Below are 126,317 nucleotides of genomic sequence, written 5' to 3'. Positions count from 1 at the left end.
TCTCCCTCCCTCCCTCTATTCCTTCCCTCCTCTATTCCCTCCCTTCCTTTTCTTTCTTTCTTTCTTTCTTTCTTTCTTTCTTTCTCTCTCTCTTTCTCTTTCTTTCTTTCTTTCTTTCTTTCTTTCTTTCTTTCTTTCTCCTTCCTTCCTTCCTTCCTTCCTTCCTTCCTTCCTTCCTTCCTTCTTTCACAATAGTGATTAGTCACACAAGTCTATGTACCTATGTGTCCCTGTAAAAAAGTAAAAACATTATAAATAAAGCTGCAATCCTATCCTTGCTCAGTCCCCACTGTCTCACTCTGCTCTCAAATGTCTCACCTCTATCATTTTCGTGTGTACCTCTCACTGTGCATTTCGCAGTAGGTTTTTTTTTCCCCTGAGGGTTTTTTTTTCCCCCTCTTGCCTCTGCTGTTTTCTTCCTGCTGCACGTCTTTACTCCTTGGACCCTTCAGGTCTGTGACATTTTGCTCCTGGGCAGGTGGAACCATGAAGGGCAGCCCCGTCTCCCTGGGGGGAGTAGCAGGAGATTCAAGGCCTGTGTTGGGGGGAGCAGCTGGGTGAGGCACAGCAGGAAGATGGAGGGCCATTTAGGCCCCATCTCTGTCCCTTCCTGTCCTCGTTGTTTGCCAGAGGGAAATTCAATCCTGGGATGGTAAGGCTAATTTAATCTGAACTCCTCATTCTATAGATTGGAAACTTGAGACTCAGGGGGAGGAAGTGATTTGTCTTGGAGCTGACGTCTGAGCGGGGGACGTGTTCCAGGCCTCACTGTATGTCCAGTGTCCTGTTAACCAGAGTACTCTGTGCACATCCCCACCCGAGCCCTGGAGCTAACTGCTGCTTGGGGGAGGGGGCCTTGGAGAAGGCTGATGTGGTGGGGAAGTTTCGGTCTTGGCTTCCGTGCTTGGAGTGGGGCAGTGTGGTGGGGTTCCACTTGGAGCTGTTTTCCAGCAGAGGCTCATCTTTGCTTTGATGGAAGTATTACCTCATGCCTGTGATATGTGTTTCATTCAGCTTCTTATTTTATTGGGTCTAAATGGCAGGTGGATATCACAGGATTACCTCATCCTGGCCATGAAGGCATCCGTGGTCTGTCCCTGCTGCCTCCCTAATCTCACCCCTTCTACCTTCCCACTCCAGCTACACGGGGACCCCTTGTGGTTCAGCCGTTCCCTGTCCCCGGGGCCTTTGAATTGCTTCTCTCTGCCTGGTATACCCTTGTTTTTTGTTGTTGTTGTTGTTGTTTTTAAGTTTATTTATTTTTGAGAGAGACAGAGTGAATGGGGGAGGGGCAGAAAGAGAGGGAGAGAGAGAATCTCAAGCAGGCTCCACACTGTCAGCACGGAGCCCGATGTGGGGCTGGAACTCACCAACCATGAGATCATGACCTGAACGGAAACCAAGAGTCAGACACGTAACTGACTGAGCCACCCAGGCACCCCGCCCTTGTTTTTTGTTGTGTGTTGTTTTTGTTTTTTTTAACATTTCATTACTAAAAATTCCAAACACACACCAAAGTGGAGAAAATAGTATAATGCTTTAATATCACTAGTACCTAGTCCAAGTTAATCTTCCCCCATTTGTCTCAAACGTGTCTTTTTACAATTATTTGGAAAGAGATATAAACAAGTTTCTAGATCTTGAGCACAGGAACGGTGAGGTCTGATGCATACCAGCATCCTTTGGGCCGCTCTGTTGCAAGTGAAGTGAGCAGCCGTGGAGATGGGGACTCCAGTGGCGACGCCATTGTAATAATTCAGCTACATGGTGATGGCCTGGAATCAGGCTATGGAGAGGAGACAGAGAGATCTGAGATGTATTTTGGGGGCTGGTTGGAGAATGTATTTATACACAAACCTGCCCCTGTGCTTCTGGTTGTCTGCATGCAGTACACATGTCAGCCAGCAGGTGGCACCATTGACTGCTTGCTGGTCTTGAGTTCCAGGCGAGGACCTCTTGGGGCGTGGCCTCCGCAGGTGGGGTCTGGCGCTGTCACCCCAAACTCTGCCTCTAAGTCAATAGTACCCAAAGCAATATACACATTCAATGCAATCCCAATCAAAATTGCACCAGCTTTCTTCTTGAAGCTAGAACAAGCAATCCTAAAATTTGTATGGAACCACAAAAGACCCCAAATAGCCAAAGTAATATTGAAGAAGACCAAAGCGGGAGGATCACGATCCCAGACTTTAGCTTCTACTACAAATCTGTAATCATCAAGACAGCATGGTACTGGCACAAAAACAGACACACAGACCAATGGAATAGAATAGAGACTCCAGAATTGGACCCACAAACATATGACCAACTAATCTTTGACAAAGCAGGAAAGAATGTCCAATGGAAAAAAAAACCAGTCTCTTTAACAAATGGTGCTGGGAGAACTGGACAGCAACATGCAGAAGAATGAAACTAGACCACTTTCTTATACCATTCACAAAAATAAACTCAAAATGGATAAAGGACCTGAATGTGAGACAGGAAACCATCAAAACCCTAGAGGAGAAAGCAGGAAAAAAATCTCTCTGACCTCAGCTGCAGCAATTTCTTACTTGACGCATCCCCAAAGGCAAGGAAATTAAAAGCAAAAATGAACTATTGGGACCTCATGGAGATAAAAAGCTTCTGCACTGCAAAGGAAACAATCAACAAAACTAAAAGGCAACCGATGGACTGGGAAAAGATATTTGCAAATGACATATCAGACAAAGGGCTAGTATCTAAAATCTATAAAGAAGTCACCAAACTCCACACCCAAAAAACAAATAATCCGGTGAAGAAATGGGCAGAAGACATGAATAGATACTTCTCTAAAGAAGACATCCAGATGGCCAACAGGCACATGAAAAGATGCTCAACGTCGCTCCTCATCAGGGAAATACAAATCAAAACCACACTCAGATATCACCTCACACCAGTCAGAGTGGCCAAAATGAACAAATCAGGAGACTATAGATGCTGGAGAGGATGTGGAGAAACGGGAACCCTCTTGCACTGTTGGTGAGAATGCAAACTGGTGCAGCCGCTCTGGAAAACAGTGTGGAGGTTCCTCAAAAAATTAAAAATAGACCTACCCTATGACCCAGCAATAGCACTGCTGGGAATTTACCCAAGGGATACAGGAGTACTGATGCATAGGGGCACTTGTACCTCAATGTTTATAGCAGCACTCTCCACAATAGCCAAATTATGGAAAGAGCCTAAATGCCCATCAACCGATGAATGGATAAAGAAATTGTGGTTTATATACACAATGGAGTACTACGTGGCAATGAGAGAGAATGAAATATGGCCTTTTGTAGCAACGTGGATGGAACTGGAGAGGGTTATGCTAAGTGAAATAAGTCACACAGAGAAAGACAGGTACCATATGTGTTCACTCTCATGTGGATCCTGAGAAACTTAACAGAAGGCCATGGGGGAGGGGAAGAAAAAAAAAGAGAGGGAGGGAGGCAAACCATAAGAGACTGTTAAAAACTGAGAATAAACTGAGGGTTGATAGGGGGGTGGGAGGGAGGGGAGGGTGGGGGGTGGGCATTGAGGAGGGCACCTGTTGGGATGAGCACTGGGTGTTGTATGGAAACCAATTTGACAGTAAATTTCATATTAAAAAAAATTAACTGTTTTCTAATTCCCTGAAAAAAAACGAAAAAGCCTCAGCTTCCGAGGCAATGTGGGCCTGAGATGTTGGCTCCCTGGCAGCCAGCCTGAGCTGAGTTCTTGAGGTGCTTGCAGCCAGCAGTGAATCTGAGTGGAGGAGCCCTGGTGGAGCCCGAGGGAGCGTGTAGCCGAGCGTGTGGACCGGCCCACAGCATCTCCCCTGCTTCCCCTCCTTCTTCTCTCACTTCTGCACCGCCACCTAATTGAAGCCACCTGAGCTGCTTGCCATGGCCTTCTTTCCTGCATCCCCTCCGAGCTTCCAGTCCCTTCTCTGCCCAGTAGCTATCTGCAGACTGGTCTCCTTCGGCTCACCTATCAAAGCCACCTGTTTATTTCCCTGCAGGACTTACCATGATTTGTGAATGTCCATCTCCCTGTCTCCGTTCATTTATTTGCTCCTGCTGTTTCTCTCTGGAAGGAAAGCTCCACGAAGGCAGGGGCATCACATCTATTTCCCCGGTAATCCTGGAAGGGCACAGGAGGGAGCTAGCAAATCTTTGTTGCACCAGTGAGTGAGTCAGCCTGAAATAATTTCTAGTGGCCGTTCTTCCAGAAGGTTTCTCTGTGTGTATATGCACACAGGGAGATGTATCTGGTTTGACAACAAATGAAATATGTTTATTTGTTATGTTCCTCTTGAAGTTTCAATTTTTCGAGGAATCCTTCTGGCAGTAGAAAGGAGAGCAGGTTTGGAGGGGGAGCAGGACTAGAGGTCAAGAGACGCGCTGGGAGGCTGCACAGAAATGGAGAGGCCTGAACTAAGCAAAGGCCGGGGCGATGGTGGGTTGTGGGCCATGAGGGTTTAGGGCCCAGCTGGATGATGGGAATGCTGGAGAGGGAGCCTGCAGGATGACCCCCAGGCAACCGGGTTAGAGCCCTGGGGAGTGTCAAAGGAACCAGTTGAAGGGCAGGTTCAAGGAGGGCGTGCTGTGTTACGGGGCTGGTGTACCGTTCGATGGGGGCCTCTGAGTTGAGTTCATTAGAAGGGAGAGTTTGAGTAGAAGGAGCTGGCAGAGTGGGATGGATGGGTAGGAGGGAATAGCAGATGCAAAGTACTTTGGGGCCTGGTCTTCCTGAAACTCTTGCCTGCCTCACCCTGGCCCTCCTGAGCCCCATCCAGCCCTGCTGCCCTCTTCCTTTCCTGCCACACTCACCCTGGGTCTGAATCCTGATGCCCCCACCTTGCCAGCCTTGTGGCCTTAGGCAGACTCCTTACTTTCTGCTTTCTGTGTCCTCATGACACGGTACAGGGCTGACGACACTTTCTAGGATTATGTGAGGGGTGCGGGTGATACACGAAACAGGAACCAGCACAGAGCAGGTAGGGGCACAGCTCTCAGTAGCTTTCTTCCCTTCCCTCGGCCCTTGGAATATCCTCCTCCTCCTCCTCCTCCTTCTTTTCTTTTCTTTTCTTATTTATTTATTTATTTATTTATTTATTTATTTTTAGTGTTTATTTATTTTAGAGAGAGAGAGAGAGAGAGAGAGAGAGAGAGACAGACAGACAGACAGACTATGGGTGGGTGAGGGGCAGAGAGAGAATGAGACACAGAATCCGAAGCAGGCTCCAGGCTCCACACTGTCAGCACAGAGCCCGACGCGGGGCTCGAACTCGTGAACCGTGAGATCATGACCTGAGCCGAAATCAAGAGTCGGATGCTTAACCAACTGAGCCCTCCCCAGGTGCCCCATGGAGTCCCCTTCTTTTTAAAAATTTTTATCATGGGTTGGGGGAACACCCGTCTCAGTATGGTTGGAGCGAGGATCACGTTAGGTTTGCCCTTGGAACGAGGCAGATGTGTCCCAGCACTGAGTTGTTGCTCGTGCCCTGGGGTTGCTTCCCCTACAGGTGAGGGGTGGGCGCCTCCTCCATGAGACCCGCGGCAGCCGCTCTGGCTACAGTGCTCAGCCCCGACTTGGCTGCAGGGTGAGCCCTGGACAGGGTCTCTGAGGCTGCTCCTCCCCTTCGTGGGAGAGGTGATGACTCTCCCTGGCCTCCCTGCGGCCCTGCCTCCAGCTCCCCTCCACCCCAGCCTCAGAGACTCCCCGGGGCCCTGGCTCCCAGCCTGCAGCCTTCCCCCTTTCCTGTTGTAGGTTTTCAGTGCTGAACTTAAGAAAAGGGATTCTTTGCTTTGATTATTGCCCAGACAAGAACTTGGTGGGTAAGTAATCTTCACGGCACACGAAGCTGCTGGCCTGGTGGAACTGGAGTGAGGCTGCTGGGGGCGTGGGGACTATCAGAGCTGAGGAGGAGGGCTTGCAGGGCCCGGGTTCCTCTCCTGCTGCTCTGGTCCCCACCTGTGGGCACCTGGGGTGGGGTGGTGACTCAGTCTCTGCTTGGCATGATGGGGCAGCAGGGGGGCGGACTGTCACGACCACCCCCTCCCCCCCCATCTGCTGCACCTGCCTGGGGTCCAAGGCATGGTCCCAGGAGAAGTTCTCAGCGTAGGACCCCAGTGGTTAACACCCATTTCTTGACCCCAGTGACTGGCGGCTATGACCCCCTCATCCGCCTGTGGAACCCCTTCTTCTCAAAAAGGCCCATGTGGCTGATGAAGGGGCATCAGACCTCCGTGACGCACATCCTCATGAACAGCAAGAACAGCAGCATCCTCTTCAGCATCTCCAAGGACAAGGTGCTGTCCTCGTGGAGCATGGCTCTTACACCCGCTGGTCCCTGTTCCCCGGCAAGGACGCTGGCCCAGGGATGCTGATCTAGCTCGGTCAGCTGGGGCCCAGGGGAGTGGTGTGACCTCCCTGCCTGTGGCTGCACACCTAGGCTAGGGCGGAGAGGGAGAGGCCCCAGGTGGAATCACCAAGAAGGGGCCATGGGTCTCTGAGAGCCCCCGCCAGAGGCCTGCGCCCGCTCTGAGCGGTCCACCAGAGCTGGGTTCCCGTGTGGCCCAGCCTGGCTTCTTACTCTGTGGTCCTGGGCCAGGCCCTTCCCTTTCCTGAGCCTCCGTCCCCTCATCCACAGGATGGGTTGTTGGGAGTTAGAGGAGAAGAGCTGGTGGTAAAGCCGCGGTGTCATGTCTGGCGCGTAGTAGGTGTGTGATACGTGGGAGCCATTCCCTCGCCCTCCCTCTGCCCCTGGACCCAGGCTCACACCTCAGCTCTCCTAGTGACCCCTTCTCGGCTGCCCTGGCTCTCAGGGCCTGACTGGAACTTCTCCAGTGCCTGGGGCTCCCTCGCTCAGGGCCTGTCCCTTTGCTGCCCCACATCGATTGGTTCAGAGTACCCCCCATCTGCTGGGCTGCCGGGTGTTCTGGTCAGTGTGGGGATGAAGGCCAACGGCTCCAAGTGCCCTCCATCCGGGCACAAGTTTGTGTCTTCTGGGACTCAGGAGACTGAGAATTGGCGGGACCCTTGGGTCAGCCAGGCCACCCTCCCTAACACGGCCCACACTGGCTGTTGTCTGGCATCTTCCCGGCAGCCCCCAGAACCGGGCGTCATGGCCTATCTGAGGCTGGAGGGGCAGGCGGCAGGGGCAGGCGGGCCCCAGTCCTCACAGTAGTGATGGGCAGAGCCAGGATATGGACTGGAATCCGGTCGGTCCCAGTCCCTGCCCTTCCCTACTTACTGCTGGTGTCTCCAAGCAACGTGTGTCCCGGAGGGACTTCGTGGGGCCTCTCTAGGGATGGCTCCTCCACTTGCGATGAACTCGACGGGCTGACCTGGAGACAGGTGGGCTTTTTCGGCAACTACGTTGGTAGCCACTGTGTGTCCTGCCTGGCGTTAGCCGAGGTCGGCTGGAGTGGAGCCTGTGAGGGTCTGCAGGGGCGTGTGCCGTCTTGCTTGGTCTTCATCCTCAGCCTTTGAGGGGAGGCCATGGGGGGAAGAGGCCTCGGGGCGGGGGGCGGTTGCCCCAACTTTCTCATCTGAGCGTAAGAATGGCAACTCTGTTACGCGGTCGGGATCCGTGCAGCGGGCGCGTATGGGAAGTGCTTACACTGCGCGTGGCTGGCCCTGCTCACATCCCAGGCCTCAGGGGCCGGCCGTGTCCCCCAGGGCCCACTCTCGGCCTCTGCCTGCTTCCCACCCCCCAGAATATCCGCGTGTGGGACATGCAAGACTACATATGCCTTCAGTCCTTTTGTGGGAAGCTCTTTGCCCTGGGCAACTGCCCCATCACCAGCGCCTACTTCCACGAGAACGAAGACAGCCTCGTCTGCACCACCTACTCAGTGAGTGCTGCGTGGGGAGGGAGGCCAGGAGCAGAGACTACGTTAATCAGACCCCGCCCATCCCTCAAGGAACCTATGATGTAGAAGAGCAGAGAATGTCCGCAGAAAATGCTCCGCGTGGTGATGGAGATTTATGCCTGGTGCTTCTTGGAGCATAGAGAAAGGGTCCTTAGCCTAGCCTGAGGCAGGACATAGTCAGGGAAGGCTCCCCGGAGGAGGAGACACCAGATTGATGCTTTTTGCTTCCTAGAAGTTATGAGGGACGTTGGGACTCCCACAGAGTAGGGGTGAGAGGTATCGGCAGGCATGCTGAGGAATCAGGAGGCCTTGCTGGGCTCAGGCCTGTGCACAGTTAGGATGTCTTAATGTTGCAATTAATTGGAAGTGTTCCCCTGGGGCCAGTCACTGAGGGCAGAACCCAGTGCCCAGTTGCCTGCCCCTCTCCTCACCTGCAGATTGGGATCCTAAAAGGGTACTTGGAGACCAAGGGGCCTGGGAAAGCAGGGCAGAAGACCTCGACTTACAGCACACCCCTGTGTGCCATCCTCTACAGTAAGATTTTTAAGCAGGTGAGCGGGCTGGGGCCGGCCGTCTCTCGGGCTGGCAGGAGTGCCGGGTGACGCAGGGCAGGACCCAGACCTCCTGCCGTGCCCGGAGAGCAGTCAGCACAGCGGTGGGGTGGGGTGGAATTCATAGCATGGATGGTGGTGTGGGACAGCTGCTTGGGTGTGAGAAGCAACCCCGAAGAGGGGTCGGCGGCCTGAGGGGGGCAGGGGCTCTACCACTTGGTCAGTGGATCACCTCATTCCCCCCAGCCTGCAAGCCCCTGGCCACTGCCGCAGGTCAGCTCTGGACGTGCCGCCTCTGTACGCGGAATATGAGGTGGAACACTAGGTGTGGGCCGCTCTGCGAGGTTCCCCAGGGGGGTGCTGTTCCTGGGTGTCATTATCCAAGAAAGCCAGTCCAGGGAAGGGAAGTCCAGGGAAGTCTAGCACCCTCATCCCGAGTAGAGATCTCTGGGTGGAGCAGAGCAACTGGGCATATGGTTTTTGAGGGGTGGGGACAGAAAGGGCTCCCAGGCCCTCTTCCCACTTCCACTGGGACCCCTTTTCTGGCCTGGGCTCTGAGCAGGACAGGCTGTATCTGCTGTAGAGATAGCCTTTGGCTGCACGAGGCCATCGTTCACCTCTCTGCACTTCTCTCTCAGGCTGGTTCCCGGCACCACCATCCCGCACACCTTAGGGCCCTTTGATGCCTTCCAACAGTTAAAATAAAAAATCCCCAGTTTTTCTAGATTGTTCTCAGCAGGAGGGTTGGTCTGAAACAGGCTCACCTGCTACTGTTGCATTGAAGTGGAGTGACTATCCTTTGTTCTCAGTATTTCCTTTCTTAGGGAGCAGTTAGTGTGTTTCCTGTTGTTTTCTCCCCCCACCATTAATGATGCTTCAGTAAACATCTTTTCTGACTTAGAGGTTATTTTCTCTGGATAGATTCTGAGTTAAAGGGGATTTCACCAATGTGGTTCCTTCTAAAAGAGTTGTGCCAGTTTGCACTGGCCTGTGTTCCAGAGCAGAGGAAGGCCTGTTTTCAAGAGGGGCTTATCCAGCAGCAGGAACGCCTTGAATGCCTGTCTTCTCAGTGCATAGCGGGGAAGTGGGGGGCTGGGCTGGCCCCAGCCATGACAGGGGGAGGCCACCCTTGAGAGTGGGGACACTCTGTTCTCCAGGAGCCCCAGCCGTGTGCTCCCCCACAGGTGGTGAGCGGCTGCCTGAGCAGCTTGGTGACAGTGTGGGAGATCACGATGGGCAGGAGGATGATGGAGTTCTGTGTGACTGGGGACCAGCACGTGGAGCTGACCACCATGTGCCTGGATGAATCAGAGCGGCGCCTGCTTACGGGTTTGTGCGACGGCACCATAAAGATGTGGAACTATGCCGTTGGCGAATGCCTGATGACCTTCCCCAACCCGGACCAGCTGGAGGTCGGTGTGGTGTGTCAGCGGTGCCCGGGGGGGTGCCTTGTGAGAAGCAAAGCACACCTCTCATGACCCTGGGGGCGCACTATCTTTTTATGCCTCTTTTTAAGGCTGTGCATATAGACTGCCTGGCTTCTTGCCTCCCTGAGCCTTTGTGTTCTTGCCTGTAAGGTGAAGGTAGGGAACAGTGCCTGTCCTTAATAAGGATTCTACGAGGGCTGGCTACCCTTGTTCTTTTAATTTGTTGGCACTCCTCACCCCAGGTATGAGAGCTTTGGATGGCATTTCCAACAGTGGGGCCCGGTGAGCCCCATGCTCACTCCTGTCTGGGAAACGCCGGGTCAAAGGGACAGGGTTATAAAGGCAGTCTGTGGGTGTGGCATGGAGCAAAGCCAGCAGTCTCACTTTGGGACTTGAGCCCACTACTAACTCTTACGAAAGTCCTTGAACCAACTCAGAAGGAGCATTTGGCCAAGTAGCCAGGGATCTGAGTACTGGTGCGGATCCTATCAGTTATTTGACCTTCCCAGTTATCCCCCTGTTGAATGGCCATGGATCCCTACCCTGTCTATCTCCTCCGAGTCTATCAAGTGAAATCATGTGATGTGAGAGCGCTCTGAAAAACATACGGTGGTATCACTAGAGAACTCTTATCATCGTGGAGAGGGTTGACTTCTTGCTCGGTATGATTAAGAAGACATTTGGGGCCCAGGGCCATTTTCTCTGAGGCACCTTAGGGCTCTGTTTTCTTTTATCGTCAACAGGTTAGCGGGATTGTCCACATGAACAAGGTGTTCTACGTGACAGGATGGAGTAAGAGAATCACTTGTTTCACGTGAGTGGCAAGGGTGTGTGTGGGGAGCTAAGGGCGGCTGACGGTTCTCTCTCCTTTGGGTGGGTTCCCCTATTCCTAGCTTCACTCGCTTTGGAAGTCAAGCAAGAAATTCATGGTGGGTAATGTCCCTTGCTTCATTTGCTCATCCATCCGTTTGTCCACCGTTCCTTGAGTATAACATGTCCTAGGCTTTGTGCTACATGCTGGGGGTGGGTATAAGCAAGAATGTGTCTCTATCTTCCTAGAGGGAGGCAGATGCTAACCAAATAACTTCATTTATAATGGTAAAGTCTGTTGAGTGCTGTGGGCAGGAAGAAGTACTGGTTTGGTTTTTTTTAATATTTATTTTTGAGAGAGAGAAAGGCAGAGTGAGTAGGGGAGGGGCAGAGAGAGGGGAACAGAGGTTCTGAAGCGGGCTCCTTGCTGACAGCACAGAGCCTGATGTGGGGCTTGAACTCACAAACCGCGAGATCGTGAGCTGAGCTGAAGTCGGACGCTTAACCAACTGAGCCACCCAGGCACCCCAAAAGTATAGGTTTCTATGGGAAGGGAAGGGAAATCGGATTTAGTCTCAGGGGCAGTCAAGAAACGCTCATCTGAAGCTGTTGTGGGTGGAGTGGGATCTTCTCAATGAAGCAGCAAGGGACTTGGGGTGGGAGGAACATTCCAGGCAGAGGGAACAGAATGTGCAAGTCCTCTTCTTCTTCAGAGGGCCTTTCCAGGGCCATGGCTTCCCTGCTTTAATCCTTATTCAGCTGTCTGAATGGGGCGAATCTGTAAGATTAGTTGATGTCAAGCCCCTAGGACAGGGCCTTTGTAGTAGATACATGGTGGGTGCTTAGTGAATGAGGTCAACGGGGCAGAGCTTCCACCTGAGTGTCCTCTTCTGAGTCGCCTCCCAGAATCTAAAGGCCTCGGTGATCCCCCGACCCGGGGCGGCACTAAGGCTGAGCGCTCTGCCCTCCCGCCTCTGGCCCTGTGTGCAGGCTCCACGAGACCAAGCCGATGCTTCGGTGCCACCACTGGCAGAACTTCCACAAGGAAGATGTCCTGAGCATGGCCAAGTACCAGAACCAGTTCCTCGGGACCTCCTCCTACAACGGGGACGTCCTCCTCTGGAACGCCAACCTGTTCAAGCCCATCCTCAATTTCAATGCCTCTAAGAGCCCCTTGCCTTTGCTGCCCAAGAAGGTATGGTCAACAGGGGGCACCCCCCACTCTCTCTCAGCGGTGGGCCAGAGTCAGCTGTAGGGCCCGGGGGGTAGGAAGGACCCCCAGGAAGGAGAAGGGATGGGATGACTTCTTTTGCAGGAGGTTGGGAGCTGGGTAAGTGGGTGCTAGTTTCTATAATTATCCTCATTTGACAGACAAGGAAAGTGAGGCACAGAGAGGTTAAGCATCTTGCCTGAGGTTGCGCAGCCAAGAAGGGATAGGTCTGGACCCAGGTAGTCTGACTGCAGAGCCTGTGGACTGCTGGTCCTGTTCTGTCTAGTAGATGACTCTCTTCTTGAAGGCGGCTCACATCTTACCCATCACTATTACGCATTACCACTCTGGGCTCACCAGGCTCATGGTAGGGACTTAGGAAACCCACACCATCTCAGAATTACCCTATCTTTGTAGATCAAAGCTACAAGGGGACTTTGGGGTCACCTCATCCAAGAATTTTCCAAACATGCCATGGAGAAATTCTCTGAGGCTACTGCAGTGGCTCCTAAAGCAGTTCAACTTTTTATCTATTTTACACTTCGGAGCTTCCCTTAAGATTAAAAAAACCCTCCAAAATGTTTGGAATCCACTGTCCATTTTACAGATGGGGAGACTGAGTCCCTCACGGGAGCAGTCTCCTGCCTGTGGGTACTCGGCGTTCGCGGTTGGACCAGGGACAGGGTTATAAGCTCTGGTTTGATGCCCCTAAGGGTACTCGGTTTCTAGGGAGCAAGCCCTGGGGTGCCTGGAGGGCCCTGCAGTGTTAGCATTAGGCCCAGGAAGCCCTGCATTTCCCTCTGGGACACTGCAGTGCCCTGAGGGCAGTTATCTCCCTGGCACAGATCCAAGAAGTGGACAACTCCCCGGCAGAGGGTTTCAGGTCCAGCAGGACCTATGCGGAGCCCAAGAAGTGGGCACACAAAGCCCCCACACAGCCCCCGGACCCCAGGGCCAAGACTGCGGCCAAAGCTCACCTACAGCGGAACGTGATGTCAGCTCCCCCAGTGATGAAACGCCCCAGAGACAGGGAGCCAGAGAGGCCCGTGCCCCTGCAGGTAGGAGCGGGAGCCGAACCAGGTGGCTTCGCTGTGTGTGTGTTTTCTTATACGGAGGCACTTTTTCCAGAGCCCCTTTAGGTCCCTCGGCTCCTTCTGAGCGCTGCAGCCAGGCGGGCCACCTCCCTGGTTAGGTTCACTTCATCCATCGCCCTCTGCTGCCTCCAGCCTGGGCACGGTCCCTTCCCAGAGCATGACCAATACCGGATCCCAGCATCTACAAGCTTGGGGGCAGGACCTGGAGGGAAGACAATCCAGGGAACCTAGAGTCACAGGCTCGGTCCTGGGCTACTTTCTCAGTCCTCCAGCATGTGTGTCCTGCAGAGATGAGCCACTGGGGCCCGCCAGCCTCCCTGCCCAAGCCTCATCTCCCTGGAGACCAAGCTCCAGAGGCCTGAGGCCTCAGCAGAGGCAGACTACTTCTCTTCTCTGAGCCCTCCTCTCTGCTCCAGGAGAGAGCAGAGCTTCACCCTCCCAGGCTTGACCGATGCTCTCATTTTGGGGGAGTAAGGAGATAGAGCAGGGTGGTTTGGCCTCTGACTCTCAGCAGTGGATACGGTATCTCTCGTGTGGGTCTGGGGTCAGAATACTTCAGCGATTGAAGTCCGATTCCTGTTCCTGGGAACTGAGGCTTGAGAGAGAAGCTCCACCTTCGAGACAGGCTCCACGCGATGCCTGTCCGGCGTAAGCAGTGCAGACCTAGATCCCACGTGGCCCGCTCTGCCGTAAGATGCACGCACTGTGCGTTCTACAGGGACGCTCGGACCACCTCTGGAGTGTCAGGGTTGCGCCACCGCACGCACACTTTCCAGAACCATGAGTATGCGCTCCCCAGTCCTCCCCTTTGGCCAGGGTATCTCTTCCAGGACAAGGAGAGGGTTTCCCCAAAGGCAGACTGAAGTCTCTGCCCCGACAGAGGAAGCTCCTGGTTACTCAAAATGGAGACTCCCCAGCATGGGCGTGTCTTTATTGCAGGATCCATTAGACACCTGGCTGTCCCTTTCACAGGTCGGTGTGTTTACTGACGGGGGGCTGGGGTGCTCGTCCTTTCAGCATCTGCCTCTGGTCTCCCCCCGCCGCCCCCGCCGCCCGCATGATGACTTGGGAGGCCCATTTTGCTTTCCAGAAACCTCTCAGTGCTGAAAGCCCTAAGCTGTTTAGAATACCCTATGGCAGACAGTCAGTTCTCAGAGATGCTCAAAGGAGAGGAGGGGAGTTCCAGAAGAAGGTTCTGCTGCAATCCAATGCATCGGTGGAGAAGGTGGGCCACGCTCAGGCAGGGTCTGGGGTATGAGCTGGGGTTGGGGGTGGGTGGGTCTGGGATCAATCAGGATGGGCTGGAAGGGGAGGGCCTATGAGCCTAAGGGGCCAACCTGGTTCTCCCCGGGACCTGGAGAGGCATGGTGGAGGTGAAGGTACCACTCAGGACTCCGGCTTCAGGGCCACTGTGTCTGGGGGAAGCTCCTTGAGTGTATGCATGGAGGAGGGTGCAGGGTCCCCCCCCCCCCCCCAGTTGGTGGGCTGCCCTGGGATGTAGGAGAAGCAGCATTGTCAGAAGCCACTGTTAAAATGTCCTCCTGTGCTCTGGGAGGTTGTTTCGTACAATATGTGAGTAGGGTTTGGGTCATCTTTGTTCTTCTCCCTTCCTCCTGCACCTTTCCCCCTTCTGACCCTGGACGCCCCTCACTGTGCCGTCACCACTAGATGAAGTGACCACTCAGGCCCCTTCTAGCTTTGATGTGCAAACATAAGGTAATTTGGAGGCTCTCCGGGTTTCCTAAGACCCTACCAGGGGCCCAGTGAAAACCCAAATCATAGTTGTGTTAAGGTGTGGCAGCACCGTCCCCTTCCCCAGCTCCAGGGCGCCAGGGACTTGGGAATAGGGGGGCAGTGCCGGCAGGGCTGGGTCCTGCGGTGGCGGAGTGGAGAGCTGCGAGCAGCTGGACAGTCTCTCCTCCAGGTTGCAAATGTGCTTTCCCCCTCTTTTAAAAAAGTGCCTTAGGGGCACCTGGCTGGCTTAGAGCATGTGACTCGTGATCTTGGGGTTGTGAGTTCGAGCCCCACGTTGGGTGTAGAGATTACTTTTCAAAAACCTTTTTTTAAAAAACCTTTTAAAAGTAGCAATCCTAGCTGGTTAAAAAAAAAAAAAAAAAAGAGGCAGCAGCCACACATTACCCAATAGTAGCAGCCCTAGTCAATTGGTAGATTGGTTTAGCCTTCCTCTTTTTTTTTTTTTTCGTCTTCAGTGTTAAATTTGTCTATATGCTCACATCCTTTTTATTTTTAGACCAGTGATGTAAAATTATAGCTATGTCCTGCCATTTGCTTTTTAAAAATTTAACTACATGGCATGGATATGTTTCTGTATCAGTAATTTAGATCCAGCTTATTCTTTTGTTAACTTATCTTTTTTTTTTTTTTTTTTTTTTTTGGTAACAGTTGCATAGTGCCCCATAATTTGCATGTATCACAGACTCTTAAGCCAGCCTTCTCTTGATAGACATGTAGGTTGGTTCCAGTTTTTAACTTTGAGCAGCTCTGCACGGAAAATCCTTGTGCAGATGCCCCTATGCGCTTGTGCGAGTGCATTCAAAGGGTGAATTCCTGGAACCAGGGTTGCTCAAAAGATCCCATCCCTTTCAGCCTCTGAGTCTGACTGAAGTAGATGACTCAAAGCCCAACCTTTGACTGTGACCTGGTCCCATCAGGGTCCAGACGGTTATTCATTGAGTGTTTTCCATGTGCCAGGCCCTGGGCAGGCAGCAGTGAATAACAACAGAAACGAAAACCTGTACCCTCATGGAACTGACATTGTAGTGGGGTGAGACAGACGATTAACTAGCTAGCAAAATAAATGGTAGGTCACAGGGTGAGCAAGTGCAGCAGAGAACCCAGAAAACCAAGGCGACGGTAGGGGGTGGCGTGGGAGGTAGAGAGGGCATAGCTATTTACATAGGGGGATCAGGGAAGGCTTCACAGAGGAGGGGACATTTTCACAGAGCTTGAAGCCTGCTGTCATTTGCAAGGCTGGTGACCCTGGCAGAGGGAGCAGCAGGCACAAAGGCCCTCACAGAAGAGCTTATTTGGAATGTTCAAGAAAGAGCAGCACTTCTCTCTCTCTAATTAGGAAGTGGTACATGTCCTTCACTTAAAATGAAAAATTCAAGCCTTATAGGGGTGTCTAAAGTAAAACAATGACTTACCTTCTTCCCCCGTCTCCAGGGGTAACTAGTGTTAAGGTGTGTTGTAGCCTTGTAGACATTTTTCTGTGCATACGCAAGTATATACATGTACGAATGTGTATATGTACCTCTAAATATTTTTTCACCAAATAGCATCAGATTATACGTACACTACTCTGCCATTTGCTCTTTTTCACCCAACACCTCATGGCATCTCTCCCTGCCAGTGGTTGGGAGGCCACGGCCCCTCTCTTAGCAGCCGCGTGGTATTTTGGTGTATGTGGTACCTATCCAGCTGGCCTGCTCTCGCTGGTAGAAGGTTAGATTGCTAGGTTTTGCCTTTATAGCTCACATTGCCATGGACATCTTTGTACACGAATTTGTTAGCTCTCTTGTCTATTTCCCAGGATTAGAAATGCACTCTTAGGAAGCTTTTGATACGTTGTGTTATATTCCAGCCTGTTAATAATATCAGAGTAGTTAATACTTACTGAGCTCTTAGTATCTGCTAGATGTGAGCCTCAACATTTACATGAATTATTTTTCTCTCTCTCAAACAGCCCGGGTGGGTATGTACTATTATTATTTCCATTTTGTGGATAAAGAGACTGGGGCTCAATGAGGTGAAGTGACCTGCCCAAGATTCTCACTGTCAGAAAACAGCTGAGCCAAGGCCTGATTCCAGATCTCTTTGTTTGCAAAGTCTGCATCCTTGACTATTTGTGCTGTTACTGTTGGCAATTCCTTGGCTTTTTGTAATCTGGCCTGGTGATCTGAGTGTAATAGGATTTGTATCATGAATCTTGACAGGATCTTTGGAGATTATATGCAAAGGACTGAATGTCTATTGGTGAAATTCCAGGTACTATGGCTGGTGTGTGGGGGGGGGGGGGGGGGGGGCTGGCAGTCATGTCTAAGGCTGGCCTGCTTCTTCTTTTTTTTAATATAATTTATTGTAAAATTGGCTAATGTACAGAGTGTAAAGTGTGCTTTTGGTTTTTGGGGTAGATTCCCATGGTTTATCACTTACATACAACACCCAGTACTCATCCAACAAGTGCCCTTCTCCTCAATACCCATTGCCCATTTTCTCCTCTCCCCTAACCCCCTTCAACCCTCAGTTTGTTCTCTGTATTTAAGAGGCTCTTATGGTTTGCCTCCCTCCCTCTCTGTTTGTAACTATTTTTTCCCCTTCCCTTCCCCCATGGTCTTCTGTTAAGTTTCTCAAGATCCACATATGAGTGAAAACACATGATATTTGTCTTTCTCTGGCTGACTTACTTCACTTAGCATAATACCTTCCAGTTGCATCCATGTTGCTGCAAATGGCATGATTTCATTCTTTCTCATTGTCAAGTAGTGTTCCATTGTACGTATAAACCACATCTTCTTTATCCATTCGTCAGTTGATGGACATTTAGGCTCTTTCCATAATTTGGCTATGGTTGAAAGTACTGCTATATAAACATTGGGGTACAAGTGTCCTTATGCATCAGCACTCCTGTATCCCTTGGGTAAATTCCTAGTAGTGCTATTCCTGGGTCGTAGGGTAGTTCTATTTTTAAGTTTTTGAGGAATCTCCACACTGTTTTCCAGAGCGGCTGCACCAGTTTGCATTCTCACCAACAGTGCAAGAGGCTTCCCATTTCTCCATGTCCTCTCCAGCATCTATTGTTTCCTGATGCTGACTCTCCTTCCTGGCTTCCAAATACTCTGTCTTCCACCCCCATTGTTTCCTAAGCAGCAAAGTCCTTTCCCTCTGGGTTACTGGGTGGTAGACCGTGGAACTTCTCAGGATGCTGTCCTGGAGAGGGTCCAGAGCTCCTAGGTCACCCTCAGTCCCAGCCTTTCCTCATCCTCTTTCCTTAGGATGAGAGAAAGGGTGGACTGGGGCAAGGACTCCTGGGGGAGTCTTACCTGTCAGGTCTCCTTTGCCACTGTTACTGTCTGGCCATGTCCGAAGACTGTGGGGTATGGCAGATAAGGGCACGTGGAAGGAGACAGGAAATAGATCCAGGCACAGCCGTGTCTCTTACCATCTGTGGATGAACCCCAGTCCTTGGCCCTTTCCTTAGTGGTAAAGGACCAGATAGGTGGGGAGTGGCAAATCCCTCTGAAAGACATGGGTAGCTTCAGCTTCTTCTGAAGGGGTCTCCAGGCAGACCTTTAGTCCCCCTGCACTTGAGAACTGTCTGAGACCACTGGGTGGAGTGAGACTGGAATGTCCAACCTCAGTCCAGAAGCTCTTTCCAAAGTGGGCAGGATACTATCTTTGAGGCTTCAGGGGCCAGGTGCAGAGTGCAAAAGGCATAGTGTTGGTTACCTGCCTTCCGACCACACGGATCCCGCTCCATCCTGTCCAGGGTGGGGTATCCTACTGTGCCCCTCTTCACTGTGCCCACTCCTGATCACTGGCCGCACAGCCCCGACTGTGTGCTCTCGCAGGCCCACGGCCCTCTCTGAGCCTGCAAAGGTCCCTCCCCATCATGCACCTTCAGCCTGCCCATTCAAGCTGTCCCAGGGCTGGTGCAGAAAGGATTGGGAAGGAAGCTTCAGTTTTCCCCAGTTCAGAAATGGGGGATCTTTGTGGCACATCATTTTGGTGAATCCTGTGTAGCTATGAGGAGTCATATTTTAAGAGAATACTTGATCTAGAGTATGACAAAATTTACTTTAACAGTGATAATGACAATGATAAAAAAATTAAGTGTGCATCTTTGAGATTTTTAAAAAATGTTTGTTTATTTATTTATTGTATTTATTTATTTAGAGAGAGTGTGCACAAGCAGGGAAGGGGCAGAGAGAGAGGGAAACACAGAATCTGAAATAGGCCCCAGGCTCTGAGCTGTCAGAAGCTGTCAGCAGAGAGCCTGACACAGAGCTCAAACAAACTGTGAGGTTGTGACCTGAGCCGAAGTCGGACACTTAACTGAGCCACCCAAGCACTCCAAGATTTATTTTTATATGCCTGTATCTCGATCTATTGATAGATCTATCCTGCTATAGATACACACACACACACACACACACACACACACACACACACACACACAGAGGTATGGTGCAAGCGGAGGATGGGCAGAGAAAGAGGGAGACATAATCCCAAGCAGACTCCACATTGTCAGCGTAGAGCCGGATCTGGGGCTCGAACACACAAACCGCGAGATCATGACCTGAGCTGAAATCAAGAGTTGAACGCTTAACCGACTGAGCCAAACAGCGCCCCCTGGTTTTGTTTTTCTTAAACAAGACTGGGAGCATTTGAGACTGTAGTTCAGCTGTTGGATTTTTTTTTTTTTTAATCTAACAATGTAGAGCGGACAACCTTTGCTGTCAATACATATAAATCCATCTACTTCATTCTTGTTAATGGCTTCATAGAGAAGGCCAATCTATGCTTTTTTGAGCCTAAAACTTACACAATTTGGTTGGCACATTTGTGGAAAATAACACAAAATTATGAATAAAAAATGAGATACAAAAGTGAAAATTTACTTAAAATGAGAAAAGAAATGACAAATTTCTTTTTCTTTTTTTCTTTTTTTGAGAGGCTGCACTTTGAATACTTTTTATTTCCTTCTTCACCCTATGTCCTCCCTCCTCCAGTCTGGAAATACAGCAGCAGGGAGCTGTGATAAGATTTTTAAAATTTACTCTCAAGTTCATGAAACTCCAAAATATTTACATCATTTAGTCATTTATAGATTTGTGTATGTAAAGTCTTTCAGAGGAGATACTTTTTAAAAAATTATTCCTAGAACTATTGTTATTATTATTATTATTATTTCTTGATATAGAGATCAATGTGGTTACATTTTATTTAGAAATTTTTCTTTCTTTCTTTCTTTGAATCTAAGTTAGTTAAGATATATTATAATAATGATTTCAAGAATAGAATTTAGCAATTCATGGGGCACCTGGGTTGCTCAGTTGATTAAGAGTCCAACTTCGGCTCAGGTCATGATCTCACGGCTTGTGAGTTCGAGCCGCACATGGGGCTCTGTGCTGACAGCTCAGAGCCTGGAGCCTGCTTCGGATTTTGTGTCTCCCTCTGTTTCTGCCCCTCCCCCACTCGTGCTCTGTTTCTCTCTCTCTCAAAAATAAACATTAACAAAAAAACAAATACCTTAAAAAAATTTAGTGATTCGTCAACATCTGTTGTTGCCCGAGTTGTTACTGTTAGCCATTCTGACAGGTGTGAGGTGGTATCTCACTGGTTTTGATTTGTATTTCCCTGATGATGAGTGATGTGGAACATTTTTTTCATGTGTCTGTTAGCCATCTGGATGAGAAAGGACAATAAATTTTAAAACTTACAGCTGACAATTATAAGTCTCCACAAGTTGCTAATTCTTCCCAGGACCTTGGAAGGGCCTTGAACTTGACCTTGAACTTTGCCTTAAGCTTTATGAACTTCACTGGTAAATCTGCCCCTGGCTGTGGTATATTTCTTTGGATTCACTATAATTTATTTAATGAATGCCCAGTTGATTAGACATTTAAGTTGTTCCTAGTTTTTTGCTATTATAAACAAAGGTGTGATTGAAATCCTTATAGATTTATCTGTGCAGTTATGCTAGATTTTCCATAAGTATGGTTGATGGCTCATCGAGTGAGCACAGTTTACATTTCAATGGACGAAGCCATTTTGCTCTCTAAGAAGACTTCCCTCCAACAGTGTGTGAGTCTGCCTTTGTTCTTACACTAAGCCAGGAATGGATATTAGCCTTTTCTTAATTCCTGCCAGTCTGGCGGGTGGAAATTAAAAAAGTTCTTTTGATTATTCGTAATATTGAGCTTTCTATATGTTCGTTAGACATTTGTATTTCTTCCATGAATTAAACATCCATTTATATCCCTTGTCTATTCTTTTTTGCATTAATTTATTAGAGCTCCTTAGATGTGCTTTGGAAAGTGAATCCTTTGCTGTTGTGTATTGCAGATATTTTCACCTCATCTGTCTTTGTGATGTCACACTGAAGCTTTAGTCTTTATCTAGCCATCTTTGTTATTTTCCTTTGTGACAAGAGAGAAAGGCATTGTTTATCCCAAGATCACAGAAACATTTGTTATATTTTCTTCTAGACATTTATAATTATATATTTATTTAGTCATCTTCTTGTCCCATCTAAGTAGTTTTGTGTATGCTGTGATATATGAATCTAAAACTGTTTTTCTAAATTGATAGCCAGTTGTTCAAATGCCATTTATTGTATAGTTTATCTTTTCTCCACTGGCTTGAAATTCTATCATTCTTATATAATATTAGAGTCTTCTATAATCTATTTCTGGGATCTCTCTAATTCCATTGGTATTTTCGTCTATTCTTGCATGTATGTTTAATAATTAAAAAATATAATGAAAGTCTTTACAGACGGTGCATTAGGGGCGCCTGGGTGGCTCAGTCAGTGAAGTGTCCAACTTAGGCTCAGGTCATGATCGCACCGTCCGTGAGTTCAAGCCCCACGTCGGGCTCTGTGCTGACAGCTCAGAGGCTGGAGCCTGCTTCGGATTCTGTGTTTCCCTCTCTCTGCCTCTTCCCCACTCATGCTCTCTCTCTCTCTCTCTCTCAAAAAAATAAAATAAAAACATTAAAAAAAGAGACATTGCATTAAAATCTTCATGGTGATTATTTCTAGATATTGGCATTTTGTGGGTGATTTAAGTTTCTTCTCGTTTGTGCTGTCCACGTTTTGTACTGCGTGCAAGTACACTTGCATAAAATGGGGGAAATGCTTGTCCTTTGTCTTTGGTTTAGGGACTCCTGGTTCTGTGACCCTGGCATTTGGGCCAACAGGAAGTAGGTTAAGCATTTTGTTTTGGACATTGTTTTGGACATTGTTTTGTGACAATCAGGATATTTCAGAATTTTTGCTGTCGGTGACATGTTTTGGGGACACATAAGCCACCACACTGTAATTTCTGATATAGCAGGAATGGATATTCCTGATATAGCAGGAATTCTGATATAGCCTCCAATTTCCCCCGTCTGGTCTGATTCACTCTACTGCCTGTGCTCTCTGCCTCACGTAGGATGGGGGCCAGGAGAGCAGCTCTCTTCTCATGCCAGCCATGCATGATAGCTGTCCGTCCCCATCACCCCTGCCTGGGCCACAGAGTGACATGTAAGGTGAAAGTGAGCAGAGGGGGGAATTAACAAAAGGCATGATCACAACAAGACTTGAGTGAGAATTTGGTTAAGATGCTTTCTTGGCAGTTGGCTGGAAAATATGGCATCTTACCATAGACGTATATGAAGGAGAACGACTGTGTTCTTCAAATCGCTTTGAGTGGAGTTACAGGTCTTAGAAACTCTTCTTTGAGTCTTGGGGTGCATCAGATTTGTATGTCTTTATTCAACAAATCTTCATTGATCATGTAGCATGTGTCAGACACGACTGTAGTTGCTAAAGATAAAAAAGTGAACAAAAAAGACACGAATTCCTCCCCTCAAGGAGCTCACAGTGCAGCCAATATTCGTTACCAGCTACGTAGGAAGAGTGGAGGATCATCACCATCCTCACTGGGCATCTAGGAAATTGGGGGAGCAGGGGCGGGGTGACTTGCCTGAGCCCCTCAGCACCGTGTAGCAGTGGCCAGGGTGAGTCCCGGCTCACAGCACTGCTGAGCTGGCCCGCCTCTCTCGCACAGATCATCTTCCTGCAGACCAGGCCTCGCCTGCCACACACAGCCACCCTGCTGAGCAGCTGCGTGGATGGCCACATCTATGCCTGGTCCATCCATGGAGGCGGAGGTCTGCTCGGGAAGTTCCCTGTGGACTTCGAAGACAAGGGGGATGTGGTTGTGGGAGCCATGGCCACTGATGAAAAAGACTTGATCCTCGTCACAGGGGATTGTAAAGGATACATCAAGGTGAGGAGGAACTGGCTTGAGATTGAGGGGGCGGCGTCAGCCAAGCTCCGGCCACCTCTTCACTAAATGTGGCGCTAGCCTAGTCTCTGCTCCCTCTGGGTACTGGTTTCATTTGTGAAACAGTGGGCAGTAAAAGTCCTCTTCTGCTCTGGTGTGCCCAGGAAATGAGTGAGGATGTGGTTCCAAAAGGGCCTCCAAGAAGCCTCTCCCGGTGGGTCCCCTATTCCATCGTTCTCTTCCTACAACTCCCTCACCCCCCAGCTGTGCATCTCTCTATGAACAGGGGTCTCAGCAGCCAACTTCGTAATTTATGGTGAGCCATGGGGCAAGAATGTCTTGTCCTTGGGCCAGTCACACCCTCTCTGCCTGCTGGCTAATAGGTCTGGCCTACAAGTTCCCTTGGACCCCTTCTGACCTGAGTGTCTGGGTATCTCAGAGGTGTAAGTGAGAACTGCCCCACTCACACCTCAGAGTGAAGACAAGTAGTTTGGGAGGGGCCCACAGCATGAGTTGGTGTTGGTGTCAAGGGATGCTGGGCCACTAACCCACATTTTGTGCCTAGATCTGGGACATCAAAGATTATTGCACATTCAGTGACAAGTGTCCACTTCAACCCAATGGAACAAGCAAGTTCCAGTTCTTAATTCCTGAACGGGTCCAGATCAACCTTCCACACTACATCCCCTTGAAGGAGAAGGAGGTAGGAAGACTCTGGGGGACTCTGAACCCCACTAATGATCTGGGGCCATGGCTCTCTTCCTGAGATTCTGAGTCTTTCGTGTTTCTTGTTCAATGTTGTCTGGTTGATGTGGAAACATTTTTGTTAGCCAGAAGTCACCAAGAACCAGTCAAACACAAGTATACACACCTGCATACACATGCATACACACACACACACACACACACACACACACCACTTCTATGGGCTTTAATCTTTGTGATGAAGGCCCTGGACTCATGAATTCGTTTTAAGATAATGAAAATGTTTATGTATTTTCTTGAGTAGGTAATATATTTACATAGTCAAAAATCACTTGATATTTCCCTAATGAATAATGAAGCTGAGAACCTTTTCCTTAGTTATCAAGAAAATGCAAATTAAAACCACAATGTGATACCACGATATACCTACCAGGATGACTAAAACTAAAAAGACAGGCAATACCAAATGTTGGCAAGGATGTAGATCAACTGGAATTTCCATTGCTGGCAGGAATGTAGATTGGTGTAATCACTTTGGGGAACTGTTTGGTAGTTCCCACTAGAACTGAATATGTGTCTACACTATGATCCAGCAATTCCACTGCTAGGTTTATATCCAAGAGAAGCCTGTGCTCTAAAAGATAATGAATAAGAACATTGATATAATTACCATTTGCAGTAACTCTGCATTTGAAACAACCCAAATGCCCATCAGTGTAGAGTGAAATATAAATTGTGCTATACACACCATATAGAATAATACCCAGCATTAGAAATGAATGGTTTGTAACTATTGATTACAAAATGGGTAATTATTTGAACAAAGTAGGTTAAAGAAGTCAGACATGAAAGAGTATATATTGTAAGTTTTATAGTTCGATCTATATAAAGTACGAAAACAGACAAAACAAACACACCCTATTAGAAGTGATTATCTTTGTGTGGGCATGGATTGGTCGGAAGGAGCCATGAGGGAGACTTCTGGTGGATGGACAATGTTCTGTTTCATAATCTGGGTCTGGTCATACAGCTGTGTTCAGTTTGTGAAAGTTTATTCGTTACATTTATGATATGTACACTTTTCTATATGTATGTTATACACTAGTGAAGATTTTAAAAACTCAGGGTGGCAAAAGGCCTGTAGTAAGGACTCTTAGTCCTACACCTATTCCCTGCTGCCCAAAACCAAGAAAAACTTCTTGTTCCACTTCTGCTGATTTTTGGTTATTCTTCCAGTGTTTATTTATGCAAACAGAAATGTGTAAAGTTCTCTCCTTGTTTTTACATGAAGGTAGCGTGTCATTTACACTGGTGCTCACCTTGTTTTTCTTATTCCATAATATATCTTGGAGATCTTTGCATATGAGTACATTATTCTTTATAGCTGTGTAGTAAACCATAGGACATGTTATTGATATAATTTCCTTTGAAGGGAAATTGAGGTTGTTTTCAATCTTTTGTTCTTAACAAAGGTGAAGAGTGAATGTTGTTTCATATGTGTGAAAAATATGCCTGAAGGATAAATTCCTGGAAGTGGGATTTCTAGATTAAAGGGTTGTATGCATTTGCAGTTCTGATAGCCATCTTGCAGTCTTAGGTGCTTTTTGAATCTCTGCACAAAGATATTATGTCTAGTCTGGTTTTAGTAAGAATAAAATGTCACTGCATTCAAATCTGTTGGGAGTAAGTCACCCATGGGTTCACTGTATGAGGAATCTGTAATGTTAATATAATCGTTATATTAACAACAATGCGTGTCATTTATTTACTGCTTAATGTGTTTCAAGAATTGTGATAAGTGCTTTTATGTGTTCTCTCACTGATTCTCCATAATTGCTCTGGGAGAGAGATGCTACTTTTCAGATGAGGAAGATAAAACTGAAGAGCTGGAGGGACCTAAGTTCACACAACTGCCAGTGTTGGACCTGGGCATAAACTCAAGTCTGACTCCAGAATCTGTGCTCCCGACCATCTGCACTTAGTGTTATAATGATATATTTTAAACAAATTGGGATTATACTGTATGTAACTAGAATTTTCTATATTATCAAACATTCTTGAAAATCAGACTTTCTAATGATGAAGTAATATTTCACTGTATAGAGGTACAATCATTTATTTAACTTATTGTCAGACATTAGAACAGTTTTTAATTTTTCATTATCAAAAAAAATGATAGAAAATGGATAAATTCTTAGATATGAACTACCAGAATGGGCTCAAAATGAAATAGAAAATTTAAAGAAATAGAAAACTTGAATATCACAAGAGATCGAACTAGTAATAAAGCTTTCCACAAAGAAAAGCCCAGGTACAGATGACTTTACTGGTGAACTCTACCAAATAATTAAAGAAGAATTAATGTCAATTCTTCAAGAATTCTTGCCAAAGAGTTTTCTATGAGGCCATGTTACCTTGATAACCTAACCAGACAAGGACATCACAAGAAAATAAAACTATAGGCCAATATCTCTTATGAATACAGATGCAAATGCCATCAATAAAACACTAGCAAATTGAATCCAGCAACATATGAAAAGGATTACACATCATGACCAAGTGAGGCTTATCCCAGGAATGCAAGGTTGGTTTAATATCCAAAATCAATTAATGTAATACACCATATTAAGTGAATAAAGAACAAAAGACACATAATCATCTCAATAAATACAGAAACAGCATTTGACAACATGCAACACCCTTTCCTGATAAAAGCGCTCAATTAACAAGGAGTAGAAGGGAACTTCCTCAACTACTAATGTTTTACTGGAAGGGCAAGTAGGCAAGAAAATGAAATAAAAGGCATCCAGCTTATAATAGCATCAAAAAGAATAAAATATTTAGGAATGAATTTACAAAAGTAGTACAAAACTTGTGCTATTAAAACTACAAAACACTGTTGAAAGAAATCGAAGACAACCTAAATAAATGGAAAGATATCCCATGTTCATGGATTGGAAGATTTAATCTTGTTAATATAACAATATTTTCCAAATTAATTCAGTGTAATCTATCAATCCCCACTCCTTATTTTGCAGAAATTGACAAGCTGATCCTAAAATTCATATGGAAATGCAAATGTCCTAGAACAGTCCAAAAATCTTGAAAAAAGACAGAGTTGGAAAACTCACATTTCCCAATTTCAAAACTTACTGCAAAGCTACAGTGAAAATAGTGTGGTGCTAGCATTAGCATAGACATATAGGTCAATAAAATAGAATTAAGAGTGGAAAAATAAACTGTCAAATTTCTGATCAATTTATTTTTGACAGAGGTACCAAAACAATCAAATGGAGGAAAGAATAATTGTTTAAATGTTTTTAAATCTATTTTTGAGAGAGAGAGAGAGAGAGAGAGAGAGAGAGAGAGAGAGAGAGAGAACGCAAGTAGGGGAGGAGCAAAGAGAGAGGGAGACAGGAGACAAAATCGCAGACAGGCTCCATGCTGTCAGTGCAGGGCCTGATGTGGGGCTCAAATTCACGAACAGTGAGATCATGACCTGAGCTACAATCAAGAGTTGGATGCTTAACCGACTGAGCCACCCAGGGGCCCCAGAAAGAATAATCTTTTTAAACAAATGGTGCTGGGAAAACCGGATATCCACAGCAAAGAATGAACACACAACATAAAGGAAAACATACTTTACTTCATAAATTAACTTTCAGTGGTCATGGACCTAAATGGAAGAGTTAAAATTATAAGACTCTTAGAAGAAAGCATAGGGAGATATCTGCATGACTTTGGGTTAGGCAATATATTTTTTAATTTTTTTAATGTTTATTTGAGAGAGAGAGGGAGAGAGAGCAGAGGAGGGGCAGAGAGAGAGGGAGACACAGAATTCGAAGTGGGCTGCAGCTTCTGAGCTGTCAGCACAGAGCCCAATGTGGGGCTGGAAGAGCCATGAGATCATGACCTGAGGCTAAGTCAGAGGCTTAACTGACTGAGCCACCCAGGCGCAAGGGTTAGGCAATATTTCTTTTTTTTAAATTTTTTTTTAACTTTTATTTTATTTTTGAGACAGAGAGAGACAGCATGAACGGGGAGGGCCAGAGAGAGAGGGAGACACAGAATCTGAAATAGGCTCCAGGCTCTGAGCTGTCAGCACAGAGTCCGACGTGGGGCTCGAACTCATGGACCGCGAGATCATGACCTGAGCCGAAGTTGGACGCTTAACTGGCTGAGCCACCCAGGCGCCCCAATATTTCTTAAATATGACATCAAAAACACAAACAACAAAACAAACAAATAAATTGAATTTTGTCAAATTTAAAAACTTTTGGCCTACAAAAGACACCATATAAGAAAGTGAAAAGATGACATATAGAATGGGAGAAAATATTTGCAAATAATGTACATGATAAGAAACTAGTATCCAGAATATTCAAAGAAATCTTACTCATCAACAATAAAAAGACAAATTACCCAGTTAAAAATGGGCAAAGAATCTAAATAGACATTTCTTCAAGAAGATACACAAATCAGCAATAAGTATATGAAAAGATGCCAAACATCATTAGCCATTAGGGGAATGTATATCAAAACCATAATGAGATCCCCGTTCACACTCATTAGGATAGCTGTAGATAATAAATGTTGGCTAAGTTGTGGGCAAATTGAAACTCTCATACATTGCTGGTAAGAACGTAAGGTGGTACAGCCACTTTGGAAAACGATTTAAGTTTCTCAGAAAGTTCAACATAGGGTTACCATATGACCCAAGAATTCCATCTCTAAATATACACCCAAGGGAAATGAAGAGGTGTCCACACAGAACCCTATATACGAGTGTTTATAGCAACATTATTTACAATAGCCTAGAAGTGAAAACAACCCAAATGTCCACAACTGTTGAACAGATACATAAAGGAATGATGTGCTGATCCACGCTATAACATGATGTATCTTGAAAACATTATGCTAAGTGAAAGAAGCCAGTCATAAAAGACCACATATTGCATGATTCCATTTATACCAACTGTGGAGTGATGGAATGGTCTAAAATTGAACGTGATGGTGGTTGCAAACTCTGTGAACATACTAAAAATGACTGAAGCGAGCACTTCAAATGGGTGAATTGTGAATTATATCTCAATAAAACTGTGTTTAAAAGGTAGAAAAATGGTAGAACAATTTTTCCTTTTCACAAATCTTTTTTTATTTGTAGTTGTTCATGCATCTGGTAATTTATCTCATGGAAATAATATGGGGAGAAAGCATAAATCTTTCCAAGGCTTTTAATGTGTACCGCCAAACTACACTCCAGAAAGTTTATAGAGTTTTGCACATTATTAGCCTATTCTGCTTTATCCTTGCCAACATAAAGTATTTATTATTAGCGGTATTCATCCGAGTGAGCGTTCCCTGGGTCTATCAGAGTGCCTCGCTTAGAGAAGGCATTCAATAAATAAATGTTCGAAGTGAAACAAACCTTTAGCTGATTTTTAGATACAAATGGTTTCCTTTGATTTTAATGAAGCTATTTTTGCTTATTAGTGATGTTGACATCTTTCCTTATTTTATTGGCCATGTATAGTTTTGGGAATTGTCTGTTCACATCCTTTGTCCGTTTTTCTTGTCCTAGCCTCACCACTATGTGGCTCTGGGCTCAGTTCTCTCCTCTACGAAATGGTGAGACTCATACACATCCTGTAAGGTTGTTATGACATTCAAATGGAATAATCTGTATAGACACATCTGGTAAACAATATAGCAATATGCGAATGCTTTTTTATGATTTTACCAAAGGGACCAGTGAGGGCCAGAGAAGTACCAGGATTTACCTGAAGTCACCAGAAAGCTAATGTGGGAACATGTCTAGAACTAGGACCCTGGGACGTGGGCCAAGGGACTGTGTCCCAGGATCCTTCCAGAGGGCTCTGCTGCCTCCAGTGTCATGTGCCCTCTGGTGAACCTGTGTCTTGGGATAAGTAGTTCTCCTGTGTTGTCCCCTGTAGGTTGTGGCTGGCCAGACCATTTCCTTGGTTCCTCCCAAGCTTCTGAATACCTGGAAGGACCATTTGGACAGTGTGGCAGACATCCTGTATGTAGATGCCTTCCAGCTGGTTATCAGTGCTGGCCAGGACTGTAATGTCAAGGCTCGGAAACTCTCCGGTGACACCGTTGGTATGGGTCCTACTGAAGCTCAGCCGTGCCACATGGCCCATTGTGGTCCTGTCCCTGTTAGAGCATAAACTGGCATAAACCTTATATCCTATGGGGTGGAGTTTCAAGCCATAGCAGCTGCCTTTGCTCAAATAGTATCACAGGATATGTGCCTTTCCAATTGTCCATTCAGCAGTGTGTCCATTCATCCATCAGCTGTCCATCTAACCCCCCACCCATCCACCCAACATTATTTGCCTGTGTATATTTTTGCAAATCACGTATCTGAGAAGGCACATTCCTTTCTCTTTTTAAAAATAAACTTGGGGTGCCTGGGTGGCTCAGTTGGTTAAGTGTCTGGCTCTTAATTTTGGCTCAGGTCCTGATCTCACACTTTGTGAGTTCGAGCCCATGTCGGGCTCTGTGCTGACAGCAGAGTCTGCTTGAGATTCTCTCTCTCTACCTCTCCTGCACACTCATGTGCACTCTCTCCCTCTCTCTCAAATAATAAAAAAATAAACTTAATTGTTGAGTTATAACCTATATAAGGTAAAGCACACAAACCAAAAGGGTTCAGCTTGATGAATTTTCAGAAAGTATACATATATCCTTATAGCCATCACAGAAAAAGCACCGTATGCTTTCTTACACTTGATACTTGCATGGTCTATGTCTCAGCTCTTCTGCCCTGCCCCCAGCCTTCACTGGACTGCCACTATATACCCTGTGAAGGCCTGAGGGAAAGAGTTGGTGGGTAGCTACAGACTTGCCCTGTGGCTTGAACATCCTGGATTATAGTATGTCATGCCATGTGAGGCTGTTCAAAGTTCACTAAGCACTTATCTGGGCTTATCCTCCTCTCATTACTCTGTCAGGGCTGAAAGCAGCCTTGGTCTCTTGTCTCTTATCAAAGATTTATTCCTTTCCTCACATTTTCAGCTCTTATATGGGTAAAAACTCTTTGATTATTTTTATTTTATTCCTGTCCTTGGATGGAATTCCTCATTTTATAGTTTATATCCTTGAACATATTGCCAATGCTATTTTAAAGTCTTTGATAACTCTAATATCTGGTTCACTTCTGGGTCTGTTTCTATTGCCTATCATTTCTGTTGGTTCCAGACATGATAGACTAACAAGGACTGGATTTACATTCTCGCTTTAAACAACTAAAAACATGAACAAAGTATATGTGACAGTTTCCAGACATTAGACAGCAGGCAGCAAAGAATAGTAATCCCTGAGGTATTATAATTTATACATAATATACTAGTATGTATTGTATATATTTGTAATATTATAAATTACATCTGTATTATATGAAATATAGATATAATATTATAATATATAATATAAGTAAATCTATAATATTATGAATATACTTCATGTGTTACAAAAGGTAGAAGAAAACATCAAAATGTTGAGAGAACTCGAATATATATATATATATATATGTGTGTATATATATATATATATATATATATATACATAAATATATATAAAGACCCAAATTGAAATTAGAAATTAAAAATAACAGTGTCTGAGATAACAATACACTGGATGGGATTAATAGCAAATTAGACACTACAGAAGAAGGGATTAGTGACTATGAAGACATAGTAATAGAAATATAGAAAAAAAAGACTGAGTAAGCTGGTGTTTTATGTGTATAACATGATGATTTGGTATATGCATACACTGTGAAATGATCACCACAATCAGGATAATTAATACATCTATCACCTCACATAGTATTTGTGCAAGGTAAGAGTTCTTAATATCTACTCTCTTAGCAAATTTAAAGTATACAATATAGTATTGTTAACTATAGTTGCCATGTTATACATTAGATCCCCAGAATTTATTCATCTGACCACTGGAAGTTCATTACATTTGCCAACATGACTTTTCAACCTATCTCTGTCCTTATATTTATATGTGCCTCTTTTAAACAGCATTGTATTTAGTTTTATTTTTTTCATCCTGACAATATTTGCCTTCTAATTGTATATTTAGTCCGTTCAAATATTAATGGAATTATTTATATGGTTTCAGTCTATCATCTTGATACTGTTTTTCTATTCTTTGTTCCTTTAGTCTTCCTTTTCTTTCTTCTTTTGCATTAATCAAGTATTTAAAAACAATTATCGGGGCACCTGGGTGGCTCAGTCAGTTGAGCATCTGACTTCAGCTCAGGTCATGATCTCGTGGGTCATGAGTTTGAGCCCTGTGTTGGGCTCTGTGCTGACAGCTCAGAGCCTGGAGCCTGCTTGGGATTCCATGTGTATCTCTCTCTTTCCCTCCCCTGCTTGTGCTTTCCTCTCTCAAAGATAAATAAATAAACTTAAAAAATCAATTATCTTGTTTTATTCCTTTATTAACTTTTTAGTTGTATGTTTTTATATTATTCTTCAGTGTTCTTTAGAGATTATTTAGAGGTTATAATATACACTCTTGACCTGATACCACTTCTTGTGCAAGAATCTTACTTTCTTCTCCCCACTGTTTATGCTATCTCTAGCATATATTTTATTTCAAATATGTTATGTCTTCCCACAAGGCACTGTTATTAATGTTACTGTAAGCAGCCTATTTCTTTTTATATTTACCCATATTTACCATTTCTGATGCTCTTTATTCCTTCTTGAAATACTGGGGTTCTGTCTGCTATCATTTTCCTTAAGTCTGAAGAAGTTCCTTTATTATTTCTTATAGAATCCATCTGTACTGATCCTTTAAGCTTTCTGTATCTGAAAACATATTTAGTTTGTCTTAAAATGTTAAGACTCTTTTACTGGGCATAGAAATCTCAGCTGGAAGTTAATTTTCTTTCAATATTGAAAAAGAGACTTTTCTATCGTCTTTGGCTTCCATATTTTCTCTCAAAAAGTCAACTGTAGGGGTTCCTGGGTGGCTCAGTCGGTTAAGTGTTTGACTTTGGCTCAGGTCATGATCTTGCAGTCCATGGGTTCAAGCCCTGCACCAGGCTCTGTGCTGAACTCTTGCTCAGAGCCTGGAGCCTGCTTCAGATTCTGTGTCTCCTTCTCTCTCTGCCCCTCCTCCGCTTGTGCTCTGTCTCACCCTGTCTCTCAAAAATAAATAAATGTAAAAAAGAATTTTTTTAAGTCAACTGTAAGTTACTTTGAAAGTAATTTTTCTTTTCTCTCTGACTGCTTTTGGTTTTCAACAGTTTGACTATGATGTTCCTAGTGTGCTTTTATTTGTATTCATCCCGCTTGGAGTTCACTGATCTTTTTAAATCTGGGGGTTGGTATTTTTCACCAGTTTTGAAAAGTTGTCAAATATTATCTCTTCAATACTGCTTTTGCCCATTCACTCTCTCCTCCCATTATGGAGTTCCAATTTACATATATGTTAGAACATTTGACTCTGTCCCATATGGCTATTATGCTCTGTTCTGTTCTTTCTGTTTTTTTGTTTGTTTCTTTTTTGTTTTTGTTTGTTTTTTATCTCTGCCTTCTAGTTTGGATATTTTCTGATGACCTGCCTTCCAATTCGTTAGTCCTGTCTCCTTCTGTATGCAGCCTGGTATTAAATCCATTCAGTTAATTCTTAATTTCATATTTTTTTAGTTCTCGAATACCGATTTGGTTCTTTCCTGTAGAATACAATTCACTGTTGAAATTCTCCTTCTTTCCCTTAATTTTGTTCATATTTTCCTTCATTTTATGTAACTATTTGCAATAAAGTTTTATCTGCTAACTCCTGTGTCAGAATTATCTGTGGGTCTATTTCTAATGCCTATTTCTTCTCTTTATTATTGGTTGTACTTTTCTGTCTTTTTATATGTTAAATGCATAAAAAACCTACCTCTCCAAAACCCCCCAAAATGAAACAACCCCTCCTCAAACCAAAGCCAAGACTTTTCTAGACTTTGTATAAAAGAACCACAGAGACAGAAGTTGATGGATTTTCCTCCAGCACATGTGCTCGTTGCTCTGTACAAGGCTGCTCATCTCATTGCTGTCAGGAACTGAGCTGGATTGGGTCTGGGTTGCAGCTTTAGGAAGACTTGGTTTTCTTCCATCTTCCATTGTGCAATCATCTCAAGGGTGAAGTCTGTTGTGTTTGTCAAAGGTTTTTTCCTCCAGTGGGACTTTGTCTCCCAACAACCTCATTCTATCTGTCTAACCCAAATTCCAGGCCCTCAGCTCCCCTAGTGCTCAGCAAATGTCCTATGGAAAACACGTCTATGCATTTGGGACTTCACTAGACTTGATCCCATCCTGCCAGCCAGAATGTCTGGCAGAAGCTCCGATGGTTTCTTTTGCTTCCAGGAGCTTCCTTCTGCCTAAGCAGAGCCTGATTCTCACTCAGCCTGTGCCCAGACTCCCAGAGAAGGAATCAGATCTCAATTTCAGTTCTTCTTGGAAGGACTCTTCCCTTTCTATAATTTTATTTTTTTATTTATTAAAAATTTTTAAATATTTATTTATTTTGAGAGAGAGAGAGAGCAAGCAGGGAAGGGGCAGAGAGAGAGGGGGGACAGAGGATCTGAAGTGGATTCTGTGCTGACATCAGAGAGCCCAATGCAGGGCTTGAACTCATGAAATGTGAGATCATGACCAGAGCTGAAGTCAAACCCTTAACCAACTGAGCCACTCAGGCACCATCCCCCTTTCTGTAATTTTAGTTAATCTATTTTTTTTTTGAGAGAGAGAGAGAGTGAGAGAGAGAGAGAGAGAGAGAGAGAGAGAGAGAGAATGTGCACGAGTGGGGGAGGAGCAGAAGAAGAGGGAGAGATGGGATCCCAAGCAGGCTCTGCACCCAGTGCGGAGCCTGACACGGGGCTCAATCTCAAGACTGTGAGATCATGACCTGAGCTGAAATCAAGGTCGGATGTTCATCTGACTGAGCCACCCTGGCACCCCTAGTTCATCTACTCTGTTTTTGCTTCTACAGCTCCCCAAGAGTTTTTAAAATATGACTTTTTATATTTTTTAATTTTTAGAAATTCTGCAGCAGGGCAGTTGCCTACTACTCACCATGCCCTGCCCCAAAGTAGGACTCATGTTTCTCTCTTCTTACTACCTGCTTTCTCCTCCAGCCTTTCTCCTCTCTAGTGCCACCCCAATCTCATGTCTGGTGGGTGCCTGATCACTTTATGTCATTGCTACTTTACACATGAGCTGCTTAAGCCCAATTGAAGATCACTCAGTCATTGCCATCGAGGTCTTTCCATCTCAGCCTACATGTGGGGCAGGATGCTTTGGCCTGAACTCCAAGTGTATTGTAGGACTAAGGCTAGTTCCTTCAGATATTTGTTAAGTAGCCGGCATAATGCCTGGTATGTGGTAAGCATCATGAAGTGTGGGCCAAGGGTAAGGGGTTGCTAGCTGAGTCTTGAGGGTGGAGGGTGAGGGGTAGCAGGTTCAGAGAAAGGGAGGTAGGCCACTTCTTGTGACTGAGTTGGTTCTGGTTAAATCACAGGGACGTTCGGCCTGAGTGTCTGGAAAAGGCTGCGGGATATTCAGATGGTTGGTGATCCTGAACTGAGAAGAAACTCAAAGGAGGAGGATGACACTGTAGTTGCTGCCCAGAAGGCCTTCCATTCAGAGCTGCAGTGAGTTATCACAGCCCAGCTGGTATTTGCTGGCCCAAGGAGGGGGAGGCTGGGAGCCTCCCCAGGTCCCAGGCAGCCTCATCTGGGTTGGGTAGCACTGGGCATATTTGGTAAAGGCCAAAGGTTTGGGACTTGCAGGCAACTTGGCTCTACAGGTGGCAGCTATGGCCTAAGAGCCCAGGTCCACTGAAAGTTTGAGTGGTACAAATCAGCAGAAAGTATAGAAAGGCAAGCCGTTAGATGGGCCTCTGCCCCAGAGCCCGGTTCAGATTTGCCAGGGCTGGTTTCCCTGCTGGGGCCATTTCTATGTGGCTAGAGGTCCCTGGTAGGACAGTGCCCAGAGCTCTGGTCCTGAACACACACTTGTGTTATTTCCCTGATCCACAGGAAAGTCAGGCTGCTTGTTGCTTCTTTCCTCTACAGGTTCTTTCTCCACCCATGTTCCACTCTTATTCCTGACCAAGTCTCAGATAATTTGGGGTCATCCCAAAAAAATATTTACCAAGGTCCTGCTGACTTCCAGACTCTGTGTTAGGTTCTAGAGGTCCAGATACAAGTCCTGCCTCAGAGAACTCAGAGTCCACTTGGGGAGATTGGCACACAAACTCATGGTTGTTGTTTTATCTGATAAGTGATGAGACTATTAAGAATAGGAATGGCTCAGAGGACAATCACCTCATTGGGTGGATCAAGTAAAAGAGAAGCTTCATAAGAGAAGAGATTCTGGAATTGGGTTTTGATATGTCAGTAGGAGTTTTCCAGGCACCCATACAGTCCTTGTGGCTCCTAGTCTCTTGTCAAGGCATACCTCTTTACAGTCCTATGTGGGGTTATCAAACAAGGTAGAGGTAGGGTTTCCTTGGAAGGGAGAGGATGTTTAAATATTCCACATTTGGGGGGACCAGGTAAGATCAAGATGGGGTATTAGACCTCCATGGGAAGAGCTCAGGTGCTAGGAAAGGTCTCAGGACTTGTTGGGGGGTCCGTTTAATCTAGTCTTTGCTGATGTTAATTGGACACCTGTTTAGTGTTGGTCCTGGGCAGTATGACCTCAGGAGAGGGATAAGGAGGTAGAAGAGGATCGGGCCCAGGCGGGAGAAACCCGTTGTGCTCCCCGGGAAGGCTGCTTGTGGTGTGAGGGCATCTTATGAAGGAAAGCGCCTTCCATCAGGGAGGAGCGGGCTCTGGCTGAGGCCCTGGTGTACCAGCGGCAGGAGGAGGTGGCACTCGTGGCTCTCCTGAATGGGAAGCCAGACACGGAGGCTGAAGCTTGGGCCAACCTGCAGAAGATAACCCAGACGTCCCCGTGGGCTGGAGAGCGCTCCCAGGAAGACGTTGAGAGCAGCTGGTGCAAGTGGGAGTCCAAGGGCAAGCAGGTGAGGCTGGGTGGGGGACCCGGGGGCATAGAGGGGCCCTCAGCTGTCAGCCCTGAGGCCTCACTCTTGCCCGTGACTCCTGCAGGAGAGCAAAGTTGTGGGAGCCGCGTACAAGCCTAAGGACCGGTCACGGAGTCCTGGACTCTGGTCCACCAATGTGCAGTATAGCTGGATGAAGTACCAGGTGAAGCAGGGTGGGGCTTGCTCCCTGAGATGCTGGAGGCTGGGGATCCCAGTTCCATTAGCAGCCTCCCTTGAGCCCACAGGGCCCTCTCGTGGGGGCAAGGGAAGCACCAGCCCTTTAACAGAATTCTGGGATGAAGCTGGTTGGGTTGATTTGTTTGCCAAGGCCCTGGCCAAGGCCATGGACACAGGTTTTGTCTTTGAGGACACACCTCATCGGGCCTATGGGAGGAGGTTCTCTGTGGACCTGGGACTTTGATAGCCTTCAAAGAATTTCCCAAAGTCTGTGGCTGTGCGTTTGGTTGGTTGTTAGTCTCCGTACTGTGGGCTGCTCTAGAGCAGACACAGGGTCTCCCGGTGCCATGTGAGAGACAGAGGGAACGGAAGTGGGGGGCTCTGCTTGGGGAAAGAAAGAGAGAGCCGGGGACTTTGCAAGACAGCTTTGAGCCCCATCTAAGCAAGCCTCTTGCTTGGGCAGACTCCAGCCTCTTTCAGAGGCATCTGCCATAGGGGCATTTATGAGAACTTCCTCCCTCTGTGATGGGCACCGAGTGGTGTGAGAGAACCCCTCTGTCCCGGGCTGGGAGAGGTCAGTGCGAAGGGAGGCCACATCCCTGCCTTCTGGAGATGGGCCTCAAAGCGCAGCTTGGTGAGTGCTGACAGGAGAGGTGGGAGCTTGTCTGGGGGACTCCTCCCACCTGAGCCTCAATCAGGCCCAGCTTGAGGCCTCATTCTAAGATGGGGACGGTCCAGTGCTGACCTCAAAGCGTTGTTGCCAACCCCAGGAGAAGGGCTGGCTGCCGGGCCTGGAGCACAGTGGGCTTGCAGTTCCGGAAGGCTGTGGACATCAGTGACAACCACGGTACTCTGGAGACTTGGCCCATCCTCCGCGTGAGCCTGCTCTTGGTCCTGGGTGAACCCCTCAAACTCCCCTGCTCTGTTCCCCACAGATTTCACCTCAGATCTACCAAAGCCTGCACTTCAACAACCTGTCGCCCACCCACATGTCTGACCTCGTGTTGCACAACGTCCTGGGGCAGCAGGGCCAGCGCACCCACCCGGTGACCCACAACCGCCAGAAGGACCCGGATGCTGACAGGGAGACCATGCCCAACACCACGACCAGCTCGCCCACTGCCTCCCTCTCTCCCAGTGACTCCCTCTCCTGGACAGCCTCAGGCTTCAGGTTCCTGGAGTCTGGCCTGTCCACCTCCCCATACCTCCAGTCCTCCCCCTCGGTCTTGTCCCAGGCATCCAGGTACATCGTGCAGAGGTCGGCCACACCCATGCCTGTTGCCTCGTCCGTCAAGCAGCTCTCAAGACCCCTGAATACCACCCTTCTGTCCTCCATGAAAAGTTCCCGCATCGGGTTCTGAGGTGGCCCACCGTGTCTCCAGTCGTCCAGCACAGTGACCAGGCCCATGGGGGTCCTGTCTGTCCCTGGCTCACCCCTGCCAGACCCAGAGGATACAGACCTCCTTCTATTGACCTCCTTCTTCACTAGAGTCCTGGAGAAGAAAATAAATATTTGCAGATATCAGAGGCCTCCAGGCCGGGAGGTCAGGCTGTGTGTCCCTTTACCCCCTTAAGCGCCAGGCTGTCTTGGAGATTGGCCGCGTTCCCCTGATGAGGCCCCGGCTGGATGCAGGGAGAATCCCCTCCCCCGAGACATCTGGCCCAGCTGTCCAGCAGGTGAAGCATAGGGACAGGGCCCCAGAGGCTCCTTGGTGTTGTGGTCAGTGGGTCATGCCACTAGGGTGAGCGGTTTGCATCTGAAAGTTGGTTCAGCCTCATGGCTGGAGTGAGGCCCCGCAGCCATCCGGAGGTGGTTTGTCTCCTGCCCTGCCTTGTGCCTGTTCTCCCCCACCACCAGGTACTCCACCCCAGGGAACTCTGTGTTTACAAACTGTCCTGCCCCTCAAGGATGGTGGAGGGGCATCCTGGCCTGGCTCTGTGACTGTCCCTTTGGACCCAAGTTTTTCTGAACCAAAGCCCCTTGATCCTTCTGCTGTGTGCTGCTCTGGGCAGCGTCTTGGGTGGAGAACTCAGGGCGGTGGTAAAAGCCGTGGCAGGGTCAACGCCTCTGCCCAGAGGTGGAGGGAAGGACATGGGGGGAGGAGGGTACTGAGGGGTAGGGATGGGATGTGGCAATTACCAGGCCTCGGGGAATTTTCTTAAAGGCCTGTGCACATCCCTTACCTGGAGGGAGGTTCGGGGTCCCCTGTGGGACCTCAGATCCTGACTTAGGGGCCATCTGGCTGGACACTAGTGGTCAGGACAGGTCAACCTCAGGGGAAGACTTCCGCGAGACTCTGGGGCTCGGTGAATCCTCCTCTCAGTAGGACCCAGCCCCTTACAACATTTTACTGCCTTTGCCCACGTGTTTCATTGTAGGCACTTAAGAAAATAATAGTCTGAGTCTCCACTCCTACCCTAGCTGCTGCTGCCCGTGGGGATTTATGTCTGGCCACAGGGGCTTGCTGGCCGTCCCTCCAACCGGCAGGCACCCACGATACAGAACCCCAGGCCCAGAAGGCACGGCGGGGCTGAGTTCTACCTACAGTGATGTGAGTGATGCTTTGTCTCTCCTGCTGTTCCCACCCAGCCTCTCCTGGCCCAAACCCCAGGTGGGATATGGGACAGATAATTCTGGAGCATCAGGGTCAGATGGAGCTTAGAGCCCAGATGCTGGGAGCCCAGAACTGGAGGCCAGTGTCACACTGGAGTTGGTGAGTGAGGAAGCTGGGTTGGTGGCCCAGTGTCCTGTCTCCTGGTCATCTGTGCTTCCCTGAGCGCCCCTCTTCACCTCCCCAGGCCCAGGTGTCTACACAGCCACACCAGTCTCCTCTCTGCCTGTTCTCTGCCTTCTGCATCAATGGCCTTAAAAAACTACTTATATTTAGCTCTCCTCTGATTCTAAAAGTAGCAGAGGCTGAGTATAGAAAAATCAAGAAAATACCGAAAAGCGTAAGAGCCAATAAAAACCATCTGGATTCTATTTCCCAGAGATCAGTTTGGCGCATTTTCCTCTAGATGTTTTTCTGTCTTTACGCACACGTGTGCCCTCACAGCCTCGATTCCCGTTCACTCCCTCCTCATATGCTCACACCCACACGGCCCGTAACCTTGGCATCCCGGCTTTGAATGCAGCCTTTCTCACAGGATGAGCAAATGACATCGCTGTGTTGCTGTAATTCCTCGCGACCCTCGCCAGTGATGGCTGCATTCAGCCCTGCTCTGGGTCGCTTTCTTCAGGATCTAGGGCTACCGCCACACTGCTCTTGAAAGAGGCAGGAAGGCACGTGCCTCCTGTGCGCCCCCTCACGATGTACCGCTAACAGTCCGACAAAGGAACAGACATTTGTCTCCAGTGGAACAGAAACGTTTTCCCGGCCCGGCTGGCCTGAGGGGTCATGACCTCAATGGCAGACTGAGGGTGGGTGTCCTTCCACCAGCAGATGGGGCACGAGAGAGCACTGAGGGGCTTGGAGACAGCCTTGCCCTCAGAAAAGCCATCCTTGACCTTGTTTTCTGGCATCGCTTCCCTGTTTCACACTTGTTCAACACTTATTGAGCACCTGCGGTGTGCCAGGCACTGCCCTGGACACCGGGGACACCAGAATGAGGAACGCTCAGCCTCGGCCTACTGGGGACACAGACCACGCCTGTGTAGCGTGGATGCACCTTCTCATTAGTGTATCCAATAGATTCTCTTACTGAGCGCAAGGATTGGGCATCCAGGGGGAGGCAGGCGGAGCTCGTGGGACAGTGTGCAGATGCAGTGGGGACCAGGAGAAGCAATCTGAAGTGGCTTCCTGGGGGAGGGGGCCTTTAGCCCAGAGCCAGCCAGGACCTTTGTGTTTGCTGTCTGCTCTGGCTGAGAAGGGCTTCTGGCCCATCAAATGGCCTCTCCTTTATGCCCTCCTCAAATATCGCTTCAGGGCCTGGTACCCCTGGACTTTTTACCCACCCACCCCCCCCTCCCTGCTTTATTCTCACCACAGTACCCCCGCCCCCAGGGCAGGGCCGTGTCTATCTTGTTCCCACAGCTGGCCCCGTACTTGGTGCACAGCAGGCCTTGGATAACTGTTTGTCTACTATTAGCTCAAAGTCTATCTCAAAGTCTACCTACCAGGAGGTCCCCTGAGATTGCTCTCACCCTGGTTTTCTCTCCTCTGGGCCCGGGTGTCCCCTATTTGCTAGCCCTGGATGGACTGTGGAGCATCCCTCCCCAGTGACAGACCCTGTCTGTGAGCCCCAAGGGGCTGCTGGGAAGGAGCAGAGGACCGGGGCCTTGAGGTCCTGCCCGGTTCTGGTATCTGGGCTTCTTTCTGGATTCGATGCTGAGTGGATCCTGACTGAGGTCGGGGAGGGGAGGCAGGTCTTGGACTGGCTGGTGGTCAGTCAAGGGAAACTGCCGGGGCGAAGGCCTGGGAGTGGGGCAACGAGGAGAGTCTGGGAGCCAGGCTGGGGGTCTCGTTGTTCTGAAGGCCCGACCGAGGCCGGGTGTTCAGGGTGCCAAGTTCACCACGGACATGGCGCCCGCTGTGTCCTGGGCCGGGGAACGAAGTGCAGATGTGGAACGGCGTGTCGCCCACGTCCTGGACACGCACCACATCCATCACGTGTCCAGCACATGAGAGGCAGCCGGGGGCCCAGGGAGGGTGCATCTTTGCCCGGGGTCACCGGGCCCTTTCCTGTTGAGCGGTGCTGTCTGGGCTTTGTGACCTGTTTCCAGACCAGTGCCAGTGGGGGCGGTAGAGAGGGGGCCTTCCAGCAGAGAGAACAGCCAGGGAAGAAGCCCCAGGTGGGAACGAATTGGCATTTTTGGAGGCCAGTGTGGCTCAATAGAGTGAACGGAAGGAGGGAGGGGCTGTGGGGAGAGACCCTAAGGGGCCAGTGACACGGGGCTTTTTTCTCTTGGGAATCCTGAAGGCATTTTAATAAAAGGTGCAACACAGTCTCACTGGTGTTTTGAAAAGCCCCCTCTGGCTGCCTAGTGGTGAGGGACTGTGGGGGCAGGAGTGGTTCTGGGAGACCGGGGTGAGGGCAGGCAGGCACCATGAGTGGCCTGGACGAGAGGGTGGCAGACTCTCATGGCCAGGAGCTGACTGTGGGAGCTTCTGAGTTGTGCAGGAGAGGAGCTCTGAGCTGCTCTGGGCTGCTTTTCCTTCAAAACCCTTTTCTCCCCCCTTTCGACTTCAAGAGCTTTTAAAAACTATCGTATTTCCTCAATTCTCAGACATAATTTTAAAATTGTATTAAAAACAAGGTTTTTAAGGTTTCAGAAGTTGGGATGTGTCTCATAATTCAATGATTTTTTCCCCCCTTGGAAAGCTGGTATGACTTTGATAGGAACAAGGCGGTGAGGGCACGCCTGCTGGGGAGGGAGCGCCCCCTGGTGGAGCGAGATGCGGTTACAGCCCCCGGCCGGTTCAGAGGCGCGGAGGAAGGGATTCATTCTTTCTCTGGGAGAGGAGTCGGGCTAGTGGCGGGGAGTGAGGGAGGTGGGGAACCTGTAGTTCTCCTTGGAGGCTGTTGAAGGGATGCGACTGGGCGGGGAGGGGGGGCGAAGTAACTTTCCAATTTGCCAGATGTTTTACACACAGTTTCTCGCAAGGTTCCTATGTCGTAGATCATCTATCCCCATTATACAGATGAGAAAACGGAGGCTCACACAGGATGAGTTGCCCAGGGCCACCTAACCAGGAAACGTCACAGCTAGGTTTCCAACCAGGGATTTTAGGTGTTTCTGCCACTTCTGGGCCAAGATGCTCAGGATTTGGGGGTGCTGCCTTTGGGTGGGGCATCCCTTGGACACTGGAGACAGAAAAGTGGTGGAAAGATTCCTTATGACAGGAGACCTCCACCTCCTGTGGCAGGCAACGTCAAAGGTCAGGAAAGGGAGTGTCCAACCCATCTGGCCCATCCAGCCTCAATGTTCTCCTTGCCCACTCCATCACAGAAGCCAGCAAAACTGGACAGAAACGTCATCTTCTCCCAACATTCTCTCAGTCGTTACTTCTTCACACACAGAATTAAGTCCCCTGGGACCTCTTGATTTTATTTGTTTCAGGGTGATGGGTGGGCATGAATAGGTGGCATGTGTTGTAGCCCCTCCCTCCCCCCTCTTGCCCTTGGAAGACAACCTCCTCCCAGCCCCACTCTTGCCCTTGGAAGAAACACCACTGGATCATGCACTTTCTTGCAGAGCCCGCATATGACTTCAAACTCCTTTCCTAGGCAGCCCCTTCCAATCGATCCCAGCTGGCACTTGAGATTCAACTCAGTTATCCCAGCTGCCCAATCCCCCTGCAAGAGGTTAGTTTTACTCTGAAGTCAGTTCATGGGTGTCTCTGTTTAGACAGACAGGAAGCCAGAAAATAAAGCACATTACCACTATGGGCAATTAGAATTCAGTCCCTGCTGAAGTAGGATAGAATGTGCCTCTGTAGTGGGAATTTGATGAGATTATCGCAGTGCCTGGCATGGAAGAGTAACAATTTTTTATTGAGTAGTTATTTTGTACCAGGCGTGATCACATTTAACCATTATGACAATAGGACTCATAGAAGTTGGGTAACTGACTAAGGTTACATAGCTAGGAAGTAGCCATACTCCTAACCAGCCCTCTATGCTGCATCTGTGGTAATAATGACACATTTATCAAGAACATACTATGTGCCAGGCACTGTTCAAAATACTTTACATGTTCTAAAGTCTTTACTTAAAATATTTTTTTTTTAGAGAAATGATAGCTTAAAAAAATTTTTTTTCCTATGTTTATTCCTTTTTGAAAGACAGAGAGCACAGGCAGGGGTGGGGCGGAGAGAGGGGGGCGGGGACATAGAATCCGAAGCAGGCTCCAGGCTCTGAGCTGTCAGCACAGGGCCCAACACGGGGCTCGAACTCACAAACCGCGAGATCATGACCCGAGCCGAAGTCGGATGCTCAACCAACTGAGCCACCCAGGCGCCCCTAAAATATTTTTTTTAATGTTTATTTTTGAGAGAGAGAGAGAGAGAGAGAGAATGTGAGCAGGGGAGGGGCAGAAAGAAAGGGAGACACAGAATCTGAAGCAGGCTCCAGGCTCTGAGCTGTCAGCACAGAGCCTGACGTGTGGCTCAAACCCATGAACTGCGAGATCATGACCTGAGCTGAAGTCGGACACTTAACTGATTGAGCCACCCAGGCGCCCTAAAGACTTTACTTTTAATCTTCACAATTTAAACAAGTGGATACTGATATTATCCAAATCTGCTACATAAGGAAACTGAGGCATGGAGAGGCACAGAGAAATGTGCCTGGTTAGTGGTGAGGTTGGGGTTCGAACCTGGGAAAAAGCCTGGCCGCAGAGCCTGCTTTGTGTTTTGTTTTGTTTTGTTTTGTTTTGTTTTCCTTTTCTGTTCTTTTTAAATAGGCTGTGTTTTTGATCAGCACATTATCTTGATTCTTTGAAGGTACTTACTGCCCCATAATTGTTTTATTGTGTTATTATTACTATCACTGTTATTACAGGTATAGGCTGGAGGCTTGGGGAGAGGGGCAAGTCGCCTGCAGGGCACCGACACGCTGAAAGAATCAGGTGTGTAGGCCGAAGATGGTTCCATGGTTCAGTGGGGAAGGGGTTAACAGCTCCTCTATGTGCCGGGAGGAGCCACGTCCTTTTTGGAAAGAATTCCATCAAGATAGAATAAACAGAGACGTGGCACCTGCCGGAGCTGGACCCTTGAGGGCAGGAAACTGACATGGAAATTCACATGGGTGACACCACCATGAAATGGTACCTGCCAACGCCCCTCCGATGTTTGTTGAGAACACTGTACCTCTTTACACGGCCTAATGGCTGCGGTCTTGTCTGAGCCTCAGAACAGCCCTTGCCAGGCAAAATGATTGCTCCATTTTATGGATTAGGAAACTGAGGCCCAGAGAGGAGTTTGACTTGTCCAATGGCACTCTGGCTTCCTGCACTGATTTCTACCCCCAGACTGGAATGCTCACACATGCAACGTGGGGCACAGCTACTCTGCTTTTACAGGAGACGGGTACGTAGAGGCCTGGGTCCTTGCCTCTGGTGTAGCTCCTGGTATTGAAGCCCAGACAGGGTTTGACTGTTAGGCCCTCGCATGTCCAGTTTGCAGCTTCTTGAATCTTTATCCCAGCGATAGAATCACAGGAAGAAAAGGCTCAAGGAGGTCTGGCTTCATGTCCATTTTTGCCAGACATCCTGGGCGTCCTCAGGCGAGCCCTGGGCCTCTCTTAGCTTCAGTTTACCATGTGGGGCTTGAATTAGATTTGTGTTTCTCAAAGTGAGGACCTTGAACCATATATGGTACGTGAGATGATTTTAGGTGGATGTGGGGTTAAATAACAGTCGATGTACACTTAGAACAAATATTTTGATTTTAGTTTTCTCATTTAAAAGATTTGCATAGATTGGTATTTCTTTTTTTATTAAGTTTTTTATTTTGATTCCAGTATAGTTACCATGCAGTGTTACATTAGTTTCAGGTGTACAATATGGTAATTCAACAATTGTATCCATTACTCAGTGCTCATCATGGTTAAGTATAGTTTTAATCCCCTTCACCCCGTTTCCCCCATCCTCCACCCACCTCCCCTCTGGTGACCACCAGTTGGTTCCCTGTAGTTGAGAGTCTGTTTCTTGGGTTGTCTCTTTTTTCTATTGCTCATTTGTTTTGTTTCTTTTTCTTAATTTAATTTTTTTTTAAATTTCCATCCAAATTAGTTAGCATCTAGTGCCAATGATTTCAGGAGTCGATTCCCCAGTGCCCCTTACCCACTTAGCCCATCCCCCCTCCCACAACCCCTCCAGCAACCCTCTGTTCATTCTCCACATTTATGAGTCTCTTGTGCTTTGTCCCCCTCCCTGTTTTTATATTCTTTTTGCTTCCCTTCCCTTATGTTCATCTGTTTTGTCTCTTAAAGTCCTCATATGAGTGAAGTCATCTGATTTTTGTCTTTCTCTGACTAATTTCACTTAGCATAATACCCTCCAGTTCCATCCACGTCGTCGCAAATGGCAAGATTTCATTCTTTCTGATGGCCAAGTAATACTCCATTGTGTATATATATATACATACATATATATATGTATGTATATATATACGTGTATATATATGTGTGGTATATATATGTATATATATGCATGTATATATGAATATACATATATGAATATAAATATGAATATGAATATGAATATATATGTATATATATGTATTATGAAAACCTGAGACTCCATGTTTTCCAGAGTGGCTGCACCAGCTTGCATTCCCACATTTGTTTTGTTTCTTAAATTTCACATATGAGTGAGATCAAATGGTATTTGTATTTCTCTGACCAACTTATTTCACTTAGCATTGTACTCTCTAGCTCCATCCATGTTGTTGAAAATGCCAAGATTTCACTCTTTTCTCTGGCTGAATAATATTCCATTGTATACAGATACCATATCTTCTCTTTTTAAAAATAATTTGTCTTTTGTTGGCGAGGATGCAGAGAAAGAGGAACACTTTTACACTGCTGGTGGGAATGCAAACTGGGGCAGCCACTCTGGAAAACAGTATGGAGGTTCCTCAAAAAACTAAAAATAGAACTACCCTACGACCCAGCAATTGCATTACTAGGCATTTATCCACGGGATACAGGTGTGCTGTTTCGAAGGGACACATGCACCCCCATGTTTATAGCAGCACTATCCACAATAGCCAAAGTATGGAAAGAGCCCAAATGTCCATCAGTAGATGAATGGATAAAGAAGATATGGTATATATATATATATATATATATATATATATATATACACACACACACACACACACACACACACACACACACATACATACACAATGGAGTATTACTCGGCAATCAAGAAGAATGAAATCTTGCCATTTGCAATGACGTGGATGGAACTGGAGGGTATTATGCTAAGTGAAATGAGTCAGTCAGAGAAAGACAAAAATCATATGACTTCACTCATATGAGGACTTTACGAGACAAAACAGATGAACATAAGGGAAGGGAAACAAAAAGAATGTAAAAACAAGGAGGGGGACAAAACAGAAGAGACTCATAAATATGGAGAGCAAACAGAGGGTTACAGGAGGGGTTGTGGGAGGCGGGATGGGCTAAATGGGTAAGGGGCATTAAGGAATTTACTCTTGAAATTATTGTTTCACTATATGCTAACTAACTTGGATGTAAATGAAAAATAAATAAATAAATAAAATATATTTTTAAAAGTTTATTTATTTTTAATAATCTCTACACCCAAAATGGGGCTTCAACTCATGACCCTGAGATCAAGAGTCACATGCTCGGGGTACCTGGGTGGCTCAGTTGGTTGAGCAACTGACTGACTCTTGGTTTTGTCTCAGGTCATGATCTCATGGTTTTGTGAGTTCGAGCCCTGCGTAAGACTCTGCTCTGCCAGTGTGGAGCCTGATTGGGATTCTCTCTCTCCCCCTCACTCTCTGTCCTTCCCTCTGTCTCTCTCAAAGTAAATAAATAAACTTAAAAAAGAAGTCACATGTTCTTCTGACTGAGCTGGCCAGCGGCCTTGATACATCTTCTTTTTTTTTTTTTTTTTAAGTTTTTAACAAAATTATTTTTTCAATTTTTTTTTCAATTTTTTTTTAACATTTATTTATTTTCGAGACAGAGAGAGACAGAGCATGAACGGGGGAGGGTCAGAGAGAGGGAGACACAGAATCTGAAACAGGCTCCAGGCTCTGAGCTGTCAGCACAGAGCCCGACGCGGGGCTCGAACTCACAGACCGTGAGATCATGACCTGAGCCGAAGTCGGACGCTTAACCGACCAAGCCACCCAGGCGCCCCTACTTTTTCAATTTTTAAAAAATATTTGTTTATTTTTGAGAGAGAGTTAGAGCGCAAGGTGGGTAGGGCAGAGAGAGGGAAATATAGAATCCGAAGCAGGCTTCAGGCTCTGAGCTGTCCAAACAGAGCCTGACGCAGGGCTCAAACTCAGAAACTGTGAGATCATGACCTGGGATGAAGTTGGATGCCCAACTGACTGAGCCACCCAGGCACCCCTAAAATTTATTTATGTTGAGAGAAAAAGAGAAAGTGGGGAAGAGGAAGAGAGAGGGAGAGAGAGAATCCCAATCAGGCTCTGCACTGTCAGTGTGGATCCTGATGTGGGGCTCAAACCCACAAACTGCGAGATCATGACCTGAGCTGAAACCAAGAGCCAGATGCTTAACTGACTGAGCCGCCCAGGTGCCCCATATCATATCTTCTTTATCCATTTATCTATCGATGGACACTTTGGTTGCTTCCATAATTTGGCTGTTGTAATATGCTGCAACAAACACAGGGGTGCATGTATCCCTCTGAATTAGTGTGTTTTTAAATTTTATTTTGAGGTAAATACCCAGTAGTACAATTACTGGTCTTAGAATAGTTCTATTTTTAACTTTTTGAGGAACCTCCATACTGTTTTCCACAGTGACTGCACAAGGTTGCATTCCCGCCAACAGTGCACAAGGGTTGCTTTTTCTCCTCGCCAACGCTTGTCTCTTGTGTTATTTATTTTAGCCATTTTGACAAGTGTGAGGTGATACCTCATTGCAGTTTTGACCTCTTCCCCTGATGATGAGTGATGTTGAGCATCTTTTCATGTGTCTGTTGGCCATCTGTACATCTTCTTTGGAGAAATGTAAGTTCAAGTGTTCTGCCCATTTTTAAATTGGCTTATTTGGTTTTTTTGGGTGTTGGGTTGTATAAGTTCTTGATATATTTTGAATACTAGCCCTTTATCGGATATGTCGTTGGCAAATATCTTCTCCCATTTGTCTTTTAGTTTTGTTGACTGTTTCCTTTGCCATGCAGAAGTTTTTTATTTTGATGTAGTCCCAATAGGTTATTTTTGCTTTTGTTTCCCTTGCCTCAGGAGACATATCTAGAAAGATGTTGCTATGGCCGATGTCAGAGAAATTACTGCCTGTGCTCTCTTCTAGAATTTTTATGGTTTCAGGTCTTACGTTTAGGTCTTCAAACCATTTTGAGTTTATTTTTGCGTATGGTGAAAGAAAGTGGTCCAGTTTCATTCTTTTACATGTAGCTGTCCAGTTTTTCCAACACCATTTGTTAAAGAGACTCTTTTTCCCATTGCATATTCTTGCCTCAAAGATTAATTGACCATATAATTGCGGCTTTATTTCTGGGTTTTCTATTCTGTTGCATTGATCTATGTGTCTATTTTTATGCCAATACCATATTGTTTTTATTACCATAGCTTTGTAATATAACTTGAAGTCTGGGAATTGTCACACCTCTAGTTTTGTTGTTGTTGTTGTTGTTGTTGTTTTTCAATATTGTTTTGACTTTTCAGGGTCTTTTGTGGTTCCCTAAAATTTTTAGGATTATTTGTTCTAGTTCTGTGAAAGATGCTGTTGGTATTTTGATAGGGATTGCATTAAATCTGTAGCTTGCTTTGAGTAGTGTAGACATTTTACCAGTATTTGTTTTTCCAACCCATGAGCATGAAGTATCTTTCCATTTCTTTGTGTCGTCTTGAATTTCTTTCATCGGTGTTTTATAGTTTTCACCTGTTTGGTTAAGTTTATTCCTAGATATTTTATTGTTTTTGGGGCAATCATAAATGAGATTGTTTTCTTAATTTCACTTTCTGCTGCTTCATTATTAGTGTGTAGGAATACAACAGATTTCTGTACATTGATTTTGTATACTGCAACTTTACTGAATTCATTTATAAGTTCTAGTAGTTTTTTGGTGGAGTCTTTAGGATTTTCTATATATAGTATCATGTCATCTGCAAGTAGTGTGAGTTTTACTTCTTTTTCTTCCTTACCAATTTGGATGCCTTTAATTTCTTTTTCTTGTCCAATTGCTGTGGCTAGAACTTCCAGTACTATGTTGAATTAAAGTGGTGAGAGTGGACATCCTTGTCTCGTTTCTGATTTTAATTTTCTACCATTGAGTGTGATGTTAGCTGTGGGTTCTCATACAAGGCCTTTATTATGTTGAGGTATGTTCCCTTAAACTTACTTTGTTGAGGGGTTTTCATCATGAGTGGATGTTGTCAGAACTGATATTTCTTCCTTAAATGTCTGATAGATTTCACCAGTGGAAACATTTGGACTTGAAATTTAATTTCTTTGATAAATGACCATTCATATTTTCTATTTCTTCTTGAGTTCATTTTGGTTATTTATGTTGTTAAAGAAATTTGTCCATTTCATCTAAGTTGTTGAATTTATTGGCACAAAATTGTTCATGATATTCCCTCATTTTCCTTTTAATGTTTGTAGGATAGGTAGTGATGTCCCATTTAAATTTTTATATTGGTAATTTGTATCTTCTCTTTTCCCCCCTTGATTAGAAGAGCTAGAGGCATCAGTTTTCAATTTTTCTTTAATCCTTCTCATGAAGCTGAAAAGGAAGTCTATGTGTGGTGCTGATAATACTTCAAAAATAGCTCTGATGTTCACTACTTGTCTTTTTTTTTTTTAACGTTTTTATTTATTTTTGAGACAGAGAGAGACAGAGCATGAACAGGGGAGGGGCAGAGAGAGAGGGAGACACAGAATCCGAAACAGGCTCCAAGCTGTCAGCACAGAGCCCGACGCGGGGCTCAAACTCACTAACTGTGAGATCATGACCTGAGCTGAAGTCGGACGCTTAACCGACCGAGCCACCCAGGCGCCCCACTATTTGTCTTTTTAAAGAGGTGGAGGGAAGCAGGAAGGGAAGGAGAGGGGGAGAAGGGGAGAGGGAGAGCAAGCAGTTCAGGGCCTTTAGCATCCAGCTACAGTTTAATTACGTTTTGGGGAAAGTTTATTCACTCTTCAGTTTGCTTTGTATCTCTGGAGAATAATTCTGATTTTCCATTCATACTAGGCAGCTACAGTTCCCTTTAAAAACAAATTTATTTAAGTAAAAAGGGAAATAGTTAATGTAAAAAAAACCTATTGAGTTAGCAAGAAGAGAGATAGCTCACAGACTTGCCCAAAGGAATGGCTGCAGTGGGGCCACTGAGTTAGCTGATCTCACTAGCCAGGGCTAGGAGTCCTTGCACTTGGGCACCCTATCTTCCTGTCTGGGAAAGGGCAGGACGTAGGTTTGCACCAGGAGGTCCTGGGCCCTGAAGACAGTGACACTGGCTTGTCCCCAACAGCACCCTGACTGTGACTCACTTAAGAAAGTTATCTTCTGATGTTCCCTGCCTTGGTAAGTGGCTCCTGGGGCTCTGCCTGAGAGGCTGGGAAGAGGTGAAAGGTTTGTGGGGGATGAAAGGTTTGTCTAGAGGGGAAGGCAGTGGTGGGAGAGGTAGTCTCAAGTGTGCGTGTGTGTTTGTGGGGGGAGGGTCCAGGAAGGGACATCATTAGGGGAGGAAAACCCACCTGTTACCCTTGACTGAGCATATTACATGGACTCCGCCTTCGTGGGTATTTTTATGCTAATTTTTAGATGAGGAAACTGAGGCTCTGAGGAGTTATGTAGTTTTGTCCGGCTCCCTAAGGCATTAGAGGTGCTGGGAGTGAGGGAGTGGGATGTGCCCTAAGGACCCTGGAGCCAGTGGTGTCTTGGGATTGAGCTGATGCTCTGCAGAATGCGGGCTGCAGAGCCGGACCAACTCGTGCTCAAATCTTAGCTTCTCTACTCCTTCCTGGAATGACCCGAGGCCAGTGACTAAACCTCCCAGAAGCTCAGTTTCCATATTTATACACTGAGGATAAATGTTTGGTGGCTGAACTCCCTGGAGGGAAGGAGAAGGGGACGTGGCCTGGCAACAGAGATTCTGGGTTCCCATAGAGCCTGAGGTCGGCAGTGGATGGCCCTCAGTGCCACCCGTGCCCTCCCCTGGGGCCCCTGGTGCTAGAGCAGAGAGTGTGGGAGGAGAGATGGGTGATTATGAAGATATGGCCCTTGGGAAGCCAGTGAGTGGCCAATGGCTCGCCGGTCCTACCGCTTAGACTCCAGGTGGTGAGGGCTGCACAGGGGCACCCTGTCTTCCTGCTCCTTCCCTCATCATCCCTGCCTCAGTGGCCCTTAGGAAAGGCTTTGCTGGACCCTTCCCCACTGAGGTGTGAGTGACTGAGAGCAGCACAGAGCAGGTTCAGGGAGCTGTACTTCTAGGCAGATCACAGGACATCCCACAGGAAACTGAGGCTGGGAGGGCCCTGGGGGGCGGGGCATCACTCAGCAGCCTCTCTTTGCCTTGCCCCACCCTCCTTTGCAGGACCCAGTCCTCCAAGTCAAGTGTATGGCTTCTGGGTGCAAACTCACGGTCACCGTGGACACATCAGCTTCCAGACCTACCTCCTGCCTGCCCTTTCATTGCCTGAGCCCCAGGAAGCTGGGACTTGGGAGAAGCCACATGTTCTTCCAAACCCGCTGAGACAGGGGATCCCTCCCTACCCACTGCAGGGTATAGACACCTTAGGAATGCAGGGTCCTGTCCTGATGCCACTCACAGGGTTTGGGGGGAGGTGAGCTTTGTGTCCCTCGGTGGCTTCAGAACACAGGCTTTGGTGCCTGACTGATCTGGGTCCAAATCCTGAGTTGCTGTGTGACACGGGCAGGTTACTGCCCTTCGGTGGCCTCATCTGTCAAGTGGAGGAAAGCAGAAGCACCGACTTCCTGTGGCGGGGAGATAAAGCAGGTGACAGGCGTGGCTTGTCGCAGGGGCGGCATCTCTTATGACTGCCAAGGCAGTGCCGGGCAGGCAGTGCAAGGCACCGCAGGGCAGCCGGTCCCGCCAGCACTTCTGCCTGGTGCCGGGGACCCTTCTGGCTCATGTCCTGGGTACCGAGATGGTGGCGTCACCATGAAGATTACCCAAGTGAGCCCCCTGGGCACGGGCACCCCCGACTCCTGGCCCACTTGCATGCAGGAGCTCGGGGCTGTCTTAGGGCCCTGGCCTGCGGTGCCTCAGTCCTCCTGGGTGACAAGTGACAGCACTCTGCCTCTCTAGAGGCCTTTCCTACCTCTCATCACCCGGAGGAGGCCGGAGGGCAGAAATCAGCATGTCCTTTGCAGGTGCAGCGACTGAGGTCCAGAGGGAGTTGTGGCTGGACCCCAGGCCTTCCACCTTCCAGACCTGTCTCCCTCCTGCCTGTTTGCAGTGAGCCCCACGTTCTCCAAGCAATGCTACTGGCAAGACCCTGGCCCTAGACTTGGTGAGGACCCTCAGGGAGTGTCCCCTTGAGACTTGGGGGAAACCAGGCCGTGCCAAACCTGCCCATCTTAATGGGCCTTGTGCTACCCCAGTGCTCTGTTGCAAGTGAATGCCTTTGTTTGTTCCCGGATTCCCAGAGTCTGAGCCTATGCTGTCCCCACTGCAGCTCAGTGGTGTCAGCACCCCTCCTGTGTGAGGTTCACCCAGCAGGCTTTGTTTCTGGAGCACCCACGTATAAAGGCTTTGTGCTAGCTCAAGGGAGACAGCAGGGATAAGACCAACTCGGGCCTCACACGCAGCAAACGAGGGAGAAGAGTAAAAATGATCAAATGATGTAGAAGCCGATAAAGCCGGGGGTAGGCAAGACAATGAGGAGGTGGGAGGTGACAGAGCGTGAACTTGGACACATGATCAGGGAAGGCCTCTCTGAGCAGCTGAGCAGCAACCTGCAGTACCCAGGAGCCCGCTGGGTGACGTTCAGGGGAAGAGAGTTTCGGGCGGGGCATAGCTGAGACCTCACAGTGCTGCGGGAGTGAGGCCAGTTTCAAGCAGCAGCAAGGCGGCTGATGCAGAGCGAGCAGGGGTGGGGGATGGGGGGTGGGGGGAAGCAGGTGGGGAGAGGAAGTCAGCCAGGCAGGCAGGGCGTTGCAGATAAAGAGGAGTCTGGAGGTCAATCCAAGTAAGAGGGGTTTGGTCAGATTGGAGCGGAGCCAGGGAGGTGGAGCCCTGTGGGGAGGGGAGGGGAGTGGGGAGGTATTCAGGAGGAGGAGGCCGGTTGTACCCCTTTGCAGGAGCGAAGTGTGGGGAAGGGAGGCGTCTCACTCAAATTTCTGGTGTTTGTCCTGACGCCCTGTGCACCATAAGGTCCCCTGAGCTCCTGGAGAGGTGGGTGGTCTTTCTCCCACTTTATAGAAGAGAGTGGAGGCTCAGAGAGGGGAAGTGACTTGCCAAGGCCACCCAGCACAGAAGCCAGAGTGGGATTTGCACCCAGGCCAAGCTGACCCCTACACCTGGCTCTGCCCCTAGCTGGCTAGGTGACCATGGGCCTAAATCCTATGGCTAAATGTCTTCCAGCTTCATCTGGAAAGTGAAGCAGCCCCTTCTGGTGATTCCAATAAGAAATGCCAATGTCCAAATGGGTGGCCCTCGACACACCATCCGGGGCTGAGGACCCCTCAGGGAGGAGGAAGAAGGAGCCACCTCTAAAACCAGGTCTGAGAATCCACAGAGTTCTGGGCTCCGGAGTAACCCCACCCCACACAGGCGTGCACACCTCCTGGGACAGGGGGCTCAGTCCCTGCACGGTTGGATTGTTAGAAAGTCCCTCCTTGGGTGGCATCCACTTCTACCTCCTGCTCCGGCCCAGCTCTGCCCAGGAGGGCCATGTGGGGTGGGGGTGTTCCCTCAGTTCCTCACAGGGGCAGCGGGAGAGAACCAACCGTGCCAGCTTGCGGGGGCCCCGGCGCCTCCTGCCTCCTCCTCCCTGTGGACCCGCAGCCACGGACCCCAATCCCTCCCAGCGCCTCCAGCAGCGACTCCAGAGCTAGACAGCCAGCCTTGAATTCCGGCTCCACGGCTTACAAGCTGTGTGACCACACGCGGGCCACTTTCTAGTCCATTCCTCCAACGGCACCTCCCTCACGTGGATGTGAAGATACGCAGCAGGCGCCCAGCTCCAGGCCCAGGAGGTCCAGCCCTCCATGAAGGGTGCTTGTCATTTGTCCTTGCCATCTCCACCCATCCTTGCAAAGCCCAGGGTCTCAGAGCCTCCTGGGATGCCACCTGGCTTATCTGTGCTGTTTGGAAAGGACCATCTGGGAACTTCTGTCCCACCCAAGAGGGGCCTTCTAGACGTCCAGACCCTCCCTCAGACACATGGCTGGCTGGTGGCATTGATGGTGAACAGGCTGGCAAGGAAAGAAAGGAGAGGTCACTGGGGAGCTTTGCTATTCTGAGCCCTGGGGACGGACCAGGCCTCCCCCTCCTCTCCTCTCCCACCTCAGACCCACTGCAAAAGCTGAGGGGCTCAGCGGACTCAGGGCTGCATGTTGGGGGGCAGAAGCTTGCTGACCCTGGGCAGGAGGCTGGCCTGAACCCTCCTGGAGCCCAGCCCCTGGAACTGCCCCCGAGAACGGAACAGACCAGGAGGTGGTTTGCCACCATTGTGGTAAAGGGGCAGCTTCTGTGTGTCCACAGACCAGGAGGATGTAGGGGTGCTGGGGGCCCCAGAGTCTAGGCCGGCCTTCCAGGCCTCCCAGAGCTTCCCATAAACCCTTGGGCCCCGTGAGTGAGAAGAGGGGTAGATGGAGCGCTTCCTTCTCGGACCCTTGCCTGTGACCATGATGCATGGTGACTAGCAATATTGACTCCTCCTTTTTGGGTTAAGTCATCCCCAGAGTCCTGACAGGGTGACAGTGACCGGAAAACTGTATGGGGGCTTGGAGCCGGATTTGACTTGAGGGTAATGTGCTACTTCCTTCACTTTGTATGTGAGGGGTTTACACCCACCACCGCGGTCAAGGAGGACCAGCATTTTGGGGGCCTCAGGCCATCTCTGGCTGGGATGAGGTGAGGACTAGCCTCTCCTGGGTCCATATGGGGAAACCGAGGCTAACAAGGTGACTTCATCCGGGTCACACAGTGAGGGAGCACAGGCAGGGGTGAGGGCAGGGCTTTGTGTCATCACTGGTCCAGGGGTTTCTGAGTCTTGGAGAAGCCGAGGCCCCTCCCATCTGCCCTACCTAGCCTGGCGTCCGGGTATTAGTGGGATTAGCTCAAATCCTGCGGCTTGAGCTAGGCTTATCGGAGGTGGAGGCGCCATTCTGGGGGCCTTAGTGGCGTGGTTTGGCACCCTATACCTCCGGTTCTGCCTTGGTCGCTGCAGAGAGCTGACTCTCACCCTGGCCGGCAGCCCACTCCTCTGCTCCAGTCCCTTGGGTGGGCCAAGTGGCGGGCAGGCAGCCAGCCTTGTGCATTGTGGACCTGGACTGAGGGTGGGGGGGAATGAAGCCTAGGGGTGGCCTTTGTTCTCCTGCAGGATGCTGCCACAGCAAGGAGCCCCTCCAGGGAAGGGACAGCCCCTGCCCCCTGCTGGGCTTAATGGGTTTCTGTTGTGGGTCTTGGATGAGACTGGGTCCCTCTCAGGGCCTGTCCCCTTATCTGTGCATTTAAGTGCACTGTGGACTGTACCAACCCAGAGCCCATTGACCTTGGAGGATGGGCTGTGCAGCAGGGGAAGGGGAGACACAGGTGAATAAAGGGAAGCCTGATCATCCAGGCAGGGGGGCCGGGCTGAAGCCATGGGTGCCCTCACAAAGAGCAAGGCTCCCCGTGGATCAAGCGCCTTAGGCACTGCCTTTCTGTGCCATCTGTGTCATTGCACGGGGGACCGGGGTGGGATGAGGCGACCAGGCAGCTCTCGGGGCCCAGCTGGGACAAAATGCAGGAATCCTGCCTCTACTCATGGTTCCATGGTCGGTACACCCGAAGGTGCTGGAATTTGAAATGACTGTGGGAAGGGTTGAAGGGAGAGTAAGGGCTCTGGGGCCTGAGGGCTGGGCTGGTGTCACAGCCCCGCCATAACTCATTGTGTGACCTGAGGCAGTGGCTCTGCCTCTCCTAGGCCCGGTTCCTCATCTGCAGGGGTGCTGTGGGGACAAGATGAGGTGATGGGTATGAGCACACTTGGGCATCACGGAATGTTTGTGGGGGTGACATGAACGTCCCTCCAGAACACTGGGGAGAATCTACCGGAATCCTCCAGAGGGTGGGGACCATGGAGGAGAGGAGTGCCACGTGAATGTCAAACAGCAGGAGTTTCCTCCACAGCTGCCCTAACCATAGAAAACCTCCCCAAGGGTAAAGATCCCATTGGCAATCTCCCTACCGCTGGTAAAACATCCAGGATTAAATCTGACCAAAAAAGCGCAGAATTCATACGAAGAAAGCAATGACACGTTGCTAAAGCTGCCGAAGGAAAATCTGAAGACACAGAGAGAAGATTCCATGTTCCAGGAAGTGAGGACCTGACGTGGGCAAGAGCTTTACTCTCCCAAAAAGAATGCCACTTGGCTGACAAGCTGATTGGAAAGTTTGCCTGGCAGAGAAAGAGTCTGAGAAACAGAAATAAAGAGCGGGGTGCTCATGAAAGCACACACACCAACGCGTGTTCCAAAGCTAGAGTAACTCAAAAGGTATGGTGTTGGTGCGGGTGAGGCGGGGGGTTCGGTGAAGAAGAGACCAGAAGTTGTGCATTGACTCTGTTTCCAAGCTATGGAAGAAAGATAGTCTATTCAATAATGATACCATACTGTGGCCTTTGGGTAGTAATTTAGCAAAAATTAAACTAGACCCCTACCTCACACCATGCACAAAAATAAATTCCAGATGCACTGAAGAGCTTTTATACATCTGAACCTTGTGTGTGTGCACCACAGAGCATATCCATCATCTATCTATCACATATCTATTCTTACATATGTAATATTTATAATAAGATTAGTAGAAGAAAGAGGAGGAGTATATTGTTAGAATCTTGGAACTGGGCAGGTCCTTCCTGACAATGCATACAACTAAGAATCTATAAAGGAAAACATGATTTAACTACATAAAATTTTCAAAAATCCCTGCTGAACAAAATACACTCTAAACAAAGTTAAAAGACAAATTACTGGAAGAAAACATGTAGAACATCAGAGTGAGGCTGGGAGGGGCATTTGGAGGAGGAAGTGGGGTGTCTATGGCTCTGCTTTTCATCAAATCTTGGTACGGTATAGCTTTTTAATAACAAGAATGGTTCTCATAAAATCTACAGAAATAATGCCAGGTTGGATACTTGTCTCTCCCTGGTCCGCTGATTGCTGGTAGCAGCCAGAGAGTGGCAGGATTATGAGGTGACCCCTGAAGCCCATCCCACCATGGAGACCATTGGATGGCAGGTCCTGGGGCCAGGTGTTAGTGAGGAGCCTGGCGGATGTCCAGAGGGACAGATTCTGGCACAGGGCATGTGCCAGTCCAGCATGCCCTCCCAGGAGACAAGCACATTTCCGATTCATCCATCCTTCTAATGCCCAGCTGGACATTTGCCAGCCTTTACACCTGCCTGCCCCTTCTCGTATGAATTCCCTCCCTTGCAGACTCCAGTCCCTGTGCCCTTTCCGGTTTGGTTAGCCTGTCCCCTTCTGGGGCCCTGCTTAGGGGCAGTGTCACCCCCTCTCTCCCCAGAGGACTGGGCCTCCTATCACCTGCATGGGGATGGAGGTTGACAATTACCTTGGTGATCATTTACCCAGCACCTACTGTGTGCCATGCTCCGTGTGAGAGCTCTGTGGACAGAGTCATGGTAGGTACAGTTTTTAGCATTTCTTTTTTAAAAAAAATTTTTTAATGCTTTATTTTTGAGAGAGAGACAGAGTGTGAGCAGGGAGGGGCCGAGAGAGGGAGTCACAAATCCGAAGCAGGCTCCAGGCTCTGAGCCATCAGTACAGAGCCCGACTCAGGGCTCGAACTCATGAACCACGAGCTGAAGTCGGATGCTTAACTGAGTCACCCAGGCGCCCCTGTGTTTAGCATTTCTGTAAGCTCTTGAGTAAATACTAAACAGGTGGGACTCAGCTAAGGCAAAGATATTGCATGCAAAATATGAGTGACGGCTTCAGGGAACAGCAACTTAAAAAAATTTACATCTGCGTTTCTAATAGTATACAGTAATGACAGAATGTGCTATCAGAATTTATAGGATTTTCTTATGTTTCTGAAGTATCTCAAATTTTCCATTAAAGGATTTAAGGTATTTCATAGATTTTTTTTTCAAATTTTTATTGTGGTAAAATACACGCAATATAAAATTTACCATCTTAACTTTTAAAATTTACAGTTCAGTGGTATTAACTATATTCATACTAAAGTGCATCCGTCTCCGCCAGCCATCTCCACAGCTCTTTCCATTTTGTACAACGGGAACTCTCTACCACTAGACAATTAACTCTCCATTCTCCCCTACCCCCAGCCCCTGGCAGCCATTCTACTTCCTGTCTCTGTGAATTTGGCTAAGGATCTCATGTAAGTGGAATCACACCATGTCTGTCTTTTTGTGACTGCCTTATTTCATCTGGCATAATGTCCTCAAGGTTCATCCATGTTGTAGCATGTTCCAGAATGTCCTTCCTCTTGAAAGCTGAATAATATTCCGTTGTATGTATATGTCAAATTTTATCTGTTCACCTGCTGTTGGATGCTGGGGTTGCTTCCATGTTTTAGCTGTTGCGAACAATGCTGTGACGAACGCGGGTGTTCAAATACCTCTTTGAGACTCTGCTTTCAATTCCTTTGGGTATAAACCTAGAAGCAAGATTGCTGGATCGTATGGTAATTCTATTTTTTTTAAGTTTATTTTATTTATTTATTTTGAGAAAGAGAAAGAGCATGCAAGGGAGGAGCAGAGAGACAGAGAGAGAGAGAGAGATGGGGAGAGAGAGAATCTCAAGCAGGCTCCGCACTGTCAGCACAGAGACTGACTCAGGGTGGGGCTCGAACTCACAAACCAAGAGATCATGACCTGAGCCAAGATAAAGGGTTGGACGCTTAACCGACTGAGCCACCCAGGCGCCCCTGATAATTCTGTTTTCCACAGAGACTGTATTCTTACATTCTCATCAACAGTGCACAAGTGTTCTGATTTCTCCACATCCTCATCAACAATAAGCATTGATTTTGTTTTGTTTTGTAGTATCCTAATGGGTGTGAGGTGGGATCTCACTGGAGTTTTGATGTGCATTTCACTAATGATTAGTGACATTGCATGTGCTTATTGGCCATTGCATATTTCTTGGGAGAAATGTCTATTCAAGTCCTTTGCCCATTTTTTATAAGTTCATTTATATATTTTGAGAGAGGGTGGGGGGAGAGAGAACACGAGTGGGAGAGGGGCAGAGAGAGAGAGAGAGGGAGGGAGAGAATCCCCAGCAGGCTCCTTGCTGTCAGCGCAGAGCCTGATGTGGGGCTCGAACTCATGAAATGAGAGATCATGACCTGAGCCAAGATAAAGGGTCAGACGCTTAACCAACTGAGCCACCCAGGCGCTCCCTTTGCCCATTTTTGAATTGATTTTTTTGTTGTGGTGGTGGTTGAGTTTTAGGAGTCTATATGTTCCGGATGTGAATCCCTTATATAATTTGAAATGTTTTCTACCATTCCGTGGGTTGTCTTTTTACTTTGTTTACATACTATCTTTGGAGGCACAACATGGAATAGATATGTGTATAACTGGAAAAACTGAGGTCCAGAGAGGGTGTGTGTCCTGTCTGATGCCACCCAGTAAATGGTCTGTGTGATGTTGAAACACTCTGTGCTGGGCAAGGGTGGGACCTCTCATCTCCCACCTCATCTAATACAACAGCCATAATCTTGTTCCTGTTGTACACCTGGAGAGTGAGGCCCCGAGAGGGCTGGGTCTTGCCCAAAGTCGCCCCTGGTCAGGGGCAGAGCGTGACTCGAAGCCAGGGAGATGACGTATGTACAAGGATGAGACTGGCTGGGTTTGAATCCTGGTGCTGCCCTTTGTGAGCTGTGACCTCTGGCAAGTTTTTGCTCAGTGCCTTCACTGTCCCCATCTGTGAAATGGGGCCTCATGGGGCTGTTGCGAGGGTGCCTGGACACCCAGGATGAGACTGAGAATCGCTAAGTGTGGCCTCAGACGTCACATGCTAGCCCACCCTCACTCTTTGGAGCCAAAAAGACATTCCGACTTGGGCTGGGCTGTGAAGAATAAACTTTAATCTCTCTCTGGGTAGGAGCTCTGAGCAGGCTGCTCTCTAGAACTGTCGAGGTGGGGTCACGGAGCCGTGCACGCGCACTCGGTACAGGCAGGTGAAGCGTGGGTTCCCCCAGTTGCTTGAGATCTTCACCTTGACGGCACCAAAAGCTCGGACAGGGTGGTTCTGGAAGAGTCACAGACATGGGGCCATTGGCCTCCACTCTGCCTGTCCAGAGAGGTGTTTGGGAGTGGAAGGGAACCCTCCTATTTCACAGGTGGAGAAACTGAGGCTCAGAGAGTGGAATGAACTGTCCCGAAGCCGCACAGGAAGTTGGTACTCAGGGGTTGGGATGGAAGGTACTGAGGTGAGAAAGACAGATATACCGTGATGGGGAAATGTCCCAGCCTCGGGGCCCTGGACAGATGGCTGTGGGACCCCGGGGCAAGTCACTGCCCCTCTTGGGGCTTCAGTTTCCCCGCTCTGTAAGATGGGCGGGGGGGGGGGGCGGTAATATCTTCCCATGAGACCAGGTCCTGGAGCTAGCTGGCCTGTAGGAGATGCTCGGTGAGCACGCCTCCTCCTTGAGAGGGGACAGAGCCCGGTGCAGAAGCTGGGGCTTGGCCTCTGAGATCTCTCTGGATGCTCTTAACCTTCCAGGGAATTATACAAGGGGAGACTGAGAGGCAGAGACAAAGGGAATGGCCCAAGATCATGCAGATTTGTGGTACCAGGATTTGGAGCAGTATCACTGATTCCCAAGTGTTGACATTCCACTGAGTCTCAGGGCCATTCTAGCAGCCACCCTGCTGTGTCCTGCTCCTGTCCCCGACTCCCTCCCCTTCAGGCCCCAGTTTGCCCTGCTGTGGTTAGATCAGGTGCTGACAACGGGGCCTCCCAGTATGGAGATGCTAAAGCGGTCCCCCTGTTCAAGAGTTCCTGTCCACGGGAGGAACTGCCACGGGAGGAACTGCCACAGGAGGAACTGCCACGGGAGTGCTCCTGGGCAAGTCAGGAAGACAATGCACTGCTAGAAGCTGGATGGGTCTCCTCCGGGTCCTACTTTTGGCCCTGGGCAGTGGCTCCATACTCTGAGCCTCGGTTTCCTCGTTTGTCACGTGAGTTAGTGACAAGTGTGCACTGCGAGGCTGTCGGTGGATGAAATGGGGCTCCCGGGGAAAGCCCTGCACATGGTGCACGTTTGCTGTGTGCTCAACGTAGGCAGCCTTTCTCAGGTACCTGGAGTGGGAACATCTGGATGATGTTTTCCGGCTGAAACTGAAACGCCCCCAGGAACACCTCCTCCTTGGGAGAGCCTTCCATGCCCTGTGGAACCAGAACCGAGGCAAAAGGGTCAGATGCGGGCAGGGCCTTCAGAGGGTGTTGCCCCTCTCCAGCTGAGACTTGCATACCTCCCAGGATAGGGAACTCCCTACCTCTTTGGGCACCACTGCATCGCAGCACAGAGGAATAGATAGGAAAGAGCACTGGATTGGGAATCAAAAGGCTGAGGGTCCTCTTCTAATTATGCCACTGAGTTGTAGGTTTTGGGTGTTTCCCTGACCCTTTTCTGGACCTCAGTTTCCTTATCAGTGTCTCTGAAGACTAAATTGGCTCTGAAAAGCTTGGGTTGAAATAAAGTGGCTGTTTATCTCCTATCCTTAAAGGCTGTGATCAACGCCGAACCTGGCCATTCTCAGCCTTAACTAAGCCTCATCCAGCCCCTCTAGCCTGCTTGGGTTGTGCAGACAGAGTGCCTAGAATCCCGCCAGACGAGGCTGTCTCCTTAGTTAGGCATTGCTCCCTGTGGGGGCGTGCTCACGTAAATGACAAAGTCCTTGGGAGCAGTGTCCAGGTTGCCCGACAGTGAGATGGTCTTGGGGATGTGCTGCAGCGTCAGGTTGGACAGGTAGACCTTCTGGGCCATTCGGATGGTCACCTGGCCTCGGTCACCCGAGAAGGCCCAGCAGTTGCCGGGTGTCACGTTGGGCTGGAAGGGGCAGGTGCGATGGGGGCCATGCTGGGTGGGTGGGTTAAGGTGAATTCCTCATCCCACCCTGGCTCCCCTAGACCTCCTTTGCCTCCTGGGTGAGCCGGATCCCTCCATCTACAAAGCTTGGCTCCAGCGCCACCAACTCCAGGAAGCTCCCCTGATTGCTGATGGTAAGAATGAACCTTCCCCTCAGCCCAGTGCAGGGCAGGCAGGGGCCTGCTTGGGGCTGCGAGGGTTCCTTGACCCTCAAGTCCTGAAGGGCCCCCTTCCAGTGCCAAAGCAGACTGTCCCTGCCCGGCGCCCACCCCTGCTCCTGCCCAGTCCCCCCGTGGTTCCTGCTGTCTATTCTTGCCTCTTGCCCCTATCGCGTCTCTGTCTCCTGTTCCTATCCCTAGCCCCACACCGGGCCCCCACCCACTTTGTGCGCACCCCCAGTGTCTGCTTCCAGGTCCTGCCCCCAGGACCCTGACACTCCCCCCCCCCAGTCCCCCCATTCCCCCTGCCTCGAGGATCACGTCCGGGGGCTGCGCGTAGTTCCATAGCCGGATCCAGTTCCAGCAGGAGCGAGCCTTGTCGTAGTTGTATGTGGCAGACGTTTGCTCAAAGTCGATGGAGGCCCCTGTGTGGGAGTGACGGTGTCAGATTGGGCACTGACCACGTGCCGGGCGAACACTTTAGGTGAGTCACTGGCCCTCTGTAAACTTCAGACGTTCCCTGGGTGATGGGAGTAATAACAGAAGCCATAATCGTGATAACACCCCCCTACCTCATGGGGCTGTTGTGAGGTTGAGGTGAGTCAATACAACAAAGTCCTTCCCGCCAGCCTCATTATTATTTCCGTGGCTCTTGCTGTACCTGCTTCACAGAGGAGGGCACTCTGGCTCTGAGAGGTCGAGTGAGGCCCCGAGAGCGTAAGCCAGTGCCCTCTGACCCCCCGTGCCCCTGGGCCTGGGTCAGCTGGTGCTGCCTGGCCAGCCCCACCTCTCCTCCTTCCGTGTATCCCCTACACACTCCTGCTGCGCTGTCACAGGAGGACCGTTCACATGGGTTCCCCTGGGTCTGGAAGACTTTTCCCTCCTCTCCAGGTCTCAACTCAAACATCCTTCCGCACAGGCCTCTGCCCAGGTCCCCTCCATGCCAGTCACCTGCTTCGGTTTTCCGCAACACTGATTCCCAACTACAACTGGGCCTGCGTTGGTTTTTTTAGACGGTCAGTCTCCCCGGCTCTGCCGGCCTCTGGGTTTGGAGGGGGGGGGGGGGGAGGGGGGGGGGGGGGGGGGGGGGGGGGGGGGGGGGGGGGGGGGGGAGTGGAGGGCCTCCCCTCCCCACCTCAGCCCCCTTTAGAGAAAATAGAAAATTGTAGCAAAAAAAAAGCCGTCTGGGGGCAGAGGCTAGCTCTGAGCATGAACTTGCCAGGAGCAGAGGATACCAGACCAGAACTGAAATCCACCCACTGAAGAGTTTCTGAGGACCCTTGAGGCAGGCTGTTGGGTGGGGGCGGTGAGGGGGAGTCGCTTACCTATAGACTTTAGGGCAAAGTCTGGCTTTTCAATATAATCTCCTTGTATCATCTTCATTATTTTCTGGGCCATTTTTTGCTGAGAAGGCAGAAAACACAAACCGTGTGCTGGTGTGTTCTTATAGATCCTGTCCACGTGCGGGTTCGCACCCGGTGACAGGTGGCTGCAGATATCCTCGTGTCCCTAACTGCTTACCCCTGCCTGTGGAGGCTGTGGCTGGTCCTGGCACAAGACCACCAGTCACTACACTGTGAGGAGGCCCGGGTGACACGGTGCCATCGCTACCCCACCCGCCGGGTCTACGACGGGGTCACACGTGGGACCAGAGTCTCAGGGAAGTTAAGGGCAGGGCATCTGGAGTCAGACAGACTTTTACCGCTGTGGGGCTTTGGGCTAGTTACCGCCCCTCTGAGTCTTGACCTTGTTGTCTGTAACATGGGGATGATAATTACATCCTCCTCCTGCCGCTGTGAGGACTAGAGCTAACGCTTGTAAGGCTGCTACCGTGTGCCAGGACTGTCCTCAGTGTCACATAAGTCCACTCTTATCCCCTCACAGCAGCCCCAGGAGGTATGTGCTGTTATCACTTCCATTTTAAAGATGAGAATACTGGGGCACAAAAGGGTAAGGTGTCCAAGGTCACACAGCTGGTAAGAGGCAGAGCCAGGCAGTTTGGTTCCAGTGTTTGGGCTCTGAGCTACTACACTCTCCTGCCAGATAAAGACTGCAAAGCACTTAGCATGCTTGGTACTCAGTAAATGCTGGCCACTATTTTTTTTTTAACGTGTATTTATTTTTGAGAGACAGAGAGAAACAGAGCACGAGCGGCAGAGGGGCAGACGCAGAGAGGGAAACACAGAATCCGAAGCAGGCTCCATGCTCTGAGCTGTCAGCACAGCCTGAGGCAGGGCTCGAACCCACGAACCGTGGGATCATGACCTGAGCCGAAGTCGGCGCTTAACCAACTGAGCCACCGAGGCGCCCCAATGCTGGCTATTATTTTTATTAGACTCTTCAAAACTGTGGCCACAACCAGGTCTCCCACTCCACACCCTTCTTTCAGTATGACTTTGACACTCTTCCCATTGAGAGGTGGGGCTAAGGTTCCCTCCCATAAGTCTGGGGGGGCCTGAGGCTATGGCAGAGGTGATGCCGTGTGACTTCTGGGCTAAGCCTAAAAGGGGATACAGCTCTATTTCATGGGGAGGCTCATTCTTGGAGCTGCCAAGCTGTGAGGAAGCTCACACAACACTGAGCGCCCACCTATGGTTGCATTAGTCAACAGCCCTGAGTTCCCAGCTGATAGCCAATGTCAACTTCTAGACATGTGAGTGAAGATGCTTCCAGATGGGTCCAGACCCAGATGCCAAGTCACCCCCAGCCTTCAAGTCTTCCCAGGTGAGGCCTCATTGTGGAACAGTGACAAACCATCCCCACTGCACTCCGTTTGGATCCCTGACCCACGGAATCTCTGCGCATAATAAAACAATTGTTTTGCACCACTAAGTTTTGGAGTGGTTTGCTATGTGGCAGTAGTAACTAGACCAGCCACGGTGCTACAGGGCAGGGATTTGTTGATATGGAAACTCAGAAAGGTTGATGACCTGCCTAAGCTCCAAACGGTAAGAAAAAATGTTGTATCCATAAAACAAGAATATGGATCTATGAAAAAGAACACCCAGAGAGCAAAAATGAAGTTCTTAGGAATTCAGACTATGTTAGCAGAAATGAAAAACTCAATAGAAGTTTTGGAAGATAAAGCTGAGACTATTTTCTCATATCATAACAAATAGAAGAAAACAGGAAGAAATGGGAGAAAGAGGATTAGTTCAAGAATTTAACATCCAAATAATAGGAGTTTCAAAAATGAGAATAAACCACATATGGCTGGGAGGGGATACATCCATTTAATCACACAATTAAAGAACACTTTTTAGGACTAAAGGGCATGAGTTTCCAGATTGAAAGGGCCCCAAGGGTAGCTAGCCCATAGGCAAATTATCATGACATTTAAGATGTAAGGTGAGATGTAGGGCTTCCAGGGAAGATATAGTAAGTTACAGAGGATCAATGTTCCCACTAAAAACAACTAGTAAAACCAGATAGTTTACGAAATCATATTGTAAAGCCACCACTGAGCTATGGGAGCAATGAGGACCAGATGTATTAAAATTCTAGAGAGGAGAGAACCATTCCGAAATTCATGAACAATTTTTTAATGCCTGGGGGCATTTGATGATTCTGGGCATGGGCTGAAGACATGGGTATAGGCTGGACAATGGCTGCTATTGGTGAAAGAGAAAGCAGCAAAGATTTTAATAGACACACAGGACTAAAAGGACAAAATTGGAGACTTGATGAACCTCAAACCTGAACAGTTTTCCCCATAAGATGTTAACTGAAACCCAGAACTATTGAAGAGGCCAAAGAGCTAACTTGAAAGCTTCTGAAAGACATATTAAAACTTCCCAGTCTCATAATGCTTAGAAACCAAGCCCCTTTCCGTGAAGGGACCCCAAAACAAAATAAGCAAGAGATTAAAGCCTTACAAACATCTTCTTAGTATATATCAGAAACATTGGAGGGCTTGTTGAAACATACATGATTGGCTCCCATCCTCAGTAGGTCTGAGGTAGCCCATTAATTTGAATTTCTAACATCTTCCCAGGTAATGCTGATGTTCCTGATATGGGAGACACACTTTGAGAACCGCTGCCCTAGAAGGAGTGGTGAGTCAATACTGAGAGGCTGTAGCCACACCTGGAGGCACTAAACCAATTATGGGCACAATTAGAGGCCGAGAATCCAAGCTTGCCCCTGGCAGAGAAGGTTACCACTAGGGCTGCAGATTTTGCATTCATGCAGGGCTGGGAGACAAAATTGGAGACTTGAGAGGGGTGCCTGGGTGGCTCAGTCCATTAAGTGTCCAACTCTTGATTTCGGCTCAGGTTGTGATCTCAGAGTGCGTGAGTTCAAGCCCAGCATCAGGCTCTGTTGCTGACAGTGTGGAGCCTGCTTGGGATTCTCTCTTTCCTACTCTCTCTTTCCCTCCTCTGTTCGTGCTCACTCCCTTTCTCTCTCATATTAAATAAATAAATTTAAAACAAACAAAAACTTTTTAAATTTTTTTTTAATTGGAGACTTGAGAAGCCTCAGACATATGGTCAGTCTTTCCCATCAAGATATCTACCAAAAGTTTGAAGCTGCATGGGAAGGACACTAAAGGGTTAAGCTGAAAAAATCTGACTAAATCTTACACAAATTGCCACCCAGGTTTGAAACAGCTCAATGAACATCTACATAGAAGTGATAAGTGTACTCATCTTCCTTACAAAGAAAATGGGGAACTCTCTCTAGTTGAAGTTATACCTATCTGGAGCACAGAGTTCTTTTGTATACAATGTCCAGAAAAACACTAAAAAAGTACTGGACATGAAAAGACAATACCATATGACTGATACTCCAAAGATAAACAACAATAGAAAAAGATCATAGATGATCCAGATATTGGACTTAGAAGATAAGGATATAAAAATTACTACAACAATATATTAAATAAAAGAAAGAAAAAATGGACGACATAGGTAAGATGTTGGAGAATTAATCTATGGTTAATTCACCATAGAATTAAAATTTATGAAAAAGAATCAAATATGTATTCTAAAACAATGCAATATATGAAATTAAGAACTTAATGGAAAAATTTAACAGTAGATTGGACAGAACAGAATACAGGATTAGTAGCAAACTTAAAGAAATGTGAATAGAAAATATCAAAACTCAAGCACATGGAGAAAAAGAATGAAAATCAAACACATCAGGTGATCAAATACATCACTCTAACAGTCTAGCATAGATGTAACTGGAGTTCTAGGAGAGGAGATAGATAATGGGGAAGAAACAATATTTTAAGAAACAATAGCTAAGCATTTTTAGCAATAATTGAAGAAATAAATCTGTAGATCCAATAAGCTCAGCAATCCAATCCCAAGCAGGTTAAATATGCAACACTGTGGATAAAAAGAACATCATACAAACTCCCAGAGATAAAAAAACAGATCACACTCAATGGACCAATAATAAGAGCACTAATAGACTTCTCAAAAGCAGCAGTATAACTAGAACACAACAGTGGAATTCTTTCAAAATGTTCAGGGGAATATTTCCTATCTAGAATTCTATACTCAGCCAAACTATCAATCAAATGCAAGGGTAGAATAAAGATATTTTCAAGTGTGCAAGTTCTAAGCAAATTAATACGCCTCTTATTTAACTCTTTCCCAGGAAATTATTGGGGGATGTGCTCCACCAAAAGTTGGGAAATAGGAAAAAGGGCATCAAACAAAGAAGTCAGATGTTTGGGAGCAGAATGGCCAGTATCTCACCTCATCTGACATGGCTTCCATCAACTGGAGCTTGGCAATGAGTTGGGTCATGTTACCTCGGAGGTCCTGGATTTCCCCAGAGTGATGCTGCACCTTCTCCTGGTACATTCTTACAAGAAAGGAGTGAGAACATGGAGTGACTGATTTGCAATGCTGCTATTGTCACCCTTAGCTTCTATCTGTGTCAGTCAACCTACAAAGAACTAGCTTCACATTTCCTCACTCTTCTGGGCCCATCCCTGGCCCTACCCAGCAGGTTCTTGTCTCTTCCTCCTACTTGGAATACCTTTAAATTTAACTCATTCCTTCCAAATATTCCTATTTTGTTTGCAATTAAGGATGATGCCACCAGGTGGTATACTGTTGGTTAAAATTTCTTCTCAGCTTCCACTTGCTGAGTGTGATTTATTCAGGACAGTTGACATCTTTAACGTTCATAATTACCCAGAGCAAGGTGGGTGTTATGTCTCATCTCATAAATGAGGAGTTGAAGGCCCAGAGAGGTGAAGTGACTTGCAAAAGTTTAGCCAAGTAGGAAGTATGGGAGCTGGGATTTAAACCTAGGTTTATCTGACTGTGGAGCCCACATTCTTAGCCAATACCTTACAGGTCCTGGATATAGTTCTGTTTTTTAGGTGATAGTAAGATTATTTAGCAGATTCTTCTTACCTCAAGCTCTGCAGTGGACTATCTATGCTGTCATCCTGGTAGGGTGTTGCAGAAACAAGGGATCTTTTTCAGATGGCCTCATCTGGGCCCAATAGAACTTCCTCCATTCAATCTTCCACAACCATAAATCCATCCATTCATCTGCCTTCCCATTTACTCTTCCATCCATCCACTCAACTACCATCTATCCAAAATCCAGTGTATCCTCCATTTTAAGTCGATCCATCCAAATCCACATTCATCCACCCTTCCACCTATCCACCAGCCCATCCAACCACCCTTTCTCACACATATACTCCTCCATTTATCCAACCTGCCTCATCCCTCTTATCCACCCTCCCATTCATATAACTTACCTTATATATTGACCTTTTCATCAATCAATTCATCCTCCCATCTATCTACCCTCCCATCTATCCAAACTCCCATTAACTGTCTGTCCATCCATCCATCCATCCATCCACCCATCCATCCATCCATTTATCCATCCATATATCTAATCTGCCCTCCTATCTGTCCATCTGTCCATTTTCTCATCCATTCAGTCTTCCATTCATCCATCCATCTATCCTCCCAGCCATTTTCCCACATCCCTACATCCACCACTTCTATCATCTCATCCATTCTCCCTCCATTCCACATTTCCATCTGATCATCCAATTAACCAATACCGATAGTGGCAACTTTCTGCCCAGTCCTGAGGTGGACATCACTGGAGTGAATTAGACGTGGCTCTGCCTTCAAGAGCACCCAAAAAAGTTGGGAAAATGTCATGATTGCTTTCATGATTAGAGAAAATTGTGGGAGGAAAGGGGAATGTCATCACCTTCACCTGGTATTTCTGGGGGAAGTGACATTTTAGCTGGATCTTGAAGTATATGGAGTTTATACGGAGAAAAGAGTAGAGGGAAGGACAAGCTCATCAGATCTCTTTTCTCCTTAAGCATTCTGAGACTCTTTGTTGTCCTCTGACAGGGAGCAATAGCCATGATTTCCTCCTCCTTTCTCCCCAGGAACCACAAAGCAAATGATCTCATTTCATTTGAACAGAACAAACTGCCTTGAGTAGAGAGAATTGTGTTCCATTCTCACTATCGTTCTCTAGGAGGGAGATTTGATAAAGGAAATATAGGTCACCTCTGGGAGGGAGAGGCAGGAGAGCCATTCTGTAGGATGGACTATTGAATCTGGTCTTTAAAGCCACATTTTGGTGGGAGAGATGGGTTCCAGGTGGGTGGCATCGCAAAGACAGAGATTTGGGGCTGGAATGAGTCAGGAACTGATCAGGTTCCAGATGTGATGAGAGTAAGAGAAGCTGATGTAGGCAGCATTGACTAGTTGGGGTGCGGCCAGTCAGTGCTGAGGCCTGAAGAGAGCACACACTTACCTGCCAGACTTCCATTTTAGACGGTACGTGCATAGAAAATATCCAGAATCCTGTGGGGCCAGGAGAATGAGAGTGAGACATTTAAGATGAAAGGTTAAAAGCTTAGGCTCTGGAGTTAAGGCATCTAGATTCAAATCCCAGCTTTGGCACTTACTAACATTGTACAACTTTGGAAGAATTTACTTAATCTCTCTATACCTCAATTTCCTCCTCTGAGAATTTCCTCCTCCTAAAATGGGACCAACAGTAATATCCACTTCATGATCAAATGATATCATATATGTAGAGTGTCTCACATAAACCAAATAATCCATGTCCCCTCTCTCTCCCCGGCTCCAATTCTACTGGGGATAATCGATGAAGAGAAGAAAATGGGATGATGTTCCCTGTATTTCATAATCTCTGTGTTGCCTTAAATCCTACCATTCAAACCATTATTAAAGCTCTTTAAAACCTATTCATTGTTAATGATAAAGCAATCAACAAATCAGGAATAGAATGGAACTCCCACAATCTGATAAAGCCCATTTATGAAAATCCCCCAGCTAAAAAACACTTAATGGTAAAATATTGGATGAATTCTTCTGCCACCCCCACCCCACTGCCCTGCCTCCTTGGGCCAGTGTACTCGAGAGGAGGGAGGAGACTCCTTTGCTTGAGAAAGCAAAGCTGTGACCTGGGAGGTGACAGCAGTGGTTGGAAGGAATCCGCTGAAGCTCAGAAACAAGTAATAACGATCATACCACGGTTGGGGGAGAACTTGAGTTTTCAGCGCTTTTCTTAGTGTTCAAAACATGTTCTTGGTCATCAGTTAATTTAATCCTCACAGCAATACTCATTAATAGCCTTCACTCTTTTCCTCCCCAGGTTGGGCAAGAGCGCAGGGATACCTCCACCTGGGATGGGGCAGGGCCCTGGAGACTTACCAAAAGCACAGAGGATGAGAACACCTGTCTTTTCCATGAGCTTCTGGAAGAGGAGCCTGCATCTGGAAGAGAGAGAAGCAGAGGTCAAGGTGAAGTGGGGTTTTGCATAGGCTAGCAAGTCCTGGCCTGGCCCTTGTCCTCTTCCAACCCTGAAGGGCAGGGCCCTCCCTGGGCAGTGATACCCCCTCCAAGATGCTGACCACGTTCTGTGACTGCACAGCCTCACGGAGGAAAGAAAGCTCTCACCCCAGCATTTGGGGCCATCAGAGATACACTGACCGTGGTCCACCACGTCCTTTTCACACCCGTCTCCAGCTACGTACTGTCTGTTCCCTCCCTTCTGTCCTGGTGAGCGCACCCTTCAGGGTTCAGCTCAAACAAATGTCCCCTCCTCCTACGACCTTCAGAGTCAACACTGCCCACCCTCACCCTTAACACCGGGTTTGGTGTCTGCCTGCCTTCCCCTATTGGGAGCTCAGGAGTGGTGAGGGTCAAGGCTGGGCCCAGAGTAGGCATTAAGATGTTTAGGATACAGGCTCTAAATGGATGAATGAGGGGGAAAGCTTTGCAGCACTTGGGAGGAGTTTGCGTGGGACAGGAGAGTGAAGGGAAAGGAAGGGACAGGCATGCCAGGAAGAAAAACAGCCTGCGCCTGGTGCTGAGGTGGGAGCAGGAACGGCGGGCCCAGGGGGTGAGAGCCCTAGTCTTGCTGGCCCAATGGGTCCACAACAGGATGCAGAATGAGAGCAGCATGGAAAGAAAGGGTGGGGCAGGATTCCAGAAGGTTGCGGGCTGAGGTGCTGGAGCCCTGGGGAGCCACAGTGGGTTCTGAGGTGAGAGAATATGCTAAAAGCCAGGTTTGGGATGGCTGGTCTGGTCCGGTGATCAAGGGATCATTCAGACCAGTGAGGGGGCTGCCATAGGAACGGGCTGCGTGTTCCCAGCCCCCATCACCCTCCCCTCACCTGCCCCCACTCACCTGCAGTTGTTGAACAGAATCTGGTGAGCCTGAGTCCTCAGGAAGCAGGCCAGGCAGGTGATCCAGGCTGCAAAGGAGGCAGGAGAGCAGGGAGTAGCCACACCCTTGTTTTTATCCCACCAACCCTTGCAGGAGGCGAGGTCCTACTGCTGAGAGACCCTCTCAATTTTGTAATCGAGCCCAGGGTAGCCCTGCTCTGCTCACAGGTAAGCACCCGCTCAGAGGGAGGACGGGCCCTAGAGGTGGGCACGGCTTGCGGCCGGCAGTTAATAGGCACCTAGCATAGACTCAGGGGCACACGAAGCCTGGGATGTGCCGATGCCCATTCCCAGACACTGGGGGCTTCTCAAGGGCAGAGTCCTTGTCTGGTTTATCCCCAGGTGCCCAGTGTTGCCCACCATGGAGCCAGGTAAAAAGTTGGGGTTCAGGATGGATGAGTAGGTGGGAGACACGTGAACGGACAGGAGAATGGTAAGAGAATGGTTTGGAAGGTGGATGAAACGGAAGACGGTTGAGAGGAGGGGCGGACGGAAGGATGGATGGAAGGACGGATGGGTGGGTGACTGGATGGGTGTGAGTAGTAACAAATAAAGGTACGGGTGGCCGATGGCTGACGCAGTGAACCCAGGGGGTGCGTGGATATTACAGCAGATGGATACGAGGACAGATGGCTGGAGAAATGACTGAGTGATGAGGAAATGGAGGGGTGGGTGGGTGAACACTGGCATAGAAGGATGATCTTTAGGGGGTGGTCAGACCCCGTGCCCGAAGGGAGGGCACACTGCGTCACACCATTCCGTGGCTTCATCAGTGGCCCCAGGGGCCAGGCTGGCGGGAGAGTAGTGGAGGGCCCACAGTCAGCCCCTCCAAACAGCAAGTCTGCCTCCTATCCCCTCTCCCCAACCACCAAAGAGACTCTGGCTGGAATGATGCCCCTGCCACCTTCGCTGGGAAGTCCTCCAGGGTTCCTTCCCTCCCCTGCAGCCCAGTGCAGGCCTTACCCCCACCCAGGCCCACGTTGACGGCCAGGGCATCTCTTCGTTGTATACGTACAGATACAGGCCAGCACGCACTGGGCCAGGCTCAGGGCCGGGGCGTTGATGCGGATGGGCAACACTATGGCATCACCTGCAGAGAGCACGGGGCCTGTCACATCAGCACCCACAGACACGGGGAGCACCCAGAACGTGGCGCGGCCACACCTGCTCCCTAGCCCGCCCCTTGCTGGGTGACTCCAGGCTGCCCATCTGACATCTCTGAGCCTCGGGCCCTTGCTGTTCACGAAGACCCCAGGGCCCCTCTCGTCCCTCCCTGCTCACTCGCGTTTGGCAAGGCGTCCTGAGCCGTCCTACAGGTGTTCCGGCCTCTTTGGGTGACCCTGGGGATAACAAGATTCACAATCTCATTTTATAATTTTTTCAAGAAACGTGGTGTCCCCGCGTTCCAGATTGAGAGACTGAGTGGCGGACAAGTTCGCCCAAGACCACCAGCCTGTGAATCAGGGACATACCAGGTCTGACTGACCCCAAACGCAAGTCTGTTTTGAGGAGAGGACTCGGTTTGCGGTGGCAGTCACAGGTGGTTATCCCCGCAAAGCCAATCGCTCCCGTCACTGGCAGGAGGCTGATTTTGGTCCCGTCCACTCCTACCCCATGTGATTTTAGACAATCCCGATCACTCCAAGCCCTGCTGTCACACTCCCAGTGCCTTTGCTGTGACTGGCTCTAGTGGGGGGGGGGGGGGGGGGAGTTCCCATGGGGTGAGGTGTGGGGCTGGGCTGGGTATAGAGGCCTTGGGGGAAAGGCTTTCTCCTTGCTAAAATGAGACCCACAGGAAGCAATGTCCGCTCTCCTTGCACCCTATACAGCCATTCTTCTCCGTGCTTCTGGAACCCTGGTGGCCTGTGACAGCGAGGAGGCCGACAGGAAGAGCAAAAAGGTGGCAGGGACCTGGATCTTAGGGGACATTGCAGAACCACAGAACTAACGTGCTCTGGAACCACACACGTCTTGGGACCTCTTGGCATGTGAGATAACAAATTGTCTTTATTTCTTAAGGCAAAGGTCTCCAAACATTTATTATCATACTCCCCCGATGTATTTATATTTATTTATGAAGCAATTTTATATATATAATACCGTATATACATATATATGTGCATAGCTCCAAGTGTGCTAACATATTATTTACTTTTTCAAATATTTATACGTTCTTGAGGACTACAAATTAAAAGAGGGTGGGCTAAAAATATATGCTGAAGTTCGGATGATTTGTCCCCTCACCCCAGCAGATTGTTTTGTATATCCTCTTTTTAAAATATTTTTTAAATGTTTTTATTTTATTTTTGAGTGAGACAGAGTGTGAGTGGGGGAGGGGCAGAGAGCGAGGGAGACACAGAATCGGAAGAAGGCTCCAGGCTCCGAGCTGTCAGCACAGAGCCCGATGCGGGGCTCGAACTCACAAACTGTGAGATCATGACCTGGGCTGAAGTCGAAGGCTTAACCAACTGAACCATGCAGGCGCCCCTGGTTTGTATACCCTCTTGGGATATACACCCCTTTTGGGGGCGCAGAGGTGGGCAGACAGATGGCAGAGGTGCTTGTTTGCCCATTTACCGTCTCCCTCACTGGACTGTGACCTCCGTGGGGGCAGGAAGCACTTCCGCCTGGCGCGGCCCTGTGTCCCCAGCCCCCTGCTCAGTGCTTAGCAGGTGCTCAATAAACACATGTGGAAAGGGTCTCCCTTGGCTGGGAGACTTTAGGAAAGCCACAGTCAGACCTCTCTGACCTCAGTAGCTGCCTCTGTCAAGTGCGGCCGGTGACCGCCTGCTCACCTCCAAGGAGAGGGCAAAGGCAGTTTGTAAACCACAAAGAACTGGGCAGAGAGGGGGGCTGCCGTCCTCACCTCCTGGGTCTGGCATTCTCAAGCGGGTCACACGGGTCCCTGGGGTTCCTCAAGGACCGTGGCATCAATTTCCTTCTCTAGGAAATCTAGGGAAACGGTGCTGGGGCTCTCTGGGAGTCGGCAAGGGGGAAGAGACTACCACTGCTGCCACCTCCTAGTGTTCCCTGGAAGGTGCCATGTGGGATCTAGCCGGGTCAAGTGGAGTCGTGGGCACTGTGACCTCACAGAGCAGGGGGTGGGGGTGGGGGCTCTGCCCAGTCTCCAGCTTGGCCCCAGAACTTCCCCTTGGATGAGCCCATTCTGACTCCCTTTCTACTTATAAGATGAGGAAATTGAGGTCCCAGGACGGGAAGGGCCATGCTAGGATCTCAGGGCCTGGGCAGGGGCGAGAACCGAGGCTCCCATATCCAGGCCATGCTTTGTTCTTGCCCCCAGACCCCTCCCTGCCTCCAGCTTCCCGGACTTGCTACCTGCTTAGGCTGTCCGTGAAGGTTTATAATGCTTGTCTTCTCGCTAGTGGAGGTTTTGCATAACACAAAATAATGTATATGTGGTTGCTTTAATCAAGTTCTACTTCTCCTGCAGAAAAATAAACGCATAGCAGAGTGGAAATGTCTGGCTATAGATATTTTTTTCCGTCAGCCCTGCCAATGGAGAGCCAATTTGGATTGTGAAGCTTAAAGGAACTCACTTTTGCCCCTTGATGGTAGTTGAGCAAATTGTAGGCTAAGTTCCGGCAGTCTGCAGAAGAAGGGTCCCTCAGGGAGTCCAGAATACAAAACCAGAATGTGTTTGTGTGTTAGGTTCCAGAACAAAGATGTGACGCTTGCTGATGGGATTGAGGTTGCTAGTCAGCTGACCATGAGGTAGGAGAATATCCTAGATCACCCAGGCAGGCCCAGTGTGATCAGGGTCCTGTACCTGGCAGAGAGAGGCAGATGGGAGAGGGTGGCTGCACCAGCAGCCCTCAGCCCTACTTGCTGGTTTGAAGGTGGAGGAAGAGGCTTTAAGGCATGCAGTGAAAACAGCCTCTGGAAGCTGGAAAAGGCAGAGAAACAAATCCTCCCCTAGAGTTTCTGGAAAGGAACAAAGCTCTGCCAATACCTTGACTTCAGCCCAGCGAGATCCATTTTGGACTTCTTGGACTTTTGACTTCCAGCGATATAAGACAAGAAATTTGTGTTTAAAGTCACGTTTGTCGTCATTTGTTACAGCAGCAATAGGAAACTAATACAGTACTCTTAAGAATTTTCGGTGAAGGGGAAGCCCTGAAATGCTGCCACTATAATTGTTCCAAGGGTCTTCCAAGTGTACATACATGCATTCGTTCCACAAATATTTACTGAGCACCCGGTATGTTCCAGGCACCAGCTGCAGAGGTGAGCAGAACCAGCTCCCATCCCTGGGAAGGAAGGTCAAGGGGCTAGATCACCCAGGATGCTACACTGTGCACGTAGCAGGCGCCTGCCCACGCTTGCCATTGCTGTAGGGAGGAGGGGCTGGTGAGAATCTCCCTCCTTTGTATCCACTGGTCGTCAGTCAGTGTCCCCCGTGCTGGATGTGTCGAGGAAGAGGAAGTGTTTGTGCTGAGAGCAAACACTGAGAGTGGCTTTGGTCAATATTTGTGCCCCTCTCCACTGTCAGCTATTTGCCCCGGCTACCGCGAGGGCCGGGCGGCCAGGAGTCGGATGTTAGGGAGCTTGTGGCTGGCATAAGAATAGGGCAGGGGAGCTCCCGTCCTTTCAGGGGAGGGCTTGCTGATGTCCGTGGTCCCTGTCAGTTCTGGGGGCACTCGTGGGGATCCAGCACAGGGTGGGCTTGGGCCTGGTATTTGGGCTGGTGTGGAGTCAGCGGGAGCCATGAAGGGCTCTGGAGTGGGGGAAGGCTCCAAGTCCCCTTGTGCCTACACTCCAGCTAAGCCACGCAGAGGAACACAGGGGCGCCCTGCGGTTGTGCTGTCACTTCCCGTGCGTATGTGTGTGTACACGCACAAACACGTATACACCCTCCCAATGCCAGGAAACAGTCAACTACTCACCCATGCACACACACACACACACACACACACACACGCTTGCAACACACACACTTTCCTCTGATGCTAGTGATTATTACCTAATGCACATGTGTATGTGTGACTACATGCACACAACCACATACTACACACACAGCCCTCATACACACATATATACAAACTTCTTCACGTATACACACAGCTCCTCGGGCCCCAGATGGCCCAGGTGGGGCCTGGAGTTTGTAATGTGGAAAGAGATGACGGGCCACACCCATGGCGCGTGAAATATGCGTTCGGAGAGAGCCTGAGGTATTAGGTAGCAGCACTCGGTCATCCACGCACCCTCTCATCCGTTGCCCTTTGAGTTAGGGTTCAGGGTGTGGCCAGGAGCAGGGCTCAGTCAGTGACTGGGGTCAGGGATCAGGTAGCCTCCTGCTCCTCCCGAAAGGGCCACGTTTCTGAGAGAGCTTAGAGCCACCAGGCCTGAGAGGTCGGTGAGTCGTGTCCCTGACTTTGGGCCTGGCCAGGCCCGGCTAGAGTGCTGAGGGGGCCCTGCGAAGAGTGGTCCTCTTTCCAGAGATCTCCTGGCCTAGGAGGCCCCAGGGTGGCCCATCCCCAGGGTCCTGCGGCGCTCGGCAGCAGCCCGGTTACGTGGCCGCCCCACCACATATAGGATGAAACACTTTGGCACAGGCCGTGTTTGCAGGGAAAACACTCGCAACCACAAGCAAACCTGCCCCTCCCTGGGTCCCTTTGCAGTGGGCCCCACACACCTGGGAGCCTCATAAAACAGCTTCCACACCTGCTAGGGTGTGAGGGGCTGAGAATCCACCCGTCCCGGAAAACCACCTGAGGTAGGAATGGGAATGGGGCTGGCACCCCTCCGGGGAGGAGCCTCGACTTCCCCATCTGTTTAAGGGGAATACGACTTCCAAGCGCCTTCCACAGAAGGGTCCATCCCCGGTCTTGTGGTGGGACTTTGGGCAAGTGCCACCTCGCTGGGCCTCCATTAGCCCATCTCAGCAGCGGCCCCTCATTCCTAAGTCAGACACAGATCCATCCGCTTGGCTGGGCTGGGTCTGGAGGGGTTTGGGGGCCATGCTAGAGGCCTGCATTTAGGACAGTCCTCAGCTGGTACAGGATAAGGTGAGGACAGGAGCCACCCTGGCTGGGTTCGAACAGCTGGACACTAGGATGGGCTGTCACACTGGGCTGGACTCCTGGCATCAGGAAGAACAGCCTTGGGCTTGGGGGTGGTCGGCCCGGGCTCTCTCCTTGGGGCGGGAGGCTGCTCTCAGTCTCCCTAACCGGGAATCTCCTCCACCTCCTCTGGCATGGCGTGGGTCCTACCGCCGGGCCTAGTTTGCTGTGTGGCCTTAGGCAAAGCCATGTCTTCTCTGGGCCTTGGGGCCTGCTTCCAGTCCAGATCCCCCTGTGGCTCCTGAGGAATCAGGCTGGGAAGATGATACCTCCCAATGCAGAGATGCAAAACGGACGTGTGAGGGTCTCGGGTAGGGCTGCGATCACCACCCAGGGCTTGCGACCTCTGGGCTGGGGTGGGGTTCAAACGGCCAGCGGGGTGGGAACGCATTCTGGGCAAGCTTTCTGATGCTCGTCCCTGCCCCAGCCCACAGATCTCGGGGAGGCAGTGGCCAGGACAGCCATGGCTCCGGCACGCAGGGTGGGCCTGCTGCTGTCCCTGCTGCTGCCTGTGGTCAGCGCCTCCATGCCGGGCACCGTGGTCAGACTCAACAGGGCCGTGCTGAGCTACGGTAAGAGGCGTGCTGCCGGGCTACCCCGTGTGACAGGGCACGAGCATGGGCACAGTCCCAAGTGTGCCTGCGGATCTGTGAACTCAAAAGCCGTACGGGGACCTGGGTTTTATCTCCTGGGCCGCTGTGTCCCTGGCCCCCAGATAATGGCTGACGAAGTGCGGCTCGGCAAACGCTTATTAAGTAAATGCCTGAGCGGGGGTATATGTCCTGTCTGCCACGCGTGTGCGCACGCACGGCTGTACTCGTGTGGCCCCGCGAGGTGGGCAAGTGTTGGTGTGCGTGTCTGCTTTTGCTCGTGCGTGTCTGCGTGCAAGCCTGAGAGTTCATGGAGATGCATATGCCCATGTGTGCGCCTGAGCGTCAGCACGTGTACTGACTTGTACGCGTGCAAGCGCCATGCACGTGCCTGGGTGTGAGCATACAGGTGTGGCTGCCAGGCCTGCACATGTACATGCGTGCGTGCAGGGTGGGCTGTAGGTGCACACACGTGTGCTGGGGGAAGGCACGTCTGGCACAGAACCGGAGCTGGAGCTCTGTGGGGTTCACAGGAAGAAGACCAGCGCTGCTCTGGGCCCCTCTCGGGCAAGGTCTCTATCCTACGACTCTGTCCGTCCTTCGAAGACCTGCTTCATCCCCCCGGGGAGGGCACAATGAAAAGACGTAGGCCCAGGGAGGGACAAAAGCTACCTCCCAGTTGCCCCCGGGATCCCACCAGAGCTGGGTCAGGGGTGAGAAATCAGAAGCCGTTTCCCCCAAGTCCAGACCAAATTCAGATTACAGCATGGGGCACTCAGGTCAGACAATAGAAGGGACTTTCAGCGGCCCAGGCCACGAAGCACGGAGGCAGCAGCGCCCCTGGCACACATACAGCCTTCCGGGACCTTGTATCCGGGCAGATAGGCAGGCAGTGAAAGGGGTCAGTGACCCGTGTTAGTCTGTCACTGGGGCATGGAGACGTGCGTGGAAACTACAGGCAGGGACATGAGGCTTGCTGCCTTCCACTGGCCGTCATCACTCTGCCTGTCCTGTGTGAGCCTCCTTTGTCCCCGAGAGCCATCCCAGGTGTACCTGCGTGTGCTCTTGGTGGAAATCCAGCAGGAGGCTCAGACCGCACACACCTCTTTCTAAGGTGGCGCTGGGTGGCTTCTTAACAGTGTCTCTCCAATCCCGTCTTGCAAACCTGTGTCAGGCGAGCACTGTAGGTGGAGTCTAGGGGCCTGGGTGTGAGTCTTGGCTCAGCCACAGAAGGTCAGGCTGGAGAGGAGTATCGAGAACATAGAGGCCACTGGCCGTCTGCTCCAGGTCTAAGGAAAACCAAGGTCCAGAGGGGCGCAGTGGTTTCCTGGTTCCCACAGTGAGTCTGAGTGAAGTCCAGGCTTCTGGACTCTTCATCTGGTGCTCCCTTCCAGCACCATTACCTCTCGTTTTCATCCCACTCATGTTGGATGGTTTAATGAGCACCTCCCTCGCCTGGCCGCACAGGTGCATGAGGAAGCTCAAGGGCTTGGAGGCCAGACGCCTCAGCTGATCCAGCATCCCCTTGCCAGATGTCCTCACTCTCAGTAAACCGGGCACAATGTAGTACCTACGTCATGGAACTGTGAGGAGAGGCAAAGCCCTCAGAACAGTGCTGGGCACAAAAGAGGTGCTAGAGAAGTGACAGTCATTATTATTATACAAATAAATAGCAGTGAAAGCTAACATTTACTGTGCATTGAGGCTTTACAAGGACGCTGTGTGACAGGTACCTTTATAATCATTGCAAATTTACAGACGGGGAAACGGAGGCACAGAGCAGCCACAGTGGTGGTGATAGCAGAGCTGGGATTTGTACCCAGAATCTGAGGGACTCCAGAATCCTCAGCCTCTGGCCCCCCAAGGACAGCACCCCCACTCTCTGTCCCACTCTACTGGGAAATGCTCCTTCTGCTTGGGGACTTGGGGGAAAGCTCCAGAAGAGATGGGATTCGATCAGAGTCTTGCAGAAGGGCAAAGGATGTTCTTGTTTATGAGGAGTGGGGCAGACAAGATTTAGAAAGGCAGGGGGCACCCGGGTGGCTCAGTCAGTTGGGCGTCCGACTTCAGCTCAGGTCATGATCTCGCGGTCCGTGAGTTCGAGCCCCGCGTCGGGCTCTGTGTTGACAGCTCAGAGCCTGGAGCCTGCTTCGGATTCTGTGTCTCCCTCGCTCTCTCTGCCCCTCCCCCGCTCTCTGTTTCTGTCTCTCAAAACTAAATAAACATTAAAAAAAAAAAAGATTTCGAAAGGCAGAAGCAAGAAGGGGAAAGGCATGCCTTGCAGGGCCTGGTGTGAGTAACACTCATGGGGACCCAACTGCATCCCCCACCCCTTCCCTGCCCGTGAGCAAATGTGACACCCTTCCAGTCTCCAAGTCCCCTCTGCCCAAGATGTGGGGCAGGCGGTGGTGGGTGGTGCGGTCTTGCTCAGCAGCTCCCGAGGACAGTCTGACCTCACCTGCTCTGACCCTGCAGTGTCTGAAATTGGGAAAGCCCCGCTCCAGCAGGCCCTGAACGTCACAGTCCCGTATTTCCTGGAGTGGAATGGAGAGGTGCATCAGCCCACAAGGTGAGTGCTCCCACCTCCTGGGAAAAATGCTTCAGTCCACTAGATGAGTGCCCCACATATTGGGGAGTGCTCCCTACCAGCTCGAGGGGGGCTTCCCCCATCAGGTACGCTCACCCTTCAGGTGAGTGGTCACAAGATGATTGAGGAGCTGGGACCAAGGTGGAGACATGGGGGTGGGGGTGGTCCTGGGGCCTCTAAATTAGCAGATTTCTGCCCCCAGGAGTCAAGACTGTAGCTCCTGGGTCCCCAGGGCTGGCAAGAGCCTTGGCTACTTCCTCCAAAAGCGAGACACTGAGTTGAGACACAAGTCTGAGCCTAAGTACCCCCACACTCCTGTAATGAATAGAGACTCAAAGGCAGAGGTGGATGGGGGCCATCTCAAGCTCAGACACCCCCAGGGGCTGAGCCATCTGTCCCCATCCATGTGGGAACAGATTGACTATTGCCAGATCTCTGGATACCCAAGAGAAGTCATATATATATATTTAAAATCTATCAATTTTGGAGGTGCCTGGGTGGCTCAGTGGGTTAAGCAGCTGACTTCAGCTCAGGTCATGATCTCGCGGTCTGTGAGTTTGAGCCCCGCATCGGGCTCTGTGCTGACAGCTCAGAGCCTGGAGCCTGCTTCAGATTCTGTGGCTCCCTCTTTCTCTCTGCCCCTCCCCTGCTCATGCTCTGTCTCTTTCTCTCTCTCAAGAATAAACATTAAAAAAAAAATGATAAAAAAAATCTATCGATTTTGAATGATGGCAACTTACCAAAAAACACTTAAAACTTTAAAACACGATAAAACCACAGCTGGTGTGGAGGCCCCCAGTTTGAGACTCTTAGGGTAGGCCTGGGGCACTTCTCTTGGCTTACAGTGGAGAACTGAGAACGACATAAATACCCAAGAGTCAAGGATTCCTTAATGTTTTATAGTTGGCCACACGTGTCCTTGTTTGTAGAAGCGGGAAGACAGCCAAGGCGGATGTCAAGTGAAAAGAAGCAGGTTCTAGGTCAGCCTGTGTCCGAAAGAGAGTCACAGAAAGATGTCAGCTAAGTGCTAACAGTGAGACTGTTCGAGGGTGGAGTTTTGATGTGACTTTTAAAATTTATGTCATTTTGTATTGTCTGAATTCCCACCTCCAACTGTGCCAGGGAAAACATGACTCATTTAGGAAAAAAAGGAAAAGATAGCTAGTGCTTAGAGGGGGCACGTGGGTGGCTCAGTCGGTTAAGCTTCTGACTCTTGATTTCGGCTCAGATCATGACCTCACGGTTGTGAGATCAAGTCCCTGGATCAAGTCCCAGGCTCTGTACTGGGTGTGGAGGCTGCTTGGGATTCTCTCTCTCCCTCTCTCTGGCCCTGACCCCTGCTCTCTCTCTCTCTCAAAAAAAAAAAAAAAAAAAAAAAGTGCTTAGCGATCAGAATAGGCAGTTTTGAAGGGAATGAGTTTCCCATTCCTGGAGGGCTACAAGCCAAAGCTGTTGACTAGAATGCCATGGAGGGGAGTTTCTGCCTTCTGGAGCCCACCTTCCAAGATTTCCCCACTTCTGTCAGAAACCAAAATCTCTCCAAGACCCGAACAATCATCCCACTCACTTCTTGCCCAAGGCTGGGAATCCTCTCTGCATCCTTTCCCCACCAGCTGGTTGTCCAATAGTGACTTGCATGCCCCCTAGGATGGAGAACTCACTACCTCTTCCTCATGCCATGGTTCCCACAGTCAGAAAGTCCTTCTTTATAACATCAGCAGCGTGGCTCAGAACACCCACCCCAGAGGTGATTCCAAGGTTTAATGAGGCCACCCCATCACCTCCACTCCCACCCTACAGGATCCAGACATTGAACATCCGTGTGTCTCACTTCCACCTGAAATTCGTTGCCGACTTCGGGGTGCGATTGTTGGTAGCAGCTAATTTTACTTTCAAGGTCTTTCGGTGAGCGAATCTCCCTGGGGGCAGGGGTGGGCAGCAGGATTTTCAGGGAAGCTCCAAGGGGCAGAGTGAGGGGAGGGGAGTTAGCAAGTCCCAGGACCTGCACCCAAGCTTTCCACTTCCTGTCCAGTGCTCCTTCCCACCCTCCAGTGGGGGAGCGAGACGATGAGAGAATTTCTGAGAACCTGGACCCTGCTCAACAGCTGTGTCCCCGGGGAAGCCATTTCACTCCTGCAGCCCTCAGTTTCCTCCTCTGTGAAGTGGGATGAAACTCTGCAGGATGACTGTGAGGGACACAGTGAACGGATCTGTTGCCATAATTAAAATCACACCTCCTACAGGTGCTCAGTAGATGTAGCTATCAGAATTATCTCCGTGTCCCAGGCACTTTATGTGTGTTTGATTTCCAAACCATCAGCGTGGGCATCCAGAGGGATCTCTTATTTCAACCCCTCTGCGCTGACACGAACACTGTATGAGTGCTCGCTGTGGGCCAGGCTCCACGCAGGGTGTTTTCACATGGCCACCTCATAGAAAGCTCAGCACAGCCCTGAGAGATAGGCACCGTCACGCTATGTCCATTTCACAGAAGAGGAAACTGGGGCTCAGTATGGGGAGTGACTGGCCCAGGGTCTCGCAGTGAGAGGGTATGGGGAACCAGAGTTCAAGCCCATCTGCTGCAATGGCTGTGACCTTGAGTGGAGCGTGGAGGGCTCTGAGCCTGCCCCAGGCGGGGCCATCTCACACCTGCCTGCGTCAAGTGGAGGGCGGGCTCGGGCCGTGGGTGGGGGGGTTTGTAGGGTAGGCTCCGCTGGGTGGTGCCGCTGGGGCTCAGGAATGGTGTCCCACAGAGTCCCAGAGCCCCTGGAGCTGATGCTGCCCGTGGTAGTGCTGGCCGATGCCCATGTGGCCCAGGGCTCCATCGGGACCCCCGTGGTCAGCATCTCTGCCTGCTTCCCGCTCTTCAGCAACGCCAGTGTGTCCCATGGCAGTTCCAGGTGAGTGCCTGGTGAGGGCGGGGCTGCAGAGTCCCAGCTGCCCAGCCTGTGGTACCATTTCTCGAGTTTCCTGCTCAAGCTTTCATCCAATTGCCCCAAGGGGCTTAAGAGACCCCCAGTATCACACCTGTTTTATGGCTGAGGACACTGAGGCTCAGGGAGGGGAAGGGACTTGCCCAAGGCCACACGGCGAGGCCATGTCCCCTCCACTGCTCTCCCCCCCCGACCCACAGCACATGACGATGCACAGCCATTACCATACTGCTCAGGGAGGATGCTGGCCTGACGTGGCTCTTAGGGACCTCAGAGGTCTCTCCCTGCAGAGATGGGGATTCTGAGACCCAGGGGGCTGGGACCCGTCAACCTCACTGTGAGTCAGGGCTGCATCTAAAGCTGACAGGGGCTCCCACCTCCAGAGCACCTGCTGTGTGCTGTGCAGGTTCTAAGCCCTTCACGACGTCACAGTAGTCCTACCAGGAAGATGTAAGTATTCCCTTGTTTTATGAGAGAACAAATGGAGACCCAGAACAGTTAAGTAACTTGTCCAAGTAACACAGCTGGCAAACGGTGGAGTGCGTTCAAACCCCCGTAGCCTGACTCACCTCCTGCATGATGTGTACCTTCTCACATGTGAGCTGGGTGGGCGTTTGGGACTGGCCTTTCTCCCCCCAGAGGGGGCTGGGCATAAGTCCGCCCATCTTGGGTTCCATGATCTTCACGTGTAACACATGACCCCTCGCCGTCCTCGCGGGCAGGGGCTGCTCATGGAGAGGAAAGCCCAGAAGTTAAAGACATTAGAAACACAGCTGTCCTTCTCCCACCTCCCTTGAGGTGCAGTTCAGTGAGCTTGGGCTGAGGCTTGGATCAACATTTATGAATGGATAAAGAAGATATAGCACACACACACACACACACACACACACACACACACACACACGCACACACTGGAATATTACTCAGCCATAAAAAAGAAAGAAATCTTACCATTTGCAATGACATGGATGCAAAACAAAATGAGTCAGTCAGAGAAAGGCAAATACCATATGATTTTACTCACATGTGAAATTTAACAAACAAAACAAACCAGCAAAGGGAAAAAGAGAGAGAGAGTCAAAATAAGAAACAGACTCTTAACTATAGAGAACACACTGATGGTTCCCAGAGGGGAGGGGGTGTGGGGGGGAAACAGGTGATGGGGAGGAAGGAGTGCACCTGCCTTGAGGAGTGCGGGGTGATGTACGGAAGTGTTGAGTCACTAACTTATACACCTGAAACTAATATGACACTGTATGTTAACTATACTGGAATTTAAATAAAAACTTAAAGTAAAAAACCCCGAAGAACTACAGTCCTATGGATCCCCGCTGAGAAACAACTTAGACCCATCTCCCATTGTTCAGAGGGGAAACTGAGGCGCAGAATGAGGAAGGGACTCTCCTGGCTGTGTCACCGAGAACTGGAGCCTGAGCAGGAAGCACCCCCAGCTCCCTGGGCTCAGAGTGGCCATGAAGCCAGCGGGCCAAGGACGGGGCTGAGTCCGGCTTTCACAGCGTCTTCTCTGTCTCCCCTGAGCCTGACCTCATAATCACGTTTTGGCCACTTCTGAACCTCCAAACCAATGACCTCTTTTTTGAGGCTCAGTTTCCTCATCTGCGGGGACAATGGTGCCAGCACTGTGTCTGGCACATGGGAGTGAAGAATGGGATTCACTGGCCCCCCCTGGCTCAGGGGACACCCTTGTCTCTGAGACTGTGGGCCGGGAGAAACGGGCCGGAATGGGTGCCCCGGAGCTCAGGAGCGTTTTCTGTGACTCTCCCTCAGCGTGGCCCCGGGGCCGCTGGCCCTGGTGCAGAAGCACGTCAGAGCTGTCCTGCGGAACAAGGTAAATAGACCTCCTGCCAGATCTCCCCGGGGCCAGGCCATTGCTTCCCCGTGAAGGCGGGTGCATGAATGGGGGACTGTAGGCATGGGGGCATTGGGACTGTCAGTGCTTTTTCTAAAATAGAAGGCCATGGGACTTCTCCAATTTTCCCACAAGGGCAGGAAAGAGGCTGAGGGGAAGGTCTGGGGCAGTGACAGAGAGGACGAAATAAGGGTGGATTTGGGGGCTGCGGGGAAGGGAGGCCCCTGCTCCTGGGCCAGCCCCAGTTCCATGCCGGAGGGTGGCGGGGAGGCAGTGCTATCAGGGGCCGTGGGGCTTGTGAAAAAGACAAAAGGAAAGTGGACAAGAGCATGGGCACTGGAGCCAGGTGTGGCCTGGGCTTGAATCCTGGTCCCCTCCTTCCCGGCTGTGACACTCGGACAAGTCACCGAACCTCCCTCGGACCCCATTTCCACATGCGCAGCACAGAGAGTAAACCTCCCTCTCCAGCCAGGTAGGGTGGAGTTGAGCACATTAACATCTGTGAAGAGTTTCGAACAGTTTTGGCAGAGTGAGCACTCTGATTCCTGTCGCTATTTCCAGCCTTGTCATTCGTCAGAGACAGTGCCTCTGGAGCTAGGGTCCCACTGCTAAGGGCGGGCCGCTTCTCCACCTCTGCCCCTTCCCACACCACCCCATCTCCTGATTTGGTCCCTACAACCCCAAATCAACCCACTCGGTGCCATCCCACACCCAACAGAGGCGGGCCCCAGTGTTCCCATCTTGCAGATGGGAAGACTGAGGCCCAAGGGCTGAAGGCAGTACAGCCCGACCTGGCCCACTCCTCTGCCTCCTGGCCTCCCCTGGCCCAGCCCCAGCAGCTCTGTCTGGACCAGGCTGTGACCACCCTTGGCCTTGTGGTCTCTCCTTGCCCCACCTTCTATCACACTGACCCCGGCTTAATACACTTCTCGAGCTGCCCACTGTGCCCAGAACTCTGGACTTGCTCGCTGACCACTGTCTGCCCTCCCCGTGTGCAGCACCCATCCCCCAGCTGGCCTCTGGGCCCCAGTGCAGCAGGCTCCTTGACCCGATTGTTCGGGCCCAGCTGTGGTCCCCTCCTGCTGTGTCCCACTGCCCCCGTTCTTTCCTCGACGCTCATGGGCCCCAACTTCTTTGAATCCTCAGTGCCCAGGAGAGGTGCTGGAAGATGCCCACTGGGTGGCCGAGGAAGGAAGGGATTCCGGACCTTGGTGGGCCAGAGGAGGCTTCCAGACTGGGACCCTAGACCCTCCCCGCCTCACCCCTCCAGCCCCAGTGCCACTCTAACCAGCCTCCGCCTCTGTCTTGCCACAGCTGTGCCTGAGTGTCTCCAACCTGGTGCAGGGCCTCAACGTCCACCTGGGCACTTTAATTGGTAAGAACTGGGGCCCAGGGGGAGGGTGCTGGGGCCTCTGAGCCCCTTCTGGGGTCCCTAAGACCCTTCAAAGGGCCCCCCAGTCAGGGCTGACCTCTGGGAGATCAACCGTAGGATGACTGAACAATTACTGATGGACTTGGGGAATCTCCAAATTCTAGAATCATGTCTTCGAATGTTTGCCGTGTGCGTGCAAGTGTGCACATGCGTGTGGGGGCGGGGTGGGGGAGTACATTCAGTCTGCAGTTGCCTCCTCCCCTGCCTGGAGACTCAGAGACCCCATTGTCCCCTGGTTTTGTTCCCACATCTCCCACGTTCTTTGCCAGACTCTCCCCACTGGCAGTTTGGGGCTTCGTGTATTCTATTTCCCGCTGGACACCTTCTCCGGCAGGCTTCTCTGACTCAGCACATGAACTCAAGCTCGTCTGCTCCCAAGTGCCCCTGCCCCCACTTGCCTTCTCAGCCGCCATCCACCCATCCAGAGGCGAGCCTCCCAGGGGTCTTCATACGCAGGAGTACTGGGAGTATACTAGGAGCAAGGCCTGTGGGGATAACCCCCCCCCCAAGCAGACCCTGAGACAAGCTGCTAGCCTATGTGGCCTGAATGGGGTGGGTCCTAGGGGTACTGGTTGGGGAGGGGTGCCTGTGGGAGGGGAAGGAAGGTGTATTCTTGAGCAGAGGTGCTATGGTGGGCAACTGGGGCTCATGCCACCGGGGGGCTCTTGGCGGCCGAGGCCAACGTGCCTGCATCCTGCCCGAGGGACAAGAGCTGGGGTGTTCATCTGCCAACACTGGTCACATCCCCACTGCCCCCCACGCTTGCCTCCGCTACCACGGCCGGGCTCCCAGGGCTTGGAGCCACAGTGCATGGTCCATGTGGAAGCATGGCTGCAGTAGTGACCTGAACAAGGCTGGGTCAGGACTTGATCTTACGACACAAAGCTAAAAGCTGTGAAAGCAGGCAGGCCTCGTTTTGTTCCAGCGGTTGTTTATCCGCATTAATGACACGCTGGCCCTGGTGGGGCGCCTGTGCGGCTCAGTCGGTTAAGCGTCCGACTTTGGCTCAGGTCATGATCTCACGGCTCTGGGTTCGATCCCTGCATCAGGCTCTGTGCTGACAGCTCGGAGCGTGGAGCCCGCTTCGGGTTCTGTGTCTCCCTGTCTCTCTGCCCCTCCCCCACTCTCTCTCTCTCTCTCTCTCTCTCTCTCTTAAAAGTAAATAAACATTAAAAAAGAAAAAAACCCACTCTGGCCATCACCTGCCCTGCCCCGGTCGGGTCAAAGAGTGCATCCTTTGTTGATCTGGGAGTTATATGTGCTCCTGAGCCTCAGCATAATCCAGGGCTCCCTCCGTTTTGCCGCAAATCTGTCTTAAAGATGCTCCTGTTGGAAGCACACCTTCCTCTATCTGAGCACTTTGCCCGGGACTCTAGTGCTTCTCCATGTCACCATCGCTGCCTCTGTAAAATCCAGAGGCGTTGACTGCCGGCAGATACGCCTTGCAATGGGAGTCAGGGCTTTACCTCTTAGCTGTCACGCGGTGTGGGACAGGTGTGCGGGGACAGGAGGCAGGGCGGCATGCTGGTGTCAGGTCCGGAGGGATGGCCGACAGGGTCCATGTTTATCTGTGGTGGGTTCTTCAGTGAAGACTTTCGTATCAGGGTAGCTTTGGCTTTCTTGGGCAAACGTTCAACAGCAGTCCCGTGAGGCGGCCTCCGTCCCCCCAGTTTCTAGACGGGAAATTGGAGGCTCCGAGTCTAAAATCCTCGGCACGGTGCTAGAACCACCCATGAGCTGGCTCACGCTGGCTTTCTCCTCCGCACGTGTCCACCCACTGCTCTGCCCATACGTCATGGCCCGACTCACCGTCCCCGCAGGGAACAGTCCTTGATTTGGCCTCCTCCCCTCATTGCTGCAGCCCCCCCCCCCCCATACTAACCTTAACAGGAGGCACAGAGACGTCAAGGAAACTGGACCTGGAACCAAAGGACATGAAGTTAAATCCTGGCTTTGTTGCTCAAATGCTGTGTGGTCTCAGGAAGTCACTCCACCTCTCTGAGCCTGACGAGTTCAATCCAAACAAACGGGGCTCAAAATCCCTATTTCTCCCATGTGCTGCTATGGGACAGCACAGGGTAAGTGCCTGGCAGGCAGTAGGCTCAACAAACATTAGTCCCTCCCTTCTCCCTCGTGGAGTTAGCGCCATCAAGATGCTTGTGGCTGGGCTCATAGCAAAGACCAGCTCTTGCCCTTTTCTTTGAGGAATTAAAAAAAATCTGGTAAAGGAAATCTAAACGTCCAGCCCTAGGGGACTCTTTATATGAGTCACGTACACCTACAGCGTGGAGTGACAGGAGCCATTAAAAGGCATAGCTTAAAAGGGCGTTTAATCACCCAGCAGCATGCCTGGCAAAATACAGTATAATAAAAGCTAATATTTACTGTAGTATTATTAGCTCCGTTTTACAGATGGAGAAACCGAGGCAGCCTGCCTTGAGAGCCGTGCTCTTGACTAAGCTATAACGCCACCCCGTAAAGAAACCACAGAAGGACCCACAGCCACACACGGCTTCAGTGCAGCTTTACTGAGGGGAGGACAGATGGCAGGGAGTTAGTCTCTGCAGGAGAAAATACCGACAAAAATAAATTTGAGATTCTGGGCTATATTTTTTCCATCTTTCAAAAAAAAAACCCTTCTGTATGTCCACAGTGCAGTATTTAAACATTTTTAATGTTTTTATTCATTTTGAAAACCTATAGTAATTTTCTCTTTTAAGTGTCCAGTCCTCTGAGTTCTGACAAATGCATACAATTGCGTAACCACCTCCAAACTTGAGCTACAGAACACCTCGCCAGCCCCGCAGATTCCTCTGGGCTGCCCCCCTCCTCCCACCCCAATCTTCTGACGGCCACGGAGCTGTAGAAATGGAGTCATACTATATTGCTTTTACAAGCACAAGAAATTTCCAGAATACTGAGGAAACAAAATTAAATCCGGAGGAGACATTAGAAAATCAGACCAAAATCTGATGGACACACACACACACGCACACACACACAACACACACACACTTTGGTCATTCAGAGCCTTGGAGGACCTATTGCTAAAAGCTGGGTTTTCTTGACCGCAGTGTTGAGCCTTCACCTACCACGCCGGCTAGCCTAGCCGTGTCCAGAGATGTGGCTCCCACGAGTGACTCACCCTTTGCAACCTTCCCAGTCACAATATTCTGAGCTTTGGGAGAACTTGCCTTATAGCAATTGGACTGTAATTGGAACAAAAGTTTCCCTGAGGGTCTCTTGGGGAGCAGCACTGCTCTGCTCCCACAGTGCATGGTCCCAGGGGCATGTGCCTTTGGACTTTCTGTAGGAGGCTGTGTGATCAGGTGGAGAGAGACAGACAGGTATCCAGTCCTGGGCACAACTGAGCTCACCAAACTCTGTGTGTGTGTGTGTGTGTGTGTGTGTGTGTGTGTGTGTGTAAAACGGTCTCCTAACCTTACAGGCTCGTGGATTGAATGGGACAGTGTAAGTCAAATGTCCAGACCTTGACACATGTGAGCTCCGTTCTTTTTCTGCCGTCCCTTCTTGCTTTCTTCAGGGGATATCTGTGTCTAGAGTGGCCCTTCCCTTTCCTTCTAACTTGGGGTCTCTAGTCTTCCATTGATTCGGAAAGCGAGAAACCAAAACTATTAGAATTGTGTGTAAAGTAAGAGTCCACAGGTTGTAAGCGGCTGAATCTTGGGTGTGTGCATTTTGTGACATAAGTTCACTTACTCAGAGACCTTTTTTTTTTTCTTACCTCCTCGGCTTCTTGGCCTGGGTAGTCAGATAATTGAGTTTTCTGGATAGGTGAGGCATTGGTAGGTAAGGCTAAGGATGCCATGTTTTCTTCTTCATCCCGCTTTCATTTAGGCCTCAACCCTGTGGGTCCAGAGTCCCAGATTCGCTACTCCATGATCAGTGTGCCCAACATCACTAAGGACTACATTTCCTTGGATATCAACGTAAGTGCCACCTTGTCAGCCCAGGGTCCTTGGGCTTGTTGCTTCTGGCGTCTTTGGACTACAGGAGGGAGGAGGAGCTGGAATGGCCTTCCAGGCGGGAGCAAGGCATGCGGGCAAAGGTGTGAGGCTGGACAGCATGTGACATATGGGTGGGTGGCATCTCAGAGCCCCAGGTTCTGTGATGGAGCCACCACCCTGCTGAGGCCCCATCGCTTTTCTCCCTCTCACCACCCCCCAACCCCATAGGCCGTTCTCTTCCTACTGGGCAAGCCCATTGTCCTGCCCGTGGACGCCACCCCCTTTGTGCTGCCACTGCACGTGGGTGCCAATGGAACCATGGCAACCGTGGGTCTCTCCCAGGACCTGTTTGACTCTGTCCTCCTGCTGCTGCAGAAGGCTGGTGCCCTCAACCTGGACATCACAGGGCAGCTGGTGAGGGTCGGACCTGCTGCCCAGGGCACGTGGGACAGGCACGCCCGGTGGCCCAGCCTGGGGAGGCCCCGCAAAGGTCAAATTGTGGGTGGGGCAGCTCGAGATCTGGGGCCACGGGTTGGCTGTTGGAAAGGTTAAATGGGGGTTACGGGGAGGCAAAAGCTGGTCTCGCTTGGGGAGTGGCTGCCCTCAAACCTGTCGTGATGTGGGGTCTGATTTCAGGAGTCGGGTGACAACCTACTCAACACATCTGTGCTGGGCCAGCTCATCCCCGAGGTTGGTGACATTTTCGGTCATTTCGGGGGCTGAGGCCCAGCTGGGACTGGAGTGGGGGAGTCTCTCTGGCTGTGGGGTCTCTGCTGGCTCGTATGTGTCCCATGCGGCCTTCAGTGTCTGTCCTTGTAGCTACACCTGCTCTATCTGAGGAGCGCCCCCAGCTCCTATGCTGTTTCCCTCCTATGCCCTCATCCAGGCACTGCCCTCTGCCCAGAAGGCCTTTTCTGCTTCCTTTTCTCTCATTCATCTTCAAGACCAAGCTTGGGGTTACCTCCTAGGGGAGGCCCCGACCCCTAGCCTGGTCCAGGAGCCTTCTCAAGCTCCCTCGGCCCCTGAATTCCTGTCCCTCCTGGCACAGATCACAAGGCTACCACCCCTTCAGGCGGGGTGTCCCTGAGGACGCCGGCCTGAGACCCAGTCACATCTGAGCAGAGACGGAGGGGTGAGGAGTGGAGAGTCCACCCAGCCTTTGCCCCTAGGTGCCCTCCTCCCTCTCTCCCTCCCCTCGTCCCCAGGTGGCCCGCTGGTTCCCCAAGCCCATGCCTGTGGCGCTCAAGGTGCAGCTGGGCGCCACGCCCGTGGTCACACTCCATACCCATAATGCCACGCTTCAGCTGCAGCCCTTCGTGGAGGTCCGGGCAGTGGCTTCCAACTCAGCTTTCCGGTCCCTTTTCTCCTTTGATATGGTGAGTGAGGTGGGCTGGTGGGACTGGCTGGGAGGGTGGTGACACCCAAGACCCCACTTCGGCACCACTTTCCTCACTTGCTCTGCTCTGCTCTGTTCACACTGGGCTCCTTGCTGTTCTTTCACTATGCCATGACATTCCTGCCACAGGACCTTTGCATGTGCTGTCCCCTGTGCCCAGGACACTCTTCCCCTAGCTCTTGGCATGGCTGACTTCTCCTCTTTCAGGTCTCAGCTTAAAAGTTGCAACCCTTTTTTGGGGGCGTTTAGGTGGCTCAGTCAGTTAAGCGTCCGACTTCAGCTCAGGTTGTGATCTCAAGGTCTGTGAGTTCAAACCCCGCATCGGACTCTGTGCTGACAGCTCAGAGCCTGGAGCCTGTTTCAGATTCTGTGTCTCCCTCTCTCTCTGCCCCTCCCCTGCTCATGCTCTGTCTCTCTCTGTCTCAAAAATAAATAAAAACATTAAAAAAAATTTTTCTTTTAAAGTTTCAGCCCTTTTCAGGGCAGGCTTTTTGAACCACCCTGAGAAAGCTAGGCCCCACCAGCCCTCTCCATGCTACCACTCTGCTTTCACAGCACCTGCCACTCTCTGCAAGGCCTTTGTCTGGTTACTTTGGTTATTGTTCACCTCCCCTGGCCTGTGAGCGTTCCCAAGGGCAGAGACCTGGTCTGTCTCGTTCACACTGTGTTTGTCCCAGGGCTGTGTGCAGGGCCCGGCACCTCCGGGGGCTCCACAAACACCTGAATCAGTCAGGGAAGGGGTGGGAGCTAGTGGCCAACTGAGGACTCCCACGTGGGTCTGTGCTCTTTGACCTTGCTCTCCCTCGTGCCAGGTTGTGAACCTGAGCCTCCAGCTCTCTGTGTCCAAGTTGAAGCTTCGGGGGACCACATCTGTGCTGGGGTAAGGAAGGCCTCTTGGATCCAGCAGCCTCAGTGTGTTCCTCTGTGCAATGGGCCTGCAGCCCCTTGTCACAGTGTCACCCATCAGTGTCCGGCAGGGGAGCCTGGAATGCAGCATGTGGTACATGGTGGGGGCAGGGGGTGGGGGGACTAGGCCCCAGCACTAACCCTCCTGCTTCTCTTCCAGGGATATCCAGCTCGCCGTGGCCTCTTCCAATGTGGGCTTCATTGATGTGAGTGTGGGGCTGGGGTCTCCAGAGACCCCCTCACTGGGTTGGGCAGGCCTTGAGCCGTGTGCTTGCACATGAGTGCACCTGTACGAACCACCGTGATCGAGCTTCCTCCTGGGGTGCCTGGGGACAGCGGCCAGTCTGTCTTGCCCAGGCTGTCTGTCGGCTGGTCAGTCGGTCCGTCAGCCTCGGTTCTTCAGTGGGGCCCGTCAGTTAGCCTGCCTGTCACTGCCTGGTGGTCGATGACCGGTCAGGCCAAGAATCACTGAGTCTGTCGGTAATCAGACAAGCCAGCGTTGGACAGGGTTGGCTGCTCCTTCAGTCATGTGCCGTGACCGGGTCGTTAGCTACCACGCCGTCCTTTGCTGGCCGGCCTGTCAGTCACTACGGTCCATCAGTCTATCCACCATCAGTCCATCTGTCCATTGGTCAGCACCAATAAGGCAGCCGGTCCCCTGGCATCGGGCAGTCTGCCAGCCACCTGTTGGGCACACAGTGTCAGCCAGGTGCTGGTCTGTCTCCTCTCCCGAGAGCGGTTTCTGGGGGCCAGATGCTCAGAAAGCTGTCCTGACCCCAGGAGTAGCTGGGCTCTGCTTGGAGGCAGGACTGGGATGACCTGCCCTCCTCCCCACACCCGTCCCTCTGCCATTTGTGTGCCTGTCTGTGTCTGTCGTCGTGTTCATGTGTGGCCCATCTGTCCATCTCTCTCGGCCCCTCACTGGAGCGGGCCGACGGCCTCCCCGACTACGTGGCTGTAGACAGATCAAGTGCACCCACTCATGGACGCCGTGTTCAAGAAGCCCCTGCTGGATCACCTCAACGGTGAGCCCCGCCCTCCACGCCAGTAGGCCCCTACGGTCCCCTGCTGACCCTCCTCTGCTCCAGGTTCCCTTCTAGCCCCCTACCCACCGCCAGGGCTCAGAGGTTATGAGGGTGGGCGTTTTTAAGTTTTTTTCCCCTCCCTAAGCCTCAGGTGTCCCTTCTGTAAAATGAGTCTAATAATAATGGCTCCCACTCCCTGGCTGTCTGTGGGACTCAGTCACGAGGCACGTGAGGACTTCAGCACGGGGTGGTGTTCCCTTGCGGCCCCCTGGCTGACCTGTTTCTCCTTCCCCTCCTGCAGCTCTCCTGGGAATGGGGATTGCCCTCCCCAACGTGGTCAACCTCCACTATGTCGACACTGAGGTCTTTGTCTATGAGGTGAGAGCCTTTGGATGTGACCACATGGGCTTCCTCCTCCCTCGGGGGAAGGCTGGGCTCAGCGAGGCAGGGGTGCCTCCCACCCTTCTTTCCCAGTAGTATGAACAGTGGGGTCTCTGGGTCAGCCAGGCCTGGGATGTCCTCTGTTCCTGTCAAGACCATGCCACGAATCCTTGGCTGTAACGAGACGGAAAATTTCAGATGTTTAGAGACATTGGTACAAGGGTCCTCAACAAATATGCCAGGCCACATTAGGGGACTCAGTTATCCCACGATCTATGCCCGGGGCTGGGGGCACAACCTCTTTGGTGTCTGTGGAAGATGACACATACAGGCTTCTTCCGGTTTTATACACAAACCTCCATAGGCCGGATGGGGGACGGGGGCTTCCAGACCCTTCTAAAATCACCTTCCCTGTTGGGAAACTGTGGGCCCAGGGTGAAATTCCATCTTCACTGCCCAGGGTGAGACCTTACAATTTCTTGCCGTGTCACCTGAGATATAAATGATAATACTCTTTCTATTCACTCATCAAGATGTACAAAGGACAGAAAGCTTAGCCAAGGTCCCTCAAGCCCAACATCTGTGTGTGTTATTCACATCTTCCGAGTGGGACCATTGATGTTTTCCCAGGGATGATGCCCATGTTGCTTTAGAACTATGGTCCGAAGGCACTTGGGTGATCCACTCCCCCACCCCCCAAAAAAGGAACAACTATCACATGTTGGAACTTGGGCTATTAGTGAAAATTTCCCGGAGACTCTCCCAGATAGGCAAGGTCAGTGGCTGACCCACCCGCCGGGGTGCTCACCAATCTAGCCAACTGGGTCCAAAGTCAAAGGTCTCTAGACCAGCACTGTCCAAAAACACGTTCTGTGAGGATGGAAATCTGCACTGTCCAACACGGTAGCTGCTCTCAGCCCCTGGACACAAGTGGCTGTTGGACACTTGAAATGTGGCCAGTACAACTAAGAAGCTGAATTGTAAATTTCATGTAATTTTAATTGGCTTTAATTTAATAATGGCTACTGCACCGGACCATGTATGAGCTACAGGTGGGCAGGGCCTGGGTCTGGCTTGTCTCCAGCACGTGGAACAGGGCTCGGCTTGCGGCAGATGCTCAATGAAGATTTGTGGAAGGAATGACTGGATGACTGGCAGGCCCTGGGCACGGTTCTGCAGTGCAGGGAGGGAGGATATAGGGAAGGCGTCTGGCTCTCCCGGGGAGACCCGGACGTGGAGAAGCTGGTCCCAACGGCGTCCACAAGCATGCACTGAGCCCCAACCCCATGCTGGGGGCTCTGCCCATGTGCCCTGGCTGCATCCTCGTTGTAGGCCTATAGAGTGGCCACTCCCAAGTGACAGCAGGAAGCTGAGTCCCAGAGAGGCGAAAGACGGCCCTCAGAATACCTGCAGCAAGAGTGGCAGAACATGAGCTCAAAACCAGGCTGATGGGGCGGCTGGAGGTCCTACTGGCCCTCGTGTGGCCTCTGACCTGGCCCATGGTTTTCCTTGCCCTCCAGGGCTACGTCGTGATATCCAGCGGACTCTTATACCAGCGCTGAGGTGGGACCACCAGGGGAGCTGAGAGTGGGCCAGCTGCCTGCTTCAAGGTCTCTCTTACCTCAAGCCACTTGGGAAACTGAGGCAAAGCCACATTTAGCCATCACCGGCAAGCCAGATGATCCAGCCAGGCTGTTTAATCTCCACTGAGTGCCTGAGCTCCCCTCCCCCCTCCCCTCTCCCTCTTTCCCCCTCCCCCGCCCTCCTTCCCTCCCCTCCTCCCGCCTCCCTCCTCCGTCCCTGTGAGCACAGACCATTTCTCCAGGCTGTACAGACCTGTCCCCTCTTGCATTAAACATTTTCTCGCTGCAACCTCCAGCCAGACCCAGTGAACTCTGTGCAAACCTGAGGCTAGTTGCCTACGTCCAATTATTGGGTCCTGTTTGTCCCCGGAGCCACCAGAGCCACATGGCAGAAGAAGAGGATGTGACCACATCTCTGCTGACTGTATCTATTGACTCCCTCACCTCCTTGCCCCAGGAAGCTCATATTTTGAAAGGGGACCCTGGAGAGCAGCACAGATGGCTGGCAGTTACCAATGTCATAGTGGGACTTTAGGCACTGTGTCCTCAGCTGGTGGCATTTCCCCTCTACAGTGTCAAGTCCCATCTTGCTCCTAGCACCTCAGAAGAGCCTCATGAGTCAGGCAAGCAGGCTGTGGGGTTTCATTTGCCAGATGCAGGGACTGAGGCCCAGCAAGGAGAGGAGCATGGCAAGTGGCAGAGTGGGATGGTGGCAGACTTCTAGGACAGGGCCCTTCCAGGACTCCAGGAATAAGATGTCCAGTGCCCTCTTCCATCACCAGCACCCCATCTGGGGTGTCCTTGGGTCACAAGCCTCAGGTGACAGGGAGTGCACTGCCTTCTTGGGCGGCGTCTCTGTCTTTGGCTTACTGGGACACAGGTAAGGGTCTGTTGGAAGGAGGGGACTTGCCTCCTCCTGGGTCTGTGGTCTCAAGTGTGTCTAAGTCCTTTCCCTTTGAAAGCTCTTCAGACTCAGCGGCTCACGCACGACAAGATGGCCTAGGGAAGACCAAGGGACGCGAACCCTGGCAAGCCAAAGCCATGTGATTTTCTTCCCTTGATAAGCTAAGCTCTTAGCCAGACAGAGTGTTCCTTCCTGCCTAGATATACGGGATTCACATTCTGTTTATTTCTCTGCAGGAAAAGGCCTGAATTCCCACCAAGACCTTTGGTACAGTGTGACACTAACAGGTCACCCTCTAAGGGTTACAGGTTCATCCCGACTCGGTGTGACAGGCTGAGGGGCTTGGAGCGACCCCAGGGTCTGGGTGGTAGGGAGGGGCACGGGCAGCGCTGAGAAAAGGGAAGGCCCGACCCTAACATCCAACCTCACGATTGTGCTCAGGACAGCACGGCTGTTATTTCATTTGCTTGCTTAGTGAATTCATTCATTAATCCTACTTTTATCTGGACTTAAAATAGGCTCAGTCCAGGGCTAGGTGATTTGGAATATGAGAAAGGCAAAAATTTTAAGAATACAGACCCAACCAGGAGAGAAAGTTAATAGCTTAGAAAAGGATTGTAAGCTGGGTATATAGGGTCCATCTATTAAGTGGCCAGTCCAGTGATCCAACCTTCCTTCCTTCCTTCCTTCCTTCCTTCCTTCCTTCCATCCATCTGTCCATCCACATATCTACCCATTTATCCAATCAGCTTCCTCACCCAGATAGGCCTTTGTTTGTACCCATGATGTGCCTGGTTCTATAATAGATGCTCCTTTGAGAGGAAGGGATGAGCACTGGGGAGGTGGCGGCTGCATGCAGACACGTGTGGGTGCTTACAGAGGGAGGCCGGGCCCTGGCACTGGCAAGAGGCTTTCAGATCGGATGCACCAGAGGGGTGGGATGGGGGGTGAGGTAAGCGCTCTGGTTTGTTTGGAAAGGGCTACAGAGAGCCTGTGCCAGGCTGAGGCTGCAGGGTGGCAGAGGGGGTCACATTCTGGGCCAGTTGGACGGTCTTGCAGCCACACGACTAAGTAAGTGCAGGAAGCCCCTTCCTCTTGCACGCCCCTCCCATGCCCGCAGCTGAGGGCACACTCACTCTAAAGGGGAAACGCTGAAACAAATCTGAGTGTGGGAGGGTGCATGCAGAGCAGTGGGACAGTCACTGCTGACACGTGGGGCAGAGAAGGCGAGCCTGCGCCCTCTCAGGTCTGGTCTGGCTCCTTCACGGGTTGCGTCCCCCCGCCTCCCGCACACACCTTGCACACACTTTCTCTCTGAGCCGTTGCTCTTTCTCCCCCTGGGACACCTGAATCTGAACCAGTTTACCCCTGTCCGCCAGCTCAAATGCAGTCTCCCCTGGCCACACCCAAACTCCTCCACCCTGGTGACTCTGACGTGCTTCAATTTCAGACCACTGTCGTTGGGGCCTGTGGCTTCCCTCACAGAGCCTAGCATGGCAGGTGCATATAAATGTGTGGTTAGTGAGCTGCTGACCTTTGCATATGCTTGGTCCGGGCTTGCCCCAACCCCCAGCCCCAAGAAGCCGCGTGGAGACCAAGCCCCGTAGGTAAATGGGGGAGCCACCTTTGTTGTGTCCCCAAAGCATCTCCAGAGAGGGGAAAGATGGCACCGAACTTCAGAACCAGCCCAGTCTTCTGTGTCAGAGACGTAGGGGGAGGAGGGGGGCTGGGAGGATTCCCTGGAGGAAGCAGGCTGAATCTGGAGCAGTGGTGGGCGGGTGTTATAGGGGACCAGGCAGGGCGATCCTGGGGTGTGTGGAAGGGAGGTCAGACGGGCAGGCGGGAGCCTTCTTGGGTGTGCCTTGGAAGGTCTTGGCCTGGGATCTGGCGTCCCTTGGATCCAGATTTAACTCCTGGTTGTGCCATCACTTGCTGTATGACCTTGAGCCTCAGTTTCTCCATCTGTAAAATGGAGAAAATTGCCAAAGTGCTCGTCTCATAGGGTGGTCCTAAGGTTTAAATGCTCTAGTGCAGATCAAACACTTAGCAGGATGCCTGGCGCAGGTCACGGGCGCAGTAAACGGCCCTCTTATTGCTTTTATTATTGGCTGAATGAAAGCTGGGTCAGAGCAGCTTTGAGAGGTCTAGCCACAAGCTTGCTGGGCCAGTATTCCCCGCGGGAACCCTGAAGCCACATGGCGACCCAGGGCCCCAGGAAAAACTCTCTGCTTCCTTACAATAATTTCATTTTTCGGGAGCTTGCCTCCTACCTGGCCATTGGAAGTCAGTTAGGACCAGTTTACTTTGAACTTGGGGGGACAGGGGATGACATGAAGGTCCTTTTCCCTCTCGGAAAGCGTCTTGTTATTCTTCTCACAATTATAGAGAGGATAAAACAGCAGCCAAGGCCACACTGTGGGGACAGTGGCTGGGGCTGGGGCCCAGATCGCTGACACTAGGCAGGGGGCTTCTCCAGCCTTCCCGCTCTCCCCACAGTACCTGGGATGGCCCTAGGGGGAGGCAAGGAAAGCCAGGTGACCTGAGGTACACCAGGGCAGATTTGCACTGCAGGGGGAGGGCAGGTGAGGCTTGTCTGTCCCTCTGTCTGTTGGGGGTGGATCAGCAGGGATAAAATGATGCTATCTGTAGACTGACTCCTCCAGCTCAGGGCTCGGATCAGGGTGAAGCCTGGCTGGGCTGGCCCAAGCCCTTCTCTCCTCCTGTCCCAACCTGGCTTCAGTCCTGCTGATCTCAGGCAGGCCCTTGCCCCCTCTGGCCTCAGTGGCCTCATGTGCACATTGGGCACAGCAGCATCCTCCAACGTTCAGACCTATGGGCTCCCTGTAGGTAGATGAGGAAAACCTCAGGCCTCCAGCACCCCCCTGCGACTCTCCCTCACTCTCGAGGTGCCCCCAGCCAGGCCCCCCGAGGGCCTCATGGTAAGCACACCAGAGGCTGGACACCCAAGGCCTCGGTTCCGGCCCCAGCTCTGTGGCCAGCCTGCGTGTGGCCCTGGGATCACTCTGTCTTCATTGTCCTCTAGGTTTGGAGCTCGAGAGAAGCTCACCTGGTATTTGCCAGCTCCTGGCATTTCCTCCAGGAGGGTCCCTCTGATGATAACCCACAGGGCCATTAGCTCCCGGTGCCCTGTATGAGTCTCAGATGCTCCAGGCAATGCTGACCAGGCCTTTGCATCGCCGGCACCTGCCTGAGACACCTGTCCACTGCCTTGAAGAGCTGGCTTTGCTCACCCTTCAGGCATCAGCTCCAACACCCTCTGCTCCAGGAATCTTTGGCTCTAATGTCAAGCCCTTTCTTCTCTTCCTATCCCATCCCCCTGGTTCAGCGGCTTCCACCACCCTTACCTCCCCAGGAATAGACCTGGCTCTATGATTATTGATTTGTCACATGCCCGTCTCCCACTATAGGCTCCATGAGGAGCCCCAACACCCTGTTCACTGCAGCACCCCTAGTAGGCCTGGCACACAGTAGGTTCTCAATCAATGTGGAAGAAACAGATGAGTGCCCACTATGTGTCCAGCCTGGTGGGAGGCGCTGAGTCCAGGGGAGGGGGCAACGTGAGCCCTATGGCCTGCTAAGGCAACCGCATCCCCTCCCCAGTGCCCACCCTCATGCAGCCACCCAGGCTCCCCAGCCACTCTCCTCCTTTGTGCTATTTACATTGGAACGGACTAAAGCATCACGTGAACATCAGGGCTCTGTTCTTTGGACCTCTAGATAATTATCTGGGCCTTATTAAGCCCTTAATTATCCAAACAGCTAATCAGGCTCCCGAATATAAGGACTTTCTCACTCCTGGGTCAGGAGGCAGAGGTCGGTCATCTGCAGGATATCCTTGGGCTCAGCAAGGTAAGGACAGGCCCCACCTGTGGAACTCTCCCCAGAGAATGTCTTTTACAGTTGAGAACACTGGGGCCCAGAGACGGGAAGGGACTTGCCTGAGATCACACAGCAAGGGCTTGGATCTATGTCCTGACGGCTACCCAGTGCTCCCCACCTAACAGGAAGCCACTGGACATTGAAATCTTCAGATGCTGCAGGACTTAGGCAAGATCAAGGAGACAGAAGACCTGAGGGGCCTCCCTGGGCTCCATCTGAAGCTGAGGGAAGACCATGGAGGTCCTTCTTTGCAGGAGCTCACAGCTGAGCTGGGACAACAGCGGCAGGGAGCAGGCAGCTAGGCATTTGTCAGGCAAAGAGAGGGAGGAAGGGACTTCAGGTAGAGGAAAATGTGTGAGCAAAAGATGGGGTGGGGGCAGCAGGGAACACTCATCTTGGGTGGGATGGATTAAGAATACAATCAAGTTCAAGCTGTGATCTTTGAAACTGAGGGTGGTTGGGGATGGAGGGGAGGCTTCCCGGCGGAGGAGGCAAAGACTGAAATTAAGACTTGATGGACAGGCGGGCTGTGGATGGGTGGGGGGAGGGCATTCTAAGAGGATGGAACAGCTCAGGCAAAAGTCAAGCAAAGTCAGAAACAAAACCCTGGCATTGGCCGTTTGTCCTAGAAATACCTGCGCGACGTTGTTACCCCAAGGGCAAAAAATCCTGCCCGAGTAGCCTTACTGCCTGGCAATAGGTCTGGCCTGGGAATGTGGAGACTGAGGTGGTGCTTTCTTGGGGCTCAGTCTCCCCAGCTGGGAGCCGGGGCTGGGGCTGGAGGAGACCTTCACCAAGCCCCTACCAGCTCTGACACCCTGACACCAAACTTCACAGTTCCCTTGGGGATGATTTTCAAAGACACTTGGCACTGGGCATGCATGTACCCGGCACATGCCCGTGGCACAGGAATGTGTGTGTCCACAGAGGTCAAGGAAACACCAAGAGTGATTATATTCAAGCCCAAATAGAGCTTTACAAATTGAATGGGATGAGAGAGTAGATCACACTTTCATTTAGCAAATATTGTGATCATAGGCCTGAATGGTCTCCCTGGGGCGGTCGTTGTTGTTGTTGTTGTTGTTGTTTTACCGTTTATTTACTTTGAGAGAGAGAGAGAGAGAGCATGCACGAGAGAGTGGGGGAGGGGCAGGGAGAGAGGAAGAGAGAGAATCCCAAGCAGGCTCTACACTGTCAGTGCAGTGGGGCTCGAACTCACGAACTCTGAGATCAGGACCTGAGTGGAGGTCAAGAGTTGGATGCCCAACCGACGGAGCCGCCCAGGTGCCCCTCCCTGGCTTTTTAAAAGCTGCCTGCTTCTCATCCTTCAGATCTCAGCCTGAATATCTCCTCAGAGTCCTTCCCTGAGCACCCCACCCCATGCCCCGTGTGCACACACATACACAACTCATGCATTTTATCCCATTCTATCACTTCTCTTTAAGATTCAGGAGGAGCAGGACTCTCTCTGCCACGTGTACCTTGTAGCCCGGCCTGCCTGGCACATAGTAGGCACTCAATAAATGTGAGGCAAATGAATGAACGCAGGTATGGGCTCGGACTGGGGAGGCGGCCCCGGTAGGCGCCCCTCTCTCTGGATCCGCGCAGCCCTCAGTGGCCGAGCCTGCTGTTAGCAGGAGTCCAACTAGAGCTCCCCGTTTCTGGGTGACACAGGCCAGGCCCCGCGGTCCCTTCTGGATTCTTTTCAGCCACAGCTCAAACCTGAAATAAACACTTGGCCTCTGCTTGGGAGCATTTCAGGTCTCAGTAGATGAGATGGAGGGGTTTCTGGGGGCCAGGGTTGGGGGTGAGGCTTTTCTGGGCACCTTGAAGGGCCTGGAGTAGGAGGTCTACTCACTGCCTGTGGGACTGTGGGTGTGTGCCTCAGTTTCTCTTTTGGTGTGGTAATGTCTCATCTCAAGGGGTCTTAAGGGGCTGTAAGTTGAGATTTCTGGAGGTGAGACTGAGCTGGAGGGAGTGGGGGTGCCATTGGCTGTAGTGTCAGGGTCGGGGGAGAAGAGGGCCCCCGTTCCCATGCTGCCTTGGGAGTTCCCAGTCCCCTCTGCGGCCCCAGCATTGCCTGGCACTGAGCTGCACTTGGACTCATGCAAAACTGCAGCTGAACCTCCCACCACCCCCTTTACGCGGGCTGGTCAGAACACGCATCACGCCGATCGATGGGGAAACTGAGGCTTAGAGGGGGAAGTGACCTTCCTGGGGTGACGCAGAGGCCCCGTGTTCAATCAGGACACTCTTTGACCCCTCTGGAAGTCAGTAATAAGGTTTGCTGAACTGGAGTTCAGAGGCCCCTGGACCCCCAAGACCATCCAGGGAGCCTGTTGTCTTCTGGAGCACAGGAGGTCCCCAGAGGAACCAGGGTCTAGGGGACCAGGGTCTAGGAACCAATTCAGGCCCCACGGCACAGGTGGAGCCATGCTGCGGATCCTGTTTCTGGCACTCTGTGGCCTGCTGACCCACACACGAGCTGACCCCGGGGCGCTGCTGCGGCTGGGCCTGGACATCATGAACCGCGGTAAGCTGGCGGGCCCGGGGCCGGGGGTGAGGGGCAGGTAGCGATCACTCATGTTTGCATGGCCGTGAACACCCTATGAGCCTCAAAACAAAGTGAGCAGCAATGATATTACTCTGCCATCTTACAGAGGAGGAAACTGAGGCCCAGAGAAAATGGGGTGATTTGGCCCAGGTCCCTCCGCAAGTTGGAGGCAGAACAGGAAATCCTGCTTCCCTGGAGCCTCTCCTGGCCCCGACTGCAGGGCTGGTGGCCTAAGAGGGCTGTGGGGAAGACAGACGTGAGCCAAATCCCAGCTCAGCTACCGATTTGCTGTGTGACCTCAGGCAAAGTGTTACTGCTCCGCGTTACTGTTTGCTCATCTGTAAATATAAAATGTAAAGAAATGTAAAATAGGGTGACCGGTCCTTACTTGGGCAGATGAAATGAAATGTGAGATTAAAACCTCCTGGAGGGGCTTTAGTGAAACTTACTTCCCACCTCCCAGCTCCATGACTTTGAGGGAAATGAAGTCGCACGGAGGTGCAAAGAGGTGGTGACAGCTCTCCCGTCTCCGTGTTTGTCCCCTCTCTGGGAATCGGCCTATGACCATTGTGCAGGTGTTTGTTTCTGGCATCGTGGCATTCAGGGTTGGGGCCTCCTGGCCTGGGGAACCAGCAGAATCTGCATCTTTAACAAGCTGTCAGACAAGTTCCCTAGTCCCCCAGCTTTGAGAGTGGCTGGGCCACAGGATAAAGTCACCAGTCTGGCTTGGGGTTTAGGGCCCCCTCTTGATACACCCCCCCGCAAACTGTTCTAGTCTCCGTCATGCCCCTCCCCACCCTCCAGCCATGTTGGGTTTCTCACCCTTGCCTCACCCTGCCACCTTCTTCCCTGCTTCTCCACCTTTGCATTTTGTATGCCTACTGCCTGCAGTGGCCTCCTTTACCTCTTTGCTTCCTGGTGAAAATTCCTATCTTTCCTGCTCCTATCAGGACCAACTGAGATGGCACCGCCTCCTGGAAGCCTTCCCCACCTCTTCTCTTCTGGCCCAAACCCCTCCTGTTGTTCCTCCAGCTGCCCCAGTGTATTATGGCTCTTGTCACTTGTTACTGTCGTTGCTGGCAACTGTCTCCCCTGTGAGGCTGGAGGAGGACAAGGGTCAGCATGATTCCTCTCTGGGTCTCTGGATCACCCAGCCCAGGGTGGGGCACAGTGACTCTGGGCACAGAGTGGTGTCACTTGTGAGTGGCCCGTGCCTGGGATGCCTGAGACGTTGGCCCAGGGCAGCAAAGTAGCGGGGAGACCAGCTAAGTGTCTCTCTGGATACCCCCCTTTTCCAGGGGTACAGAGTGCCATGGATGAGAGCCATATCCTGGAGCAGATGGCAGCTGAGGCGGGCAAGAAGCGGCCGGGAATGAAACCCATCAAGGGCATCACCAAGTGAGCAGGGGAAGGGCTTTGGGGGTGGCAGAAGGAGGGTGGTGGGGAATGCTGTGCCCAGGACCTGAGAAGGCAGGAGGGAGAGGTGAGGCAGGGCCTGGGGCCTCTGCCCTGCTTTGCCGGTGGCTTGCTGTGTGACCTTGGGTAGGTCACTGCTCCTACCTGGGCCTCAGTCATCCACTGGAGACAATTCCTGCCTCTTGTGAGCATTGGGAGGAGGAAGTAAGGTTGAGAAGTCAAATCCCAGCTCCCTGCATGCAGTCGGGACTCACTGAATGCACGTGAAATTGAAGGAAAATTTCTCAAATGACAGAGCCAGAAAGGTATCAACCACCATCTAATGATGAGGCAAATTGGTTCCATTGCAAGTGCTCGGTGGGATCCATTGGTAGGGGCTGCCTGGAATGAGGTGCTGGGGAGGGTGGGCTCTGTGGCACAGACTGTGATCAATTAGCAATGTCTGCCAAGAGCTCAGGAATGGAGGGATGGAGGGGAGGATTAGACGGGCCACGTCTTTGTTATCCTGGATCTCGACTGGTGGTTTTCAGCCAGGGGCGTTTTGCCTCCAAGGGACATTCGGCAATGTCTGAAAACATTTTTGGTTATCGAGACTTGCTGGAGAGGGTAGGCGGAGGTGCATATGGTGCCTCCGGGGGTGGAAGCCAGGGATGCAACTAACCATCCTGCAAGGCACAGGTCAGCCCCCACAGCAAAGAATTATTCTGCCCACATGTCAACGGTGCCACTGTTGAAAAGCCCTGATCCAGGCAAACCTCCCCATTTTGCCAGTGGGGAAACTGAGGCCCACCAAGGGGAAGGGTGCAGCCCCAGATTACCCGGCCAAGTCGTACACAAGTACTTCTGTGTACAAACTGGTTCGTGTTCAGCCCTTGCATTTCTCAATGGCCAGGCAGGCTTCTCCCTATGACATGAGATGGGGGATTAACGCAAGACTTCCCCAGCCAGGGGGTGGAGGAGTGAGTTAAGAGCCTGGCTCTCACCTGCCTGGTTTCATTGCTGTGGATGTCTGTCACCTCCCAGTCTGAAGGTGAAGGATGTGCAGCTGCCTGTCATCACACTGAGCTTCCTACCTGGGGTGGGCATCTTCCAGTGTGTGTCCACCGGCATGACCATCACTGGCAAGAGGTGAGTACAGCAGAGGAGGGCGGGAGGGAAGGGAGATGGCCTCGTCTTACTCTTACATGTACATGTATTGCATACCTACTGGGAGCCACCTGGGCACTGTGGTCTGAGATAGTGCATGTTGGGTTCCTGCATTTGTTGGGAACCAGACTTGAGCACAGACGATCACAGACTCAGTGACTAGCTTAGGACAGAGGAAGCACCGGCAGCGTGAGGGGAATCAGAAAAGGCTTTGGGGGAGATAATGATAGCTGAGTAGGGTTTTGAAGGATGTGTAGGAGGTTACCAAAGCAAGAGGGAACAGGAGAGACCCATTTTGTGACCTTGGGCAAGTCCATCTTCTTTTCTATCCTGTGGGGGTGGTGCCTCACCCTTTCCTCCTCCCAGAGCTGCTGAGACTGAGGGCAAAGAGGAGACAGGGAGAGTGGCCACAGTGGCAAAGATGCCCATGATGCCTGCTTGCCCTCTCCTCCAGCTTCATAGGTGGGAACATGAAGATCATCGTGGTTCTGAACATCACAGCCACCAACCGGCTTCTGCAGGATGAGAAAACGGGTCTCCCCACGTTCAAGAGTGAGGGCTGTGAGGTCGTCCTGGTCAGCGTGAAGACCAACCTGCCTAGCAAGTGAGGGGCTCTGTGGCTGGGGAGGAAGTAGGGGTCCACGCTACCACCCCTGCCCAGCTTCCCACTTCCCGAGCCACTGCACTTCCCCAGTTGTGTCCCTGAATGTCCTGTGCCTAATTTCCTGCCATCTGTGCCCTGTCCCCATCCTCTGCATCCAGCATGCTGCCTAAGGTTGTCAACAAGTTCCTGGACAGCACCCTACACAAAGTGCTTCCTAGCCTGGTGAGTACCAGGGCAAGTGTCAACCCACATCCATAGACGTGCTCAGACCATGGTGAGTGCGTTTTCCCTTGGCTGTGACCCTGACTGACTGACGGTAGCTGAGGAGGATTCTGAGGCTGTTGGTGTCTCTAGTGATGTCTGCCATGAGCACAGGAGAAAATGGCAGACTACACACCACAGCCTGCCCCCCCGCCCCGCCTCCATTACTCATTCCTCTCATTGGGGAATGAGTCTACTGATTTTCAGGCTGTGGTCAGGAGCTCTGGATTCTAGTCCAGGTTCTGCCATTGATTTTCCATGTGATGTGTAGACTCGGTTTCCCCTTCAGCCCTTGTCCCTCCAGGGCTCTTGGGTCTCCCCATGGAGTACCATTCAGCTGTGAAAAGTGAGGCCTTCCATGCAGGGGCCCCCTCAGCCCAGTACCTTCTCTGCTTCCAGATGTGTCCAGCCATCGACGCGGTCCTGGTGTATGTGAACAGGAAGTGGGCCAACCTGAATGGTGGGTAGCCCTAGCCATGCCTCGCTCACACATGGGGACATCAGGATGGCTGGACTTTGAGACCCCCGTTCTCCATTCAAGCACCTGCTCCAAGCCCAGGCTTGGGACTGAGGAGGTCTAAGGTCATGGTGTCCCTCCATCTGCCTACTGTCCAGATGGGAGGCCTGAGGCCCTGAGGGACTCTGGGCTTTTGGTCTCCGCCTTCCATCCAGTGTTCTATCCCTCACCCCCTAGACTCCAAGAACAGCAGCCATCGTAGGCTCATCCACAAAGCCTACACCCTGAATAGTAATCCTATAGTGGTGACCTCTAACTCTTTCCTTTGTCGAGGGGATTTACTGCCTCTGTTTTCTCAGGACTCATAGGGTTCCCTAGTCAGGTGAGAGGAGAGCCCAATGGCTGGGCCTGAAGAAAACTGGCTCGTGTGCTCAGTAGCGTGGCCTGGAACAAATCATTTCATTCCTCTGAGCCTCAGTTTTCTCGTCTGTAAAACAGAGCCAATAATCTTAATCACGCCAGTCTATTGTGGGAACTGAGCCACAACACCCCTCGGGAACTCTCAAGCTCTGTGCCTGCAGAGAGGTGTGTGGGAGGAGGATTTCCAGGCCAGCCACCACGGCCTCCCTCCTACAGATGGAATTACTAAGACCCCGAGAGGCTCAAGTAACTTGCCTTGGGTCACACAGAGGGCAAGGGTTTCTGGCACCCAAGCCAGCTCAGGTGGCAGCTGACTGGTGCCAGCCTCTATGGCTTGCCCGCAGTTGGTGCCTCTCTGAGTAGAACCTCCTTTTGCACAGCTCCCATGCCCGTGGGCCAGATGGGCATCGTCAAATATGTCCTGACATCCATGCCAACCACCACAGCCAACTATCTCCAAGTAGCCTTCAGTGTAAGTGCCAGGGGGCCACCAGGGGACAGGGCTCTCACCAGCCTGCCTCTGCCAGGGGAGGTGGCTGGACTGGGTTGTGGAGGGTGCGAGGGCTCCTTGGGCCCTGGCAGACCAGGCCTGCCATGAAAGTGTTCCCCAAAACTGAAAGCTTCTCCCTCTTTCTGCTCTCAACATGAACCCTTAGTCCTGAGCTGACTTCCAGGACTGCTGACCCCACACATGCACCTTCTCCGAGGCTGTCTGCTTCTCCCAATGAGTGGCCCACCCCGTTGTACAGATGGGAACACTGGGGCCCAGGGAGGAGGCAGGACTTGGTTAGGGTCTCACTGTGAGCTGGTGGCAGAGTTGGGTCCTCACTCAGGTCTCCAGATCTCCAGGTGACTAGGTGAGATGCCTCTTCCAGGAATGGGAAGAAAAATCCCGCAATGTCATCTCCCTGTGAAGTCTCCCTCCGGTGTGGTTCTTCCAGGCCCCACGTTGTTTGCTATTTACCTCTTCTGAGAATACACAGAAAGCAGGTCTGTATCAATGAGTGCTCCAACTGGTCAGTCAGACTAAATGAAGTTACTTAAGCAATCCCATCAGCAACCACCATCGATTAGTGACTGGTTCCCTTATCTTCACAGGTCCCAGTTTGCCCATCTGTACACTGGGAGGGTAGCCTGCTCTTGGCTCTCCCATCTAGGGACTTGCCAACTTGGAGGCTGATTTAGTTTTGAGGACAGGGCCTTGCCCGCAGCCATAGTTCTTCATGGCCAAGGCTAAGCATGTCTCTCCCCGCTGTCCCACAGCCTGTGGTGCAGCAGCAAGAGGGCAACACCATCCAGCTTGCTGATGCCGGGGAGGCCCTCGAGTTCCCTGAGGGGTATGCTGAAGGCTCTTCACAGCTGCTGCTCTTGGCCACCTTCCTCACCACAGAGCTTGCCCTTCTGCAGAAGTCCTTTAATGTGAATGTCCAGGATATGAAGGTGAGCTGCCCTGTAATGACAGTCCTTGCCTGGTGTGTCTATTCTGAGAATTATCCTGGGGCCATGGGCAACACCAAGACTGGGAGATGCCAGGACTGATCTGGGTTTCTATCATCAGTTTGCCCCCAAACCTACCATCTCTCTGTCCATGTAACCACCATCTACTCATCTACCCATCCAACTGTTGACACAGCCAGGTATATATCCATCAACCTACAACTCTCATATACTGGCCATCCATCCACCTTCTTTTTATCCAGTCATCAGCTACTCATTCATTCATCTCGCTATCATATATTCATGCTGTAGACTCTAGCCTTCCAGCTAGTATCCATCCACCCTTTATGCCATCCATACCTAGAATAGGGTCTGGTACTACTGAATAAGTGAGTCTACGTATCTGACTTTGGTCACCCAAACACCCATCTATCCACCCAACTCTCCATTATTCATCCTCCTACTCATCTATCCATTCATCCGTCATCACTGATCGAGGCATTCATCCCCCCATCCATGTAACCACCATCCATCCATGTACTTTCTCATTCATCCTCCCACCAATCAATCCATTCATCATCCATTCTCCCACCTGTTTATCAGACCATTCCACATCTTCATATCCACTCTCCTCCCATACGTCATTCCTTTCATCCTTCCATCCACCCCCCACCTGTCCATCTATTATTCATTCTCATACATAAGTGTTCATCTATCCATCCATGCATCCATTCAGCACTCATTTGTTTATCCATTTCCCATTCATCTATCCATCCACAAAGCTGTCCACCCACCCCCTCTCATACATCACATCCATCCATCTGTCTGCCACTTTTTCATCCAACATTTTCTCAGCATCTGACATTACGCTAAGAGCCATGGGCATTGGGATGTATAAGCCACAGTCTGGGCTAGCCAGGGTCTCCTTACCTACTTAATCACAGAGTAATAAGGTTATGATGAAGGGAACCTCAGAGGGCATACGTTATAGAGTCTGTTAGGAAGGGTGGGGGAGGGCTTTAGTAGTCCTAACCTTGATTTTGTTTTGTAGATTGGTAAGCTGCCCCCACAAACCACTAAGACACTGGCTGGCTTCATCCCTAAAGTGAGTGCCCTGACCTGCCATGACCACCATGCCTACTTGGCCTTGTTTTCCAGTTGAAGGGACAAGGGATTTGAGAGGCATCTTTTCTTTTTTTTCTTAAAAAAATTTTTTTTTGTTTAATGTTTATTTTTGAGAGAGACAGAGTGCAAGTCGGGGGTGGAGGGGGAGGCAGAGAGAGAAGGAGATACAGAAGCTGAAGCAGACTCCAGGCTCTGAGCTGTCAGCACAGAACCCAGTGCAGGGCTTGAACTCGTGAACTGTGAGATCATGACCTGAGCTGAAGTCAGACACTTAACTGACTGAACTGCCCAGGCACCCTTGGGAGGCAGCTTTTCAAGGCCACGTTTCCCTTGGCTGATGTGAAATCATCCCAACATCTCCATAAAGTGCTCTTTGGGTCCAGCATAGAAGCAGCTCATGTTTTGTGAGATTTACTTTCTATGTCCAATAAGAAATAGCCAGACTGTCTGTTTTGTTTATTTCCTGATAGACACATTCCAGCCCTTGCATGCCATGTTTCCTGTGTCCAAGGTACAAATCGCCTTATTTCAGGAGGGACTCCTGGTTTCAACTGAAGCCACCAGTTTGAGGTGGCATTCCCTGAGGAGAATTTCCTGCTTTCTGTAGGTAGCTAAGGCCTATCCCAAGACGAAGCCCTTGGTGACCCAGATCAGGATAAACAAGCCCCCCAAGGTCACCATGAAGACAGGCAAGAGCCTGCTGCACCTCCATGGCACCCTGGAGATGTTTGCTGCTCGGAGGCGAGGGAAGGCTCCTGTATCCCTCTTTCTCCTGGAAACTGTGAGTAAAATCTGTTCCCCATTTAGGCCCAGCCTTGTGGCTATTCAAGACTGGAGTGTAGGATCTTAGTTAATAGCCAAGTAATGGATTGAAGAATCCTTAATTACTGTCATTTATGTGATCCTAACCTCCTGGGAACTGTCACCTGGTGTCTGATCCTTGGCTCTGCCACTAAACCTTTGAATGGCTAGAAAGATCAACAAACTGAGGTCAAGAGTTCAGTCCTTCCTTTCTCTCTCCTTCCTCTCTCCTTTTGTTCTCCCCCCCCCCCCCCCCCCCCCCCCCCCCCCCGCCCTTCATTAGCATCTACAAAGGCAGAGAAGGGCTCACCCAGGGGATTATGGGATCCTCAGAAGAACCCAAATCTAGTTGAGGAAATCACAGAGGACTTCCCAGAGGAGGTGATGCCTGAGCTGTGTTTTGAAGGTTGAGCAGGAGCTGGCCAGGGAAAGGGTTGATGCTGGGGAGGCTGGTGATGGAGGGCACTACAGGTAGAGATCACAGGATGTTCAAAGGCTGAAGCAATAATGCGGTGTGCACAAGGACCTACAAATGTGCTAGGTATTCTGAGAGTCTTGCCCTGGGGCAGCTACAGAGAAGATAAGGAGCCTGGGCTTGGGGCAAGGGGAGACTACTGGATTCAGTTCCTGCAGATAAGATGGGCAGAGAGGAAGACCTCTGCTTTGTTAAGGCAATGGTACTGGGAAGGTGGGGCCCCTGGTTTTACCACTGCCTTCTCCCTGCTTTTGTCCCCACCTGCCACCCACCAGCACTTCAACCTGAAAATCCACTACTCAGTTCGTGAGGACCGGCTGCTGATGCTCACCTCTCTGGACAGGTAGGAGTCTGCTGCCTGTGCCGGCGTCCCTGTATTCCCGCGTGGGCATTACCACCAGTGCTTGGTTTTCTGCTCCATAGTCTCCCACTGGTCCATCCAGCATGGCCCACACTGCCAGGCTGCTCTGGTCACTACCCCTGTCCTAAAATCCTCACTAGCTTGTTACCTGCATGATCTTGTCTCAAACCTTAGCCTGGCCCTCAAGTCCTTTCTCAAATTCTCCCACCAGTGCTCCCACTAGGCTCTTGCACAGCACGTCTGATCGTGGGTCCATGTCCCCTTTTCCCTTAATAGGCTTTTCCCTGTGCCACTTCAAATGCCTCCTCCTCCTGGAAGCCTGTCCTACTAGCAACAGCTAACATTTATATGGGAGCAGTGGCTACATATATTATACTCACTATCCTACTTCAACATCCTAGTTTTCCATCCAGTTACTCATTAATTTTTATATTTGTCTTAATCTTTGATCTGAATTGTATTCGTCCAGGATTCTTTCAGTGCAGGAGACAATTTCAACTTAACTGTCTTAAGCCCAAAAGGGAATCTTTGGGCTCACGTGATTGGAGACTCTAGTGGTAGATCTTAATTTCAGGCATGGCTAGATCTTAGGTGCCCAAAGTCCTCAGGATCTCCCTCCTCCCTTGGCCTTTGTTGTCCACTTTGTTGGCTAAATTCTCAGGCAGCCTCTCCCCCCCCCTCCCCCCCCCTCCCGGTGGTGGCAAAGAGGCCAACAACAAAAGAGGCCTGTTGTCCAATAGTTCTAACTAAATTACCAAGGCTGCTTCTCATTGGTTTAGCGTGGACCACATGGCCAATCCTAAACTAATCACTGACACCAGAGATGGAATGCTCTGATGGGCCGGGTCTGGGTCATGTGCTCACGCTGCGACTCTGCAGGCCTTGGAATGAGAGTGGAAAATGGAGGGTCTGCTACTGGAATAAAGAATAGAATTTGGGAAGATAAAGCTCCCAGACGACCATCACATGGCCTGTTCTGGTGCCATCATATATTAGTGCTTATTGGAGGCTGTGCAGGGAAGGAGGTCACGTGAAGGGTCCTAATCTTGTGCCCTGCAAGGATCTGGAGCTGACTGGTTGGGCAGCAAACCTCTGCATACCTGGCCTTGGGCAGGAGCAATAAATGTGACTGGGGGTCCCAGAGGGAAGAGTCAGGACCGATGAGATGAGGAAGTGATTTGAGCTGTGGCAAATAATATGGGCTACGATGAAAGGTGATGAGTGCCCCGTCATAGGTAGTATCCAAGCAGAGGCTTATGAGCACCTGGTCTGAAGGCTGTACAGGGACTTCTGCCTCAGAGAGGGGTTGTGGGTATTTGTGATCCCCTTTATCCATGGCCAGGGGCAGTGGCTCTGACTGTGCTGCCTGCTCCTTGTCCCCCTCAACACCCCATGCAGATTACTGAGCCTATCACGGGAGTCCTCCTCGATTGGTGCCTTCAGTGTAAGTATCTCAAGTTCTTCTGTAAGTATCTCAAGTTCTTCTGCCTGACCTGGTGTGGGGGCAAGACTGTGCCTATTCTCCCTTGGCACTGCGGGGACGGGCCCTGAAATGGAGGCAGAGTGAATAGAGCGACCACTGTGGGGCTTGGGGCAGCTGACGTGCTGTGTGACCCTGGGAAAGTCACTTAGCCTCTCTGAGTCCATCTCCTTTTCTGGATAGATTCTGGACATCTCCCTGGATTGGTTTTGTTTTATTTTTTTTTAACGTTTTATTTATTTTTGAGACAGAGAGAGACAGAGCATGAACGGGGGAGGGTCAGAGAGAGAGGGAGACACAGAATCTGAAACAGGCTCCAGGCTCTGAGCAGTCAGCACAGAGCCCGACGCGGGGCTCGAACTCACAGACCGCGAGATCATGACCTGAGCCGAAGTCGGACGCTCAACCGACTGAGCCACCCAGGCGCCCCTCCCTGGATTGGTTTTAATAACACTGTCATACATAACAGCAGCCTGAGGCTGGCTCGGTTGGCCCGGCTGTCATTTTCATTAGTCTCTGTAGCCTCAGGGCCCAAGGTGGAAGCTGAGCAGCTGGTCAACAATAATAACAGCACTTGTTGAGTCCTCACTCTGCTCTGGGCTGTACCCAAACTCGCCGAATCCCTGTGCATAGGTGCTATTACATTCCACTTTTACAGATGGGGAAACTGAGGTACAGAGTGGTGGTGAGTGAATGACTGATTGAAACTACTGAGTTTTCTGTAGGAGCAAAATGAAGTCCACAGGTCACCCACGGTGTCTTGAATTCCCCCTGCACTGTGACCCCAGGCCCATATGTCACTCAACAGGGACCAAGTGGAGGTATCAGCCTACAGTTCATCAGCCTACAGTTAAGCAGGGTCCAGCCCAGTTTTGACGCTAGGTGGACAAATTATTTGATGTCTCTAATATGCATTCCCGTGGTCCCCAGACCCAGTCGAAGTGAGGGCTGCGAAAATCTGAGCATCAGATTTTCCTACTTCAACATCCTACTTTTCCATCCAGTTACTCACACTGGATGAATTGAAGTGAAGTGAAGTGAAGTGAACGATGGATGTGAGTATTCCCTCTCCTCTCTCACACCCAGGAGAAGGAGTTGACTGGCTTCATCACTGATTATCTCCAAGAGGCGTATGTCCCAGTCGTCAATGGTGAGGGCTCCTGTAGGCTTTGATTTTGCTGGTTGTTAAGAAGAACTGTAAGCAGGAAGGGATGACACCTGGGTGCTCTCAAGGCCCTTTCAGTGACCCCAGATAAGGGAGGCTAAATGGGAGTGAATAGTCATTGCTGGGTCTTTGAGGCTGATGTAGTCTAATGTCACCTACCTGGGGACAAAGGCCCCTCCCACAACTTGGGACCCTTGGCCCTTGACCCTATGCCATGGGTCCGATCTTGACCCAGGCCTGGGGTGAAAATACACGGTGGTGAGGCTTATGCGCTCTGTGCCTGTGCGGCTGGCAGACGTCATCCATCACTCACCGTGCTGTTTCCCACTACTCTGTTCCAGACAGCCAAGGAGTGGCTTTAAGGAGTAGTCAGCTACAGAGCAGTCGCTGAAATGACTCTTACTGTGTTTCTCAGATGTGCTCCAAGTCGGGTTCCCACTTCCAGACTTGCTGGACATAGATTACAACCTGGCGGAGCTGGACATAGTAGAGGTGAGGAAAGGAGCTGAGAAAAGCCGTGTCAGTCAATACGTTTGGCCAATGAATCAGGAGCAAAAGCCTTCCTCTCTCAGCCTGGGGGGAGGAGGCTTGAGGAGGGCAGTGGCCATCAGTACGATCCTGCCACTCCCTTGAGCAAGACCCTGCCCCTCAGGACTTGGGCCCCCTTTGGCCAGGGGCTCCCCAGGAGGGAACCTGGATTCTGCTGCCTTCCTTCTCCGTCACCTCGGGCAAATTACTTCACTTTTCTCTATCCCTCTGTCTTTCCGTTGATAATAGGGGTGTACCCACATCAGAGAGCTATTGAGATAGTTCACCTAAAGGCATACAGTAAGTGCTTAATAAATACCAGCTTTACGTTACATGCCAAGTATTGTGCTTGGGGCATTAAATGTACATTTTTCTTACTTGATCTCTCCACTCTGAGAGGGAGGGATGCTGTCCCCACCTGACCGTTGAGAAAACTGACACCCGGAGACACGAAGGGCCACAGGCGGGTCTAGTTTAGCCTCTGCTCCTGGCATCCATTTCCTGGCCATGAGCCCGACCGGTCCTATCCCCTGCCACGGCCACTCATCCCCACCTGGCCCTTTGCCTCCTGCCAGAATGCCCTGGTGCTGGTGCTCGACTTGAAGCTGGACTGACGGGGGCAGGGTCTGCCCGCATGCCACCGACCGGCTGTGCCCTCTGGAGGAGCCCCTGATTGGAGCCGGTGGGCCTGGCCCCTTCCCACCAGTGGACACCTCCTTTGAAGAGGAGTAAGCGGGGCAGGCCGGGCTGGGCCTTGTCAATAAACAGGAGAAAGATCCTCACAAACATCTGATGGTTTGATCTCTTTATTTGTAATAAATTGACGTCTGCCTTTTCTTCCCCCTCTGTGGGTTTTGGGGTATCAGACCAGCTTGGAGTCCGAGGGATGCTGGTCACGGCCTTGGGGGGCAGGCACGGGGTCCCTCTTGAAAACCTGCTGAATGCCATGTTCTGGCTTTACTTGTACTATCTCATTTCATCCACACAATAACCCTATGAGAGAAGGGCAACCATTGCCATTCCCACTTTACAGACGAGGAAGTTGAGGCACAGGGCCAGCTCCCTTTACCAGGTCACACAGTTTAACAAATAGCAAAACTCTTCGCAGCCCGTCTCATCTACTTGCCCCAAATCTTATCTTGAGGGTGGCTCTGACGACAGGGAGCCTGCAGAAGCCCATTGTGTTCCCAGATCTCCTGTGTCACCCCCTCCGATCCTCACAACAATTAAGGGAGGTGAGGACTGTGCCTATTTCACAGATGAGGAGACCGAGGCTCAGAGAAGTAGAACTACTGGCCCAGTGCCACCTGGCAAGTCACAGGACAGGGCTCGAATTGGAATTTGGGCTCTCGAACCCGTCTGTCTGGGTTCAAATCCTGGCTCTGCCTCCTCACTGCTGTGTGCCCTGGGCAAGTCACTTCCCTCTCTGTTTTCTCACCTGGAAAATGGGAATGATGACGGTACTAACTTCTGCAGCATTGTCGTAAGGATTAAATGAATCAAGCGATGAAAAGTTCTTGTGCACACAGTAAGTGCTCAATAAGCGCTCAGCACAGATGAGTTTTTGAGGCCGAAAGAGGTGTGAACAGGTGTGTCTGGTCAGGGTCGGGGAAGGGGTGCTAACTGTGCAAAACCAAGTGCCAGCTTGTGTGTTTTCAAGCCCCCGTCAGTGTGTGAAGAGCCCACGGGTGGGGGCAGTGTGAGCCGTGTGTGCAGACGGGAAGGTCCGTTTGTAGAGGTTTGCGTGTGAAAAGACCTCCGGTGTCCTGTCCACCCATGTCTGTGTGTCTGTGTGTTCCTGTGGACGTGGTCTGTGCCGGGGGAATTTCCACGTCTCACAGACAACACTCGTGGGGGGATTGGCTCCCAATATTTGTCATATCTGCCCCATCACCTCTCCCGAGACTGGCACTGATCTTAGTCTCCAAATCGACTCCCCTTAATAGCAAATGTGGGACACTTCAATTTACACAAGGCAATAGGCCAAGTATATTTCAACTAAAAGTAAAGAAATAAAGGAGCACCTGGGTGGCTCAGTCGATTAAGTGTCCGACTCGATTTCCGCTCAGGTTGTGATCTCCCAGTTTGTGATATCGAGCCCCACGTCGGGCTCTGTGCTGACAGCACGGAGCTGCTTGGGATTCTCTCTCTCTCTCTCTCTCTCTCTCTCCCCCTCTCTCTCTCTACCTCTCCCCCACTCGTGCTTCCTCTTAAAAATAAATAAATAAACATTTTTTTAAAAGATATTAAAAAAAGAAAGAAAAAAAATAAAAGAAAATGTAGTTTATACATAATAAAGTGAACAATACATTTTAAAACAAGTGTCTTCTATGTGGACCCTCAAAATCAGTGTCTTTTGCTAGAAGGTAAAAAAAAAAATCCGTAACTTTGAAAAAAAATGTACATGAGGGGAGATTGGTTGGTACTCCAGTTCTGGAAATTACTGGGGTGGTGGCCATGTGTCTGTATCTCTCGGTGTTGGTGCATGCGTCCGTTAGAATGTCTTTATCTCCCCTCTCGGGGATGAGTCTTTGTATGTGGGGGGTCTGGGTGGGTCTGTGACGGTGGGGGGTCCATGTCTGGGCACACATAGGTGTCTGTGGGTGGTATGGTGTGGCCAGAGTCTGGTCAGGAGGCCAGCACTCCCGGAGCCTGTGGGGCCTGGACAGGTCCATCCTGTCCCATCCTGGCCCCAACCCATGCCTGCCACAGAGGAGGGAGGAGGGAGAGGAGAGGGGAGGGAGGAGAGGGGGTCCTCCCTGGCCCAGGCCCAGACGCCAGGGCTGTGTCTCCTTGTCTCCTGCCGCAGGCCTAATCCCATCACCCACCGTTTCCCCAGCGCTGGGACAATGGCAGCATTGAGGCAGGCCTGGCAGATACAGAGGCCTGTGTGATCCAGGGGTGGCTGATACTCTTCCCTGGATATGCCAGAGACGCCCCTTCCACTCCCCCAGTCCCGCCCTTGGATGTGCATACGGTACGCTTGTGGCCACCGGAGCCTCGCTGCCACTTTCCCCAGGCCCATGCTCAGGTGGAGAAACCAAGGCACAGATCTGTGGGAGTCAGGAGGCCTGGGCTCTCACCTTGGTACGACCAGGGGCACGTTGTGCGTGCCAGCTCCTCTCTGGACCTCAGTCTTCCCATCTGGGAAATGAGAGAGGGGTCAGATGCTCTCACCTCCACTCTGATTTCAACATCATATGAGTGGTCAGTTACCCTGGGCAGACATGGGGGCCAGGCTGGCAAGGGGAGCCCTGTGCTGTGACCCCACCCCCTGGGAAGGTAACGATGGAGGTTCTCTACCCATGTGCATGGCTCACCTTCCAAGACTCTCCCAGCCCTAGATGAGGAAGTGGAAGCTCAGAGGGGTGAAGTGAGCAGCCCAAGGACATACGTGTGTGTGAATGGGACGTGAACCCTGTCTGCCCGAGTGTGAGTCTCCTCCTTCCTCCGCACCCCACATTCAGTAGCAGGATGCATCATCCTCCTTTAAAGAAACGAAGTCCAGAGAAGGTGTGTGATTGGCTCAAGGTCACAGCGAGAGAAGGAAGCAGGTCTTTGATTCAGGTTGTTGTTGTTGTTCTTTAATGTTTATTTATTTTTGAGAGACAGAGAAAGAGAGAGCACAAGTAGGGGAGGGGCAGAGAGAGAGGGAGACACAGAATCGGAAGCAGGCTCCAGGCTCCGAGCTGTCAGCACAGAGCCCAATGTGAGGCTCGAACTCATAAACGGTGAGATCATGACCTGAGCTGAAACCAAGAGTCAGACGCTTAACTGACTGAACCACCCAGGCACCCCTAAAGTTGATTTTTAAAGAGTGATGTGATTGAGTAACCTGGCTCGGCGTCTGAAGTCATCAGGATGAACATTGTACAGGCAGGGGTTCTGAGATTATGGGGTGAATGAGGCAAATACTATCCCACCTTCCCATCTCACCAGGCAGCGGCTCAGGGCTCCATGCAGGAGACAGATCTACAAACACCCAGAAACAAGGCGACAGCCCTACGGGTCACAGACTCTGACAGAGGGAATCCCAGGGGGCTGTGGGATCACAGCCAGCTTGGGGGTCAGGAAGGCTTCCCGGAGGAGGGGATGCCTAAGCCAGTTCCCGGAGAAGAATGGCACACAAAAGCCTAAGACCCTACGTACATACAGTAGCCTGTAGGGCCCCATCGTGTCCTCGGCCATATGCTCCCCACTGCCCTTTGACCGCACAGGCCTCCCTGGTGTTCCTGGAACACAGTATCGCAGCCCTTTGTTCTTGCCCTTCTCTGTGCCTGGTGGGCTCTTCCCCAGACATCCTGGGCCCACTCCCTCTCGTCCTGAAGGTCAAAAGTCATGCCTGCTCCGGTACGAGCCCTCCTCTGACCACCATATTGAAAATTGCATCCCACCCCTGCTGTATTTTTGTCATTAGCCTCTGACTTACTGTATCACGGGTTTATCTGTTTCCTTCAGGGCTGCACTGTCCGATAGGGTGGCAATATCCCTAAAAGACAATCGAGCACTTGAAATGTGGTGAGTCTAAATTCGGCGTGCTGTTGGTAGATTTTATAGATACACTATGAGAAAAAGATTATAAATCATATCATCAACAATTTTATACTGATTAAATGTTAAATGATAATATTTTGGATATATTGGGTTAAATAAACTGTACTATTAAAATTAGTGGACTTTGGGGCGCCTGGGTGGCTCAGTCGGTTAAGCAGCTGACTTTGGCTCAGGTCACGATCTCGCGGTCCATGAGTTCAAGCCCCGCATCGGGCTCTGTGCTGACGACTCGGAGCCTGCTTCAGATTCTGTGTCTCCCTCTCTCTCTCTGACCCTCCCCCGTTCATGCTCTGTCTCTGCCTCAAAAATAAATAAACGTTAAAAAAATTAAAAAAACAATAAAATTAGTGGACTTGTATGTTTTTACTTTTTTAAAAAAAGTGAGGGTGCCCAGGTGGCTCAGTCGGTTGAGTGCCCAACTTCAGCTCAGGTCATGATCTTGAGGTTCGTGAGCTCGAGCCCCACATCAGGCTCGCTGCTGTCAGCACAGAGCCCTCTTTGAATCCTCAGTCTCCCTCTCTCTCTGCCCCTCCCCCACCCCCAGCTCATACTCACTCTCTCAAAATGAATAAATACTTATTTTTAAAAATGTGGCTACTAGAACATTTAAAATTGCCTTGTATTTCTATCGGTCATCTCCTTCAGGGGTGGGGATTTGTTTCTCCTGTTTATTGCTGTATCCCCAGCACCTAACAAGTAGTAGTTACTCCACAAATGCCTGCTGAAGAATGTATGAATGAATGGATGAGTGAATGGATGGATGGATGGATGGATGAATGACGGATGATGGATGAGTGGATGAATGAATGAATTTCTCTCCACCATCATTGGCACCAGCCTCAGGAATGGGGAAAAGTGCCTGTTCTGGAGCCCGGGGGACACGGGGCCTTGGGAGGTGGAGAGTGGGGGGGAGTTGGTGCCCCTCCCCCAAGTTGGTGCAGAGTTCCTCTCTCCAGGTCCCATGGCCATCTCCATGCCAGGCCTGGGGTAGGGGAGCCAGGGGTCTTCCTTTCTTCTCTTCCCTGGCCTTAGTTGGAGTAGGTGGGAGGCAGGGTAGATTCTGTGCCATCAGGGGGCCCTTGGAGAACCTTGGAAGGAGACTCCATAGGCGGGCAGAACGCCCCACCCTGCCCCCAGCTCTGGGAGGAGGTGGCTGCCTCCACAGCCCCAGACCTTCACTCCCGCCCCTGGGCACTAACCCCAGCCCCCGCCCGCTCCCCCTTCTCTCCCCCCAGAAGGAAGGCTTAGCCCAGGCCCTCAGGAAAAACCGCAATTTGCTTCTGACATGACACATTGACGGATTTCTGGCGGCTATGCCCCTTTGTGTCCCCAGAGCTGATCTGGGCATATAAGGGCCGCCCCGGGGCCCAAGAGGGTGGAGGAGGCGGCAAGAGGCTGGGAGCCTCCACCCACCCCTCGTGGAGCTGCAGGTGTGGGTAAGGCAGCCTGCAGCAGCCCTAGCCTCATCCAGATCCCCAACCATTGACCCTGAGACCACCCGGCTATCCCATCTGAATAATGGGCACAGAACAAATTCACCATAGGAGGGCACTGGGGCTGCCTGGAGGGTGACAGGAGAAAAAGCCCATTTGCAGACGGGAAAACTGGGGCTCAGATGGGGGCAAAGGCAGGGATGTCCTACGGACAGGGCTCTAGGGGTGTGCATTTTTCTCTAAGCCATGGAAACCAACTGGTTTCCCATTGTGGGACTGTTTCCCTCCGCAAGGGACCCCGAGGTTACAGGGAGCCACTCTGGGATGAGTCTTGGAGACAGAAGACAGACACTGCTGAGACTGCTCCTGGTGCACATGGCACCCATATGTACCTTTGCGCAGATGAGGAAAAGCGCCCTCTCTGGGCAGACACAGCCTGTGCCAGGGCAAACAGTGGGCTAGTGAAATGCAGCTGGGTTTCCATCCCCTCTTGCCCCCTCAGCAAACACCCATCCAGCACACATCATGCACGGAAGCCCTAGATACAGTCTCTGCCCTCGGGGAGCTTAAAGAGATGGCAAACAAGGACACGAACACATAATGTATGATAGCATAATAGCACCTTAAAATAAATATGCCAAGCGATGCTTGGCAAACAGGCTTCTTTAGACAAGGTAAAGGAGGGAGGCTTCTCCAAGCTGGCAACATTTATTCAGAACCTGGGATGAGGAGCCAGTCATGCGAAGAACCAGAGGAAGAGCCTTCTTAACAGCAAGAACAGCATGTGCAAAGGCCCTGAGGTGGAAAGAGGCTTAGCATGTTTAAGACCGAGAAGGTCAAAAAGGCAGTCAGGGACCTAGTGGGGAATGGCAGGAAGCCTGGGTTGTATCCCAAGGGCAGTGGGAAGTGGGGTTTAAGCAGAGATTACATGAGGGGTTAGATGGATATGTGACCGCATTAGCAGTCACTCCACAAAGACAAGTGCCATGCTATGAAACTAGTAAGTTAGCCCTGCTCTCACCTCCCATCTCGTTCCTTCCAACATGGAAGGATAGAGGCCAGGGAGGAGGGGAGAAACGGGGCCTGTTAATGGGGGGGTCCCCAGTCAGCCACACCTTCTGAAACGGTCTCATGAGCCAATGGGAAAGCAGGTCCAGGAAACAAAGCTCCCAATCCTGCTGTCCTGGAAAGGAAGGCCCCTCTGTCACTCTTCCTCCGAGGCCTGGCAGGTCCATGTTCACCAGAGACGCAAAGGGCTGACGTGAGCTGCTGTTTTCCTGGGAGTGAGGCTGGATAGAGCCGCGCCGGGCAGGCGGGAGGGCCCCAGGCTGGTGATGCGGCACGGGGGTCAGGTGAGGTCTTGGGCATGAGCAGTGCCTCAGAGTTCCTGCTTCTGCCCCTGACAGGTGTGCCATCGATGATGTTGGGCATGTGGTCCTTGCTCCTCCTCTGGGGTCTGGCGACTCCGTGCCAGGGGCTACTTGAGACGGTGGGCACGCTGGCTCGGATTGACAAAGATGAACTTGGCAAAGGTGAGCCCAAGACGGGCAGTCTGTGAGGGGCCCAGCTGCAGTGTAGACATCCGCACGGTGATGCTAGAGTGGCTGCTTTAAGGAAGTGCTGGAAACAGGCTGTGATTCTCATCTGCTCGGAATGCTCAGGGGTTAAAATTTGCTTGCAGGCCCCCTTGGGTGATCAGTTGACCTCCTCCGGAGAGGAGGACTGGGTGAGGCCTGTGAGGGCTGTGTCTGCCGCAGGGATGGGGCCGGGTGGGATGGAGGAGGCTGGCGGGCCCAGCGTCTCTGCCCCACGTTTCCAGAGTGGGGGGACTCAATGAGGCATTGCATGCTCTGGGGCCCAATGGCCCAGGGTGACTGTCTCAGGGGTAGAATAGGGCAGTCGTGAACAGGAAACTCTTCAGGGAATCGGCCCGGCCTCCCCCAGCCCTCCCAAGGAGGCCTCTTCTGTCCTGCCTTTCTCTGCAGAGCCAGGCCAGGGGGGCCCAGGAAGAGCAGGGGTCACCTCCTCCATTTTGGTCAAGCCCTGGTGGCTATGTGCTCCCTCCTTTGCTTCTGCCCTTTCTTTTGGTGCTATGAGGTGGCCCAGAGTCAAGGAGCCCTAGTCATACTATTGGCCCCAAACCCAACTTGCTGTATGAGCTTGAGCAAGTCTCTGCCCTCCTCTGGACCCTACTTCCCCTTCTGTAAAATGAACTTCCCCCTTCAATCCTCCCTGCAGCCATCCAGAACTCGCTGGTTGGAGGGCCCATTCTGCAGAACGTGCTGGGCACAGTCACATCTGTGAACCAGGGCCTCCTGGGCTCTGGGGGACTGCTCGGAGGAGGCGGCCTGCTGAGCTATGGAGGGATTTTTGGCGTTGTGGAAGAGCTTTCTGGGTGAGTCTTCACTATGGCCTCTCAACTGCCCACATGCTATGTGTCCTACAGGAAGGCTGGTCTTTTTTCTTTCTTTCTTTCTTTCTTTTTTTTTGCTTCAGGGAAGAGAGGAGAAGTTGTCTTCGATTTGTTGGCAGGCAGTGGGGGTGATGTGGGGAGACCTGCATAGGGAGTCCCAGGGCCTGAGTCAGAAAATAATGAGTCTACTGTGTACCAGGAAACACAGGAATGACAGCATGTCCCTGCGGTTGAGGGTTCCAGTTCTGGGTTGACTTCAGTTATTCACTGTGTGACCTAGAGCAAGTTGCCTAGTCTCTCTGGGCTAATCTAGGTATCTGCACGGCTCCCTCTCACCTCCTTTGGGTGTTTGCTCCAAAGAGCCCTATGCTGACCAGCCCCTCCTTTTCCCCTCCCCTGCCTTCAAGTTCTCCAGAAGATGCATCACTCCCCTGCACCCCCTATCTTTACTGGTTTGTTTCTTGCCTCCCCTGCTAGGTTATAAACCCCAGGAGGGGTAGGGCTTTCGTCTGGCCTGTTCATTGCCATATCCCTAATATCATTAATATCATTAATACGTAATAGATATTCAAAAAATATTTTTGAATGAATGAATGAAACCACATAATAGCTAATATTTATAACTTAATCACCGCTTAGCCGGGTTTTCTATGTAACCAGCACTGTGCTGAACACTGTAAATTAATTATCCCATGTAATCCAGAAGTAGGACTGTTATCAATGGCATTTAACAGGTGAGATTGAGGCCCCCGGCAGTGAGGGGGCCTGCCCAAGTTCACCCAGGTAGGGAGTGGTGGGTGGGGGTGCAGGTGGTTAATCACCGGCCCTACAGCCTGCCCCAGGTGGGTAGGAACCATTCCTTCGTTGGTGGTGAATCAGGGGAAGGTCAATCTGGATAGCCAGGAGGAGTTAGCCGAAGGCAGATGCAGAGTGGAAGGAAAGTCAAAGGAAAAGTGTTCTAGACAGAAGGAACAGTCTGGGCAGAGGCTCAGAAGACAGAGAAAACAATCAGCTGTCTTGAACACACAAGGAGCTGTGTTCAAGAAGCCACCTGAGTTGCACATGCATGAGCCTGGAGATAGGAGTAGGGAGACAATGGTCCAGGTCAGAGACTGAACCAGGACTGAGGCCATGGGGATGGGGTGGGGAGAACACTTTAATACACTGAGCCTCTAATGAGGATGATATTACATTTATTGAACACATGCTGTACCAGCGTCAGCACCCACATCATCTTACTTGTCTTTGCAACATTTGAGGTGGGTGCTTGTATTGTCCCACCTTCCAGATGAAGAAACTGAGGCCCAGAGAGGTGAAGTCATTGGGCACACAGTTGGATTTATGAGTTACAGATGGGATCTGGGATACACATCCCCCCCC

At 50.7% G+C, this 126,317-nt stretch overlaps 4 protein-coding genes across 6 annotated transcripts in view; 3 read left to right on the top strand and 1 right to left on the bottom strand.

Annotated features, from left to right (window-relative positions):
* The window catches only part of EFCAB8 (EF-hand calcium binding domain 8), a 66,607-nt gene extending 28,129 nt beyond the window's left edge, over positions 1–38,478 (top strand). For all 3 annotated transcript variants that reach the window (XM_049650935.1, XM_049650934.1, XM_049650936.1), the window contains 16 exons: positions 5,755–5,822; positions 6,145–6,296; positions 7,707–7,844; positions 8,300–8,413; positions 9,598–9,825; positions 10,584–10,654; positions 11,641–11,845; positions 12,706–12,918; positions 14,045–14,179; positions 22,752–22,973; positions 23,536–23,673; positions 29,630–29,798; positions 35,229–35,361; positions 36,533–36,737; positions 36,823–36,921; positions 37,871–38,478. In XM_049650935.1, the coding sequence (XP_049506892.1) occupies positions 5,755–5,822; positions 6,145–6,296; positions 7,707–7,844; positions 8,300–8,413; positions 9,598–9,825; positions 10,584–10,654; positions 11,641–11,845; positions 12,706–12,918; positions 14,045–14,179; positions 22,752–22,973; positions 23,536–23,673; positions 29,630–29,798; positions 35,229–35,361; positions 36,533–36,737; positions 36,823–36,921; positions 37,871–38,296 (2,716 nt within the window). In that variant the 3' untranslated portion in view covers positions 38,297–38,478. The remainder of the gene's footprint in view (positions 1–5,754; positions 5,823–6,144; positions 6,297–7,706; positions 7,845–8,299; positions 8,414–9,597; positions 9,826–10,583; positions 10,655–11,640; positions 11,846–12,705; positions 12,919–14,044; positions 14,180–22,751; positions 22,974–23,535; positions 23,674–29,629; positions 29,799–35,228; positions 35,362–36,532; positions 36,738–36,822; positions 36,922–37,870) is intronic.
* Positions 38,479–60,855: 22,377 nt separating this feature from the next.
* On the bottom strand, positions 60,856–75,824 carry SUN5 (Sad1 and UNC84 domain containing 5). Its single transcript, XM_049650933.1, has 13 exons — positions 75,619–75,824; positions 74,034–74,092; positions 73,768–73,842; positions 72,715–72,781; positions 71,736–71,797; positions 70,810–70,859; positions 69,423–69,457; positions 68,754–68,862; positions 64,368–64,446; positions 63,352–63,467; positions 62,678–62,845; positions 62,095–62,181; positions 60,856–61,041 (listed from the first exon to the last, which is right to left on the bottom strand). The coding sequence occupies exons 1-13, from the start codon at positions 75,681–75,683 to the stop codon at positions 60,916–60,918; spliced, it is 1,098 nt and encodes a 365-aa protein (XP_049506890.1). The 5' UTR covers positions 75,684–75,824; the 3' UTR covers positions 60,856–60,915.
* A 3,383-nt stretch (positions 75,825–79,207) lies between these two features.
* On the top strand, positions 79,208–97,791 carry BPIFB2 (BPI fold containing family B member 2). Its single transcript, XM_049650007.1, has 15 exons — positions 79,208–79,404; positions 81,898–81,991; positions 83,810–83,914; positions 84,763–84,909; positions 86,731–86,791; positions 88,127–88,187; positions 92,103–92,194; positions 92,441–92,626; positions 92,849–92,902; positions 93,418–93,588; positions 94,421–94,488; positions 94,675–94,720; positions 95,476–95,539; positions 95,841–95,917; positions 97,441–97,791. The coding sequence occupies exons 1-15, from the start codon at positions 79,296–79,298 to the stop codon at positions 97,480–97,482; spliced, it is 1,377 nt and encodes a 458-aa protein (XP_049505964.1). The 5' UTR covers positions 79,208–79,295; the 3' UTR covers positions 97,483–97,791.
* A 6,317-nt stretch (positions 97,792–104,108) lies between these two features.
* Positions 104,109–117,302, top strand: BPIFB6 (BPI fold containing family B member 6). The gene is made up of 15 exons (XM_049650008.1): positions 104,109–104,837; positions 106,160–106,259; positions 107,301–107,405; positions 107,878–108,027; positions 108,186–108,249; positions 108,688–108,748; positions 109,546–109,637; positions 110,429–110,605; positions 111,654–111,707; positions 112,335–112,508; positions 113,279–113,346; positions 114,763–114,808; positions 115,931–115,994; positions 116,425–116,501; positions 117,113–117,302. The coding sequence occupies exons 1-15, from the start codon at positions 104,741–104,743 to the stop codon at positions 117,149–117,151; spliced, it is 1,368 nt and encodes a 455-aa protein (XP_049505965.1). The 5' UTR covers positions 104,109–104,740; the 3' UTR covers positions 117,152–117,302.
* The last annotated feature ends 9,015 nt before the right edge of the window (positions 117,303–126,317 follow it).

This window comes from Panthera uncia (genome assembly GCF_023721935.1).
Source record: "Panthera uncia isolate 11264 chromosome A3 unlocalized genomic scaffold, Puncia_PCG_1.0 HiC_scaffold_11, whole genome shotgun sequence".
Taxonomy (NCBI): Eukaryota; Metazoa; Chordata; class Mammalia; order Carnivora; family Felidae; genus Panthera; species Panthera uncia.
The sequence above is the reverse complement of the archived record's forward strand: the minus strand, read 5'-3'. Positions and strand labels throughout refer to the sequence as shown.

Excerpts from the sequence above, each read along its gene's own strand:
- SUN5 (XM_049650933.1), bottom strand. The coding sequence starts at position 75,683 with ATGCCACGGTCCTTGAGGAACCCCAGGGACCCGTGTGACCCGCTTGAG. Across the intron at positions 64,447-68,753 it reads TGGAAGCCATGTCAGATGAG|CAAAAAATGGCCCAGAAAAT; the intron begins GTGAGATACTGG and ends CTGCCTTCTCAG. Across the intron at positions 62,182-62,677 it reads CCAAGGACTTTGTCATTTAC|GGCATGGAAGGCTCTCCCAA; the intron begins GTGAGCACGCCC and ends CTGGTTCCACAG.
- BPIFB2 (XM_049650007.1), top strand. The coding sequence starts at position 79,296 with ATGGCTCCGGCACGCAGGGTGGGCCTGCTGCTGTCCCTGCTGCTGCCT. Across the intron at positions 83,915-84,762 it reads TTTACTTTCAAGGTCTTTCG|AGTCCCAGAGCCCCTGGAGC; the intron begins GTGAGCGAATCT and ends GGTGTCCCACAG. Across the intron at positions 94,489-94,674 it reads GGGACCACATCTGTGCTGGG|GGATATCCAGCTCGCCGTGG; the intron begins GTAAGGAAGGCC and ends CTTCTCTTCCAG.
- BPIFB6 (XM_049650008.1), top strand. The coding sequence starts at position 104,741 with ATGCTGCGGATCCTGTTTCTGGCACTCTGTGGCCTGCTGACCCACACA. Across the intron at positions 110,606-111,653 it reads TGAATGTCCAGGATATGAAG|ATTGGTAAGCTGCCCCCACA; the intron begins GTGAGCTGCCCT and ends TTTGTTTTGTAG. Across the intron at positions 114,809-115,930 it reads CCTCGATTGGTGCCTTCAGT|GAGAAGGAGTTGACTGGCTT; the intron begins GTAAGTATCTCA and ends TCTCACACCCAG.